Raw genomic sequence first — 131,630 nt, 5'->3', positions numbered from 1 at the left:
TGTCCCCTTAGCAGAAAAACACCCCCAAAGCATAATGTTTCTACCTCCATGTTTGACGGTGGGTATGGTGTTCTTGGGGTCATAGGCATCATTCCTCCTCCTCCAAACACGTCAAGTTGAGTTGATGCCAAAGAGCTCGATTTTCGTCTCATCTGACCACAACACTTTCACCCAGTTCTCCTCTCGAATCATTCAGATGTTCATTGGCAAACTTCAGACGGGCTTGTATATGTGCTTTCTTGAGCAGGGGGACCTTGCGGGCGCTGCAGGATTTCAGTCCTTCACGGCGTAGTGTGTTACCAATTGTTTTCTTGGTGAGTATGGTCCCAGCTGCCTTGAGATCATTGACAAGATCCTCCCGTGTAGTTCTGAGCTGATTCCTCACCGTTCTCATGATCATTGCAACTCCACCAGGTGAGATCTTGCATGGAGCCCCGGGCCGAGGGAGATTGACAGTTATTTTGTGTTTCTTCCATTTGCGAATAATCGCACCACCTGTTGTCACCTTCTCACCAAGCTGCTTGGCGATGGTCTTGTAGCCCATTCCAGCCTTGTGTAGGTCTACAATCTTGTCCCTGACATCCTTGTAGAGCTCTTTGGTCTTGGCCATGGTGGAGAGTTTGGAATCTGATTGATTGATTGCTTCTTTGGACAGGTGTCTTTTATACAGGTAACAAACTGAGATTAGGAGAACTCCCTTTAAGAGTGTGCTCCTAATCTCAGCTCGTTACCTGTATAAAAGATACCTGGGAGCCAGAAATCTTTCTGATTGAGAGGGGGTCAAATACTTATTTCCCTCATTAAAATGCAAATCAATGTATAACATTTTTGACATGCGTTTTTCAGGATTTTTTTTGGTTATTCTGTCTCTCACTGTTCAAATAAACCTACCATTAAAATTATAGACTGATCATTTCTTTGTCAGTGGGCAAAGGTACGAAATCAGCAGGGGATCAAATACTTTTTTCCCTCACTGTATATTGAAGCAACATCTCAAGACATCAGTCAGGAAGTTAAAGCTTGGTTGCAAATGGTCTTCCAAATGGACAATGACCCCAAGCATACTTCCAAAGTTGTGGCAAAATTGCTTAAGGACAACAAAGTCAAGGTATTGGAGTGGCCATCACAAAGCCCTGACCTCAATCCTATAGAACATTTGTGGGCAGAACTGAAAATGCGTGTGCGAGCAAGGAGGCCTACAAACCTGACTCAGTTACACCAGCTCTGTCAGGAGGAATGGGCCAAAATGCACCCAACTTATTGTGGAAAGCTTGTGGAAGGCTACCTGAAATGTTTGACCCAAGTTAAACAATTTAAAGGCAATGCTACCAAATACTAACTGAGTGTATGTAAACTTCTGACACACTGGGAATGTGATGAAATAAATAAAAGCTTAAATAAATCATTCTCTCTACTATTATTCTGACATTTCACATTCTTAAATAAAGTGGTGATCCTAACTGACCTAAGACAGGGAATATTTACTAGGATTAAATGTCAGGAATTGTGAAAAACTGAGTTTAAATGTATTTGGCTAAGGTGTATGTAAACTTCCGACTTCAACTGTACATGCTGTACCTTTTTTTAATGATAACTTACAGGCAACTGGCTTCCAGTAAATTACCGTAAAAACTACAAGAAATGTTTTAGTGTACAGTAAATAGCTAGTAAACTACAGTAAATAGCCAGTAAGCGAATGGCAAGTTTTGTTCATAGATAAAAGATTTTGTATTGTTGAAATGCTAAAATAAAATAGTTTTCCTAATTATTAAGATCATTGCATCCACTCTGTATATTATCTCTTACCGTCATTTTACCTTGTCATTCCACCTTGTGTCACCCACGTTCAGGTAGGCCTAAGCCATGATACTAACTTTACAAAACATTTCACATTTATAATCTCTAAAAACATTCTGAGCGTTATTCCTCTGTGTTCAGCATCTCTACATTTACATTTTAGTCATTTAGCAGATGCTCTTATCCAGAGCGACTTACAGTTAGTGAGTGCATACTTGTTTTTTTTTTTTTCAATACTGGCCCCCCGTGGGAATCGAACCCACAACCCTGGCGTTGCAAACACAATGCTCTACCAACTGAGCTACATCCCTGCTGGCCATTCCCTCCCCTACCCTGGACGACGCTGGGCCAATTGTGCGCCGCCCCATGGGCCTCCCGGTCGCGGCCTGCTACGACAGAGCCTGGATTTGAACCAGGATCTCTAGTGGCACAGCTAGCACTACGATGCAGTGCCTTAGACCACTGCGCCACTCGGGAGATACTACACTGTTGCACTCTTCATTTGACAGACTCCTCCTTTCCACCCTGAGAAATGTGTGTTATGATGCCTCCACTTTCCCCTAGTTCTAATTGAGACATAACTCAAAGATGGATTGTGTGGAATGTGTTGTCAGACTCAGAGGGGTTATTAGTGGGAGCAGTGGAAAAGAGGTGGCTTTCACACACTCAGTCACTCATCTGAGGTGTCTCACAGTGATGACATCGTTTTTGTTCTGAGCGAGAGAGCTGCTGACAAACACATCAATCAACCTTCACTCTGAGAGAGAGAGAGAGAGAGGGATGGAGGTAAGAGACAGGAGTAAAGGGGTGAGAAAGGGGAAGACGAGCAAAGGTATGGAAACGGGTTAGGTGACGAGGGTAAAAGGAGACGTGTGAGGACAGGGTTGACTAAAATAGAAACGTGGAGAGAGGTTGGTAAAGAGGTGGTAACGTCAGGGGAGGGGTGAGATGAGGGCTCACGGGTAGGTACAAGTGGAAGGAAATATGGGTTAAAGCCTATTCATACATGAGTCAGAATGGAATAGGGAAGATTGATTTATATATAGAAAATTGATTTGGTGCTAAGGAGGGAAGGACATGAGTCGTAGAAGAGTCTTTGAGGTACTTAATAAAGAAATTATGTTGCCATTCATAGAATAGAATAATCCTTTACAATGTAGACTGGTCTGTACATTGTAACAAATGACTCTGTTTAGTCACAACCACACTGTTCTTCTGTACATCCTTGTAGATCCCTCTCCATCCTGAACTGTAACAAAGGTTGGAGTGCAGATTCCTGTCTCAGTCAGAAGTAAAAGATTATTGGAGGCTGTCCAGCACTGTTATCATTTTATTGTACTGTAGCTACAGTTTTAGGATCTTAATTTGACCAGTTTCTCACAGCAGGAAGATAATCCTGCAGCAACAGGAAATGTTAATTATTGTGTGGATTATAATTAATAAAAAAATGTGTAGGGGTTAATACATTTTTTATTAGGGCAAATCAAGTCTGAAATTGTAAAGTGGAAATTACTTTAAACCTTTTAAACCTTGAATACTGTCAAGGCGTGCTGAAGGTGGGTGTGGTGTAGGAATCATGCGCAGGACGCAGAGGCTCAGTCCAAAGGCTTTAGTGCAATATATATTATATATATACAACAGAAGCACAATAAGCCCGAAGGCAAAATGCACGACGCACACAGGCGACAAAATGAATGACGCACAAACATGTGCAAACAACCCTCTCCAAAACACTGGATGGAAAAATGTAGCTCCAAACACGAAACAGAAGCGCAATCACACACAACGACAAGCACACACAACGAGAACTAAATAGGACACTAACGAGGACTAACAAGACACAGGTGTACAACATCCAGACAAAACCAAACGAACATGAAACATAGATCGGTGGCAGCTAGTACTCCGGGGACGACAACCGCCGAAGCCTGCCCGAACCAGGAAGAGGAGCAGTCTCGGCCGAAACCGTGACAAATACAATAAAAGCGATCAAATTAAGATCCCTCACCTGTAAGTGGATGCCTTGAGAGAAATGTACATTAAACACAGAACCTTGTGTAACTGAAGAGTTCCCCCTGTTAGGGGTCAAAGGTCAGCATAATAATAGCCACCAACTCCTGTGGAGTCTGGACACAGTCACCTCCATCACATACAGTGGGGAAAAAAAGTATTTAATCAGCCACCAATTGTGCAAGTTCTCCCACTTAAAAAGATGAGAGAGGCCTGTAATTTTCATCATAGGTACACGTCAACTATGACAGACAAATTGAGATATTTTTTTTCCAGAAAATCACATTGTAGGATTTTTTATGAATTTATTTGCAAATTATGGTGGAAAATAAGTATTTGGTCACCTACAAACAAGCAAGATTTTTGGCTCTCACAGACCTGTAACTTCTTCTTTAAGAGGCTCCTCTGTCCTCCACTCATTACCTGTATTAATGGCACCTGTTTGAACTTCTTATCAGTATAAAAGACACCTGTCCACAACCTCAAACAGTCACACTCCAAACTCCACTATGGCCAAGACCAAAGAGCTGTCAAAGGACACCAGAAACAATATTGTAGACCTGCACCAGGCTGGGAAGACTGAATCTGCAATAGGTAAGCAGCTTGGTTTGAAGAAATCAACTGTGGGAGCAATTATTAGGAAATGGAAGACATACAAGACCACTGATAATCTCCCTCGATCTGGGGCTCCATGCAAGATCTCACCCCGTCGGGTCAAAATGATCACAAGAACGGTGAGCAAAAATCCCAGAACCACACGGGGGGACCTAGTGAATGACCTGCAGAGAGCTGGGACCAAAGTAACAAAGCCTACCATCAGTAACACACTACGCCGCCAGGGACTCAAATCCTGCAGTGCACGACATGTCCCCCTGCTTAAGCCAGTACATGTCCAGGCCCGTCTGAAGTTTGCTAGAGTGCATTTGAATGATCCAGAAGAGGATTGGGAGAATGTCATATGGTCAGATCAAACCAAAATAGAACTTTTTGGTAAAAACTCAACTCGTCGTGTTTGGAGGACAAAGAATGCTGAGTTGCATCCAAAGAACACCATACCTACTGTGAAGCATGGGGGTGGAAACATCATGCTTTGGGGCTGTTTTTCTGCAAAGGGACCAGGACGACTGATCCGTGTAAAGGAAAGAATGAATGGGGCCATGTATCGTGAGATTTTGAGTGAAAACCTCCTTCCATCAGCAAGGGCATTGAAGATGAAACATGGCTGGGTCTTTCAGCATGACAATGATCCCAAACACACCGCCTGGGCAACGACGGAGTGGCTTCGTAAGAAGCATCTCAAGGTCCTGGAGTGGCCTAGCCAGTCTCCAGATCTCAACCCCATAGAAAATCTTTGGAGGGAGTTGAAAGTCCGTGTTGCCCAGTGACAGCCCCAAAACATCACCGCTCTAGAGGAGATCTGCATGGAGGAATGGGCCAAAATACCAGCAACAGTGTGTGAAAACCTTGTGAAGACTTACAGAAAACGTTTGACCTGTGTCATTGCCAACAAAGGGTATACAACAAAGTATTGAGAAACTTTTGTTATTGACCAAATACTTATTTTCCACCATAATTTGCAAATAAATCCATTAAAAATCCTACAATGTGATTTTCTGGATTTTATTTCTCATTTTGTCTGTCATAGTTGACGTGTACCTATGATGAAAATTACAGGCCTCTCTCATCTTTTTAAGTGGGAGAACTTGCACAATTGGTGGCTGACTAAATACTTTTTTCCCCACTGTATCTGACACAGACACAGACCCCCCGTTCCATATTTTACATTTTACTCATCTAGCAGACGCTCTTATCCAGAGCAACTTACAGTTAGTGAGTGCATACATTTTCATTCTGGCCCCCCGTGGGAAACGAACACACAACCCTGGCATTGCAAGCGCCATGCTCTACCAACTGAGCTACAGGGGACTACATCCATCTCTCCCTCGCAAGACCCATTGCCTGCATCTAGTGGTCACAGGGTTCCCTGGAAACTGTTTAAGTCTTGAAGTTACATAAGTGGTCACAAAAGGTTTAGTAGGTCATTGGAAGAACCGTTCATTCTGAGTTGTAAATCACACACACAGGTGAACACAGGAGGAGGGAGGAGACGGTGTCAAAAGTTAGGGTTATCTTATGCTTTTGGAACGGCTAACCATAAATACAGTGTTACATCAGGAGTCAAACAGCACCCAAACCTTGGGGTCAGTGCAGGGTGTTTCTGGTGGAGAAACGTGTTGTACAGAGGCTTCTACAGAGACAAATATGGGGTTTGTCCTCACTAAAACACATGTATGGAAGCATGTCAGCACAGACACACACTCTATTGAGTGTGCTGTAGGGACAGAGGGAAACATTGTGTTTTCCAAACATGTATACGAGTGAAGTTTGTAGCATCATCAGAAAGGGATGGGTCTTTCTAGATGAAATCTAAAGGCCGAGGGATGTTGGGGGGTCAAATTACAATATGTAAGGTATGATGTGGGGGAGCGAGGTTGTGGTGGGTGGGAATAGACCATTGGATGATGCTTGGCCTAATCCTTTTATTTTAATGCCAGCAAAGGTCAGTCCCCTGCCCCCCTCACCCCCCCTCACCCCCCCTCACCCCCCCTCACCCCCTCTGAAATGCACATGAAAGGGTGCAGGGACCAACACACACTGGCCAGGAAAAATGGCAGCTTTGAAGCCGGGCAATGCATCGGGAGGTTTCCACACACTGATCCTCAAAGCATCCGGAGAATTCTTTATAAGAGAGACTGGTGGCTGATAAGGCAGAGGTGTGTGTGTGTGTGGGGGGGGGGGGGTACAGACAGACAGACAGGGTCCAGGGTATTGTGAGGACACAAGTCTTTGAAGTTTCCGGGACCTGTTCAGAACACAGCAAGATCAGACAGGGGGTTTCCGGGGACCTGTTCAGAACACAGCAGAGGCCAGGTGCCAAGAATGTACCCCACTGAGTACAGAGACATCAATGTCACTGAGCGTTCCAGAAATGTTGGATCAACCCAGATTTCCATCACTGCTTGGCTGCTCTTCTGAGACTGTGTGGCTAGTCCCTGTCTTCCCCTCTTCCTCTCCCTCTCTTCTTCTCTCTTTCTGACAGGTGTCTTCCACTCTCGTCTGCCCGCAACCATCTTTGCCCCGCGACGCCTCGTGTCCATCTCAGATTCAACTCGACCAGTCTTATGTTGAATTTCACAACTGGGCTGGGGATTTGGTGTCCCAACACATTTTTCCAAGACCTGTAATTTTGTAGTATTTGGACAGATCTCAAAACCCCTTCAGAAAATGACAAGTTTATCTCGTAATAATATGGTAGTGTCCTAAACTTTAGTTTTAAGACCTAAAGTGACCAGGCCTGTAAGAATCGCCTCTGTGGCTTTTAACTTGCTCTGAAAACTATGAGAAATAGTTGTATCTCCTTTTTTTGACAAAAGTATGATTGTAAAAGTGATAACTAATCCAGTTTATACTCAATGATTGCAATAATAAATATCATTAGTCTAACATATTTATAATGATATAATACGACACATATTGTCATATTATTATCTCTGCCCTAAATTAACATAATATGCTGGGTCCCACAGCACACAGAACATTAAGTATCATATTATTATCTCTGCCCTAAATTAACATCATATGCTGGGTCCCACAGCACATTAAGTAGTGGGTGACTCACGCCTGCTTCTCAATGTAACAGTGTAACAACACCAGTATGTGTGTCAGACAAACAATAGCTGGGAGACTTATCAGGATTTCTGTGCAGGGAGGTAACATGTTATTCCGCGCGGGTCAAGAGTGCAAAACGAGGGGAAAATACTGTTAATGGCTGTTTTGACTGGGATTTGTAAGAGAGCCAGATAGTATAAACTGTGACCTCATCAGAGAGGGCCATGAGCCAGCCAAGAAACCTCACAGAGCAGCTCCCCACCCCCCACGCTGTAGCCCCACCACCACCCTCTTAACTGGAACCAATCAAAACAAAAAGCAAATTCACCGTCTCCAAGGAAACCAGAGAGGAACCAGGCATGTTGGCTGCACCTGCGCTATGAGCAACGTGCCCCATAAGAAACCCCAAACCCAGAGTGGAAAAAGTGTAGACAGGCGAGAGTGGCTGTCAAAATACAACCGCACAGATGCTCAGTGCCTCGCTACAGGGTCGAGAGATCAACAGGTCATTATAATGCCTTAGAATTCAACAATGGTCCCAATCAGAGGATGTTATTAATAAGTGTGTATGTGTGGATGGGGGTAACCACTCTCGCGTGATGAGAAACATTGCCAGAGACCTGACAACTTTCGTTAGCTCCCCAGTCCCCAAACGAATGCCTAGACTTTAGCTCAGCTGGCCAACACAGTCTTATGATGTGCAAGAGACCGGGGTTTAGGCCCAGGTGGTCACATAAAGCTGCACAGGGACCTTGTCAGAAGCCCTGTCATGACTCTGGCACATTATGTCCTCTCCAAGGGCTCATAGTCTCAGGGACAGTAGATCACTCATGTTGATTGCAGATTGTTAGAGCCTCTCCTCTCCAAAATGTGACTTCTGAGGCCGGTTTAACTTCACAGACTCCAACGCATCAACAACATAGCAATCTTCAAGGCCGAACTTTAGAGTTTGTGTTTCCAAAGAACATGCTGTTATACTAGCAGTGAATTCTAATGCAGTATGTTCTAAATAATGAGGGCCATGAGTTTTTCCTGACCACCCTAGTTATACCTACTAATAACTCCATCAATCTCCCTCACAAAAAAACCCTGATCACTAAACCAACCATTCTTGCTTGTACTACTTTCCCACCTAGTTGCCGAAATGCCACGTGCATCCACTTATATCAGTGCATTCGTAACAACCTAACCATTACGAAACTTATGTTCGATCAAATAAGCATCACGCAGCAAATTAGCAATTACATTTTTTGCTGACCAAATTGGACACTCTCATTGACCTCCGAACAAATATTCCTCACTTTGTGGTCTTATTTTCGTGGACCCCTCTCGCTTTGCCTCTTCCTCGCTGGTGTTAACCTGGGTCATGTGGGCCAGCATATAGTACCTTTTAGATTAGAGACTTAACACTTAATACTGGTGGAATCATGCTAAAGTAGTGTCATCAAAGAGCGGACAATAGGTTGTTTGTGGGGACACTACTGGTGACAAATAATAAGTGTGTGAGTGTGAGAGAGCAGGACCTGCAAACACAGAAATGGGTATAATCCTGAGTCAAAGTAGCTGTTAGATTTGACATATTTCCTATTCACAGCAACTGCTGATCATGCTACAAAAGCCTTCTTATTTTGCCCTTCTAACATTGGAGAGAAAAACCTTTATCAAAATTCAACCACAGACTAGTGAAGATGGGCGGCTCGTTTTATGATTTCACAGCTTGTGTTTACAGTGGGGAAAAAAAGTATTTAGTTAGCCACCAATTGTGCAAGTTCTCCCACTTAAAAAGATGAGAGAGGCCTGTAATTTTCATCATAGGTACACGTCAACTATGACAGACAAAATGAGAAAAAAAATCCAGAAAATCACATTGTAGGATTTTTAATGAATTTATTTGCAAATGATGGTGGAAAATAAGTATTTGGTCAATAACAAAAAGTTTCTCAATACTTTGTTATATACCCTTTGTTGGCAATGACACAGGTCAAACGTTTTCTGTATGTCTTCACAAGGTTTTCACACACTGTTGCTGGTATTTTGGCCCATTCCTCCATGCAGATCTCCTCTAGAGCAGTGATGTTTTGAGGCTGTCGCTGGGCAACACGGACTTTCAACTCCCTCCAAAGATTTTCTATGGGGTTGAGATCTGGAGACTGGCTAGGCCACTCCAGGACCCTTGAAATGCTTCTTACGAAGCCACTCCTTCGTTGCCCGGGCGGTGTGTTTGGGATCATTGTCATGCTGAAAGACCCAGCCACGTTTCATCTTCAATGCCCTTGCTGATGGAAGGAAGTTTTCACTCAAAATCTCACGATACATGGCCCCATTCATTCTTTCCTTTACACGGATCAGTCGTCCTGGTCCCTTTGCAGAAAAAACAGCCCCAAAGCATGATGTTTCCACCCCCATGCTTCACAGTAGGTATGGTGTTCTTTGGATGCAACTCAGCATTCTTTGTCCTCCAAACACGACGAGTTGAGTTTTTACCAAAAAGTTCTATTTTGGTTTCATCTGACCATATGACATTCTCCCAATCCTCTTCTGGATCATCCAAATGCACTCTAGCAAACTTCAAACGGGCCTGGACATGTACTGGCTTAAGCAGGGGGACACGTCTGGCACTGCAGGATTTGAGTCCCTGGCGGCGTAGTGTGTTACTGATGGTAGGCTTTGTTACTTTGGTCCCAGCTCTCTGCAGGTCATTCACTAGGTCCCCCCGTGTGGTTCTGGGATTTTTGCTCACCGTTCTTGTGATCATTTTGACCCCACGGGGTGAGATCTTGCGTGGAGCCCCAGATCGAGGGAGATTATCAGTGGTCTTGTATGTCTTCCATTTCCTAATAATTGCTCCCACAGTTGATTTCTTCAAACCAAGCTGCTTACCTATTGCAGATTCAGTCTTCCCAGCCTGGTGCAGGTCTACAATTTTGTTTCTGGTGTCCTTTGACAGCTCTTTGGTCTTGGCCATAGTGGAGTTTGGAGTGTGACTGTTTGAGGTTGTGGACTGGTGTCTTTTATACTGATAACAAGTTCAAACAGGTGCCATTAATACAGGTAACGAGTGGAGGACAGAGGAGCCTCTTAAAGAAGAAGTTACAGATCTGTGAGAGCCAGAAATCTTGCTTGTTTGTAGGTGACCAAATACTTATTTTCCACCATAATTTGCAAATAAATTCATTAAAAATCCTACAATGTGATTTTGTGGATTATTTTTCTCAATTTGTCTGTCATAGTTGACGTGTACCTATGATGAAAATTACAGGCCTCTCTCATCTTTTTAAGTGGGAGAACCTGCACAATTGGTGGCTGACTAAATACTTTTTTTCCCCACTGTATAAGTCATGACAATAATACATAAAAATATAAATATTTATGTAAACAAACAGCATCCAGCCCTACACAACACATGCACATGTGCAGTATCTCACACACACACACACACACACTGTCACGATCGTTTATGGAAGATACGGACCAAGGCGCAGCGTGATAAGCGTACATTTTATTAAGTACTTAACTCACGACAAAATAACAAACAAACGAAACGTGAAGTCCTAGGTTACACAAAACAAACCTTAACGGAACAAGATCCCACACCGACTAGTGCCAAACAGGCTGCCTAAGTATGGTCCCCAATCAGAGACAACGAGATACAGCTGCCTCTGATTGGGAACCACCCTGGCCAACATAGATCTAAACGATCTAGAACATCAACATAGAAAATATAACACAGAAACTACACACCCTGGCTCAACATTTCAGAGTCCCCAGAGCCAGGGCGTGACAGTACCCACCCCCCCACACACAAAGGCGCGGACTGCGACCGCGCCACACAAACACAACAGGGTAGGGGCCGGGTGGGCATTCCGCCTCGGAGGCGGATCCAGCTCCGGGCGTGACCACCACTTTCTCTCCACCTCCCCGTTGCGCCCCTGATCTGGTCTGGCACCGCTGACTGGAGCTGGACCCGACGACGGTGGATCAAACCGTACAGGCTCCGGACTGGAGCCGCTGGCCGGAGCTGGACTGGACACCGGTGGAGCGGATTGCTCTGGCTCCGGAGTGGATCCGCTGACTGGAGTTGGACCGGACCCTGGTGGAGCGGATTGCTCTGGCTCCGGAGTGGAGCAGCTGACAGGTGCCGGACCAGGCACCGGTGGAACAGGCACGGGCCGTGCAGGACTGGACACACGCACCACTGGCTTGGTGCGGGGAGCAGGAACGGGCCGGACCGGGCTGACGACGCGCACCACTGGCTTGGTGCGGGGAGCAGGAACGGGCCGGACCGGGCTGACGACGCGCACCACTGGCTTGGTGCGGGGAGCAGGAACAGGCCGGACCGGGCTGGCGACGCGCACCACTGTCTTGGTGCGAGGGGCAGGAACAGGCCGGACAGGGCTGGCGACGCGCACCACTGGCTTGGTGCGAGGGGCAGGAACAGGCCGGACCGGGCTGGCGACGCGCACCACTGGCTTGGTGCGAGGGGCAGGAACAGGCCGGACCGGGCTGGCGACGCGCACCACTGGCTTGGTGCGAGGGACAGGAACAGGCCGGACCGGGCTGGCGACGCGCACCACTGGCTTGGCGCGAGGGACAGGAACAGGCCGGACCGGACTGGGAACGCGCACCACTGGCTTGGTGCGGGGAGCCGGAACGGGCCGGGCCGGACTGTGGAGGTGGGTCTGGAGCGGAGAGCTGACACAACCTGTCCTGGCTGAATGCCTACTTCCAAACAATACGTGTGAGGCATCAGCGCAGGACGTACGGGGCTGTGCACTCGTACTGGCGCTACAGCACGTGGCACTGGCGCAGGATATACGGGACCGAGGAGGCGTACTGGAGACCACGAGCGTTGAGCCGGCACACCCCGTCCTGGCTGAATGCCCATCTTGGCACGACACGTGCGTGGTGCTAGCACAGGACGTACAGGACTGTGCCGGAACACTCGCGGCACAGTACGTGGCTCCGCATAACACGGAGCCTGCCCAGTCACACGCTTCCTAGCCTGAGTACGGGGAGTTGGCTCTGCTCTAACCCTAGGCTCCGCCAACCACCCTTTTAGCCCCCCCAAATTTTTTTTTATTGGGGCTGTCTCTCGGGCTTCCTCCTCGGCCGGTACCCTCTGCGTTGCCGCTGCTCCTCTCTATAGCGCGCCTCCACAGTCTCCTCCCAAGGACGGCGATCCATTCCGGCCTGAATCTCCTCCCAAGTCCAGGATCCCTTCCCGTCCAGGATCTCCTCCCAGGTCCAGGCTGTCTGTTCCTGGACACGCTGCTTGGTCCTCTTTTGGTGGGATCTTCTGTCACGATCGTTTATGGAAGATACGGACCAAGGCGCAGCGTGATAAGCGTACATTTTATTAAGTACTTAACTCACGACAAAACAACAAACAAACGAAACGTGAAGTCCTAGGTTACACAAAACAAACCTTAACGGAACAAGATCCCACACCGACTAGTGCCAAACAGGCTGCCTAAGTATGGTCCCCAATCAGAGACAACGAGATACAGCTGCCTCTGATTGGGAACCACCCTGGCCAACATAGATCTAAACGATCTAGAACATCAACATAGAAAATATAACACAGAAACTACACACCCTGGCTCAACATTTCAGAGTCCCCAGAGCCAGGGCGTGACACACATACACATACACACACACCTTTTGAGCCTATTTTATACTTTGAGACAGGTCCAGGAAGGTGGGCCAAACCCGTGGGCTTCATGGCTCTGCTTCCATTACATAATTAGCTGTGTTTGGACTCTGTCTCTCTGTCTGGGTGACTAACTCTAACAGACCTGTCTGTCCTCTGAGAAGCAGCGCCTCAGTGTGAGTGTGTGCATGTGTGTGGACTCTGTCTCTACCAGACCAGTCGGTCTATCCTCTTAGACCCAGACCTACATCACTCCACCACCAGAGACCATTACAGATTAGTTATTCATGGGAAATGTGATGTTTACATCGCACTATGAGTCTGATGATTCATGCTAAACAGGTGTAAAGAGTTTACATTTTAACACTAATACAGTACTGTGCTTTTAGTATAATACAGTGTCCTACTTCATCGGTTCTGCAGGGTCGTACTCCAGAAAGTCACCAAAGACGGCACAAAATAACAGAACCAAAAATTAAGAATTTTAGCCTTTTAAAGAATTTACAAAGACTCCAGCCACCCAAGTCATAGACTGTTCTCTGTGCTAACGCACGGCAAGCGATACCGATGCACCAAGTCTGGAACCAACAGGACCCTGAACAGCTTCTACCCCCAAGCCATAAGACTGCAAAATAGTTAGTAAAATAGTTAAAGCTGCAATATGTAACTTTTTGGGCGACCCATCCAAATTCACATAGAAATGTGAGTTATAGATATCTAATTCTCATTGAAATCAAGTCTAATAAGCGGTAGATCTGTTCTATGTGCACTATTTCTATGCTTCCTGTTCTTACGTTTTGTTTTTGCGTCTTTTGGTTTTGTACACCAGCTTCAAACAGCTGAAAATACAATATTTTGGGTTATGGAAAATATATTTCACAGCGGTTTAGATGGCATATTGATTCTCCACAATATACGTGCTTGTTTTGTCACATAAACTGAAATTAGGTGAACTATTAGAATTTTAGCAACCAGGAAATGGCGGAGCGATTTCTGCATATTGCACCTTTAACCAAACAGGTACCTGAACTATCTGCATTTACCCTTTTTGCACTAACTTTTTTGACTCATCACATACGATGCTGCTACTCTTTATTCCTAGTTATATGTACATACAGTGGGGAAAAAAAGTATTTAGTCAGCCACCAATTGTGCAAGTTCTCCCACTTAAAAAGATGAGAGAGGCCTGTAATTTTCATCATAGGTACACGTCAACTATGACAGACAAAATGAGGAAAAAAATCCAGAAAATCACATTGTAGGATTTTTAATGAATTTATTTGCAAATTATGGTGGAAAATAAGTATTTGGTCAATAACAAAAGTTTCTCAATACTTTGTTATATACCCTTTGTTGGCAATGACACAGGTCAAACGTTTTCTGTAAGTCTTCACAAGGTTTTCACACACTGTTGCTGGTATTTTGGCCCATTTCTCCATGCAGATCTCCTCTAGAGCAGTGATGTTTTGGGGCTGTCGCTGGGCAACACGGACTTTCAACTCCCTCCAAAGATTTTCTATGGGGTTGAGATCTGGAGACTGGCTAGGCCACTCCAGGACCTTGAAATGCTTCTTACGAAGCCACTCCTTCGTTGGGATCATTGTCATGCTGAAAGACCCAGCCACGTTTCATCTTCAATGCCCTTGCTGATGGAATGAGGTTTTCACTCAAAATCTCACGATACATGGCCCCATTCATTCTTTCCTTTACACGGATCAGTCGTCCTGGTCCCTTTGCAGAAAAACAGCCCCAAAGCATGATGTTTCCACCCCCATGCTTCACAGTAGGTATGGTGTTCTTTGGATGCAACTCAGCATTCTTTGTCCTCCAAACACGACGAGTTGAGTTTTTACCAAAAAGTTATATTTTGGTTTGATCTGACCATATGACATTCTCCCAATCCTCTTCTGGATCATCCAAATGCACTCTAGCAAACTTCAGACGGGCCTGGACATGTACTGGCTTAAGCAGGGGGACATGTCTGGCACTGCAGGATTTGAGTCCCTGGCGGCGTAGTGTGTTACTGATGGTAGGCTTTGTTACTTTGGTCCCAGCTCTCTGCAGGTCATTCACTAGGTCCCCCCGTGTGGTTCTGGGATTTTTGCTCACCGTTCTTGTGATCATTTTGACCCCACGGGGTGAGATCTTGCGTGGAGCCCCAGATCGAGGGAGATTATCAGTGGTCTTGTATGTCTTCCATTTCCTAATAATTGCTCCCACAGTTGATTTCTTCAAACCAAGCTGCTTACCTATTGCAGATTCAGTCTTCCCCAGCCTGGTGCAGGTCTACAATTTTGTTTCTGGTGTCCTTTGACAGCTCTTTGGTCTTGGCCATAGTGGAGTTTGGAGTGTGACTGTTTGAGGTTGTGGACAGGTGTCTTTTATACTGATAACAAGTTCAAACAGGTGCCATTAATACAGGTAATGAGTGGAGGACAGAGGAGCCTCTTAAAGAAGAAGTTACAGGTCTGTAAGAGCCAGAAATCTTGCTTGTTTGTAGGTGACCAAATACTTATTTTCCACCATAATTTGCAAATAAATTCATAAAAAATCCTACAATGTGATTTTCTGGATTTTTTTCCCTCCATTTTTCTGTCATAGTTGACGTGTCCCTATGATGAAAATTACAGGCCTCTCTCATCTTTTTAAGTGGGAGAACTTGCACAATTGGTGGCTGACTAAATACTTTTTTTCCCCACTGTATCTACCTCAATTATCTCATATCCCAACACATCGACTCTATTATTACGTGTTTTACTTTTCTATTAGTTCTCCATTTTCTTTCTCTCTGCATTGTTGGGAAGGGCCCGTAAGTAAGCATTTCACTGTTAATCCACACATGTTGTTTACGAAGCATGTGACGAATAAATTAGATTTTGATGATTTGATTTGATATAAAGAGAAATGAAGAATCCTGTTGGTACATAAAGATATTTTCACAAGAGCAATGTTTTATTATAATCATGAGCATTAGACATCAGATATACAGGTAACTGCCAAAATACCAACATAAAGTGTCTTAATAGGGTGTTGAGCCACCACAAGCTGCCAGAACAGTTTCATTGCACCGTGGCATAGTTTCTACAAGTGTCTGGAACTCTATTGGAGGGATGTGACACCATTCTTCCACAAGATATTCCATAATTTGGTGTTTTGATGATGGTGGTGGAAAACACCGTATCAGGTGCCGCTCCAGAATCTCCCATAAGTGTTCAGTTGGGTTGAGATCTGGTGACTGAGACACACACACCCTATGCTCCTTTGAGACCCTTTTTTTAAAGTCACATATCTCTTCTTCTATAGCCGTGGTAACCAAATTAATGGGCAACTGGGCATTTTTATACATGACCCTAAGAATGATAGGATGTTAATTGCTTAATTAACCCAGGAACCACACCTGTGTGAAAGCATCTGCTTTCAATATACTTTGCATCTCTCATTTCCTCAAATGTTTCGATTATTTTGGCAGTTACCTGTACGTACATAATATACAAATGGTGCATTCTGTAGCAAATATACTCTATAGGACAGCAGCAGGAATTGGCATCATGTACAAAAATACACATTTGATTTCTTACAGCTCGTACAACACTATATCAAAGCATATGAACATAAATATAGACCTATACCTGTCGTTGATTCACAGAGATATGGAAGAAGAGCTCCAGCACAACCAAACAACTGCATCTACCATGACCAAGGGAAAATAACTGTACATATGACAATATAAACACCAACAAGACCATATAAACATAAAAACGATATGCTACAAACAACATTGACCAGCCATATAAAACAAGCCCAGAGTCTCTTAAAGTCCTCTTTAATGTAGGAGAGTCTTAATCCTTTTAAACGTAGGACTCCTCAGCAAAGAACATTTGGTCAAAGTCGTCAACGCAAGGGTCGCTACACTTCCTGCTCTGCCACTCCCTCTTCCCCTGGACGAGGGCCAGAGCGACCTCCTGACTCCTCTGCAGGCACGCACCTGAATCCGCCCGCCCCTGTGAGGAAAAGTAGTCCCTCACTGCCCGCGTGGCGGAGGGAGACAGGCAGAAGCGTGGCTCTGAGATCGGGCCTGCTCCGTTGTGCTGCGGCTCAACATCAGAGACTCTAAGTCCGCTCTCAGGGAGCTGCTGACCTTTGACCCCATGGGTCTGGGACTTGACCCAGGGCCTCTCCAGGGTGAGGCTGGAGGCTGCGTCTGTCACCATGGAGGGCTCAGAGGCTCTGCGAGGCAGGGTGAGGACCTTGCGGCCAGCCTCCATGGCCAGGGTGAGGGAGTGAGACTTCTGCCTCTGGAGGGTCAGTGTTGAGCCACTCTGTCCATAGAACACACCCTGGGGAGGCTGGATGATCTCACTTCCTGTTCCAGTGGGCCGCTGGGTGACACGTCCAGTGGGGGGTCTGTGGGTGGCATTGCAGGCCTGGTCGTGCAGCAGCTGTAGCTCTCTGACAGTAAGGGGTTTCTCTGTGCCTCTGTAGAAGGTAGACCTACTCCTCTGCAGCTGTAGGATAGCCTGCTGGTAGGATGGAGGGCTGCTGGACCTCCTCTTGGTGGTCACCTCTACACCTTTAACCTCAGGGGCTTTTGGGAGGCTAACCCTTTTCCCCTTCCCCACTTCCTCCTCCAGGTGTCCGTTGTCAGGTTGCCGTAGTGACAGTCGGAGGTCCCTCTTGAGCCAGGTGTTGGGGTGCAGTCCGTGGTGGGTAGAGGGTGTCCGGGAAGAGTGGCTTTCACTCCAGTCCATGGTGTCTCTCTTGGGGGGTGAGCACTGGGGGGAGCGGGGGGAAGACTCAGCCAACAGGAAGCCGGCGCTGGTGACATAGTCTGTGGAATACTGGGAGAAGGCGGAGTCTAGGGAGCTGAGGGAGGAGCATGTGGGGGAGGTCGCCGGGGAGGACAGGCTAGAGCAGCTGGCGTCCAATCGTAAAGGAGAGGGTGGGGCGTGTTTCAGCTTCCTCTGCCTGAGAGTTCCAACCCCTCCTCTTTCTCCACCTGCGACTACTTTGTCTTTCAGCTGCAGAGCCCTGAGCCCCTGAAACACTTCATCCTCCTCCTCCTCCTCCTCCTCCTCTCCCTCCATCGCCGCGTCATAGCTTGCTTTACGAGATGCCAAATGGTGCTTATCCGATTGGACGATCAGAGCTCCGGGGATGTGTCCGATGGCGGGCTCTGAGCTGCGTCGTAACCTCCGAGGGCCCTGTGATTGGACAAAGGATTGGCGTGGGCGTGGTTGCCGTACGGCTGGGGTGAACTTCCTGGGTCTGGCAAGTGGGGGGATATGTAGGAGGTCAGCCTCAGCCTCAGGGTCGGGGTCACAGTCACTCAGGGTGATGACAGAGTCTCTGCTGCGGCTTTCAGGCTTGGCCTTGTCCCTCAGAGGGAGGGACTCCTGGAAGGGCGACTCTGGGTCCTCGTTTAACTCGTTCTCCAGACTGTCGTAGGATGAGTCATTCATCTGGAAAGAGGACACGTCTACGGATGGAAGGAGAGAGGAAAAGAGCGATGCGGGGGAGGGAGAGAGAGTTCATTTAATTACATTATTGTTATGACATGCGGTCCATTTTCATTATATTATTTCCTTCCCAGTTATGGATTTCATATGTTCCTACATTATGTCCTTGCTTTGGAAATGTTGCACTGACTGTCCATCATGCCAATAAAGCTTAAAGAATTGAATTGAGGTGGGTGGGGGGATGGGGTGGAGGGAAATGGAGAAGGGGAGAGTTTGAACAAACCTCCATTTCATTATAGATACAGGGTTTGAAAACAAGCACAAAGTGCTGTCATGGTCCCTCGCATACATCTGCCATTCATAGAGGTTGGTTTAGGTCATAAAGAATGATAGAGGCCTCTAGTGACCAAAAGGCCGTTTTAGCATGGGCACCATTGATGGCTTCCACCATTTTAAAGTAGTCAACCTGGGGTGAGTTTTTGGTTTAAAAAAAGACTGTAATTTCACCAGGAATTCAGCTAAAAATTGGATCCATGTACTCCAAAATATAAAAAAAAAATAGACATATGATCGTGTGTTCTCTTTTCGGGCTTAGTTGTGGTCAATTTGCAGTGTACAAATTATTATAATTATGTTCCGGCCCCCGACCATCCGCTCCAACAAAAATCGGCCAGCGGCTGAATCTAGTTGCCTACCCTTGGTTTAGGTGGTTTAGGGGAGAAGAGTAAATAGACTGGTGTGTTAATGAGTGTCTGAGAGTGTACTAATCACTTTAATGAACGAGGTCAACATAGTGACCCCAATCAGCAGACCTCACAGAGACACAGACTTATGGAGAGGTCTGAGAGAACACTCAACACGCACACGCACACACACACACACACACCAGCTAGTCAGGGTTAATATGCTCTATACATTTTACATTTTAGTCATTTAGCAGACGCTCTTATCCAGAGCGACTTAGAGATAGTGAGTGCATACATAATTGTTTTATTGTTTTTAATTTTTTTCATACTAGTCCCCCGTGGGAATCGAACCCACAACCCTGGCATTGCAAACGCCATGCTCTACCAACTGAGCTACATCATCTATAATGATAATAATGGCTACAATACACAGAACCACTGTCTTACCGTAGACACACACACACTCATGACCTTTCTAAACCATTGTGAAGAGCCGTGGCAAATTAAACCACCTCTGTGTTGTTTCAGTTCTGCTTGGTTTGGGACATCTCTTCCTCCCTCTCCCTCTGTCCCTATCCAACTTTATCTTATGACGTTTTCTCCAACCAAAACTAACAGCATTTGTTTAGAGCACTGTACGATATAATTTGCAATTAGATGTTATTTCTTCAGTGAATAAATTAAGACTTTGTTTACCAGATCCATGGTCGCTGCTGTTGCTCTTCTGAGGGAATCCACCAAACAGAGAGGAGACGTCATCTCCCAGGACCTTCCTGCAGTTCTCAATTAGGAACCGGACCAGCTCACAGACCTAGGAACAGATCATAGACCTGGTTACACCTCAGTCACACAAGTCAATGACTGGTCCTAGATTAGGGCTCCGACTGCAAGTTATAGGTTATTTCACAGGTAGTTTCCATGGTAAAGGGATGTAAAGTCTTTCCAACTTTCCTACTGGCCACATATAGCTGATCAAAATCCACAATGTAAATCGTCTAAACTCCTTTTTCTAAGATGAGTATCACAACTTAAGGAGACTTCTTTCTGAGAAAGAATCTTGTCTGTTCCCAGATGTTTACAAAAATATCAAACATTAATTAAACCCAAGTTACACAGTTTAAACCTCCAAATCTGAAACACAAAATGTCAGTCATACTCCCAAACAGTCAGTTCCAGTCTGGGACTTGAACGTTTCACTAGGGCCAAAGCTGACTGTTTAAAGCTGACTGTTTACAAAACAGTGTTGTTTTTATTAGACAGAATGAGATTATGGAAATATGAAGGAGACAAACATGGGGCCTATCTGTGTGTTGTTGGGCCAGATGTCTGTCATGGTTTTCACCATATGTCACAGGAGTGAATGGACTGCTAAAGCTTGGCTATGAATTTCACAGGATAGTCCAATACAACGGAACTCCAGCTACGGAAAAAGGCTTCTCTCGCTCCCTCCTGCCTTCCTTGCGTCCCTCCCTGTATTTAACCTGGTTCTGTCCATCAGGAGGGCTGCCTATTCAACCCATTCAAGATCTAGAAACTCACTCATTCATCAAGAACCTGTCAACATCTGTGAAGGTGTAGGGGGCCTTTTTCAGGGGTAAGCTTTTTTCAATCGTTCAAAAGCAAATAAGTTAGTCTGTGTAGTTAAGCCACCTTTTCTGACAAACACAGCCTACTATATTTACTCAGGCCACTCAGAGACTAACATGTCTGTAGGAGCCACAAACATCTAAATGATAACCGTGGAGTGGTGGAAAAGGGAGAGGAAGTGGAGGATAATAAGGGTCTGCGTGTCAAACGGAAGGAGAGCAGAGTGTTCCAGACTGCCCAGTGCCATTGGAGACCAGACCCACGCCAGCACAGTTTGACTTGGCTCCTTGTGAGACCGCGACCAACCAGGGGAATGTTGAAATATCACATTTTTCCCCTTCAGAGGCGCTGGGGCCACACATACAAACAAACATTAAAAAAGTGTGTGCTGTATGTGTATGTGCGTGAGATAGAGATTGTGTGCGTGTGTGCGACTATGTGTTTGAGCCCATGTGTAAAGATAAAAAGGAGTGTTTTAGTGTGGTGGGTTTGTGAAAACACACTCGCCCGCAGGAATCTGTAGGAAATGCTTTAGATTTTTTCCCAGTAAACCTCAACAGGCCCAAGCCTCAGCAGAAATGAACACACATTTGACAAGGAGAGAGAAAGATCTGGAAACACCCAGACTGAGTGTGTTTCAACAACAATGTGTCCAAATCGACCATGAAATTATAGACTATTATAGACATTATGACTTATTCTTGCTTATTATTAACTTACAATACATCTGGGGCCACTGGTGGTGAACTCAATCATTTCAGGGCTAGCATGGTTTGCTACAGTCTTGTGGTAGGGTTAGGACTGTGAACTGCTGTGTCAATTCAGAGATTTACAGTCTCCTTGTGAGTAAGTTACGGTAGCATAAAATGTCAAGCTTTTCTGTTAGGGTACGGATTTCACGTTTGTTATGTGTCACCGTGACCGCAAGGATAGAGTGTGTGTGTGTGTGTGTGTGTGTGTGTGTGTGTGGGTGTGTGTGTGTCAGTACAGAGATTGAAAAACTGTGATTAGAGAAATGTAAAAGGAGTAGGTCAGTCCAGGTTTAAAGAGGAAACGTATATAGTATAGCCCAGCATGAGGCTCCTAGTAGGAGGTTGACACACACTCTCTACTCCTCACTGCTGTTTGTTCTTCCATTGGACATCCTGCTTGGTCAGACAGCTAGGTGGCATGAGTATATCTTTCCTTTACACCCTGTCCTGGCCCCTAGCCTCAGCCCTCCAGACCCTTAGGTGAACAGTATGTACAGTGGGGAAAAAAAGTATTTAGTCAGACACCAATTGTGCAAGTTCTCCCACTTAAAAAGATGAGAGAGGCCTGTAATTTTCATCATAGGTACACGTCAACTATGACAGACAAATTGAGAAAAAAAATCCAGAAAATCACATTGTAGGATTTTTAATGAATTGATTTGCAAATTATGGTGGAAAATAAGTATTTGGTCACCTACAAACAAGCAAGATTTCTGGCTCTCACAGACCTGTAACTTCTTCTTTAAGAGGCTCCTCTGTCCTCCACTCGTTACCTGTATTAATGGCACCTGTTTGAACTTGTTATCAGTATAAAAGACACCTGTCCACAACCTCAAACAGTCACACTCCAAACTCCACTATGGCCAAGACCAAAGAGCTGTCAAAGGACACCAGAAACAAAATTCGGGGGGACCTAGTGAATGACCTGCAGAGAGCTGGGACCAAAGTAACAAAGCCTACCATCAGTAACACCCTACGCCGGACATCAGGTATAAAATTGTAGACCTGCACAAGGCTGGGATGGGCTACAGGACAATAGGCAAGCAGCTTGGTGAGAAGGCAACAACTGTTGGCGCAATTATTAGAAAATGGAAGAAGTTCAAGATGACGGTCAATCACCCTCGGTCTGGGGCTCCATGCAAGATCTCACCTCGTGGGGCATCAATGATCATGAGGAAGGTGAGGGATCAGCCCAGAACTACACGGCAGGACCTGGTCAATGACCTGAAGAGAGCTGGGACCACAGTCTCAAAGAAAACCATTAGTAACACACTACGTCTGAAGTTTGCCAATGACCATCTGGATGATCCAGATGAGGAATGGGAGAAGGTCATGTGGTTTGATGAGACAAAAAAATAGGTTTTTGGTCTAAACTCCACTCGCCGTGTTTGGAGGAAGAAGAAGGATAAGTACAACCCCAAGAACACCATCCCAACCGTGAAGCATGGAGGTGGAAACATCATTCTTTGGGGATGCTTTTCTGCAAAGGGGACAGGACGACTGCACCGTATTGAGGGGAGGATGGATGGGGCCATGTATCGCGAGATCTTGGCCAACAACCTCCTTCCCTCAGTAAGAGCATTGAAGATGGGTCGTGGCTGGGTCTTCCAGCATGACAACGACCCGAAACACACAGCCAGGGCAACTAAGGAGTGGCTCCGTCAGATGCATCTCAAGGTCCTGGAGTGGCCTAGCCAGTCTCCAGACCTGAACCCAATAGAAAATCTTTGGAGGGAGCTGAAAGTCCGTATTGCCCAGCGACAGCCCCGAAACCTGAAGGATCTGGAGAAGGTCTGTATGGAGGAGTGGGCCAAAATCCCTGCTGCAGTGTGTGCAAACCTGGTCAAGACTTACAGGAAACGTATAATCTCTGTAATTGCAAACAAAGGTTTCTGTTCCAAATATTAAGTTCTGCTTTTCTGATGTATCAAATACTTATGTCATGCAATAAAATTATAATTAATTACTTAAAATTCATACAATGTGATTTTCTGGATTTTTGTTTTAGATGCCGTCTCTCACAGTTGAAGTGTAGCTATGATAAAAATGACAGACCTCTACATGCTTTGTAAGTAGGAAAACCTGCAAAATCGGCAGTGTATCAAATACGTGTTCTCCCCACTGTATATATACAGTTGAGGTCGGAAGTTTACATACACCTTAGCCAAATACATTTAAACTCAGTTTTCACAATTCCTGACATTTAATCCTAGTAAGAATTCCCTTTCTTAGGTCAGTTAGGATCACCACTTTATTTTAAGAATGTGAAATGTCAGAATAATAGTAGAGAGAATTATTTATTTCAGCTTTTATTTCTTTCATCACATTCCCAGTGGGTCAGAAGTTTACATACACTCAATTAGTATTTGGTAGCATTGCCTTTAAATTGTGTAACTTGGGTCAAACATTTCAGGTAGCCTTCCACAAGCTTCCCACAATAAGTTGGGTGAATTTTGGCCCATTCCTCCTGACAGAGCTGGTGTAACTGAGTCAGGTTTGTAGGCCTCCTTGCTCGCACATGCTTTTTCAGTTCTGCCCACAAATGTTCTATAGGATTGAGGTCAGGGCTTTGTGATGGCCACTCCAATACATTGACTTTGTTGATCTTAAGCCATTTTGCCACAACTTTGGAAGTATGCTTGGGGTCATTGTCCATTTGGAAGACCCATTTGCAACCAAGCTTTAACTTCCTGACTGATGTCTTGAGATGTTGCTTCAATATATCCACATAATTTTCCTTCCTCATGACGCTATCGATTTTGTGAAGTGCACCAGTCCCTCCTGCAGCAAAGCACCCCCACAGCATGATGCTGCCACCCCCGTGCTTCACGGTTGGGATGGTGTTCTTCAGCTTGCGAGCGACCCCCTTTTTCCTCCAAACATAACGATGGTCATTATGGCCAAACAGTTCTATTTTTGTTTCATCAGACCAGAGGACATTTCTCCAAAAAGTACAATCTTTGTCCCCATGTGCAGTTGCAAACCGTAGTCTGGCTTTTTTATGGCAGTTTTGGAGCAGTGGCTTCTTCCTTGCTGAGCGGCCTTTCAGGTTATGTCGATATAGGACTTGTTTTCTGTGGATATAGATACTTTTGTACCTGTTTCCTCCAGCATCTTCACAATGTCCTTTGCTGTTGTTCTGTGATTGATTTACACTTTTCGCACCAAAGTACGTTAATCTCTAGGAGACAGAACGCGTCTCCTTCCTGAGCGGTATGACGGCTGCGTGGTCCCATGGTGTTCATACTTGCGTACTATTGTTTGTACAGATGAACGTGGTACCCTCAGGCGTTTGGAAATTGCTCCCAAGGATGATCCAGACTTGTGGAGGTCTACAAACAAAATTCTGAGCTCTTGGCTGATTTCTTTTGATTTTCCCATGATGTCAAGCAAAGAGGCACTGAGTTTGAAGGTAGGCCTTGAAATATATCCACAGGTACACCTCCAATTGACTCAAATGATGTCAATTAGCCTATCAGAAGCTTCTAAAGCCATGACATAATTTTCTGGAATTTTCCAAGCTGTTTAAAGGCACATTCAACATAGTGTATGTAAACTTCTGACCCACTGGAATTGTGATACAGTGAATTATAAGTGAAATAATCTGTCTGTAAACAATTGTTGGAAAAATGACTTGTGTCATGCACAAAGTAGATGTCCTAACCGACTTGCCAAAACTATAGTTTGTTAACAAGAAATTTGTGGAGTGGTTGAAAAATGAGTTTTAATGACTCCAACCTAAGTGTATGTAAACTTCCGACTTCAACTGTATATAATTTATATACAGTACTAGTCAAAAGTTTGGACACCTACTCATTCCAGGTTTTTTCTTTGTTTTTTACTATTTTCTACATTGTAGAATAATAGTGAAGACATAACTATGAAATAACACATATGTAATCATGTAGTAACCAAAGAAGTGTTAAACAAATCAAAATATATTTTATATTTGAGATTCTTTAAAGTAGCCACCCTTTGCCTTGATGACAGCTTTGCACACTCTTGGCATTCTCACAACTAGCTTCATGAGGTAATCACCTGGAATGCATTTCAATTAACAGGTAACCTCCCGAGTGGCGCAGTGGTCTAAGGCCACTAGAGATCCTGGTTCGAATCCAGGCTCTGTCGTAGCCGGCCGCCACCGGGAGACCCATGGGGCGGCGCACAATTGGCCCAGGGTATGGGAGGGAATGGCTGGCGGGGATGTAGCTCAGTTGGTAGAGCATGGCGTTTGCAACGCCAGGGTTGTGGGTTCGATTCCCATGGGGGCCAGTATGAAAAATAAAAAATGATGTATGCACTCACTAACTGTAAGTCGCTCTGGATAAGAGCGTCTGCTAAATGTAAAATGTAAATGTGAGCCTTGTAAAAAGTTACTTTGTGGGATTTCTTTCCTTCTTAATGAGTTTGAGCCAATCAGTTGTGTTGTGACAAGGTAGGGGTGGTATACAGAATATAGCCCTAATTTGGTAAAAGACCAAGTCCATATTATGGCAAGAACAGCTCAAATAAGCAAAGAGAAATTACAGTCCATCATTACTTTAAGACATGAACTTTAAACGTTTCTTCAAGTGCAGTCGCAAAAACTATCAAGAGCTGTGATGAAACTAGCTCTCATGAGGACCGCCAGAGGAAAGGAAGACCCAGAGTTACCTCTGCTGCAAAGGATAAGTTAATCAGAGTTACCAGCCTCAGAAATTGCAGCCCAAATAAATGCTTCACAGAGTTCAAGTCACAGACACATCAACATCAACTGTTCAGAAGAGACTGCGTGAATCAGGCCTTCATGGTCGAATGCTGCAAAGAAACCACTACTAAAGGACACCAATAATAAGAAGAGACTTGCTTGGGCCAAGAAACACGAGCAATGGACATTAGACCGGTGGAAATCTGTCCATTGGTCTGATGAGTCCAAATTTGAGATTTTTGGTTCCGTCTTTGTGAGACGCAGAGTAGGTGAATGGATGATCTCTGCATGTGTGGTTTCCACCGTGAAGCATGGAGGAGGAAGTGTGATGGTGCTTTGCTGGTGACACTGTCTGTGATTTATTTCGAATTCAAGGCACACTTAACCAGCATGGTTACCACAGCATTCTGCAGCGATACACCATCCCATCTGGTTTGCGCTTAGTGGGACTATCATTTGTTTTTCAACAGGACAATGACCCAACACCTTCAGGCTGTGTAAGGGATATTTTACCAAGAAGGAGAGTGATGGAGTACTGCATCAGATGACCTGTCCTCCCCAGTCATCCGACCTTTTTTTATTTATTTATTTATTTAACCTTTATTTAACCAGGTAAGCCAGTTGAGAACAAGTTCTCATTTACAACTGCGACCTGGCCAAGATAAAGCAAAGCAGTGCGATAAAAACAACAACACAGAGTTACATATGGGGTAAAACAAAACAAAGTCAAAAATACAACAGACCTCAACCAAATTGAGATGGTTTGGGATGAGTTGGACCGCAGAGTGAAGGAAAAGCAGCCAACAAGTGCTCAGCATATGTGGGAACTCCTTCAAGACTGTTGGAAAAGCATTCCAGATGAAGCTGGTTGAGAGAATGCCAAGAGTGTGCAAAGCTGTCATCAAGGCAGCTTTGGCTACTTTGAAGAATCTAAAATCTAAAATATATTTTGATTTGTTTAACACTTTTTTGGTTACTACATGATACCATATGTGTTATTTCATAGTTTTGATGTCTTCACTATTATTTTACAATGTAGAGAATAGTAAAAATAAAGAAAAACTCTTGAATGAGTAGTTGTGTCCAAACTTTTGACTGGTACTGTATATATATATATATATATATATATATATATATATATATATATATATATATATATATATATATATATATATATGAATGTATGTATGCAATGTTCCCTCTAAACTGCGCGCGTGTGTGGAGCAGCCCCGAGACTGCAGCGCAGAAATATCAGCCCACAGAGAGAAGCATGAGATTGGATTTCACTCAACTTTCTAGAGCAGTGGTCATGTCGATCTCCAAGGCATTCCTATTCGATTGCCAAACATTTCGGTAAAAAAACCAACGATAAAGCCTTGTGTTCCTATTTTTTTTTTTCATCTGTGGCTGTTGGCGGTAGGTGCACCAGATTCAGTTGCCCTGCGTGCCGGGTAGGCGAACTGTTGCCATTTTGAACAATTTCATGTGTCTGAAGGTACAAACTCTGCCTTCTTTTATAAACCATAAAACGAGTGTTCTTCCTATTTCCACTCAGCGCTACAACAAGCACTGCAGCAGTAACGAATGAGTAGGAAAGTGTATCTATAGGCTTGTGTTGTTATTATTAGCGGCTTGCGGCTTTTTTAATATAAAGGAATATTCCACTTTTCTCATAGGAGTAACAACATGAATTTGTGCATGAGGCAGAAATAATACGGTGCAACTCGAGTTTCGCCATCAGCTGGAAGACAGTGTCCTTTTTTGGTCAGTGTCAGTGGAGGAAGCGGAGGGAGAGTGTCACGGTCGTTCATGAACGAGAAGGACCAAGGCGCAGCGTGATAAGCATTCATATTTATTTCACGACTAAACACGACAAAACAACAAACGAAACGTGACGTCCAAGGTAGACAAATAACATACCTCACACGGAACAAGATCCCACACCCCACTAGTGCCAACAGGCTACCTAAGTATGGTCCCCAATCAGAGACAACGAGCTACAGCTGCCTCTGATTAGGAACCACCCTGGCCAACATAGATCTAAACGATCTAGAAACTAACATAGACAAACCCAGTACAGAAAATACACACCCTGACTCAACAAATACAAGTCCCTAGAGTCAGGGCGTGACAGAGAGAGGGTCCGCCTCCCTTTCTTCCACTGACACTGACCAAAAAGGGACACAGACTGACCATCAGATGCAGGCACCATCAGCCCAGTAAAATAAAAAGCAAATTATTTAAACAAATGCTCACTCAGCTGTGCCTCACAAGTAATACAACAACGGATCTATTACCGGATCATATAGATCATATTACAACAACGGATCATATAGTCTACCTCAAATCTTGAAATATAAATTAAAAAAATAGCCCGAATAACAATGCATTGGCAAGGCATTTCAAGCAAAGCTAATATGCGGTGATAATGTATTAGGCCTATAGCAATCTGCACACAAACCTCATTGCTACAGTAATGTTTTTAATTGGTTATGATTACGTTTTTTAAGTAATGTTTAAAAAAATCTGAGCGGTAGATCTCGGCTTGCATTTTGACTCAGAAAGTGATCTTGACTCCGAAAAGGTTGCTGACCACTGTTCTAGAGTTTTCCCTGTCAACACTATCAACGTTTGCCTTTACTGTGGCAATTGTGACCAAATCAACACAATATTAGCCACTTTCAAACAAAACTAAATGAACTATGCAAGAGATTTTGTTGTAGGCAGAATGCATCCGAGTAGGATTCTATTGCATTGACACGCACTACTCAGCCCCTAAATAATCAGAGCTGCAGTAGGCCTATATGCAAATAGACCATTACCATATATGGATCTGTGCCATTTACTTTGAACTTGATTGTGATTACAGCATGAGCGGTCGTGAGTAGATGCACTTGTTTCGAAGGTCAAAGCGAGAGCTGCATGTAGCCACGTGTGCACATTTTGTTCATATCCTTTGCTGGTTAGTGTGTTATTAGCCCAGTTATAGATCATTTGTAGTCATCAATAAGGGAGTGATTGCTTCCTACAAGAGCACAAAACTTGTAAATTTCTAAACATTGAAAAGCGAGTCAGGTAAAGAGCTTTTTTTTTTGTCTTAAAGGGGCAGTATTGTATTTTGAGAGCTAAGTAGCCAGTAGGCAGAGGGTAGCATAATTTGTCTGATTCTCTGTAACAATGGTATGAGAATAATAATGCATTTTATTTTGTAAAGTGGTTTCTTGCATCAAAAAACACAACAGCATTTTCAGTCACCTACTTGTCTGAAGGACAAGTGGATAAACAGGTTAATGTCCAGCCGTGCATGTTTTTTCAAAAGTCTCATGGAATGTAGGCCTACATTGAACACCACACATTGGCTGCTACTGTAGGCTGAATGATAGAACAGCTATTTCTATGTTAAAATGTTAAAGGATGCATTTTCTCCATTGTTTTTGATGGTAGGCCACTCTGGTAAGCCTACATTATGATCAAATAGCCACAGTAACCTACATGGCCACTGTTAAAACTGCAACTTAAAGGGGGTACAGCCTCAGAAATATCATATTTACATAAATATTCAGACCGTTTACTCAGTACTTTGTTGAAGCACCTTTGGCAGCGATTACAGCCTCAAGTCTTCTTGGGTATGACGCTACAAGCTTGGCACACCTGTATTTGGGGAGTTTATCCCATTCTTTTCCGCAGATCCTCTCAAGCTCTGTCAGGTTGGATGGGGAGCGTCACTGCACAGCTATTTTCAGGTCTCTCCAGAGATATTCGATTGGGTTCAAGTCCAGGCTCTGGCTGGGTCACCCAAGGACATCCAGAGACTTGTCCCGAAGCCACTACTATGTTGTCTTGGCTGTGTGCTTAGGGTCGTTGTCCTGTTGGAAGGTGAACCTTCGCCCCAGTCTGAGGTCCTGAGCGCTCTGGAGTAGGTTTTCATTAAGGATCTCTCTGTACTTCACTCCGTTCATCTTTCCCTCGATCCTGACTAGTCTCCCAGTCCCTGCTGCTGAAAAACATCCCCACAGCATGATGCTGCCACTACCATGCTTCACCGTAGGGATGGTGCCAGGTTTCCTCCAGACGTGACACCTTGGCATTCAGGCTAAAGAGTTCAATCTTGGTTTCATCAGACCAGAGAATCTTGTTTCTCATGGTCAGAGTACTTTAGGTGCCTTTCACTTTCTGGAAAGCGATGTCGTGTTGCTTGTCCCAGAGGAACTCACTGAACTGCTTTAGCAGCTGACGCAGGGGTGCATTAGCATTGGAGAGGCTGGGTGCGAACTTGGCTAAGTAGTTGACCATGCTAAGCACTGTTTCCAGCTCTGCGCGGTTCTTTGGTGGCTCCATTTCCTTTATGGCTGAGATCTTCTACGGATCTGGCTTGATTCCATTCGCTGTGAGAAGATGTCCGAAGTAGCTAACCTCTGTAGCGCCGACTGTGCTGTTCTCGGGGTTGAGCCGGACTCCTCTCTCGCGGGACCTTTGCAGCATTGCGCTGGGGTTTCTGTCGTGTTCCTCTTTGGTTCGACCATAGACAAGGATGTCGTCCACAAGTGCCACGACTCCGTCGAGGCCTTCGTACACCTCATCGATCTTTCGCTGAAACTCGTCTTGGGCTGAGATAATCCCAAAAGGCAGGGGACGGAACCTGTAGCGTCCAAACGGTGTGTTGAACGTTGTGAGCTTAGATGACTCTTCTGTGAGCTTGATAGCCCAGTAGCCTGATCTGGCGTCCATGACACTGAAGTAGCGTGCGCCCGCTAGCTTGTGTGTGATGCCATCTTTATCTAGCGTCGGTAAGGGGTAATGGGGGCGTTTGATAGCCTTGTTCAAGTCTCTTGGGTCGAGACATACTCTGAGCTTGCCTGTGCGTGGTTTCTCCACCACCACTAACGCGTTGACCCAATCTGTCGGTTCTGTAACCTTGGTGACGATGTCAGATTGCTCCATGCTCTCCAACTCTTTCTTCAGACGGGCGTGGAGAGCAAGTGAAATCTTTCTCGTGGGTAGACCACAGGGGTTGCGTCTGGGTCAAGGTGAATGGTACATTCTCCTGGGAATAGTCCTATTCCTGTAAAAACATCAGCAAACTCCTCCATGACATTCTCTATCTCTACTGGTGCTGTCACTGATAAAACTAGCTTGATAAGGTCCATGTCTAAACATGCTTTAAGACCTAGCACTGCAGGTGCTCGAGTGTCAACAACGTAAAAGTCCAACATCATGTCTCTTTCCTTGTATTTGCATTTGAGAGTGCATGTGCCTTTTACTGGGAGCTGTTCACCACCATAACCAGTCAGTCTGCGCGTGGTGGGCTGTAGCTCACACTCAGATGTCAAGCTTCTGTACTTACTCAGAGGAATAATGTTTACTTGTGCACCAGTGTCTAGTTTGAATTTTAGCTCTGTGCCTTGTCTTCCTATTTCAATGTCAGCAAAGGCTTGCTCTGTCTCTGATATCTGACTTTTCTGTGTCATTGAATCAATAAACAGTTCATCAGCATTTGACTCTTTGATTGACATTTCATCTCCACTCACTGTATGTTTTTCCACGGTAAACTCTGCACACTTTTGCAAAGTGATTCCATTTTCCACATTTAGTACACTGTTTGCCTTTAGCTGGGCAATTCCCCTGTTCGCCATGCACTTTGTATCCACAATATCCACATGTTTTTGGGCGTTTGGAGTCTGTGTCGCTCTGTTTTGGAGTTCTGTCTCTCTCCGTTCTGAAACATGCTCTCTGGGCACTGGAGGTGTGCTTTGATGTCAGCTTCAAAACGATCGTAGTATGTTTTCAGTACCTTTGATTCAGCCTCGGTAAGTGTCCATGTGTTGTAAATGTCTCTCCCTTTTTCACCGATCCAGAGGAGCAGGTAGCTGCACTTTTCCTCTTCTCCTCTGTCCTTCAGAGGACCTGTGAACATTAGCTCCACATGCTGTTAGAACTTACGCCATGCATCGGGTAGATTTGTAGACCCCCAATCCATTCGAGGTGAAGGAACTCCAGCAAAATCCATCTTTTAGTCATTTTACTCTGACACCATGTCTTGTTTTGTATGCTTTGTACAAAATAATAAAATGCAGGACGACAGGATATTTATAAACGTAGCTCTTTATTAACTAGCTATAACTGGCATGTCCATGTGTCTCTGGCCATGATCATTTTAAGAATGACCTTACCACCTGGGTGGTCTTAACCAATCATAGCACAATATGATATGACAGTAGAATGCATCCAATTACAATTCAGTATGCTGACACATATGAATATTACATATGATGTAGTAATACACATACACGTTGAAAGTATGGTACAATTATGTGTTTGAAATAAGACATTAAAGTAAAATAAAGAAATATAAAAAGTAACTTAACAGAGAGGGAAACCTAAAAAAAAGTTTGACGTTTGCTCACCTTCTTGGTGGCCTCCCCCTCCCCCTCTGGGCTACAGGGGGCCGGGGTCCACAGCATGCTGGGAGCGATGCACACCGACAGGTTGAAGGCATTCATCTGGTTGTCGTCTGCATTGCCTTGGATACAGTGGAGCACGGCAACCACATGTCTGAGTAGCAACAGGTTCTCACTGGGCAGAAGATGGACCAACCTGAGGTGGGGGGGGAGTGGTGAGAACAGACAAATTAATCAGTGATGAAAACACAACATCAACAACATCTAGTAAGACTTTGGATGTGTCAGACACATATTTAAATATTGGATAGGATTAAAGGTGCACTAACTGCCCCCCCACCCACCCTCTCTCTCACTACATTTACATTTGAGCCATTTAGCAGATGACTTACAGTAGTGAGTGCTTACATTTTCAAATTTTACACACACAAATACATTGCTACATCCTCTAGGAATCCAGCAGATTGTAGAGTTTGTTACATTTCTGGGGACAGTTTTTTCCCAGAGAAGAGATCAGAAATTGTTAGATATTACTTGTTAGATATTACTGCACTGTCGGAGCTAGAAGCACAAGCATTTCGCTACACCCGCAATAACATCTGATAAACACGTGTATGTGACCAATAACATTTGATTTGATTTGAGATTAGCTGTGTTATGTTATTGTTTGTCTAAGATTCTTCTGGAAAATAATTATTCAGATTTTCATTGTTTCTTTTATGTTATTTTTTTCCTCTTGGCCTGAGAAGGACTTTATTTCCTGCAACTGGAGCTTTGTTTTCGCTGTGTGTATGTGTTTGTAAAGGTGCGTTACAGGGAGTGCCACTACCTGTGGATGGCTTGCATCTTCTCCTCTTCCTCCTCGCGCTCCATCAAACCAACCCACTGCTCATACAGATTCACACACAGCAGACTGCCCGGAATGTTCCGCAGGAAGTCCTGTTGGGTCACATCCACAGGGACACGTTATAGGTTAGAACACCCTTTACCATCACCACATATGCTTCTCTTCAGTAGAGTTCATACGGATCCTGAAAATATGGCATGTAAAATAGAATGGAATGCTATGAAAGAGGCTGTGCAATTCAATGTGTTTTTACAGAAGCAATCTATTCCTTTTCACTCGTTTGTTTGTGTCAGCTCACTTGTTATTAGTTTGTTGGTCGGAGTGGGTATAGAAATATGCCTAACTGAACAGCAGCATGTGTTTTCTATGTGTGTTCTGTTCTACCTGATCTAATACAGCTACAGGTTTTCAGTAAAGCTATTGGCACCAACCTCCCAACATGTGCATTGAATTGAGTGTGTTTTTCTACCTGAGCTTTCCCTTCGCTCCAATCATATCACTGCTTTCCGTCTGTCTAAGACTTTCTATGGGGATTTCAAAAACACACACACACACTAGATACTGCGGTGAATATGTGTGTGTGAGAGTGCAGCTGTGTTAGCTCTGTGCAATGAATTATTCTGATGTGTATTGTTGAAGCAGGATGAAACAGATCCTTCAAACCTCCTCTCTCTCATGTCTCAATATATCTGATCTGACAAGCCTGGCTAGACCCTTTAAACTCTGATTAATACACACGGACCCTGGTGTGTGTGTGCGTGCGTGCGTGCGTACTGTCCTACCTTGAAGACTGCGGCAGTGACAAACACAGACTCATGTGTAAGTGTGTGTGTGTCCTCTGTCCCATTGTCCAGTCTGTCTCTCAGCTCTCTGCAGGCTTTGGCCCCTGCAGAGCGACGGAATATACCCCTGGTGTAGGGACCCTCCTGGTACAGAAACACCAGCATGTCCATGACAGGTTTGGGCAGGGTGTGGTCAGGGGGGCAGATGGAACTGAGAGACCGTCCGAACAGGCGTCCCAGGGTAGGGGACAGGGGGACACTGTCCAGCTGGCTACTGGAACCCCTCCAGAAGGCCCAGTTTATCAACGACCTCTTCCTCTTAAAGGACTTCTGGCCTGGCTCTGCAGAGAGAGGGGGGATTATTCCAACATTAAATACATTATTTCAACATTAAGTAAGGCCTACTGCTCCATAAAACACAATGAGAGGAAGAGAGGGGGAACGAGTTGGAGAGTGGAAGGTGTTTGGAGAGAGCAGAGGAAGGGGAAGGGGAAAAGAGAGAGAAGGAGAGAGAGAGAGACAAAGAGGCATTGATTCAGAAAGAGACATGACAAGAGAGGGGTCTGAGTCTGAGGGGTGGCGATGGGGAGGTCTGTCTGGAGAGAGAGAGTGTGTGAGTTTAGTAAAACTATGTTTCTGAGACTGGGTAGATCATGTTAAGAAGCTGTGGGTCTGTGAGTGTTCATATGTGTGTCTGTGTGTCTGAAAGACTATGAGCTCTCTGTCTGTGTGTTTTATTTTTAGTTCTGGTGCAGACATGAGGTCTGTTCTTACGTTGCCCGTGTGTGTATCTGTTTGTACCAGTGTGTCACTGTGTGTCTGTCTACTTGGCCTTTCTGAAAGAAAAATAACTTAAATGTGTGTGAAGCACAGCTTATGCAGTGTTTTTGTGGGTGGGGGGAACAATAAAAAGCCCTTCCACATTAGTGGCGCAAAACCCTTAGCTGCCCAGGGCCCTGCCCGATCAAAACTGAAAATTAACAATCCACTCCAGCTTTACACTCAATTACACTTTAGCAGCCAAATCCAAAACAACGTTGTTACAGAGCCACTCCAACATTATTTAACGAGCCCAAGTTGATAAAGTTGTAAAACACACATTGCATCATTATACGCCAGTGTGAGAAATCTTGGAGGGGTGGGTATTTTGAAGAGAGAAAGGAAACAAGAGAGAGAGAGAGAGAGAGAGAGAGAGAGAGAGAGAGAGAGAGAGAGAGAGAGAGAGAGAGAGAGAGAGAGAGAGAGAGAGAGAGAGAGAGAGAGAGAGAGAGAGAGAGAGAGAGAGAGAGAGAGAGAGAGAGAGAGAAAGAGAGACAGAGAGAGAGAGAGCGAGAGAGAGAGAGAGAGCGAGACAGAGAGACCGAGTGAGACAGAGCGAGACAGAAACAGAGAGACAGAGAGAGACAGAGCGAGACAGAGAGAGAGACAGAGAGAGAGAGAGACAGAGAGAGACAGAGAGAGAGAGCGAGACAGAGAGAGACAGAGAGAGACAGAGACGAGAGAGAGAGAGACAGAGAGAGAGAGAGCGAGAGAGAGAGAGAGAGAGAGAGAGAGAGAGAGAGAGAGAGAGAGAGGGGGCTGGTTGTGTGCGCAATGTTTTTATAATTTTATGGCGTTTAATGGATCCATGTTGGGTTGTTGCTAAACAGATGCTATATTTCTCTCCTAGCCAATAAAAACCTCTGGATTCTAGATGTATTAGTAAACAACGATGGTGTCATGGCAGAATTGACCCCCAAATCTATCAGTGACACACTTGGCCTAGTTGGACACCCTCTGACACACCCTATTAGCATACACACACGTGTGCACACTCGTAAAACTAGTGCTAAGCGATTAACCAAAATATCTGTTATTTTTAGTTTTTTAAACAACTAATTGTTTTTTCTGTGAGCTCAATGCGCACATTGCGCAGTTTCTCTAGAGATAAATCAGATCAAACCCAAAATGTGCGATGTATTAGGGAGTTGTAGTTTCCAACAGGCCAATATTCTACATAGTTTAGCGCAGAAAACATGGTAATTAAATACAATGACCATAATCTATTGCGCGCCTACTTGTCCGGTCTTTGTGTTTCTTTTCCATCTGCTATGTTAGGTTAGTAGTGTGGGCAGACATGGAGAGAGAGAGAAGAGACAGAAGAATGTGCGATTGAGAGGGATAGAGAGCAGTTGCTTCGCAAGGTATCTCTACCTGAAAACACATGAGCTAAGTGATTGATAGTTGGTATTCAGCAGTCAAAAAAGTATGCCTTATTTACTTTGAAGAACTACTAAAATAGTGATTTTGTCAGACAGCATAGGCAGCAGCCCTATAGAGATGAGATAACTTGCAATGAAATAATAAAGTCAACAAATAAAACAAATGTAATATACACAACTGAAATATTTAATTAAAGTAAAGTACTGTGAATAAATTATGATTAATAAGTGATAAGCAGTAATGGGCAGTCACTACCATCATGGGACTTTTATGAATTGTTTTATTCTGTGTTATTACAGCATTCAACACACATAATGTTTCACTATAGAGAGTGCATTTAATGTTTACAAAAATAATCACACAAAAAAAAAAAAGTTTTTATAATCAAACCGAAACGGAACCAACCTCAAAAAGCATTTATTAGATTTAAATAATTAGGCTGATGTAGCGGGTAGGGTAGGGGAGGGTATGGATTTTAAATGGAGACTTATGTAAGAACTTGACATGGACAGAGAGGAATCTAAGGGAAGGCTTGTGGTTGATTCAGTGGAGCCTCCTCAACGAGCCTCCTGGAAAACACTCTCACACACACTCTCTATGTTCACTCTCTCTCTCTTTCTCTCACTCTTTCTGTAAGTATGTATTGAAAGACTTATGAAAGTATGGAATTAAAGACGTTTGAGGCAAAATAAGGAGGTATGAAGTAAACAAGGGCAAAGGGGAGGGGACACATTTTTTGAATGAAACGCAACCCTTTCTTTCTGTTGAGTCGGTCACAGTGTGTAAAGGGGCCCTTACCTATGAGCGGAGCCTGTTTGGGACCCACCCGGCTGGGCTTGAGGATGAACTGGCACTGGGTGTCTAGAGGGAGACACTGGTCCAGCAGCATCGCCCCCTGGCCCTCCGGAGAAGGAACTGCATCCTTCCCTCCACCTCCTCCTCCAGCCCGAATGTGACTCATCTTGATACTGAAGGGAAACTCGTGCCCTGTGGGTTTATAGAAGAGAGGGTCAAAATGTTAGAGGTCATGAGTCTCACCAGAGGTGTGACCAGGCCAGGTTTACAGTACGTCCAGCTAGTCTCTTATCTACCTCATTGTTACGTCAATAACAGGAGGAAAATACCTCTTTGAGTAACAAAACAAAACAGAGCAACTTTTTGAGTAAAAGGTTGGAGTAGGTACAGTGGCGTGTATTCATGGGTGCCAAGGGAATCCAGGCTTCCCCCAAAAATGCAACAATTAAAAAAAAAGAAATAATACATAAAATAATGTATCGTTCGTTTCTCTGTGTTTCATAATTGTCCTTCAATTCGCAAGAGGCTGAATGTAGCTCACAGGAGAAAGCATCCGAGCAAGCAAAACAGCACCCTTCTGTCTCTCTACATGTAGGCCATCTATCTGATGCGGTCTGGTCCAAACGAGTATGACATTGTTGCCGCCCGTAGCTTTGAAGGCAAGGGAAGCCAGCAAGCATCTGGCCTCCCTTGACAATAAAATAAAATAAAAATAGCCAATAAGTGTTGAGCTAAACTTAGCGAGCTCAACTGTGAATGGTCCTGGCGCACCAAAAGAAAGTGTCAAGGGAAGCCAGCTTGGATTTGGCGTCACTCCTATCAAATCCCATTGAGTGCATACGTCATTGACAAAAAAACTTGAATTGTTGCATCTCGTTGTGTTGTTGTCCTCCGGTGGCTAGCTAAAATTGACCCTTTCCTAAATTAGCCATGGATGGAGATAGGGATTTGGACTTGTTGTTTTACTTAATTCTCCGTACTAGCCAATGATTATAACGCCAATTCTGATTCAACCATGAATTCAACCTGGCCTGAGAGGATGGAAGTTCAATATGTAGCTAGATGTAGAAGGGTAATGTTAACTAGCTAATGTTGCCCATGAATGGAAGTTAGGCTAGCGAGCAAGCATTTTAGCCAGGTAGACTACGACAACAAAAAATTCAAGCGTGTACAGTATGACAGAGTGATAGACCGTTTCTTCAACATGAAAGAGAGGAGGATGGTAGGGTGAGTCAACATGTTTTTCTACTTGCACGAACGAACGCACACACACACGTACGTACACACACAGAAATCAGAATCATGGACTGCCACATCATACTTAGCTTACGTTGATTGGACTAAATTGTTTTTGGTATCTTTTAGTTGTCACTGTATTAGACTAAGCATAGGTGATTTGATGATGTTGAATTGTTGAAGTTGAAATGGTGCTGGAATAGTAGAGGCAGCCCTGTTTTCTTTGCGACTTGTGGTAACTCTCTGTGGTTCTAAATCAATAGTTGTTTAGTGGTCCGAAAATGTCGGAAACATTAACTTGTTTGACCATGCTGTAGGTCATGTAACTGTCTGTTACTGTACATGTAATAATACTTTGTGGACTTCATTGGACTTCATTGCTATTCGGTTTTGTGATAAAACAAAGGTGTGGTTGAATTTATTCTGCCACTGTGTCTTCTTATTGTCTTGGCCTTTAGGCCTGTATATCACGGTCACAAGGCATATGAATTAACAGGTTATAGAGCAAACAACGCAATTATCACAACACATAGGTTGGGGTGAGGGTTGGCTTCCCCAGTGATTTTACCCACTCACCGCTACTGAGTAGGTACAGTAGAAGTTGCCCTTGACCACTGACTAGGGTCAACTTGTACCACAAACTAAACAAGAGGGATATGGCTGGGTTTAAGGTGATTGTAATAGTGCTGTGGGGTAAAGGAGTTGAACTCACCAATGAGAGGGTAGGGGGAGTCATCCTTAATGGAGTTCACCCACAACTGGTGGTCTTTCACACAGCCCGAAATGCCAAACTGCTGTAGTGCCATTTGGATGACATCAGTGGTGCTGTCTGAATTACTTACAGCTAGAGTCTTAGCCTGGGGGAAGACAAAAACATTAGAAAAATGCACACACACACACACCTGCACCCATACACAAACAGTACTTACATAAGCGCAATTCCCAATGTCGTTTGCAAATATCTTCAAAGGAATGGTCTTGGGGTTATCCTTCTCTTTCTCTTCGTTTATTCGACTAGAGGAATGAAGGAGGAAGTTAGCATAAAAAATACAATACTTTCTTTAACACAAGCAAGACTAAACACCACATTATTCAAGCTACTGACGTTAAGCCATAGACTATTAGTATCAGAGGAAGTTATGAACAATATCGTCTCCCGTCATTTCTGGTTACCTTTTGATGAGAAAAAGCCACTTCTCCTTGTGCTCCACAGAACTGCAGACAGACAGAGAGAGAGAGATAGAAAAATAAGTTGGATAACCAATATTATTTTTCTCATCTTCTCTTGCATAATGTGTCCCTGTAAAACTGCATAGTTCCTATGAATTCTTGGTGTCAAGGCATATAGTGTGTGTGTGTGATATTTTACAACCCCTGGCTCTCTGTGGTCAGAGTAAGGGGGTTTTACGACTAGGAATATGACTCTGGTTGTGGTGCGGTATTGGCTTGAGAATTTACTGTTCTAGTGGTTGTTCCTTTTTCTGAGACAGAATAACAAGTCCTGTACTGTACGCAAAATTTCCTTTCATAGGATACCCGGAGGCAAAGTCATTCATATCCGTCGGGTGATTGGTTGAGGACCCCGTACCAAAACACAAAACATGGCAAACAAGTTCTCTCGCCTCGGATCTGAAACCAGTAGTAACCACAAAATTAAATGACAATTAACATAAAAATAAAATATGAATCTGAAATTCCCACACCCCAATAACATTGTTGCTGAGGAGGGCTTGCTAGCTAGTTACAGTGTTTGATTCAGATAGCTAGCAAAATGCTAATTCGCGACACTAGCTAGCTAAAGTTAGCTAGACTTGGGAGCTCATGGGGACATAGGCTTCAGGAGCCAGTGGGTTAGATATTACTCCACCATAGGCAACAACAACTGGCTACTTTTCAGCCAAATATGTTCAACTCATAGCTAGCTTTCTGGCTAGCTAGCATGCTGGCTCACACTGGCCATGCAGTAGCCAACTAGCTAGCTAGCTCGCTAATCGTGGACGCCAAGACACAGCTATCTAGACATGGGAGCGCATGGGTACATAAGCTACATTAGCCAACTGGTTAGACATGATTACACCATGGGCAACAATAACTGGCGACTAGTTCGTATTCAGACAAATATTTTCAACTCATTGTTAGTTTACCCACTGACCACCGCATTTAGGAGGATAGCTAATTACTGAAATGTAGCTAGCTATATCACTGGCCAGGCAGTAACTAATTGTAGACGCATTACCTATTCTTTAATACATTTGGGTTAACTTGCTCATATCAAGCAACACATACCAGACCGTTTGTGGAAAGGTAAAAATAACAATTTGTGGGCTCATTTTTTGAATGATCGGACAGTGAAACTAAAATAGATCGGTAGCTAGCTGGAGAAGCTTTCTTTTAATAACCTATTAATTTGGTAATCAAGTTGAAGCTGGGTTTCCCAAGTCGTTCGGTCGGTGCTAACTGCTCATGCCGGCAGCTAGCTAAACAGACGGCTCTGTACATAATCTGTGTGACGTCACGCACTCAAGAAGGCTCAACCGTCGAGACTCATGAATATTCAAGTCCTTGCTTGCCTTCCTACGGAAGGAAATGTTGCATACATCCTACATACTCAATGAGGATTTATTAAAGGAACATTCTCACTATAAGAGTACAGAGTATACAGTAAGCATATGTGTGTGCGCGTGCAGGCATCTCTGCATGTGTGTGTGCGTACCTGAATGTGGAGACACAGTTGAAGGTAGGCCAGCCCATGACGAAGCTCCTGTCTAGACTGGTGCTGCCCTCACACACCTCCTCCATACAGCCTGCTGTCCACATCTCACACACACGCACCTGAGCCTTCAGTTTGAAGTGTGTGGATGACCTGCAGGAAACACGAGAGGGTCACACACAGTTTAACACACCAGCATGCGCGCGCTGAATCACATTTCTGAGCACATACATTTATTAATAGCCATGGTGGAATTCTCAACATTCCTACAGCAAGCCTACTGTATGTACACATCTCTGTCTGTGAACACCCCTGATACACACACACTTTCCTATCATACTCTTTTTAACCCAGAATGTAATAAAGCCAATATAGCTGTCTCCACTATGTATGGGTCAGCTCCACCCAGAGGCACATGATGTTGAATATACAGTAGTTTGGCGAGAGAGGCCCCGTTCTGCTGCCACAACATCACAGCAATGTTGCATCAACACCCTGAAAGTATCTGGAGCGTTGCCTGAAGGTTGTATTCTGGGTGGGGAGCCCCTTGGGCCCTGATGAGTGGTCTTTGATCTGGGCACGGCCTCAGATGGATTTAATTGGCTGAGAGGTAATTATAGGCCGGATAGGAACAAGGGGGGGGTGGAGGAGAGGGCGGGAGGGATGAGAGAGGGAGGGAGGGAGGGATAGGGCTCACAGTCCTGGGAGACAGTTTTTAGACTTGTTGTAGGGAAGAGGGATGGAATGCAGTTTTTAGCAGTTGCCTTCCGCTCTTTCATGCCCCCTCTCTCTCTCTCCCACAAACACACACACACAGACTCACTTGGCCTTGGTGATGAGGAGTGTGTCAGTGAAGAGGAAGAGGTGTCTCTCCTGCGTCTGCAGGCCGGTCTTCAGCTGGGTGTAGGCGTGGGCCAGGAACACCCTGCCTGAGGAGAGGAACGCCTGCACAAGGGGACATGTCTCTGGGCTGACCGGAGACAGGCAGTTCTCCCTGTCAACACATACACACACTGTTAGAATAACCAGGTAACCACATCACATGCTGTTAGAACAACCAGGTCAACATACAGTAGAGGGGTCATTTCAGGTTGGCTCCCAATGGGCCAACAGGTCAGGAGGATTACTGTTTGGGGTCAGAGGGAGAGGAAGTGTGGGTCCCTTTGGTTGTGTTAATTAATTAACCCAGTGCTCCCTATAGGCGTTCCCAATGGCCTCCTAGTAGCACTTTAACAAGGTTATACACTGCCTCAGCTAGGGGCTTACATAGCCTTACAGCCCTGGTGTATGTATTGAGTCGTGAGCTGAGCTGTGAGATTAGCCGGGTGGTGTTATCCTCATATGGCTGGGATAATGTCATTATTTTTGGAATAAAAATAGTTGTAAAAAGACAAAGACCAAGGCACTTCAGCCAGTCAGTCTTCCATTAGTTAATTATTTACAGTACGTACCTGATTAATTACACAAGTCAATGGGAAAGGTACAGTATCAGTGTTTTTGAATGACTCTGGAATATGTATGTGGAAGGATATTCCATGGCAAGCTTGTGGTGCTTCCAAGTGTTGGGAGGGAACTGTTTGAAGGGAATTATCTGGGGTTGAGGGCTAAGATGATGTGTGTGTGTGCGCACCCGTTTGTGTGTACGTGCATGTGTGCCCATGTTGCTCAGTTGTTAGAGCATGGTGCTTGCAACGCCAGGGTTGTGGGTTTCGATTCCCACGGGGGACCAGTATGAAAAAGTACAAAAATATATCCATTCACTACTGTAATTTGCTCTGGATAAGATTGTCTGCTAAATACCTAAAATATAAATGTAATGCTGCCAAAGAGGAGAGAGTCAATCATCTCCTTCAGTCTTTAATAAACACAACACCTTTCGCATGTCTAAAAACACAGGACTAATGAATGGCCTGCACAGAGCCCTGACCTCAACCCCATCGAACACCTTTGGGATGAATTGGAACGCTGACTGCGAGCCAGGCCTAATCGCCCAACATCAGTGCCCGACCTCACTAATGCGTTTGTGGCTGAATGGAAGCAAGTCCCAGCAGCAATGTTCCAACATCTAGTGGAAAGACTTCCCAGAAGAGTGGAGGCTGTTATAGCAGCAAAGGGGGGACCAACTCCATATTAATGCCCATGATTTTGGAATGAGATGTTGGAAGAGCAGCTGTCCACATACTTTTGGTCATGTAGTGTATATCCACTGGAACAAGAGAATAACTTTTCCTGGATATTATTATTATTAGAATATCAACAAGATGTGTGTGTTAACTTTGGAAGGGACAAATTGTCCAAGAGCGGGAAGAGAACAATGATAGTCATCCGATCATGAAAAACACACGGAAAAACACAGATATAACCACTGTATCAGGTTCTAGGGAAAGATACATCTTCCTGAATTATGTCAATATCTGCTATGGGCAAGTACAGCAGATGGAAAAAGTTGGCATTTTTACGGGGAACAAAGGAAATCGTTACAGGGCTCTGTCCTTTCCTGTTTACAGCAGGCTGTGAGATCCGATTCTCAGCTCGCATTCAAGAGATAATGACTCTGTACACACACACGCGCACGCACACAAACGGGTGCACACACACACCCATCATCATAGCCCCTAACCCCAGGGAATTCCATTCAAACAATTCCCTTTCACCACTGGGAAGCACCAAAAGCTTGGCATGGAATATCCCTCCACATGCATATTCCAGAGTCATTCAAAAACACATACCTTTCCCATTGACTTGTGTAATTAATCAGTTATGTCCTGTAAGTAATGAACTAATGGAAGACTGACTGACTCTGAAGTACCTTGGTCTTATTCTAAAAAGAACGAGGGAACTAGAAAACCAATTAATCACAGACTAAGGTCTTCAGTTCGCCAATGATTCATTGCTTATGGATGAGTCTTAAAGACAGAAACCATGATTCAAAACCAGGGTGGAATTTGTAAGAGGGAAAATTGGGAGAGGTTCATATCCCCGGAACCCTCTAAAAATTCTGGAATATAACCGTAATTAACACCATAACAGACAAAAGACGAGCTTCAACGGGAGATTATAAGACCTCATCACCTTCTTCTCAACATGCTTTTCTTAATATATCTGGGAAATGCCTATGTCATCGAGCCCACATACACACAGAACACCTTCCCATAATATCTCTCCCTCGCTCTCTCCCTCTATAAAAAGACACCAGACTTCCATATTCAGCCCCCATCCCTCCCCCTGAATGGTTGATTGGCAGCTGAGCTCCTGGTCCATTGAAGCTGATGGATGACTGACTAACGATCCCATTGTGTGTCATGTGATGTTGATAAATTGGGCATAGAGGCCGTTTGCATCTACACACCACATTTCCACAGCCATCTTTGTTGGGGAACAGTCCTGTGGAGGGAGATGTTGACATTTCAGGAACAATGCTGTTTGTTTATTCTCGGGGGGCTCCTGTGGGATAAGGTCTCTAAACCCAATCCTGGGAGACAACAGCACAACACAACATACTAATGTCCCAGCATGCCTTTAGGGAGAGAATGGTGAATATTGATGAACCCACCATCACTATATCAGGCCTATAGCCAAACAGAACGCCTAACGAGTGTCACCACCCTCTTATCTAGGGCTGGTAATTGCCAGGGACCTCACAATACGATATTATCAAGAGATTCTCACGATTGACACGATGCGGTATGTATTGCAATTCGATACTGCGATTTTATTGTGCTTTGATGTTCCAAACATATTTCTCACTATATGACTGCTGCAGAGAGACAAGAGGGAGCATGATCTTTTTGGGGGGCTCGGTCATGTTGGCTCACTATTTAAAAAGAAGATGAACAACCTATAGGATAAAAAATACTGGAGTTTTGGCGCAGGTACAGCCGACTAGCGCAAGCTAGCGCTATCTAGCATAAATCAACAACCCCCCCAGTGTGGATTAGAACATCTGTAAGGAGAAACCAAGAAGACATGTCCCTCAGATGACACACCCACCCACTACCTCATCTCCACACATACAGTTCTCTAAACCCTGTGTGACCCTCATGAACTGTATCCCCTAGGCAGACATTATACATCCATATATAAAACACTGTCCTTTTGCTTTGCTCTAGTTAAGATATCTTTCTCTCTCTCTCTCTGTGTGTGTGTGTGTGTGTGTCCTGCTGTCTATCGTCTCCACTCCAACAATGAATGGTCAAAAGCTCTCCGGCGTATTTCAACTAATTTATTATAGAGGCCCAGTGGCCAATATCTTTTAATTTATTATCAATTTGTCTGCACCTGTCCAAACCCAAGTAGTGCACTTGAGTTCTTTGAGGTGCACAACAGGTTTTGTAGTTGATGACGACAATCTGAGAGAAAAGCAAATCAATTGTGACCCCTTGGCAAGAGACAGGAAGGGGGAACTTTATATAAATCTCATTGACTTATGAAACATTTTAACTTTGACCGGGCGATAAACTCAAACAGTGTGTTTGGACCTGGCGGTGTGTGTGTTGCGTGTCTGGACAACAAGGGTCAGCAATAGCTTGACTTCTCCTCCAGTCAAACACTGTCCAGACCAACGCCAGTGACACTCTGTGAAGTGGTGTGATTGACAGCGCAGTGTGTATGTGTGTGTTAGCCGTCCTGTCAACCCATGGTGAAAGACCTAAGTCGAAGTGCACACGGCACCAATACACTGCTGCCAATTCACCATGGTTACGTCTTGAATGAAGACATCACTACTGACATGGATTTTAATCCACACTTTATCTGACCAAGGGCACTATACTCACTTTATCTCTCTTCCCATCTACCCAATCTTTCTCAAACACACACACACACACCTCTTCTGTTCACAATCTGTTTCCTTATCTGATATGAGTCATCTAGTGTATCCAGTGACTCATAGAGTGGACCCCTGTAGCAGAGGAGATGGGGGTCCACCAGTGTGTTCTTTCCAAAATTCACGTCATGGTTTTAATGGAAAGCATGGGCAACACACTTAATCTCTCATACATAGGGTAGAAGGAGTGCTGGAGGGTGCCATGGTTGTTGAGAATGAGAAGGTAGCATAGGGAAGGACAACGGGAGGCATATACTGTACCTACATAAGTTCTAGTGTGGACAATGACCATAGTGAATATATATATATATTTCATATAACTCCAGTGGTAGGTAGTAAAGGACTCCAGGCTATTGGAAATAATAAGAGATGTTAAGCCCGGTCTTATAAAAAACTCTCCATATCAGGAAATGTCTCCTGCATGGTGACATGGTGGCTGGTGGCCATTAAGAACAGGCCACCAAACCCCCTCCTCCCATATCCATTTAACTGCTGCAGGCCGGATGCTCTGTGGAAGTGTGTCCCGTACTGTACTGTGCCTCAGGAGGGACTGACTGTAGCCCTGGAGTGGTAAAGCTGGAGCAGAGTGAGGCGACTTCTAGATGAGGTGAAAGGGGGGAGGGGTGACGTAAGTGCCTGAGCGAAAGGACAGCAACTCTAGGCCTGATAATAAAAGCAGGCAGGAATCACCTGGGCCAGCAAAAAGGTTTGTGTTTAGCTGAGGAAAAGTATACAATTTGGAGAGAGAGAGAGAGAGAGAGAGAGAGAGAGAGAGAGAGAGAGAGAGAGAGAAAGAAAGAAAGGGAGAAAGAAAGAAAGAAAGAAAGAAAGAAAGAAAGAAAGAAAGAAAGAAAGAAAGAAAGAAAGAAAGAAAGAAAGAAAGAAAGAAAGAAAGAAAGAAAGAAAGAAAGAGTGACAGACAAAAAGAGAGAGAAAGAAAGAGAGAGGGAATGTGTAGATTGGTGAGTTGAAGAAGAGAGAGAGAGAGAGAGAGAGAGACAGAGAGAGAGCGAGAGAGAGGTAGAGATGTCTTCATCTCATCCAACACGCCTCGCTTCCCTGACCTTTAACTTCTCCCCACTGTGAATCACATGATAGCACCATGCCACCCCTAGCGCCATGCTCTCTCTCTCTCACACACACTCACTCTTTCTCTCTACACTCTCTCTACACTCAGACACACAAAACCTCCAGCCACGAGAGCAATGACCCATTAAAGCGTCAACAGTGTTCAGCTCAACACTCCTATGTGGTCCAGTTTCACACAACATGCTCCAGCTCAGCCTATACTCACTGAGTAAACAGTCAGCACTAGAACACACATAAACATGTCAAACAAAACCAGGACAGGTTTCTCTACTCTAGTCTCTCTAACTCTGCAGTAATGTTAGATTGACGTGTAAGAGATGGCAAGTGGTCAGATGACGCGGATGCTACGCTACAGGACTGTTTTGCTAGCACAGACTGGAATATGTTCCGGGATTCTTCCAATGGCATTGAGGAGTATACCACCTCAGTCAACGGCTTCATCAATAAGTGCATCGACGACGTCGTCCACACAGTGATCGTACGTACATATCCCAACCAGAAGCCATGGATTACAGGCAACATCCGCACCGAGCTACAGGCTAGAGCTACCACTTTCAAGGAGCGGGACACTAATCCGGACGCTTATGAAAAATTCCGCTATGCCCTCAGACAAACCATCAAACAAGCAAAGCGTCAATACAGGACTAAAATTGAATCCTACTACACCGGCTCTGACGCTCGTCCGATGTGGCAAGGCTTGCAAACTATTACGGACTACAAATGGAAACCCAGCCGCGAGCTGCCCAGTGACGCGAGCCTACGAGACCAGCTAAATGCCTTTTATGCTCACTTCGAGGCAAGCAACACTGAAGCATGCATGAAAGCACCAGCTGTTACGGACGACTGTGTGATCACGCTCTCCGTAGCCGATGTGAGCAAGACCTTTAAACAGGTCAACATTCACAAGGCCGCTGTGCCAGTCGGAATACCAGGACGTGTACTCAGCGCATGCGCGGACCAACTGGCAAGTGTCTTCACTGACATTTTCAACCTCTTCCTGACCGAGTATGTAATACCTACATGTTTCAAGCAGACCACCATAGTCCCTGTGCCCAAGAAAATGAAGGTAACCTGCCTAAATGACTACCGCCCGTAGCACTCACGTCGGTAGCCATGAATTGCTTTGAAAGCTGGTCATGGCTCACATCAACACCATCATCCCGGAAACCCTAGACCCACTCAAATTCGCATACTGCCCCAACAGATCCACAGATGACGCAATCTCAATCGCACTCCACACTGCCCTTTCCCACCTGGACAAAAGGAACACCTATGTGAGAATGCTGTTCATTGACTACAGCTCAGTGTTCAACACCATAGTGCCCTCAAAGCTCATCACTAAGCTAAGGACCCTGTGACTAAACACCTCCCTCTGCAACTGGATCCTGGACTTCCTGACGGGCCACCCCCAGGTGGTAAGGGTAGTCAACAACATCTGCCACGCTGATCCTCAACACGGGGGCCCCTCATGGGTGCGTTCTTACTCCCTGTTCACCCACGACTGCGTGGCCAAGCACGACTCCAACACCATCATTAAGTTTGCTGACGACACAACAGTGGGAGGCCTGATCACCGACAACGATGAGACAGCCTATAGGGAGGAGGTCAGAGAGTACACTGCTGCTAATCGCTGTTTATTATCTATGCATAGTCACTTTACCCCTACCTACATGTACAAATTACCTTGACTAACCTGTACCCCCGCACATTGAATCGGTACTGGTACCACCTGTATACAGCCTTGTTATTGTTATTGTATTGTGTTACTTTTTATTTTATTTTTTACTTTTGTTTATTTAGTAAATATCTTCTTAACTCTATTTCTTGAACTGCATCGTTGGTTAAGGGCTTGTAAGTACATGTGGCGCAGCGGTGTAAGGCTCAGCGGTCCCGAGAGGTGCAGCAGTCTACGGCACTGCATCTCAGTGCTAGAGGCGTCACTACAGACCCTGGTTCGATTCCAGGCTGTATCACAACCCGGCCGTGATTGGGAGTCCCATGGGGCGGCGCACAATTGGTCCAGCGTTGTCCGGGTTTGGCCGGGGTAGGCTGTCATTGAAAATAAGAATTTGTTCTTAACTGACTAAAAAAAACATAAAAATTAAAAAGTACGCATTTCAGAGTAAGGTCTACACATGTCGTATTCAGCGCATGTGACAAATAACATTTGATTTTATTTGAGATATGTATAGGGGTAAGGTGACTAGGCATCAGGATATATAATAAACAGAGTAGCAGCAGCGTACTGTATATGATGATTGTACAGTATGTGAGGGTGTGTGTGTGTGTGTGTCAGTATAAATATAGAGTATCAGTCAAAGGTTTGGGCACACCTACTCATTCAAGGGTTATTCTTTATGTTTACTATTTTCTACATTGTATAATAATAGTGAAGACATCGAAACTATGAAATGCCACATATGGAATCAGGTAGTAACCAAAAGTGTTAAACAAATCAAAATATATTTTATATTCTTCAAAGTAGCCACCCCTTGCCTTGATGACAGCTTTGCACACTCTTGGCATTCTCTCTTGGCTTCCAGCTTCACCTGGAATGCTTTTCCAACAGTCTTGAAGGAGTACTACATAGAGCCATGACTACATGGAACTCTATTCCACATCAATTAACTAATGCCAGCAGTAAAATTAGATTTAAAAAACAGATAGAAATACACCTTATGGAACAGCGGGGACTGTGAAGCAACACAAACATATACACATGCATACAAACACACGATAACATACGAACTATACACACATGTACACATGGATTTTGTGTTATAGATATGTGGCAATAGAGTATGGACCTGACGGCACACACTTAATATGTTGTGAAATCTGTTATGAATGTATCGTAATGTTTTTCAAATGTATAACTGCCTTAATTTTGCTGGACCCCAGGAAAGAGTACCTGCTGCCTTGGCAACAGCTGATGGGGATCCATAATAAATACAAATACATATGCTGAACACTTGTTGGCTGCTTTTCCTTCACTCTGCGGTCCAACTCATCCCAAACCATCTCAATTAGGTTGAGGTGGTTCGTCGATGTGGATGGGGGCATGCTCGCCCCCCCACCCCTTTCCTGTAGTCCATGATCAGCTCCTTGCTCTTGCTGATGTTGAGGGAGAGGTTGTTGCTCCGGCACCACACTGTCAGGTCACTGACCTCCTCCCTGTAGGCTGACTCATCGTCGCCGGTGATCCGGCCTAACACCATCGTGTTGTCAGCGTACTTGATAATGGTGTTGGAGTCGTGCGTGGCCACACAGTCATGGGTGAACAGGGAGTACAGGAGGGGACTAAGCTTACATCCATGTGGGGCCCCTGTGTTAAGGGTCAGCGTGCCGGAGGTGATGTTGCCTACCCTCACCACCTGGGGTCGGCCCATCAGGAAGTCCAGGATCCAGTTGCAGAGGGAGGTGTTCAGACCCAGAGTCCTATGCTTGGTGACGAGCTTGAAGGGGACAATGGTGTTGAACGCTGTGCTGTAGTCAATGAACAGCATTCTCACATAGGTATTCCTCTTATCTAGGTGGGTGAGGCCAGTGTGGAGAGCAATTGAGATTGCGTCATCTATGGATCTGATGGGGCGGTATGCATATTGGAGTGGGTCTAGGGTGGCTGGCGATGGTGGAGTTAATGTGTGCCATAACCAGCCTCTCAAAGCACTTCATGATTACAGAAGTGAGTGCTACAGGGAGGTAGTCATTGTGGCATGAAACCTTAAGAGTTCTTAGGAACAGGAATGATTGTGGTCATCTTAAAACATGTGGGGATTACAGACTGGGACAAGGAGAGGTTGAAAATTACAGTGAATATGCCTGCCATCTGTTCTGTGCATGCTCTGAGAATGCACCCTGGAATACCGGCGGGTCCCACGGCCTTGCAGGTGTTGACTGCATTAAAGACCCTTCTCACGTCGGCCTCGGAGAGCGAGAACACCCAATCCCCTGTGTCGGTGACAGCCTTCATACCCGGCTTGATGTTGTTGTTATCAAAGCGTGCATAAAATGCATCGAGTCTGATAGAGAGGCATCGTTGGGCAGATCACGGTTGGGTCTTCCTTTGTAATCCGTAATGGACTGTAGCCCCTGCCACATGCGGCTGGCATTGGAGTCTGTGTAATATGATTCCACCTTATTCCTATATTGTCCTTTTGCTCATTTGATGACTCAGATGTCATAGCGGGCCTTCTTGTACTTATTCCTGTCTTCGGCCGTAGCATCAGGGTTGTCTTCGATATCCCTGTGTGCGGTAGCCCTGTTCTTTAGTTTAGCGCCAACCTCTGTGTTAATCCAGTGCTTTTGATTGGGGAAGCAGCGAACCCCAATGCATTTTCTAATGAAGCCAGTAACTGAGGTGGTTAGCTCATCAATGTTATTGGCAACGTCTCTAAACATATTCCAATCAGCGCTAGCAAAGCAGTCCTGTAGCCAGTGTTGTGTTCGAGACCATCTAAAGCGAGACCGATTCAAGACCAAGACTGGAGCAAATCGAGTCGGAGTCAAGACCAAGACCGAAGCCCCCCTTCGCAAGACCGAGTCAAGACCGAGACCAGAATAATGCGAGTCCAATTCAAGACCATGATTGTAATTTTGTCAAAACAACATATGGATTCTTTAGACATTCAGAAGAGTGAAAAAATGCATGCTGAGGGAAATTAGATCCACTCTACAAAATATGACTAACCCAAACACAGTGGGGAACGATGGGCCTTCTATGCCTTCAGAGAAGAGCTAAGGATTTATAAAATAATGATTATAATAATATAATAAGTATTATAATATTATTTTCAATGATGTTCTGATTTAATCTAGCTTTTGTTGTAGGCTAGCTTGCAGCGGCTGCAGCAGGTGTTATCAAAGAGGATATTGTTGCTAATTTGTTAGCTTCTCCCTTTTCAAGAATAACTTTCAAATGATCATCATCTGGTGAGTGGAACTGTGTTTTTTATTGCAGGGCGCTTGCTGTTGTTAGCCATATCTTTGAAAATAACTTGTGTGTGAATCATTGATGCATTTAAAGTGGAACTGAAAGCATATTAGCAACATTAAATCTGATTAAAATCTGTCATATACACCCCCAGGAAGAATATGACGCTTTTAAAAACATTTTCTGACAAGCGACCACTTCGATATGGTAATTTTCAAGTTTTCATAAATTCATATAATGTTTTTGGAATGATGTATACTAAGGCATTTGTGAAAATTTTATCGTAATACAGAGTGGGAAAGCAGCCGTGCATTTTGAAAATTAATAGACACTGCTGTAAATAAAACATCTGTCTTGTCCTGGACCGGAGTCTACACAGACCGGTGAGCTTCTGCAGCTTGCCTGCCAATGCATGCTTGTTCCAACCAAGCACCCAAGCTAACTTGCTAAAGTTGGCTAGCTTGCTAGCTAGCTACTTCCAGACACAAATGAGAGAACGCCTCACTTGTCACGCCCTGACTCAGGGGACTCTTATTTGTTGAGTCAGGGTGTGATTTTCTATGTGGTTTATATCTATGTTTATATTCTAGTATGTGTATTTCTATGTTGGCCGGTGTGGTTCCCAATCAGAGGCAGCTGTCGCTCGTTGTCTCTGATTGGGGACCATACTTAGGCAGCCTATGGGCACTATTGAGTTGTGGGATCTTGTTCCGTGTGAGGTTTGTTGTGTGTTACCTTTGGACGTCACGTTTCGTTGGTTTATTGTTTTGTCGTTGTTTGTTAAGTTTAAAATAAACATGTATGCATATCACGCTGCGCCTTGGTCTGACCCGTCTATGAATGAACGTGACATCACTGACCATTTTACTCATCGTAGCAGAGCTGGTTAGGCTGTTTACATGTTATCTAGAGCGTTCTTTACTAGCTATTACTTTTTTTGCCTACGCCGGTCATATTCAGCAGGTGTTGCACGTTCATAAATTCATCAGTTATTCTGCGCTCTGGCACACTCAGACAAGAGTGCTCTGAAATCGGAGTAGATAGCTAGAGTGAATTTGCGAACACAAGAGATAGGCTAACTGGATAACAGTCATTCAAGTTCTTGCTAGCTAAACAAATGACACCTGCATCTCTAGCTGTGTATAGCCACCGAAAAACGATATGAGGGGGAAAAGTCAGTCACTCACCCACTCCTCCAATGGCATGACATCCTCCTAGCAGCTAGCTAGCTAGCTATCTAGCTAACATTAGACTCCATGTTTTTAGCTTGCTACAAAAATAGATATGCTAGCCTATTAGCCACGTTATGACTGACTTGTAATCATTGCCCTTGCTAGTTTGATTGTATTGACATTCCCAGCCTTAGTTACATTTGTCTGTTTTTGTCTAGGATATTGAGTCATTGAAACTGAAACGGTGCATCTTGAATGGGTGGAGGCAGCAAACAATGTACCAGGCCAGATGTGATTTACAACCTGATGGCAATATTTTTTGGACTACCAAGATATGTATTGGTGAATTATATTAATCATGCATTGAACTGCATCCATCTATTCTGCCAACAATGCCTTAGTGCACATCATGGAACGTTGAGTCAAATAGAACCCGTTTTTTTAAAACCTCTTATAAAGTTGGTTTTGTAGCATAAACTGGGAATTTGATATTTTTCACTGATATTATGATTGTCTGTTTGTCTGTTTGTTTCATATCTGCAAAGTAGTTAAAACGCTGTCAGTTCCACTTTAAACTTTAGTTCACTGGTTACTTTGTGTACTAAAAGTGAAATGTTTTTTGCAATGGGAAGTATTAGTTGTACATTTCGATTGGGAAATGCTTAATGGTTGTGTTTTTGTATTCTTATGATTGGGACCTACTGGCTTATTATGTCAGAGTTTATGGACTGCTTATCCTTTAACATCATGATGTGCGTGACTGCTATCTTTCCATCGGCCCTATGCAGTGGTGTAGTGCTGCCTGGAGAAGTGGGTATACTCATATTTTGCCCAAAAGTTCCCAAACGGCCCACCCAGCGAAGCAAAGGCACCCTGTGTGAAAAATCCAATGTTTTCCTGTTTTTTTATGAGTTTTCCTATAGATTTAAAAAATGTCACTCTCAAAATCACACTTTTGTTTTATAGAAAAAATACACAAATTTGATGGTCCACAGCAATGCTTAAACCACATCAATCTGATTGGGTGGGCCTGTCAGGGCCTGGCTCCGCAGTGGGTGGGCCTCTGTCCACCCAGGCCCATCCATGTCTACACCCCTGATGCAAACAGCGTATGATGACAACTGCGCATCACAAATAGCCTACTAACCAACACTTCAGACTAAACTTTTTAAATACCTGGGTTGCATACCCATTGTTGCCTTACTTAGCATTTACTGGTAGATCTCATAAGTTGAAACATCTTTCCTACCATACTGGCTACCGATGTCATTCTTCTGTGATCTGCTCCATGCCAAAACCAGTTGAAAGCTGCACACTCTTGCTGCCTGCAGATGATATTCCGCTGAAACTAGGCTACAGTGGGGGAAAAAAGTATTTAGTCAGCCACCAATTGTGCAAGTTCTCCCACTTAAAAAGATGAGAGAGGCCTGTAATTTTCATCATAGGTACACGCCAGAAAATCACATTGTAGGACTTTTAATGAATTTATTTGCAAATTATGGTGGAAAATAAGTATTTGGTCAATAACAAAAGTTTCTCAATACTTTGTTATATACCCTTTGTTGGCAATGACACAGGTCAAACGTTTTCTGTAAGTCTTCACAAGGTTTTCACACACTGTTGCTGGTATTTTGGCCCATTCCTCCATGCAGATCTCCTCTAGAGCAGTGATGTTTTGGGGCTGTCGCTGGCCAACACAGACTTTCAACTCCCTCCAAAGATTTTCTATGGGGTTGAGATCTGGAGACTGGCTAGGCCACTCCAGGACCTTGAAATGCTTCTTACGAAGCCACTCCTTCGTTGCCCGGGCGGTGTGTTTGGGATCATTGTCATGCTGAAAGACCCAGCCACGTTTCATCTTCAATGCCCTTGCTGATGGAAGGAGGTTTTCACTCAAAATCTCACGATACATGGCCCCATTCATTCTTTCCTTTACACGGATCAGTCGTCCTGATGTTTCCACCCCCATGCTTCACAGTAGGTATGGTGTTCTTTGGATGCAACTCAGCATTCTTTGTCCTCCAAACACGAAGAGTTGAGTTTTTACCAAAAAGTTATATTTTGGTTTCATCTGACCATATGACATTCTCCCAATCCTCTTCTGGATCATCCAAATGCACTCTAGCAAACTTCAGACGGGCCTGGACATGTACTGGCTTCAGCAGGGGGACACGTCTGGCACTGCAGGATTTGAGTCCCTGGCGGCGTAGTGTGTTACTGATGGTAGGCTTTGTTACTTTGGTCCCAGCTCTCTGCAGGTCATTCACTAGGTCCCCCGTGTGGTTCTGGGATTTTTGCTCACCGTTCTTGTGATCATTTTGACCCCACGGGGTGAGATCTTGCGTGGAGCCCCAGATTGAGGGAGATTATCAGTGGTCTTGTATGTCTTCCATTTCCTAATAATTGCTCCCACAGTTGATTTCTTCAAACCAAGCTGCTTACCTATTGCAGATTCAGTCTTCCCAGCCTGGTGCAATTTTGTTTCTGGTGTCCTTTGACAGCTCTTTGGTCTTGGCCATAGTGGAGTTTGGAGTGTGACTGTTTGAGGTTGTGGACAGGTGTCTTTTATACTGATAACAAGTTCAAACAGGTGCCATTAATACAGGTAACAAGTGGAGGACAGAGGAGCCTCTTAAAGAAGAAGTTACAGGTCTGTGAGAGCCAGAAATCTTGCTTGTTTGTAGGTGACCAAATACTTATTTTCCACCATAATTTGCAAATAAATTCATAAAAAATCCTACAATGTGATTTTCTGGATTTTTTTTTCTCATTTTGTCTGTCATAGTTGACGTGTACCTATGATGAAAATTACAGGCCTCTCTCATTTTTTTAAGTGGGAGAACTTGCACAATTGGTGGCTGACTAAATACTTTTTTTCCCCACTGTATGTGCGCGGTGCGCATGTGAATATATTTCACGTGCTTTGCGATTGTGTAGGCTACTTTGTGCATGATTTCTCTATTGTACTACATAATTGATAAGTCGTATACCTCCACTACACTACTTTGATACGCATCAGTAGAGATTAAGAAGTGAGTATAAGCAATGCCCACTGAAACAAAAGTGGGTATAAGGCTTATACCTGCGTATACCCTCCACTACACCACTGGACATTTGTGTTTTACAAAAAGTGCACTCTCATACATGAGTGTGCTGGTATTACGGTTGCTGTCCTTTCAGAATCACGAACCTGTCACACACTGAAGGAATATAGGTTCACCACTATGCAAACATGTTATTAATAGATATAAAGGCAGTTAAGATATTTATGTTTCAAAAAATTAGTGTATATATTTGGCCTGGCGAAGCGGTTTTATGCACTGACTGAATGGAAGCTGATAATTATGAGTTTTTTACTCTGCTGGTCTCGGCTGGTGTCGGGAAGAAATTATGAGTCCTCACTGTCCGAGACCGAGTCAAGACCGAGTACAAATGTATCCGACACCGAATTAGCACACCAGTTGGAGTTGATGAAGAGGCAAACCCCTCCACCCCTCGATTTCCCAGAATCCACTGTCCTGTCCGCCTGGTGAATGGAGAATCCATCGAGTTGGATAGCCGTGGGGGGTATCTTGTCCGAGAGTCATGTTTCTGAAAAGCTACAAATATTGCAGTTCCGAGAGTCCCGTTGGTAGAAAATCTGTCCATCTTATTATCAAGTAGAATGGAGGGAAGAGGTGGCCGGTTTTCCCTTCACCTTAATCTCACCAGGATCCCACCTCTCTTGCCTCTGTAATGGCTCAAACAGGAAGCACCCGTGCTAAGGACTATTCAACGCTGGTCTGACCAATCGGAATCCACGCTTCAAGATTGTTTTGATCACGCGGACTGGGATATGTTCCGGGTAGCTTGCGAAAATAATTTAGATAAATACACTGAAATGGTGACTGAGTTTATCAGGAAGTGTATAGGAGATGTTGTGCCCACTGTGACTATTAAAACCTACCCTAACCAGAAACTGTGGTGGTGGTTCGCGCAAAACTGAAAGCGCGAACCACCACATTTAACCATGGCAAGGTGACTGGGAATATAGGCAGAATACAAACAGTGTAGCTACTCACTCCGCAAGGCAATTAAACTAGCAAAACATCAGTATAGAGACAAAGTGGAGTCGCAATTCAACGACTCAGACACGAGATGTATGTGACAGGGTCTACAGACAATCACGGACTACAAAAGGAAAACCAGCCACGTTGCCGACACCGACGTCTCACTTCCAGACAAGCTAAACACCTTCTTCGCCTGTTTTGAGGATAACACAGTGTCACCGACGCGGCCCACTACCAAGGACTGAGGGCTCTCCTTCTCCGTAAGCCGACGTGAGTAAGACATTTAAGCATGTTAACCCCCGCAAGGCTGCCGGCCCAGGCGGCATCCCTAGCCACGTCGTCAGAGCATGCACAGACCAGCTGGCTGGTGTGTTTACGGGCATTTTCAATCTCTCCCTATCCCAGTCTGCTGTCCCCACATGCTTCAAGATGGCCACCATTGTTCCTGTACCCAAGAAAGCAAAGGTAACTGAACTAAATGACTATCGCCCCATAGCACTCGCCTCTGTCATCATGAAGTGCTTTGAGAGACTAGTCAAGGATCATATCACCTCTACCTTACCTGACACCCTAGACCCACTTCAATTTGCTTACCGCCCCAATAGATCCACAGACGATGCAATCGCCAGCACACTGCACACTGCCCTATCCCATCTGGACAAGAGGAATACCTATGTAAGAATGCTGTTCATTGACTACAGTGCAGCATTCAACATCATAGCACCCTCCAAGCTCATCAATAAGCTTGAGGCCCTGGATCTGAACCCGCCCTGTGCAACTGGGTCCTGGACTTCCTGACGGGCCGCCCCCAGGTGGTGAAGGTAGGAAACAACGCCTCCACTTCGCTGATCCTCAACACTGGGGCCCCACAAGGGTGCGTGCTCAGCCCCCTCCTGTACTCCTGTTCACCCATGACTGCGTGGCCAAGCACGCCTCCATCTCAATCATCAAGTTTGCAGACGACACAACAGTTGTAGGCTTGATTACCAACAATGACGAGACAGCCTACATGGAGGAGGTGAGGGCTCTGGGAGTGTGGTGCAAGGAAAATAACCTCTCACTCAACGTCAACAAAACAAAGGAGATGATTGTGGACTTCATGAAACAGCAGAGGGTGCACCCCCCTATCCACATCGACGGGACCGCAGTGGAGAAGGTGGAAAGCTTCAAGTTCCTTGGCGTACACATCACTGACAAACTGAAATGGTCCACCCAAACAGACAGTGTGGTGAAGAAGGCGCAACAGAGCCTCTTCAACCTCAGGAGGCTGAAGAAATTTGGCTTGGCACCTAAAACCCTCACAAACTTGAGAGCATCCTGTCGGGCTGTATCACCGTCTGGTACGGCAACTGCACAGCCCGCAACCGCAGGGCTCTCCAGAGGGTGGTGTGGTCTGCCGGGGGCAAACTACCCGCACCCCCAGGACACCTACAGCACCCGATGTCACAGGAAGGCCAAAAAGATAATCAAGGACATCAACCACCCGAGCCACTGCCTATTCACTCCGCTATCATCCAGAAGGCGAGGTCAGTACAGGTGCATCAAGGCTGGGACCGAGAGAATGAAAAACAGCTTCTATCTCAAGGCCATCAGACTGTTAAATAGCCATCACTAGCACATTAGAGGCTGCTGCTGCCTATTGAAATCACTGGCCACTTTATGAAATGGAACTCTAGTCACTTTAATAATGTTTACATATCTTGCATTACTCATCTCATGTGTATATACTGTATTCTATAATATTCTACTGTATCTTAGTCCATGCCGCTCTGTCATTGCTTGTCCATATATGTATATATTCTTAAATGTCATTCCTTAGTTCAATTTGTGTGAATTGGCTATATGTTGTGAAATTGTTAGATATTACTTGTTAGATATTACTGCACTGTCGGAGCTAGAAGCACAAGCATTTCGCTACACCCGCAATAACATCTGCTAAACACATGTATGTAACAAATAAAATTTGATTTGATTTGATAATGCCGGCTTTCCTCTTGGGTAGCCCGAAAATTGGGTTGGAATTACAGAGAGAGCCCAGGGCAGATGAGTCTAAATCGAAGTAGAAGCCAGAATTGGGGTAAGTAACTGCCGACCTGATGTGTCGGTTGTAAGAAATAATAGAGGATACATTTCGTGAAAATGTCATGACCGCCACAACCCTACACATACCCAAGACCCGTAGCAATTACATCAGGCCCGACCCAGAGCTGAGACAAAAGTCAGAATTTAGGATCCAGAACCACTCGCGTCCCAGGTCTCGGAATTTAGTGTCTGTTGGACATGTAAAGACCTCTAATAGGGACTACACGTAGTGATAGGTAGCAGTTTAGTTGAATAGAGATATCTTATAGGCTGTTACTGTACCTGGACACGCTTCGTGATTTGGTAAGTGCTTTGCTGATGACCAGGGAGGGGGCGGACTGTCGTCGATGGGCCAGGGCCTTCATCTTCTATGGAGAGAAAGAAGAGCGGGAGTGAATACTGGGTCAACTGGTCATTATTCATATAGTCTGTTATTTACTGTAGTCAAATTTACAGAGGTCATACTGTAACACGCCCTGCTAGTCATAAACCACATCTCTAAAGAAGGTTAAGGAAAGAAAGACAGAAAGAGAAAGAAAGAAAGAAAGAAAGAAAGAGAGAAACAGAAAACAGAAAGAACAAACAAAGAGAGAGAAGTATGTAGTGTTTGGTTTGTCATCTCTGTACTGTCAATGCTTCTAAATAAATCATAATCTCTCTCAATGTCAGGAATTTAGTAGGCCACCACAGGAATTTAATTTAACGTATCTATTTACACTTCCCAAAAAATATGTGAATCGTAAAACTGTCTCCGCCAGTGTCTTGGGTAACATACAAACATTAATTCAACAGACAAACAAATGTCTGTGAGAAAAGTCACAGCCAAAAATCAAATAAGGTTGGCTTAGCAACCTCTTTTCAACTTGCCCTTTAAGTCAGCAAATTCCTCCCTGTTATTATCCCCTTTCATTTATCACCACATCATTTCATATGGCAAACCTAATCACTATGGATAAAGGTTTCACTCTCAAAATAGCTTCGTCAGGCTGGTGACCATGTTATAACATTGCATAACATGTTACATGATGTTACATGATGAACTGCAACCAGTGGTGTAAAGTACTTAAGTCAAATACTTTAAAGTACAACTTAAGTAGTTTTTTTATAGGTATCTGTACTTTACTTTTTATATTTTTGACAACTTTTACTTCACTATGTTCCTAAAGAAAATAATGTACTTTTTACTCCATACATTTTCCCTGACACCCAAAAATACTAGTTACATTTTGAATGCTTAGCAGGACAGGATGATGGTCCAATTCATGCACATATCAAGAGAACAGCCCTGGCATCCCTACTGCCTCAGATCTGACGGACTCACTAAACACAAATGCTTCGTTTGTATGTCTGAGTGTTGGAGAATGCCCCTGGCTATCCGTAAAATAAAATAAGAAAATGGTGCCGTCTGGGTTGCTTAATGTAAGGAATTTGAAATAATTTATACTTTTACTTTTGATACTTAAATATATTTTAGCAATTACATTTACTTTTGATACTTAAGTATATTTAAAACCAAATACTTTTAGACTTTTACTCAAGTAGTATTTTACTGGATGACTTTCACTTTTACTTCAGTCATTTTCTATGAAGGTATCTTTACTTTTACTCAAGTATGACAATTGGGTACTTTTTCCACCACTGACTACAAGTAAAGGGTTGCTTTTAGAAGTCATAGAAGATGCCATTGCAGTGCAGTAGCCAAAATCAATGAATTGATAATCAATTCACCGATCACCATTCCTGGAGCATAAGATTTGACTGATTCGTTTGGAGATAGATTTCCATCAAAATGTTTAATATACACTGAGAATACAAAACATTAAAAACACCTACTCTTTCCATGACAGACTGACCAGGTGAATCCAGATGAAAGCTATGATCCCTTATTGATGTCACTTGTTAAATCCACTTAAAAAAGACAGGTTAAAGAAGGATTTTTAAGCCTTGAGACAATTGAGACATGGATTGTGTACTGTATGTATGCCATTCAGATGGTGAATGGGCAAGACAAAATATATTAACATCCATGTGGAATGTGTCCAACAGCTTGAAGAGTCCATGCCCGACGAAATGAGGCTGTTCTGAGGGAAAAGGGGGGAGCAACTCAATATTAGGAAGGTGTTCCTAATGTTTGGTATACTCAGTGTGTATGAGTAGTGAGACACAAACAAAATATGTGTTTTGAACAGAATGCAACCTTTAAAGTTGCAATATGTAACTTTAATGTAACAACGCCAGGACAGCGGAGTCACTCACCACCTTCCGGAGACATTTGAAACCCCACCTCTTTAAGGAATACCTGGGATAGGATAAAGTAATCCTTCTACCCCCCCCCCATAAAAAAAATTTAAGTGGTTATCCCACTGGCTATAGGGTGAATGCACCAATTTGTAAGTCGCTCTGGATAAGAGCGTCTGCTAAATGACGTAAATGTAAATGTAAATGTAAATGTAAATGTAACATTTTGGGTGACCCGACCAAATTATCATAGAAATGTGTGTTATAGATCTGTAATTCTCATTGAAAGCAAATATAAGAAGCGCTAGATCTGTTCTATTTCCACTATTTCTATACTTCCCATTCTTAAGTTTGGCTTTTGTGTCTTTTACACTGAACAAAAATATAAATGCACCACGCAACAATTTCAAAGATTTTACTGAGTTACAGTTCATATAAGGAAATCAGTCAATTGAAATAAATTAATTAGGCCCTAATCTATGGATTTCACATGACTGGGAATACAGACATGCATCTGTTTGTAACAGATACCTTTAAAAAAAGTTATGGACGTGGGTTACAAAACCAGTCAGTATCTGGTGTGACCATTATTTACCTCATGCAGAGCGACACATCTCCTTCGCATAGAGTTGATCAGGCTGTTAATTGTGGCCTGTGGAATGTTGTCCCACACCACTTCAATGGCTGTGTGAAGTTGCTGGATTTTGGCGGGAACTGGAACACGCTGTCGTACACGTCGATCCAGAGCATCCCAAATATGCTCAATGGGTGACAAGTCTGGTGAGTATGCAGGCCATGGAAGAACTGGAACATTTTAAGCTTCTAGGAATTATGTACAGATCCTTGCGACATGGGGCATTATCATGATGAAACATGAGATGAATGGCACGACAATGGGCCTCAGGATCTCGTCACAGTATCTCTGTGCATTCAAAGTGCCATTAATAAAATGCAATTGTGTTCATTGTCCTTAGGTTATGCCTGCCTATACCATAACCCCACCGCCACCATGGAGCACTCTGCTAACGTTGACATCAGTAAACCGCTCTCCAACATGACGGCATACACGCTGTCTGCCATCTGCCCGGTACAGTTGAAACCGGGATTCATCTGTGAAGGGCACACTTCTCCAGCGTGCCAGTGGCCATCGAAGGTGAGCATTTGCCCACTGAAGTCGTTTATGACGCCGAACTGCAGTCAGGGCAAGACCCTGTTGAGGATGACGAGCACACAGATGAGCTTCCCTGAGACGGTTTCTGACAGTTTGTGTAGAAATACTTTGGTTGTGCAAACCCACAGTTTCATCAGCTGTCTGGGAAGCTGGTCTCAGACGATCCCGCAAGTGAAGAAGCCGGATGTGGAGATCTGGGCTGGCGTGGTTACACGTGGTCTGATGTTGTGAGGCCGGTTACTGCCAAATTCTCTAAAACGACATTGGAGGAGGCTTACGGTAGAGAAATTAACATTCAATCCTCTGGCAACAGCTCTGGTGGAAATTATTGCAGTCAGCATGCCAATTGCACGCTATTTCTGATCAATCTGTGGCATTGTGTTGTGTGACAAAACTGCACATTTTAGAGTGGCCTTTTATTGTCCCCAGCACAAGGTGCACCTGTGTAATGATCATGCTGTTTAATCAGCTTTTTGATATGCCACACCTGTCAGGTGGATGGATTATCTTTGCAAAGGAGAAATGCTCACTAACAGGGATGTAAACAAATTTGAGCACATTTACGAGAAATAAGCTTTTTGTGCGTCTGAAGAATTTTGGGGATATTACATTTTAGCTCATGAAACATGGGACCAACGGTACATGTTGCGTTTATATTTTTGTTCAGTATACCTTCGGTTTTGTACACTGGCTTCAAACAGCTGAAAACACAATATTTGTGGTTTTTTAAGTGATAATGCCCGATAAGCCGGTGTTTGGAGGATATATTGGCATTGGTGTTCTTCGTCTCGGGCTGGCAAACCGTGCCAATATATCCTCCAAACACTGCCTTCGAGGGCATTATCACTTTTATACCAACATATTCAAATAATGATTGACATATTTTCATTAAAAACTTTATTTGTATTAATTTATTCATATTATTTCATCCTTCCACAAGATATAGTCCCGACACAAATCTAGGGTTGCTACCCAAGCAGACTGGTCGTTGGTTCTATTGATTTGGTTGCCAGAGACGCGACCCAGTCGTTGGTTCTAAATGTTCCATTGCCATACTGGCTGGCAACGTTCTTATCCCTTGCTTGCTAGCTAGCCAACTATGGCTAACTTACAGTCACGTCAAAAAGAATAACAACAGTAGGACATTTGCATAAGCTGTTTTCTAGCATCATTTATTTGGGTACATCCATAACAATGAGCTAATGAGGCGTGATTTCGCCTGGCATAGAAAATGTGCTCTCTCGTCAGGACACTGTTGTTCAGAGGAGCGAGCCAACAACACAGCTAACACAATCACTTCAAACACTGAAGCTGTAAAGACTGCAAACTAGCTGCACTTCGTTTTGTTTTACCTTTTTCAATTGACATTTCTTTGTATATATCCATAAAAATTATGCCAGCTGATTCATGATTTCGACTGGCTGAGAAACGCTGCCTGCCTCGTCCCGACTCCCGAACCCTACACATTCATTACTATGGGATAGCTGGAGATCGAATTTGAATATTTCAACAATGTTGCAAATGTCAGAGACAGACAGCAAGGTTTATACAAATCTCCGCTGTTGAAAACTAAATGTTAGTCTAAAAGAAATGTGAGATAGAGTCTAGATGCTTTTTATAGTGGAGATCAAGTTTATAATTTGCCTGGCTGGGCTGATGAGACAGTGGATTGCGCAGTCAGATGGAACAGAGTAAATAGGCATTTTAACGTCATCGATATTTTTAACTTTTTTTTATTGGCCAGTCTGAGATATGGCTTTTTCTTTGCAACTCTGCCTAGAAGGTCAGCATCCCGGAGTCACCTCTTCACTGTTGACGTTGAGACTGGTGTTTTGCGGGTACTATTTAATGAAGCTGCCAGTTGAGGACCTGTGAGGCGTCTGTTTCTCAAACTAGACAGTAATGTATTTGACCTCTTGCTAAGTTGTGCACCGGGGCCTCCCACTCTTTCTATTCTGGTTAGAGCCAGTTTGCGCTGTACTGTGAAGCGAGTAGTACACAGCGTTGTACGAGATCTTCAGTTTTTTGGCAATTTCTCGCATGGAATAGCCTTCATTTCTCAGAACAAGAATAGACTGACGAGTTTCAGAAGAAAGTTATTTGTTTCTGGACATTTTGAGCCTGTAATCGAACCCACAATTGCTGATGCTCCAGATACTCAACTAGTCTCAATAAGTTGTATTGCTTATATAATCAGCACAACAGTTTTCAGCTGTGCTAACATAATTGCAAAAGGGTTTTCTAATGATCAATTAGCCTTTTAAAATGATCAACTTGGATTAGCAAACACAACGTGCCATTAGAACACAGGACTGATGGTTGCTGATAATGGGCCTCTGTACGCCTATGTAGATATTCCATAAAAAATCAGCCATTTCCAGCTACAATAGCAATTTACAACATTAACAATGTCTACACTGTATTTCTGATCAATTTGATGTTATTGCTTTTCTTTAGAAAACAAGGACATTTCTAAGTGACCCTAAACTTTTGAACGGTAGTGTATATCGCCATTGATTCGCCCAGTGAACTCAATTATGAGGACAAGCTGTATGGAACTTTCCAAAGGATTATTTTTTTCATTGGTTGCACGCATTTAGAGGGAATTTAGGGATAAATTGAGAACTTCTCTCATAACCATATATGTTATGAGAGAACAGTTTAGAATAATAGAATAGATACTTTATTGTCCATTCGTTAGAACTGAAATTTGTCTTCTGCCTTTCCCAACACCCCCAGATATACACACACACGTGAAGAAGCACAAGGTCAGCCGCAGTGCAGCGCCCCAGGATGGAGAGCAATTGTGGTGGGTTAAGGATCAGAGATGAACCAGCAACCTTCCGGCTTCTGGTCCGCATCTCTGACCTCTAGGCTACAGGCTTGATCATTCCTACTATGGACTTTTGTACTTTTTGTATCTGTGCTGAAGTACTAGAGAATGATAGTTGTATATGACAGACAATGCATATTGAGTATGTTAATAATGTAACTTTTACAGGCCACTACCCAGGGCCGTAACCAGGGTCTGCGTTTTAGTGAGGTCCGAAAGTTAAAGCTCATTTACTGCATTTCTATACAATTTAAGAACTCTAAAATGCTATTAGGAGAACAGCAAAAATGACCCTAGCCATTATCATATTGGTTGCTGTATCTTCATTCACCTCTGTCGATCCAGTATTTCCCAAACTCTGTCCTGGGGACCCCGAGGGGTGCACGTTTTGGTTTTTGCCCTAGCACTATACAGCTGATTCAAATAATCAAAGCTTGGTGATGAGTTCATTATTTGAACCAGGCCTACAAACCTGACTCAGTTACACCAGCTCTGTCAGGAGGAATGGACCAAAATTCACCCAACTTATTGTGGGAAGCTTGTGGAAGGCTACCCGAAACGTTTGACCCACGTTTGACCCACGTTAAATAATTTAAAGGCAATGCTACCAAATACAAATTGAGTATATGTAAACTTCTGACCCACTGGGAATGTAATGAAAGAAATAAAAGCTCTCTACTATTATTCTGACATTTTACATTCTTAAAATAAATTGGTGATCCTAACTGACTTAAGACAGGGAATCTTTACTAAGATTAAATGTCAGGAATTGGGAAAAACTGAGTTTAAATGTATTTGGCTAAGGTGTATGTAAACTTCCGACTTCAACTGTAACAAGAGGAAAACTGCTGATGCACAACTAAGTTTCAAAATTGCACCTTGTGTATCCTACTATTCTAACTCAAAAGGAAGTTGAGACCCCGACTGAGTTCCCCCCCCCAAAAATAAAAAAATTTAACAAATATATACAGTACCAGTCCAAAGTTTGGGCACACCTACTCATTCAAGGGTTTTCCTTTATTTGTAAAAATTTTTTACATTGTAGAATAATAGTGAAGACATCAAAACTATGAAATAACACATATGGAATCATGTAGTAACCAAAAAACTGTTAAACAAACCAAATTATATTTGAGATTCTTCAAATAGCCACCCTTTGCCTTGATGACAGCTTTGCACACTCTTGGCATTCTCTCAACCAGCTTCACCTGGAGTGCCTTTCCAACAGTCTTGAAGGAGTTCCCACATATGCTGAGCACTTGTTGGCTGCTTTTCCTTCACTCTGCGGTCCGACTCATCCCAAACCATCTCAATTTGGTTGAGGTCGGGGGATTGTGGAGGCCAGGTCATCTGATGCAGCACTCCATCACTCTCCTTCTTGGTCAAATAGCCCTTACACAGCCTGGAGGTGTGTTGGGTCATTGTCCTGTTGAAAAACAAATGATAGTCCCACTAAGCCCAAACCAGATGGGATGGCGTATCGCTGCAGAATGCTGTGGTAGCCATGCTGGTTAAGGGTGCCTTGAATTCTAAATAAAATCAAAGACAGTGTCACCAGCAAAGCACCCCCACACCATAACACCTCCTCCTCCATGCTTTACGGTGGGAAATACACATGCGGAGATCATCCGTTCACCCACAGCAATTCGGCCATGAAGGCCTGATTCACACAGTCTCCTCTGAACAGTTGATGTTGAGATGTGTCTGTTAATTGAACTCTGTGAAGCATTTATTTGGGCTGCAATTTCTGAGGCTGGTAACTCTATGAACTTATCCTCTGCAGCAGAGGTAACTCTGGGTCTTCCATTCCTGTGGCGGTCCTCATGAGAGCCAGTTTCATTATAGCGCTTGATGGTTTTTGCGACTGGACTTGAAGAAACTTTCAAAGTTCTTGAAATGTTCCGTATTGACTGACCTTCATTTCTTAAAGTAATGGACTGTTGTTTCTCTTTGCTTATTTGAGCTGTTCTTGCCATAATATGGACTTGGTCTTTTACCAAATAGGGCTATCTTCTGTATACCCCCCCCCTACCTTGTCACAACACAACTGATTGGCTCAAAAACATTATGAAGGAAAGAAATTCCACAAATTAACGTTTAACAAGGCACACCTGTTAATTGAAATGCATTCTAGGTGACTACCTCATGAAGCTGGTTGAGAGAATGCCAAGAGTGTGCAAAGCTGTCATCAAGGCAAAGGGTGGCTATTTGAAGAATCTCAAATATAAAGTATATTTTGATATATTTAACACTGTTTTGGTTACTACATGATTCCATATGTGTTATTTCATAGTTTTGATGTCTTCACTATTATTCTACACTGTAAAAAAATTGAAAAACCCTTGACTGAGTAGGTTTGTCCAAACTTTTGACTAGTATATACAGTGGGGGGAAAAAGTATTTAGTCAGCCACCAATTGTGCAAGTTCTCCCACTTAAAAAGATGAGAGAGGGCTGTAATTTTCATCATAGGTACACGTCAACTATGACAGACAAAATGAGGAAAAGAAGTCCAGAAAATCACATAGTAGGATTTTTTATGAATTTATTTGCAAATTATGGTGGAAAATAAGTATTTGGTCAATAACAAAAGTTTCTCAATACTTTGTTATATACCCTTTGTTGGCAATGACACAGGTCAAACGTTTTCTGTAAGTCTTCACAAGGTTTTCACACACTGTTGCTGGTATTTTGGCCCATTCCTCCATGCAGATCTCCTATAGAGCAGTGATGTTTTGGGGCTGTCGCTGGGCAACACGGACTTTCAACTCCCTCCAAAGATTTTCTATAGGGTTGAGATCTGGAGACTGGCTAGGCCACTCCAGGACCTTGAAATGCTTCTTACGAAGCCACTCCTTCGTTGCCCGGGCGGTGTGTTTGGGATCATTGTCATGCTGAAGGACCCAGCCACGTTTCATCTTCAATGCCCTTGCTGATGGAAGGACGTTTTCACTCAAAATCTCACGATACATGGCCCCATTCATTCTTTCCTTTACACGGATCAGTCGTCCTGGTCCCTTTGCAGAAAAACAGCCCCAAAGCATGATGTTTCCACCCCCATGCTTCACAGTAGGTATGGTGTTCTTTGGATGCAACTCAGCATTCTTTGTCCTCCAAACACGACGAGTTGGGTTTTTACCAAAAAGTTATATTTTGGTTTCATCTGACCATATGACATTCTTCCAATCCTCTTCTGGATCATCGAAATGCACTCTAGCAAACTTCAGACGGGCCTGGACATGTACTGGCTTAAGCAGGGGGACACGTCTGGCACTGCAGGATTTGAGTCCCTGGCGGCGTAGTGTGTTACTGATGGTAGGCTTTGTTACTTTGGTCCCAGCTCTCTGCAGGTCATTTACTAGGTCCCCCCGTGTGGTTCTGGGATTTTTGCTCACCGTTCTTGTGATCATTTTGACCCCACGGGGTGAGATCTTGCGTGGAGCCCCAGATCGAGGGAGATTATCAGTGGTCTTGTATGTCTTCCATTTCCTAATAATTGCTCCCACAGTTGATTTCTTCAAACCAAGCTGCTTACCTATTGCAGATTCAGTCTTCCCAGCCTGGTGCAGGTCTACAATTTTGTTTCTGGTGTCCTTTGACAGCTCTTTGGTCTTGGCCATAGTGGAGTTTGGAGTGTGACTGTTTGAGGTTGTGGACAGGTGTCTTTTATACTGATAACAAGTTCAAACAGGTGCCATTAATACAGGTAACATGTGGAGGACAGAGGAGCCTCTTAAAGAAGAAGTTACAGGTCTGTGAGAGCCAGAAATCTTGCTTGTTTGTAGGTGACCAAATACTTATTTTCCACCATAATTTGCAAATAAATTCATTAAAAATCCTACAATGTGATTTTCTGGATTTTTTTTCCTCAATTTGTCTGTCATAGTTGACGTGTACCTATGATGAAAATTACAGGCCTCTCATCTTTTTAAGTGGGAGAACTTGCACAATTGGTGGCTGACTAAATACTTTTTTCCCCCACTGTATATATATAAATAAATAAATATATATATATATATATATGTATATATATAAATTATTTAATGCAGTAACGGCCCTGCCACTACCAATTAACTCAATGACATGCTTCCTTCCACTAAAGCTAAACTACTGTAAAGCCAAGCTTTCCACTGACCTCATACCTTCAGAGTGCAGTTACAGTGAGGGAAAAAAGTATTTGATCCCCTGCTGATTTTGTACGTTTGCCCACTGACAAAGACATGATCAGTCTATAATTTTAATGGTAGGTTTATTTGAACAGTGAGAGACAGAATAACAACAAAAAAATCAACAACAAAAAACGCATGTCAAAAATGTTATGAATTAATTTGCATTTTAATGAGGGAAATAAGTATTTGACCCCTCTGCAAAACATGACTTAGTACTTGGCGGCAAAACCCTTGTTGGCAATCACAGAGGTCAGACGTTTCTTGTAGTTGGCCACCAGGTTTGCACACATCTCAGGAGGGATTTTGTCCCACTCCTCTTTGCAGATCTTCTCCAAGTCATTAAGGTTTCGAGGCTGACGTTTGGCAACTCGAACCTTCAGCTCCCTCCACAGCTTTTCTATGGGATTAAGGTCTGGAGACTGGCTAGGCCACTCCAGGACCTTAATGTGCTTCTTCTTGAGCCACTCCTTTGTGGCCTTGGCCGTGTGTTTTGGGTCATTGTCATGCTGGAATACCCATCCACGACCCATTTTCAATGCCCTGGCTGAGGGAAGGTTCTCACCCAAGATTTGACGGTACATGGCCCCGTCCATCGTCCCTTTGATGCGGTGACGTTGTCCTGTCCCCTTAGCAGAAAACACCCCCAAAGCATAATGTTTCCACCTCCATGTTTGACGGTGGGGATGGTGTTCTTGGGGTCATAGGCAGCATTCCTCCTCCTCCAAACACGGCGAGTTGAGTTGATGCCAAAGAGCTCCATTTTGGTCTCATCTGACCACAACACTTTCACCCTGTTCTCCTCTGAATCATTCAGATGTTCATTGGCAAACTTCAGACGGGCCTGTATATGTGCTTTCTTGAGCAGGGGGACCTTGCGGGCGCTGCAGGATTTCAGTCCTTCATGGTGTAGTGTGTTACCAATTGTTTTCTTAGTGACTATGATCCCAGCTGCCTTGAGATCATTGACAAGATCCTCCCGTGTAGTTCTGGGCTGATTCCTCACCGTTCTCATGATCATTGCAACTCCACAAGGTGAGATCTTGCATGGAGCCCCAGGCCGATGGAGATTGACAGTTCTTTTGTGTTTCTTCCATTTGCGAATAATCGCACCAACTGTTGTCACCTTCTCACCAAGCTGCTTGGCGATGGTCTTGTAGCCCATTCCAGCCTTGTGTAGGTCTACAATCTTGTCCCTGACATCCTTGAAGAGCTCTTTGGTCTTGGCCATGGTGGAGAGTTTGGAATCTGATAGATTGATTGCTTCTGTGGACAGGTGTCTTTTATACAGGTAACAAACTGAGAATAAGGAGCACTCCCTTTAAGAGTGTGCTCCTAATCTCAGCTCATTACCTGTATAAAAGACACCTGGGAGCCAGAAATCTTTCTGATTGAGAGGGGATCAAATACTTATTTCTCTCATTAAAATGCAAATCAATTTATAACATTTTTGACATGCGTTTTTCTGGATTTTTTTGTTGTTATTCTGTCTCTCACTGTTCAAATAAACCTACCATTAAAATTATAGACTGATCATTTCTTTGTCAGTGGGCAAACATACAAAATCAGCAGGGGATCAAATACTTTTTTCCCTCACTGTATATATTTCAAAAATTAATTATTGTGGGCTCAGAATTGATTATTATCAGCAATAATCAACAACACAATAATTGCATACTACAGTGCCTTCAGAAAGTATTCAGACCCCTTGACTTTTTCCACATTTTGTTGTTACAGGCTGAATTTAAAATTGATTAAATGTAGATGTTTTTGTCACTGGCCTACCTATACCCCATAATGTCAAAATGGAATTATGTTTTTGAAATTTTTACAAATTAATTAAAAATGACAAGCAGAAATGTCTTGAGTGAATAAGTATTCAACCCCTTTGTTATGGCAAGCCTAAATAAGGTAAGGAGTAAAAATGTGATTTGACTACCTCATCTCTGTACCCCACACATACAATTATCTGTAAATTCCCTCAGTCGAACAGTGAATTTCAAACACAAAGTCAACCACAAAGACCAGGGAGGTTTTCCAATGCCTCGCAAAGAATGCCTCCTATTGGTAGATGGGTAAAAAAGAAGAAGAAAAAAAGGCTTTGAATATCCCTTTAAGCATGGTGAAGTTATTAATTATATTTTGGATGGTGTATCAACACACAGAGTCGTAGTTACTCCACAATACTGTACAGAATAAAAAATATTGCAAAACATGCATCCTGTTTGCAACAAGGCACTAAAGTAATACTGCAAAAAACGTTTTTTCCTGATTACAAAGTGTTATGTTTGGGGCAAATCCAATACAACACATTACTGACTACCACTCTCCATATTTTCAAGCATAGTGGTGTCTGCATCATGTTATGGGTATGTTTGTAATCGTTAAGTACTGAGGAGATTTTCAGGTTAAAAAAGAAACAGAATGGAGCTAAGCACAGGCAAAATCCTAGAGGAAAACCTGGTTCATTTTGCTTTCCACCACATACTGGGATATGAATTCACCTTTCAGCAGGACAATAACCTAAAACACAAGGCCAAATCTACACTGGAATTGCTTACAAAGTAGACAGTGAATGTTTGAGTGGCCGATTTACAGTTTTGATTTAAATCTACCTGAAAATTGATGGCAAGACCTGAAAATTGTTGTCTAGCAATGATCAACAACCAATTTGAAAGAGCTTGAAGAAATTATAAAATAATAATGGGCAAATGATTCAAAATCCAGGTGTGGAAAGCTTTTAGAGACTTACCCAGAAAGAATCACCGCTGTAATCGCTGCCAAAGGTGCTTCTACAAAGTATTGACTCAGGGGTGTGAATACTTATGTAAATGAGATATTTCTGTATTTCATTCTCAATAATGTTGCAAACATTTCTAAAAACATGTTTTCACTTTTTAATTATGGGGTATTGTGTGTGGATGGGTGAGAAAAAATATCAATTTAATCAATTTTGAATTCAGGCTGTAACACAACAAAATGTGGAATAAGTCAAGGGGTAGGAATACTTTCTGAAGGTACCGTATACTACAAATACATATTATGTGTTATGTTTGAAGGCAAAAAATATACTTCTAATGGTGAAGAGTAGCTGTGTTGAAGGCAACATTGTGATATTTGCACTGAAACTGAAGCTATTTGCAAGTCTAAAGCAATCATATTTATACCATGAATTCTGTGAATTAACATTAACTCAACTAATACTACATGGGATTATGCTGAGAGGGCGATAGGCCAGACAGCAGGTAAATCTATTGACTCTCTGCTCCCAGTGCACACAGAGCCCCTCAAACACAGCGCCACTCTTGTCTCTCTGGTGACTATCATTCCCAATTGACTTGTGATCTAGAGCAGATTTTTGACTACAGTGATGCATTGTTCATTTGCTTCCATATTTTAAACATTTTAAGTCGAATAGGTCTACTGTCTGTAAACTATAACCAATCTGTAGCTCATCAAACTTTGAGGAGACTGACTCACAGCTGTCACAGATGAAAAATTAAATATAGATGAAATGGAATGTGAAACATTTTTTCAGAATATGCTCTCTTTATTTTTATCTAGGTCTATTGATTACCTAATTGTTTGCCGAAATTTGCAGTGGGTGGCATGCGTAATTTTATGCATGCGTAATTTACACAAATTGAATAACTAATCCATTTTTAATTAGCCTGCATTAGCCTACAAAAATGAGTTATCATTTTCTTATAACGCATTATAAACGATAATATAATTATGAAATAAATCAAAAATAAACACTAATATGTAACCTTATGAAATAATATTTAAAGTTAAAGCGCAGGAATCCATCCCTGAAACCAAGTGACACAAAGAGAAGACCCAGATTGAACCAGATGGAATCATAGATGACAACATACCCTCAAAACATGACCAGTAACTCTCAATAGCATCTGTGAATAATGCACACAACCCAGATTAGGCTGGAAGCTTAATGATCATATCAAATCCCATTTAGCATATACTGTGGCAACAATTGCCTATTACAGCATACATGCATGGCATGCTACCTGGCATTAGATCATATAGAGTTGAGCAAGTGGCAAACCCAGTGACAAACCCTAAATAAGATCAGTAATTCAGTACCATCCATGCCCTACAATCCAAAATCCACTTTACCTTTTTGCTGTCTGGCAGCGCGCAGAGCTTGCTGCCCCCTGTCAAAGAGACAGACCTACTCTGTCCGATAGTTCCCTGCTGTGGCGACATGGTTTCCATCAAGGCTACTACAGTAGATCCACACGGAGTCTGCTGCTGCTTCAGACCACAGCGTACGTATTCCTATTCCCATTGCATCCAACATTATCCAGCGACAGGACCAAACGAATAAAGAGGTAAACCGGTGAAAAATCCATAATTCACGGCAATATAATGGATAAAAACGAGACAAAACACGTTAAATAAACCTGGACTGAGTTCATCACTGAAAGCTCACAGAACGCACTGATAAATAATCATCTCTATTCCCTGTCAAAGTTCGGTCTGAAGCAGTATAGTCGTTTCGACTCAAACCCATGTCAGAATTGAGAGCGGTCCTAGCGCCTGCTGGGTGCCTAAACCTGAAAACGTGCACTAATAGAGAGGTAACTGTTCTAGCTCAGGAATCACATGCAAACCGTTTGCAGACCAGGTGAAGGAATGCGCTCTGCATGCCAAGAATAACATGACTAATGTAAAATAATTTATGAAGCATGATTTTTCTACTGTATATACATGACACAGTCCACCCCACTCACTGTATGCACACCCAATAGAGTTGGTCTGTTTGCCTTCAAACAACCTGTATACATGCCTCATTTTTCTATGAAAAACTATGTGGAAGAGGAAAAATATAGTCTTAGGCCTACAATGAGTTGATACATTACATTTATAACTGCTCAATTAAGACATACCTGTAAAACAATACTAAACTAATCTAGCTTTTGTCAAATTAACATATTTCTTTTGACAAAAATGCATTTTAGCTAACCCTAACCCTTTTCCTAACCATAACCTGTTCAACTCTGACCCGCTCTGGTGGCATTTTCTAAACGACGTATAATATTGTATACTACCCTTATAAAGTACATTTCGGTTTCAAAGATATAAGTCCTACAAACACATGCTTAGTACTGTTAGTACTGATAAAGGTTTCAGAAACAATGTGACTACTACAGAGCCCGAGATGCAGCAGACCCCCAAAAAACTGTTGTTGTTTTATTGTTTTTTTCTGATCTTTTAAACATACGCATATTCCAAATTCCCACGTGCCATACCTTTATTTTTCATCTTACAGGAATGATATACATATGAGGAGATAGCTGAAGTCTCTATGTATCCATTGACGTAAATATATCCTCTGTCTGATTCCCAGTTCATCCACTAGATAGCAGTAGGATATCAGATGACGTCTCTTGGCCACTTGAAACCAGTTGCATCTGGTTTGGGTTGTGAGTCACTGTGCCAAACAGATTTTCAAGCCTGACATCTTAAAAGGATCTTAGCAATCAGGGCTTTCAATGACATTGCCAGCAGTAAGATTTGAGTTCGATTTCCAAAAAGACAAGGCATGTAGCTTTCAAATGATATGTCACTTTCTATTTTCTGATGTATTTGTTTTTTGGTGGGGGTGGTACCCCCCCAAACTCACCGAACCCTGTACAGGGCCCAAAACAACCACTCATAGTTTAACATGTCCTAATTCTCCTAACCTGCTACATTAATTATCCTAACCTGCTGCGTAAATTCTCCTAACCTGCTACTAAAAGTCAAATCTGATGTTAATTTGACAAAATCTGGATCCCTTCTAGCCATGATCCACTCCCTCGCCCATGCTCGCATCGCCCAACGGTCCCCCCGCCCACTTCACTTCCCTCCATTGAAAATGAATGGGGCTCCGTTGTTTCATTGCTCCCACCTTGTTATGTGGAAATGCACTGTCAGACCAGTGATAGCACACACTCAGTCGCTTTGATCATCGCAGTCTGCTGGTCTGCAATTGTGCTCATGTGGATGTCAGGTGAGCGGATGTACTTTCCCTGGCAACCCACCTTGACAGACAGATTCACAAAAATACCACATTCATTCGTTGCGTAAATGATCAATTTCTTGTCACAAGAGAGTGGCCAACTAATTTTTGTTCTTGTTTCCAGACTACACTTTCGTGTCCTTGTTTATGGGTGAATTTACTGTTTATCAAGACTTGCCATGAATAGCATATCTCAATGGATAAACCAAAACTACACAAGTTTGGGTGTGTCAGAAATGTGGTTTGAGTCGCCAGTGGCTGACCATGTTTTGGTTTCCGCATATATTCCACTCACTCGTGACAGTTGTTTTGAAAGACAAATGAAGCAGTAGGCCTATGGCGCTGGTATAGGCTATTCACTTGAGACACAGAATAGCATACGGGCAGAATAGCCTATGACTACTAGGCTTTGATATATATCGCCCCAAAATAAAGCCTTTTTTGATGATACTACATTTGCAAGTGTTGCGGCTGACTATTTATCATAGTGTCCAGTCTAGTTCCCTAGTTGGCACAGCAACAGTGTGATATACACCTCATGTAAACCCACATGGTCTGTGCCTCCCTCAGTCAGTGTCAGGTCAAGGGGAAAGGGAGTTTAATTGCATCAGGGATTCTCCCTAGAAACAAGAATCAATATGTGTCTTCCTGAATGTCATCTGACATTTGCTTTGAAGAGCGACAAAGGCCATTCTCCGACAAGGTCTGGCGAGTGTTTGGAAACCAAATCTGAGGAAGGTATTAAGTTGAACAATTATCTATTTCAGTGAGGGAAAATGACTATTGACCTGGTATTTTTTCCAAGCCTGACATTCGTTCTATATAAACCAACTGCTGGCAAACTATCTTATCCCATCTTGTCGTTTATAAGCAATGATTAAAACAAGATAGCATGTTTCTTAAATACCTGCCACATAAAAATGTCATTTTATCTTATCAAATACTTCCCTCGACACCCACCCCCTTACTATCAAGTAGGTTGATGTTACAGAATTGGGTCATAACGTTGACACTTGACCTGATGACATACACACACACACACACACACTTTTCAGAGAGGGGAGAAAGGAGAGGAAAGGTTGGCCTGGCTGACAGACAGGAGATGATGAAAGGTTTAGAGGTTGTGGTTTAGGGTTTGGGCAGAGGGCAGACGCTGGGACCCGACAGACAGACAGCATCCACTTTGGGAATGGGAACCCTCCACTTTGGAAAGCTCTGAATCCCTGTCTCAGTCCCAAAAATAGAGACATTTTCCCCTCAATCATTCCTAGTCTGAATCCCCAGTGACAAACTCCGGGAAGAAAATGAAAGGCAGACATTTCAACATCACCCTGCCACAGTCTCTACGTCTCTCTCTGCCTCTTAATGGTTCTCTAAACATTGTGGCTGAGAAGCCAGGATAAGAGTTAGTCATGGGAGATTGAGAAGGAGAATGGAGACTGAGGGAAAGACAAGGTTTGTGATTGAAGTGACCATAGTGGAGGCAGATATACATACAGAGACAAACAAAACAAGACAAACTGTGGGTTTGTGAGTCTGTTGGTCAAAAACATTACTCTGGGCGAAAGGGTCTGTAGGTTTACCATGGGTTAGCCTCTTATAGACAGATATATATACAGGAGACAGACAGGCAGAATTACAGCGAGACAGATGGGGGGATGCAGGCAGTCTGGCTGACAGTCATAGACAGAGACACAGAGGGACAGACAGTCAGTCAGAGACACAGGGACAGGGAGAGTCAGACGGTCATAGCCTGACTGCCTGTCACATCTGCTCTCCTGTGGGGACACACATTCCGCGCCTCCCCCAGCTAATCTGATTAACTACACTACCTAGAGAGCTGGCTATTCTAATTACTGACTGTGCTCGTTGGTAGAGAGCATCCGTGTGTGTGTGTGTATGGACGTGTTTAACTATACTTGTGGGGACCAGAAGTCCCCACAAGAATAGTAAACCAAGAGAAATTTGACCAACTGGGGACATTTTGTTGGTCCCCAAAAGGTAAAATGCTACTTCCAAGGGGTTTAGGGTTAAGGTTAGAATTAGTGTTAGTGTTAGAATTGGGTTTAGGAGATAGGGTTAGGGTTAGGAGCTAGGGTTAGTATTAGGATTAGGGTTAAGGTTAGATTTTTGGGTTAAGGTTAGGGTTAGGGTAAGGGTACGGGTTAGGGAAAATAGGTTTTTGAATGGGACTGAATTGTATGTCCCCACAACTATGTGTGCGCAAAACTGTGGGGGTTAGGAAATGCCCTCTAAACCAACAAAGCCGTAGCCCTATCTGTCCTGGCATGTCACTGACAGCAGTGACCACAGAGGTTTTCATCCAGCCAGGTATGCATGACCGCACTTGCTCTCTGTTAGGACGGTCCAGACAAGTAGCCAACAAAGGCAGGCTAATCTTGACCATTTAGAGGAGGGAGGATAGTGGAGGAGAGAATTTATCTATGGCAGGCTGGCTTATCACTGGTGATGGCTTTGTATGTCAGCGCTAAAGTTTGAGCACTATGTGTGTGTGAGCTGCCATCAGCGCCAGGGACCGCTTATCATCCTCTCAGGGTTGAAGGGTCAAGGGTCAAGCCCTGCATTCCAGCAGGGGTCAGGATCATTAGACAAAGGTCACCACTGACTTCACCCAGAGGACAGACGGTGGAAGGTTTGGTGAGGTGGTCATTAGGCTGAGTGGTTGGCTGAACATATCCATAAATCTTTGGTTAAAAAAAAGTCACATAATATGGATACAGTATATCTAAGTGGATACAGTATATCTAAGCTGTGGCACTGTGTACAGGACAGGAGCAGAAATAATCACGTTCAATGCTGAAGAAGCGGTTCTGAAGAGTTGTAATTTTACGGGATTCTGTTCCGTTGTGGGTTTGTTAACCAGCGAGAGGAGAGGGAAGGCGTGGTTTGGATGGTATTAAAAGGCATGGTGTGTGTGTGTGTTGTGTGTTTTAATGAGAGTGCACAGCTAGCCTTGCCCATTTACTGTGTAGGGACATAAATAAAAGCAGAATTACAGTGTTGAAGTTTTTCCATCTTACATCCCAGAACCAACCCTTTCCAATGTAATCACACACACACACACACACACACACACACACACACACTTGGACAGAGACTACAGGCTGTCATCAACTCAGAAATACTTTTATGTCCAAGATGGTGTAGCAGTGCGGTCGTGTTTTCTGTAGTGTCCTCATGTAAATAGCCAGTTCTTTTGTTTTTTTTGTCTTTTTCGTATATATTTCTCAATCTCACTTTCCATCCTTTAACTAAATATACTTTCCTGCAACCCGCCTCACCCAATGTGGAACGGATTCTATTATTTCTTGTAACTTTTTATCCAGAACCTCTGGTTGAAACTAGCCAGCTAGCCAGCTAACTAGCTACTTGCTATTATCCACAGTTAGCGGTCTTCACCATTGTCCGTGGCCTGCACTACCTACCAGCCAGCTCTAGCCTGGACAATTATTGGCCAGTCTGCACAGTCTGCACATCGCGCTATCAAGCCAGGGCATATTGGATTTTCTGCCGGAATCACTGAATCACTGGACCTTAACACCGGATCATCGCAACTAGCTAGCTGCAACCGAATGGCTGTTGTTGGCTTATCACCACTGTCCGAAGCTAGCCCCAGTTAGCCTTGAGCTAGCCTCGAGCCAGGCCCATCTCCCGGCTATCTACCTCTCTGTCAACCGGACGGGACCTCCTAGTGTTGACACGGAGCCCCGCCGATCCATCACGACTGGTCTGCCGACGTAATCGTCTGATGTGGTTTCAACAGGCTTCCCGTTGCGACGACCACGAAGATCAATCTGCTAGCCCCAGCCCGCTAGCACACGCAATCAACAACAGTGCCTCCTGCTTGCCTGTGGTGTAGAAGCCACTGAACTGCTCTTGGACTTACTTATTGCTGTTCACTGGACCTTATGATCACTCAGCTACACAGCTGATGCCTGCTGGACTGTTCCTTTACACGATACCCCATCCTGTTTATCTGTTTAGCCTCAGCTCAAACTTTCGTCGCCATTACCAGTTGTTGTCTTAGCTCTCTCGAATAACACCTGTGATTGCTTTATGCCTCTCTCCCATGTCAATATGCCTTGCCTATTGCTGTTTCGGTTAGTTTTTATTATACAATTTCACTGTAGAGCCCCCAGTCCCGCTCAACCTGCCTCAGATAGCTCCTTTGTCCCACCCCACACACACACAGAGACCGGCTCAATCGGTGCCTCCAGTGATGCTATCTCTTTCATCTTTCCACAACACTTAGGTTTACCTCCACTGTACTCATATCCTTCCATATCCTTGTCTGTACATAATGCCCTGAATCTATTCTACAATGCCCGGAAATCTACCCCTTTTATTCTCTGTACCTAACGCACTAGAAGACCAGTTCTTAAAGCCTTTAGCCGTATCCTTATTCTACTCCTCCTCTGTTCCTCTGGTGATGTAGAGGTTAACCCAGGCCCTGTAGCCCCCAATATCACTCCTACTCCCCAGGCGCTATCATTTGTTGACTTCTGTAACCGCAAAAGCCTTGGTTTCTTGAGTTATTCACTGCTTTAGCACATTCCGCCAACCCTGATGTTCTAGCAGTGTCTGAATCCTGGCTTAGGAAGGCCACCAAAGATTCAGAAATGTCCATTCCCAACTACAACATTTTCCGTCTAGATAGAACTGCCAAAGGGGGCGGAGTTGCAATCTACTGTAGAGATAGCCTGCAGAGCTCTATCATACTATCCAGGTCTGTGCCCAAACAGGTTGAGCTTCTACTTCTAAAAATCCACCTTTCCAGAAATAAGGCTCTCACTGTTGCCGCTTGCTACAGACCCCCCTCAGCCCCCAGCTGTGCCCTGGACACCATATGTGAATTGATTGCCCCAAATCTATCCTCAGAGGTCGTATTGCTTGGTGACCTAAACTGGGATATGCTTAACACCCTGGCCGAGCTACAAACTAAACTAGATGCCCTCAATCTCATACAAATTATCAAGGAACCTACCAGGTACAACCCTAAATCCGTTAACATGGGCACCCTCATAGATATCATCCTGACTAATTTACCCTCTAAATACACCTCCACTGTCTTCAACCAGGATCTCAGCGATCACTGCCTCATTGCCTGTGTCCGTAATGGGTCCGCGGTCAAACGACCACCCCTCATCACTGTCAAATGCTCCCTAAAACACTTCAACGAGCAGGCCTTTCTAATTGACCTGGCCCGGGTATCCTGGGTGGATATTGACCTCATTCCGTCAGTAGAGGATGCCTGGTTGTTCTTTAAAAGTGCTTTCCTCTCCATCTTAAATAAGCATGCCCCATTCAAAAAATCCAGAACTAAGAACAGATATAGCCCCTGGTTCACCCCAGACTTGACTGCCCTTGACCAGCACAAAAACATACTGTGGCGTACTGCATTAGCATCGAACAGCCCCCGCGATATACAACTTTTCAGGGAAGTCAGGAACCAGTATACACAATCAGTTAGGAAAGCAAAGGCTAGCTTTTTCAAACAGAAATGTGCATCCTGTAGCACTAACTCCAAAAAGTTTTGGGACACTGTAAAGTCCATGGAAAATAAAAGCACCTCCTCCCAGCTGCCCACTGCACTGAGGCTAGGAAACACTGTCACTACCGCTAAATCTACGATAATCGAAAATTTCAACAAGCATTTTGCTACGGCTGGCCATGCTTTCCACCTGGCTACCCCTACCCCGGCCACCAGCTCTGCACCCTCCGCTGCAACTTGCCCATGCCCCCCGCTTCTCCTTCACCCAAATTCAGATAGCTGATGTTCTGAAAGAGTTGCAAAATCTGGACCCCTACAAATCAGCTGGGCTAGGCAATCTGGACCCTTTCTTTCTAAAATTAGCCGCCGAAATTGTCGCAACCCCTATTACCAGCCTGTTCAACCTCTCTTTCCTATCGTCTGAGATCCCCAGAGATTGGAAAGCTGCCGCGGTCATCCCCCTCTTCAAAGGGGGTGACACTCTAGATCCAAACTGTTACAGACCTATATCCATCCTGCCCTGCCTTTCGAAAGTATTTGAAAGCCAAGTTAACAAACAGATCACCGACCATTTCGAATCCCACCGTACCTTCTCCGCTATGCAATCTGGTTTACGAGCTGGTCATGGGTGCACCTCAGCCACGCTCAAGGTCCTAAACGATATTATAACCACGATCGATAAAAGACAGTACTGTGCAGCCATCTTCATCGACCTGGCCAAGGCTTTCGACTCCGTCAATCACCACATTCTTATTGGCAGACTAAATAGCCTTGGTTTCTCAAATGACTGCCTCGCCTGGTTCACCAACTACTTCTCAGATAGAGTTCAATGTGTCAAATTGGAGGGCCTGTTGTCTGGACCTCTGGCAGTCTTTATGGGGGTGCCACAGGGTTAAATTCTCCAAACAAGCTTCAATGCCATACAGCACTCCTTCTGTAGCCTCCAACTGCTCTTAAACGCTAGTAAAACTGAATGCATGCTCTTCAATCGAACACTGCTTGCACACGCCCGCCCGACTAGAATCACTACTCTCGGCGGGTCTGACTTAGAATATGTGGACAACTACAAATACCTAGGTGTCTGGTTAGACCGTAAACTCTCCTTCCAGACTCACATTAAGCATCTCCAATCCAAAGTTAAATCTAGAATCGGCTTCCTATTTCGCAACAAAGCCTCCTTCACTCATGCTGCGAAAAATGCCCTCGTAAAACTGACTATCCTACCGATCCTTTACTTCGGCAATGTCATTTACAAAATAGCCTCCAACACTCTACTCAGCAAATTGGATGTAGTCTATCACAGTGCCATCCGTTTAGTCACCGAAGCCCCATATACTACCCACCATTGTGACCTGTACGCTCTTGTTGGCTGGCCCTCACTACATATTCGTCGCCAATCCCACTGGCTCCAGGTCATCTATAAATCACTGCTAGGCAAATCCCCGCCTTATCTTAGCTCATTGGTCACCATAGCAACACCCACCCGTAGTATGCGCTCCAGTAGGTATATCTCACTGGTCATCCCCAAAGCAAACACCTCCTTTGGCCGCCATTCCTTCCAGTTCTCTGCTGCCAATGACTGGAACGAACTGCAAAAATCTCTGAAGCTGGAGACACTTATCTCCCTCACTATTTTTAAGCATCAGTTGTCAGAGCAGCTTACCGATCACTGCACCTGTACACAGCCCATCTGTAATTAGCCCACACAACTATCTCATCCCCATATTGTTATTTATTTTGCTCATTTGCACCCCAGTATCTCTATTTGCACCTGTACACACTGGGGTGCAAAATATGCATATGCAACATACTGGGGTGCAAATGAGCAAAATAAATAACAATATGGGGATGAGATAGTTGGGTGGGCTAATTACAGATGGGCTGTGTACAGGTGCATGTTAAATGTGCAACCAGAGGAAAAAAAACTCTAGACCACCTTTACTCCACACACAGAGACGCATACAAAGCTCTCCCTCGCCCTCCATTTGGCAAATCTGATCATAACTCTATCCTCCTGATTCCTGCTTATAAGCAAAAACTAAAGCAGGAAGCACCAGTGACTCGGTTAATAAAAAAGTGGTCAGATGACGCAGATGCTAAGCTACAGGACTGTTTTGCTAGCACAGACTGGAACATGTTCTGGGATTCTTCAGATAGCATTGAGGAGTACACCACATCAGTCACTGGCTTCATCAATAAGTGCATCGATGATGTCGTCCCCACAGTGACTGTACGTACATTCCCCAACCAGAAGCCATGGATTACAGGAAACATCCGCACTGAGCTAAAGGGTAGAGCTGCCGCTTTCAAGGAGCGGGACTCTAACCCGGACGCTTATAAGAAATCCCGCTATGCCCTCCAACGAACCATCAAACAGGCAAAGAGTCAATACAGGACTAAGATTGAATCATACGACACTGGCTCTGACGCTCGTCGGATGTGGCAGGGCTTGAAAACTATTACAGACTACAAAGGGAAGCACAGCCGCGAGCTGCCCAGTGACACAAGCCTACCAGACGAGCTAAACCACTTCTATGCTCGCTTCGAGGCAAGCAACACTGAAGCATGCATGAGAGCACCAGCTGTTCCGGATGACTATGTGATCACGCTCTCCGTAGCCAATGTGAGTAAGACTTTTAAGCAGGTCAACATTCACAAGGCCGCAGGGCCAGACGGATTACCAGGACGTGTACTCCGAGCATGTGCTGACCAACTGGCAAGTGTCTTCACTGACATTTTCAACATGTCCCTGACTGAGTCTGTAATACCAACATGTTTCAAGCAGACCACCATAGTCCCCGTGCCCAAGGACTCTAAGATAACCTGCCTAAATGACTACCGACCCGTAGCACTGACGTATGTAGCCATGAAGTGCTTTGAAAGGCTGGTCATGGCTCACATCAACAGCATTATCCCAGAAACCCTAGACCCACTCCAATTTGCATACCGCCCCAACAGATCCACAGATGATGCAATCTCTATTGCACTCCACACTGCCCTTCCCCACCTGTACAAGAGGAACACCTACGTGAGAATGCTATTCATTGACTACAGCTCAGCATTCAACACCATAGTGCCCTCAAAGCTCATCACTAAGCTAAGGATCCTGGGACTAAACACCTCCCTCTGCAACTGGATCCTGGACTTCCTGACGGGCCGCCCCCAGATGGTAAGGGTAGGTAACAACACATCTGCCACACTGATCCTCAACACGGGGGCCCCTCAGGGGTGCGTGCTCAGTCCCCTCCTGTACTCCCTGTTCACCCACGACTGCATGGCCAGGCACGACTCCAACACCATCATTAAGTTTGCCGACGACACAACAGTGGTAGGCCTGATCACCGACAACGATGAGACAGCCTATAGGGAGGAGGTCAGAGACCTGGCCGTGTGGTGCCAGGACAACAACCTCTCCCTCAACGTGACCAAGACAAAGGAGATGATTGTGGACTACAGGGAAAAATAGAGGACTGAGCACGCCCCCATTCTCATCGACGGGGCTGTAGTGGAACAGGTTGAGAGCTTCAAGTTCCTTGGTGTCCACATCACCAACGAACTATCATGGTCCAAACACACCAAGACAGTCGTGAAGAGGGCACGACAAAGCCTATTCCCCCTCAGGAGACTGAAAAGATTTGGCATGAGTCCTCAGATCCTCAAAAGATTCTACAGCTGCACCATCGAGAGCATCCTGACTGGTTGCATCACCGCCTGGTATGGCAACTGCTTGGCCTCCGACCGCAAGGCACTACAGAGGATAGTGCGTACGGCCCAGTACATCACTGGGGCCAAGCTTCCTGCCATCCAGGACCTCTATACCAGGCGGTGTCAGAGGAAGGCCCTCAAAATTGTCAAAGACTCCAGCCACCCTAGTCATAGACTGTTCTCTCTGCTACCGCACGGCAAGCGTTACCGGAGTGCCAAGTCTAGGTCCAAAAGACTTCTCAACAGCTTCTACCCCCAAGCCATAAGACTCCTGAACAGCTAATCATGGCTACCCGGACTATTTGCACTGCCCCCCCACCCCCATCTTTTACGCTGCTGCTCCTCTGTTAATTATTTATGCATAGTCACTTTAACTCTAACCACATGTACATATTACTTCAACTACCTCAACTAGCCGGTGCCCCCGCACATTGACTCTGCACCGGTACCCCCCTGTATAGCCTCCCTACTGTTATTTTATTTTACTTCTGCTCTTTTTTTCCTCAACACTTTTTTTGTTGTTGTTTTATTTTTACTTTTTTGTTAAAAATAAATGCACTGTTGGTTAAGGGCTGTAAGTAAGCATTTCACTGTAATGTCTGCACCTGTTGTATTCGGCGCATGTGGCCAATACATTTTGATTTGATTTGATTTGATTTGCACAACATATCTATCATTCCAGTGTTAATACTAAATTGTAATTATTTTGCACTATGGCCTATTTATTGCCTTACCTCCATAACTTACTACATTTGCACACACTGTATATAGATTTTCTATTGTGTTATTGACTGTACATTGTGTTTATCCCATAAGTAACTCTGTGTTGTTGTTGTTTTTAATCGCACTGCTTTGCTTAATCTTGGCCAGGTCGCAGTTGTAAATAAGAACTTGTTCTCAACTGGCTTACCTGGTTAAATAAAGGTTAAATAAAATCAAAAAAAATAAAAAACTTACAGTATAAGTTCGAATATATGTCTAAGCATGTTTAAATGTTATATATATTTTTTTTAATGACCATATCATCATCAAGCCCATTCAAACGATTAAGGGACAGGACCCTAGTAGGACGTAGGACGACGTCACTTGCACATCGTATTGTATCTCAGTATATGCAGATTACTGCATTGCTTATACTATTGATAGTTGTATTACGATATCTTGACACTTAATGCTCCAGCTATATCAACACTGCGAATAGTAAATGGATCAATGCATTAAGTCCATGAGTTTACAAAGAGAGGACAGAGTAGCGGTCGGCCTGCCCATTAGGGTGATATTTATTTAATTATTTCATTTATTTAAAAAAAAAATACATATCATATAATTCATGGGTTATGTTTTAAATGCTGATAAAAGTGCAGTAAATGTGTACATTTTTCTGTTTCAGAAATATATTGTTCAAAACAAGCTGTTCAGTTACATACTACTCTGCCCCTCTGTGACTGCCAGCAGCAGCAGGTCAGACTCCGTGGGCGCATAGGCCGTGCAAACATTGTTTGGATTGTTTTGCCAGCTATTTGCTATGAGGGGGAAGTGCCCCAATGAAATCGGAGGATTTCATAGGATAAATTATAAATGGACCGTCCTGGGGGCGCTTAAATGTCCGTCCGTTCAGTCAGATCTTCTGGGTCTGCTCTAGTCTCCCTCCCAATCTGAGTCTTCCGCGCCAGACGGCTTATTGCCGCACGTGAGACTAAATTTGCTTTATCAGGTACAGATGTGGCTAAAGCAAAAAAGCTAATGGTCATTAACTTGTAAATAAATAAATCATAACAGTCATGGGAGCCTGTGACCTGATAAACCGGAAAACTACATCAACCAAGAGTTGATGGACAGAGGGATAAACCAGATAGAACCTTCTCATCGCGGATCTGGTAGGACAAAAAAACATGTTGTTCATCAAGTTCTACTGTAGGTGACAGGGCGACATGTTGTGTGGACTAAAACAGCATGATCAAATTAATAAGCCAGGTACAGTCATTTTTTTAAACAAATAGGTTGGTCCATTTTTGGGTCAAATTAACCAGTAATCTACCTTTGATATAATGGCTGCCGTTTTACCAACTGTGCTATTTTGTTCGTTTTTTCGAACTTATTTTTGTAACTTATTGTGTACATACAGTGGGGAGAACAAGTATTTGATACACTGCCGATTTTGCAGGTTTTCCTACTTACAAAGCATGTAGAGGTCTGTCATTTTTATCATAGGTACACTTCAACTGTGAGAGACGGAATCTAAAACAAAAATCCAGAAAATCACATTGTATGATATTTAAGTAATTCATTTGCATTTTATTGCATGACATAAGTATTTGATACGTCAGAAAAGCAGAACTTAATATTTGGTACAGAAACCTTTGTTTGCAATTACAGAGATCATATGTTTCCTGTAGGTCTTGACCAGGTTTGCACACACTGCAGCAGGGATTTTGGCCCACTCCTCCATACAGACCTTCTCCAGATCCTTCAGGTTTCGGGGCTGTCACTGGGCAAAATGGACTTTCAGCTCCCTCCAAAGATTTTCTATTGGGTTCAGGTCTGGAGACTGGCTAGGCCACTCCAGGACCTTGAGATGCTTCTTACGGAGCCACTCCTTAGTTGCCCTGGCTGTGTGTTTTGGGTCGTTGTCATGCTGGAAGACCCAGCCATGACCCATCTTCAATGCTCTTACTGAGGGAAGGAGGTTACATGGCCCCATCCAGCCTCCCCTCAACACGGTGCAGTCGTCCTGTCCCCTTTGCAGAAAAACATCCCCAAAGAATGATGTTTCCACCTCCATGCTTCACGGTTGGGATGGTGTTCTTGGGGTTGTACTCATCCTTCTTCTTCCTCCAAACACGGCGAGTGGAGTTTAGACCAAAAAGGTCTATTTTTGTCTCATTAGACCACATGACCTTCTCCCATTCTTCCTCTGGATCATCCAGATGGTCATTGGCAAACTTCAGACGGGCCTGGACATGCGCTGGCTTGAGCAGGGGGACCTTGCGTGCGCTGCAGGATTTTAATCCATTACGGCGTAGTGTGTTACTAATGGTTTTCTTTGAGACTGTGGTCCCAGCACTCTTCAGGTCATTGACCAGGTCCTGCCATGTAGTTCTGGGATAAGCTGTAGACAATTTCATCTACCAAGAGAGTTCTCATCTATATTATTCGTAGCCGTCTATTTACCACCACAAACCGATGCTGGCACAGACCGCACTCAACGAGCTGTATAAGGCTAAAAGCAAACAAGAAAATGCTCACCAGAAGCGGCGCTCCTAGTGGCCCGGGGACTTTAATGCAGGCAAACTTAAATCAGTTTTACCTCATTTCTACCAGCATGTGCAACCAGAGAAAAAAAAAACTCTAGACCACCTTTACTCCACACACAGAGACTCATACAAAGCTCTCCCATGCCCTCCCTTTGGCAAATGTGACCATAATTCTATCCTCCTGATTCCTGTTTACAAGCAAAATACAGAAGTGGTCAGATGACGCGGATGCTACGCACAGGACTGTTTTGCTAGTACAGACTGGAATATGCTCCGGGATTCATCCAATGGCATTGAGGAGTATACCACCTCAGTCACCGGCTTAATCAATAAGTGCATCGATGACGTTGTCCCCACAGTGATCGTACGTACATATCCCAACCAGAAGCCATGGATTACAGGCAACATCCGCCCCGAGCTAAAGGCTAGAGCTTCCGCTTTCAAGGAGCGGAACACTAATCCGGATGCTTATAAGAAATCCCGCTACGCCCTCAGATGAACCATCAAACAGGCAAAGGGTCAATACTGGATTAAGATTGAATCCTACTACACCGGCTCTGACACTCGTCGGATGTGGAAGGGCTTGAAAACTAATACGGTCTACAAAGGGAAACGCAGCCGCGAGCTGCCCAGTGACGCAAGCCTACCAGACGAGCTAAATGACTTTTATGCTCGTTTCGAGGCAAGCAACACTGAAGCATGCATGAGAGCACCAGCTGTTCCAGACGACTGTGGGATAACGCTCTTGGTAGCCGATGTGAGCAAGACCTTTAAACAGGTCAACATTAACAAAGCTGCGGGAACAGGCGGATTACCAGGACGTGTACTCAAAGCATGCACGGACCAACTGGCAAGTGTCTTCACTGACATTTTCAACCTCTCCCTGACCGAGTCTGTAATACCTACATGTTTCAAGCAGACCACCATAGTCCCTGTGCCCAAGGAAGCGAAGGTAACCTGCCTAAATGATTACTGCCCCGTAGCACTCACGTCGGTAGCCATGAAGTGCTTTGAAAGGCTGGTCATTGCTCACATCAGCATCATCATCCCGGATACCCTAGACCCACTCCAATTCGCATATCGCCCCAACAGATCCACAGATGACGCAATCTCAATCGCACTCCACACTGCCCTTTCCCACCTGTACAAAAGGAACACCTGTGTGAGAATGCTGTTCATTGACTACAGCTCAGCGTTCAACACCATAGTGCCCACAAAGCTCATCACTAAGCTAAGGACCCTGGGACTAAACACCTCCCTCTGCAACTGGATCCTGGACTTCCTGACAGGCCGCCCCCAGGTGGTAAGGGTAGGCAACAACATGTCTGCCATGCTGATCCTCAACACTGGGGCCCCTCGGGGTGCGTGCTATTTTTCCCTCCTGTACTCCCTGTTCACCCACGACTGCGTGGCCAAACACGACTCCAGCACCATCATTAAGTTTGCTGACGACACAACAGTGGTAGGCCTGATCACTGACAACGATGAGACAGCCTATAGGGAGGAGGTCAGAGACCTGGCAGTGTGGTGCAAGGACAACAACCTCTCCCTCAATGTGAGCAAGACAAAGGAGCTGATCGTGGACTACAGGAAAAGGCAGACAGAACAGGCCCCCATTAACATCGATGGGGCTGTAGTGGAGCGGGTCGAGAGTTTCAAGTTCATTGGTGTCCACATCACCAACAAACTATCATGGTCCAAATACACCAAGACAGTCGTGAAGAGGGCATGACAACACCTTTTCCCCCTCAGAAAACTGAAAAGATTTGGCATGGGTCCCCAGATCCTCAAAAAGTTATACAGCTGCACCATCGAGAGCATCCTGACCGGTTGCATCACCGCTTGGTATGGCAACTGCTCGGCATCTGACCGTAAGGTGCTACAGATGGTAGTGCGTACGGCCAGTACATCACTGGGGCTAAGCTTCCTGCCATCCAGGACCTATATACTAGGCGGTGTCAGAGGAAGTCCCAAAAAATTGTCAAAGACTCCAGTCACCCAAGTCATAGACTGTTCTCTCTGCTACCGCATGGTACCGTAGCTCCAAGTCTAGGACCAAAAGGCTCCTTAACAGCTTCTACCCCCAAGCCATAAGACTGCTGAACAATTAATCAAACGGCCACCCGTACTATTTACATTGACACCCCCCTCCCCAGATTTGTTTTTACACTGCTGCTACCCACTGTCTATTATCTATGCATAGTCACTTTACCCCTACCTACATGTACAAATTACCTCGACTAACCACACATTAACTCGGTACCGGTACCCCCTGTATATAGCCTCGTTATTGTTATTTTATTGTGTTACTTTTTATTATTTTTTACTTTAGTGTATTTGGTAAATATTTTCTTAACTGCATTGTTGGTTAAGGGCTTGTAAAGTTTGATTTTGATTTGATTTGCTAGCTTGCTAGCTAGTTAGCTCCCATGCCAATTTCAAGTCTTTCTAAACTAATATCTGACTAACTCGGAAATAGTTTCACAATGAAAGTTACTTGGCCAGCGCATCATGCTTTGTGACATTGTTAGCTAGCTATCCCCAGTTAGATAATGTGTTTTCACTTATTGCATCTGCATGCTTGTTGAGCTCTCCCTGTTGCACTCGTTCGTTGGTGATGTGAGCTGGCTGCTCGTTCTAAATAGTATAATCTAATCTGTTCAAAACAGTGGCAGCATGTGCAGCAGTGGGCATTCGGTTTTTGACATGCAAAAGTGAAACAGATGTATTTATGCAGTTGTTCAAATGTACAGATCGCTTTATATAAAGAAACTATAGAATACCAGTAGTTCAAAAACTTGCTATTATATTTCTGTCATGCTGCATTGTTGACAACTCCAAACACCTCGCCCCATGGGTATTCAGCCAATCAGCGGCCGCCACTGGGACAGAGGTTTAAATAAGTGGTGTAGGCTACATGAGTGTTTGAAACAGACAGGATTGTGTTGAGGGTCCATGTCCGAATACCCGTACTTGCGTTCTAAATATTAGGCATTTTGGGTATGCGAAAACAGAATGTTTTTTGGTATGTGAAATGTAGAAAATGTTGTATGCTTATTTGGCGTATGCGAAAACAGAATGTTTTATAGTATGTGAAATTTAAAAAATGTTGTATGCTTTAAAATGTCAGGACGTCATAATCTTTTCAGCTTTTCATGTAGTAGAATTTGCTGCACACTATTGAGGAAGAGAGTTGTCTTTCAGATCCACATGTTTGCCAGCAGCTGATAATCAGCTGATAATAAGAAGGGGACGCGCTGTACCAAAATGAACGAATGGCGGGAAATAACGCAATTGCACATTAGATGACACATTCTCCATATGGGTGAGTCTAGTATGTTGATATTTGTTGCTTAGTACATACATTTTTACTAAACAGTATGTTCTAAATAGTGTGTAGTATGATTAGTACACAGAATGCAGTTTTAGTAAGTAGTAGGGAAGACAGGTTTCGTACATGGCCATTGTGACTGGCTTATGCGAGTCAGGCTTTTCAGGAAGAGGTGGGAGGGATGAACGAGAGGATGTTCCGGTTTTCAGGGGAAATGAATCGAGCGCCTGTGACTTGACTTCAGCTTTTGGGCGTTAACAAGGCGACACTCCATCTTAACTCATCCTCCACATTTACTGGATTGGTTGAATAGTGCAGAAGAGAACATCACGACTGTTTTTTATCTTAGTCAAGACTGCTACGTTAGGTTAGAAAATCCCTAATCTCGATTAACCCAGAACTAAAGTATTGTGTAATTGGGCAGATGCTCGATTAAGTTCTGGATCCATACGTGTTAAGAGAAGAGATAGAACGAGGATCAGAACCGGAACAAAGAGCTCCATCCCCTCTCTTTGCAAGTTACAGGCAAGTCTATGGGCCAAATGTCCCCTCCCCTTCCAAAATTCAAAAGATGCTAACACACCTGCGAAATCATGATTTGTCCAAAGCACCGGAACTAATGCTGCTCATTATCTCACACATCCAGTTGTATCATGACACATATACAGTATGTTTACATAGTGTGTCCACGAGAGATAAGAAAAACCCCAATGACTGAAGTTTGCAAGACTTTATTTAAGTTATATTAATTATTCTTTATTTGATTGTGCATTGACTGTGTTGCGTTTGTTTGTTACAGCTAGCGCTGGAATCAGTGTGTCTTTCAGTAGGGTCAAAGGTTAGTAATGCTCTTGATGGATGGATCAAAAGGTTTTGTTCCAGAAAAGGAGCTTCTGCTTCCAAAGAGCAACTTGCTACTGCTACTGGGAAGACTTAGGAGGTGGTGATATCCCTTGTTTATCAGTTCAGAAAAGATAGAGTGGGAATTTGAGATGGATTCCCTCAGAGCACCTTAGGAATGTGAATACAAGATGTGCATGTGCCTTTCTTTGCGTTTAGAATGTGCGAGCATGTTACCTTTGGTGCTGCAGATAAATGTTATGGGGGTGTGAGCAGAGGACACTCTAGCACCTAAAAGCCTACACAGATGTATTTGGGTTCTGATGGGCATGAGTGGGTCTGTCTTATATATGTCAAGTTTTGATTCTTGTAGGAGTCAGGTAGAATTAGTTCAACTCCACAGTGGGAGTTCCACCTCTCTCTGCCTCTATGTGTGGGCTGGGGAAATCTAACAGTTGGACTCTTTGAAGATTTTCACAAGAGAGACTAATGGACAGTTATATTTATTAGTGGGCCTCATGCCAAAAACACACATGCTCATGCTTGCATGCGTGCACGCACGCACACACACACACACACGATAAGTTCTAAACATCCACATTTAATGAAATATTTTGTTGCCATAGCAGGAAAACTGGTCCTGAGGAGAAATAATGTAATCACATAACTAACCTTCACATGCTAAAAATAGCTCTAATAATCAGGGGGAGGCCCCTATGTTTCTCTCCATATTCTCTTTCAAAAAGAGAAGAGGGGCTTCTTTCCCTCCCTCCCCTCAGTCTCTCTCTGCCTCCCTCCTCAACAGATGAGACAAACTTGTGGAAAGACTATCTGCTCTCTGTTCTCATGTAGTGATGATAAAGTGAAAATGCAGCCGGTAGATAAACTTCACAGTGCTCAAATTCCTATCAGATAAAAGTAAAGACAGAAATCCATGTCACATATACAGTTGGAAGTTTGGAAGTCGGAAGTTTACATACACTTAGGTTGGAGTCATTAAAACTTGTTTTTCAACCACTCCACACATTTCTTGTTAACAAACTATAGTTTTGGCAAGTCGGTTAGGACATCTACTTTGTGCATGACACAAGTCATTTTTCCAACAATTGTTTACAGACAGATTATTTCACTTATAATTCACTGTATCACAATTCCAGTGGGTCAGAAGTTTACATACACTAAGTTGAATGTGCCTTTAAACAGCTTGGAAAATTCCAGAAAATGATGTCATGGCTTTAGAAGCTTCTGATATCATTTGAGTCAATTGGAGGTGTACCTGTGGATGTATTTCAAGGCCTACCTTCAAACTCAGTGCCTCTTTGCTTGACATCATGGGATAATCAATAGAAATCAGCCAAGACCTCAGAAAAACATTTGTAAGCCCTCCACAAGTCTGGTTCATCCTTGGGAGCAATTTCCAAATGCCTGAAGGTACCACGTTCATCTGTACAAACAATAGTACGCAAGTATAAACACCATGGGACCACGCAGCCATCATACCGCTCAGGAAGGTTCTGTCTCCTAGAGATGAACATACTTTGGTGGAAAAGTGCAAATCACTCCCAGAACAACAGCAAAGGACCTTGTGAAGATGCTGGAGGAAACAGGTACAAAAGTATCTATATCCACAGTAAAACGAGGAAGAAGCCACTGCTCAAAAACCGCCATAAAAAAGCCAGACTATGGTTTGCAACTGCACATGGGGACAAAGATAGTACTTTTTGGATAAATGTTCTCTGGTCTGATGAAACAAAAATAGAACTGTTTGGCCATAATGACCATCGTTATGTTTGGAGGAAAAAGCGTAAGGCTTGCAAGCCGATGAACACCATCCCAACCGTGAAGCACGGGGGTGGCAGCATCAGGCTGTGGGGGTGCTTTGCTGCAGGAGGGACTGGTGCACTTCACAAAATAGATAGCATCATGAGGAAGGAAAATTATGTGGATATATTGAAGCAACATCTCAAGACATCAGTCAGGAAGTTAAAGCTTGGTCGCAAATGGGTCTTCCAAATGGACAATGACCCCAAGCAAACTTCCAAAATTGTGGCAAAATGGCTTAAGGACAACAAAGTCAAGGTATTGGAGTGGCCATCACAAAGCCCTGACCTCAATCCTATAGAAAATGTGTGGGCAGAACTGAAAAAGCGTGTGCGAGCAAGGAGGCCTACAAACCTGACTCAGTTACACCAGCTCTGTCAGGAGGAATGGGCCAAAATTCAACCAACTTATTGTGGGAAGCTTGTGGAAGGCTACTCGAAACGTTTGACCCAAGTTAAACAATTTAAAGGCAATGCTACCAAATACTAATTTAGTGCATGTAAACTTCTGACCCACTGGGAATGTGATGAAATAAATAAAAGCTGAAATAAATAATTCTCTCTACTATTATTCTGACATTTCACATTCTTAAAATAAAGTGGTGATCCTAACTGACCTAAGACAGGGAATTTTTACAAGGATTAAATGTCAGGAATTGTGAAATACTGAGTTTAAATGTATTTGGCTATGGTGTATGTAAACTTCCGACTTCAACTGTAGGAGACAAAAGACACATACAGTGCCTTCAGAAAGTATTCATACTCCTCGACTTATTCTACATTTTGTTGTTACAGCCTGAATTCAAAATGGATTAAATATATTTTTTCACCCATCTACACACAATACCCCATAAGGACAAAGTGAAAACATGTTTTTAGAAATCTAGCCTGTGCTTAGGTCCATTCTACCTGTAAGATTTATGGGAAGATTGATCTTTATGCATGTTGTTTGTTGTCACTTATTAAGCATTCTAAGTATTTCATATTTTTTGTGGTCCACTTAAAGAATAGCTGTAGATCATGAGTTATTATTTTGTGTTGCCATTGTTTACATTTTTTATCCTGATATTTTAGAGTATTCAGAAAATATTTTTAACAAGGGTGGCATTGAGTTTTAAATATTAGTCAGGTATATCAGCAGATCGTTGGCAAATAAGTTTAATTTATATTCATGTTTACCAATAATGATACTTGTTACGTTTTGGTCCTGTCTACTTATTTCTGCAAGCAGTTTAATTGCCAGTGCAAACAGGAGGGGGGGACAGAAGACATCCCTGTCTTATGCCCCTTTCTAAAGCAAATTCATCAGACAACATATTATTTGTGTATATTTTTGCTTAACCCTCCCGTTGTCCTAGGGTCAAAATGACCCGCCACTGTGTTGAACCAACTTTATTTAATTTGTATGTTTTTTGGATCATTTGTGAAAAGGAGGCAGTGATACTTTCTTTAAAGTCTCACTGCCTCCTTCTCACAAATGATCCCCAAAATATAAAAAAATTAATAAAGTTGGTTCAACACAGTGACGGGTCATTTTACATTTTAGTCATTTAGCAGACGCTCTTATCCAGAGCGACTTACAGTTAGTGAATACATATTTTTTTATACTGGCCCCCCGTGGGAATCGAACCCACAACCCTGGCGTTGCAAACGCCATGCTCTATCAACTGAGCTACATCCCTGCCGGCCACAGTTAGCACTGCGGTGCAGTGCCTTAGACCACTGCGCCACTCAGAAGACCCTAGGACAACGGGAGGGTTAAGGATATTTATATGATTTTTTTTAAATCTATTATTTCAGCTGAAAAGTTGAAGGCTTCCCAAGTTTTGAATAATCAGCAATTATTGATAAATCTACATATAGTTTTTTTGCGTATTGTATTATACTGAAACATGTTCTAGTATTTGTTTGTAAGCTTCTATTTTTAATAAACCCTGTTTGATTAATATGTATCAAGTCTGGTAAGACTTTTGCCATTAAGTTATTTACACCATCTACCTCTCATAACATTGAAGAAATGAAAAGACTGAAGAGAGAGGGAGATGAGAGAGGAGGAATGAACCAAAGAAATAAACCAAATAAATATCATTCTCTCTTTCTTTGGTGTGATGGTTATCTTGTGTCTGACAGATGAGAGACGAGGGTTTCCTTTCTGCCACTTCTCTCCAGAGAAAGACACTAAGGGACTGTGCTGCTGCCCTGACCACACATATGATATATCTGCACATTTTAAATCTGCCTGTCAGCTGAAGAACTGACCACAGGATTTATCTGCAGTGTCAATCAGACAAGTAAGAAGAGAAGGGAAAACCAACAAATATTAAACCACGGCACAGTACAGGGATAATCTGTCAAATCGAGACACTGTGTTGTGTTAGCTTTCAGAGATTGAACTGACATCATGACACAAAGCACCATGATACAAAGCACCTTGCTTTTACATGCTTTGAAAGCTAATATTAATTACAGCGCAGTAATTACAATAATTTAGCATCTCAGCAACCAACTGTCCACGTAAACATAAAACTATCAGCAATATGGTTCTAATTAATTCATAATTAAACCGTTGAAGGAATTAGAAACCACTAGTGTTGTTTTCTTCTCTTTGGTTGGCTTCAGACTCTGAAACAAGATTTCCCTCTCTCCCACAAAATGTTCCTGTGTTCAATAAAATCTCTCTATTTTCTCCTTCCCGCTGTCCTGTCTGTCATCCATCATTTGCCACATCCCAGAATGGAACAGTATAGCACACTGGATGAACCAGATGCTCCATTGCTTTGTTGGTGCTTGAAGGAAAATGTTATTTTTCTGTTCTCTGCTCTCTCTCTGAATTCTGCAAAAGTCCACATGAAAGTCAGTTATCTGTTTGTTTGTTTTTTCCAACACTGTGAATGGACCGCCTTCTAGGCTGCCCAGGGAGGTTTCACACAGCGGGAGGGTGAAGGCTTCAAACATTATTATTATTTTTACTACAGTATTCCCCAGCCAGGAGTCCCTGCTGCAGAAACCACCGTGGCCCAACCAACCTAATGACCTAATTGCTTCATGGATGGCTTGGGAGGCGGAGCAACCCAGAGAGCCCAACTCAAACCAGCTAATCTAATTGGCCATCTTGAAGCTGCTTGGCTCACAACACTCCAACTACGATGTGGAAACAATCCCACCGACATCGGCCGCAGAGTAATACTTCCAGAGCAACAGATATAGAAGACAACTGTGTGAGTTATGGAAACCAAACCATAGTAACAAACATCGTACCCCTCTACCTCATTCGTCAGTGTCTAATTGTTCAATCTGACCTCTAGATCATGTTGCAAAGAAAGAATGAAGGATCTAAAATTGACTAGATCAGGAATGGGCAACTGGCGGCTTGCAACAATAAGTTGAGACCCTCAACTTAGTGTTGCGAGTTAGAATAGTAGAATACACAAGATGCAATTTCGAAATTTGGTTGTTCATCATCAGTTTTTCTGTTGCAATGTCAGTCGCTGATAGTCAATTAGCCCTTTATCCATTTCTCCAGTGGCCTGTGTCACAACAGGTAGTCATGGGGGGGAGTTGAACAGCAGAGGGAGCTCCTCTCCTCTCCACCCCCCCTCCCTCCCCTCCCTCTCGCCCTTCTCTCCCTTTACTCCCTCTCTCCATCCTCAGAGTACTCAAAGTTGTTGTCCAAAAGTTGTCAAAGGGCTGTCAGAGCCCATTTCATCAGAAACTCTATTATCCCTCCACAGTGGTGATTTTAGCATGTCAATCTTGGTGGGGCAAACAAAACAAAAAAAGTGGGATGCATGCCAGCAAAGCCACTACACAACACTAAACAATACATTAATTGCACTATAACAGTGACAAATGGTGCCCACAAACTGTTAGGGCCTACATAAAGCTGTCCCAACAGCAGTCCCAACATCTTACCACTGCTACACCTGGCTATCAGCGGAGCCTTGTCTGGCAGCGAAACAGTTTTCATCATTTACTGCCTTTTAAAAAATCATAGCTGATATGGCTGACTTGCTTAAACAAATGTGGTTTCTAATGACAATTGAGATGTACAAACTATGGCATAAGGGGACGACAAGCGGATAAGAGGCAATCCGTAATTTCGATTAAGACATTAATAAGCGAGCTAGGACAGACGTAGTCAATATAACTATTTGTTTAGCACTTTTGAAATGTACAGCGACAGAATTCAGAACATGGGCCGTTCTTAGAGTTCCCTGTACACCAAGTCAGAACCGTAGGCTAAATAAAGGGGGCATATAAGCAGACAATGAAAGCTCTTACAATATCTGATGATTACATTTCTCTAAAACAGGTTAAAGGCTACATGTGCATCACCAAGTCAAAATTAAGATGGGAAAATAGACCAAAGTATTAGGGTGAGGCACATGGGCTACTAATAGCTTACTACACAACATACACTTAGTATTACTTTCTTAACTACAGTATACATATCTCCCTGGCATATTACATCATTTATGCAGCAGCATACAATACATTTTTGGACTCACCTTGTTGTGCTGTGCTCACTTGAACAGGAAGGTGGCGTGGCAGTCCTTCGTGGGCAAATTTTGTCATCAAAGTCTGGCATTCTGTGGATTTATGGTGCTTTCAAGACAACTGGGAACTCAGAAAAAAAAACAAGGTCGAATCATGATGACTTCATTGATCTTCAGGTCGTAGCTCTAGAAAGACAATTTACAATTCCAAGTTGGATGGCCGTTCAAAATGTATTTTCCCAGTCGGAGCTCATTTTTTCCCCGACTTCCCAGTTGTCTTGAACTCACTGAAGTCAAGTTTTCGCAGTTCCAAAACAATTGTTTTGAGCGCGGCACAAATCATGCTTCATTGACAGCATGGCCAATGTTGAATGTTTATCATTTTAAACTTGGAAAAGAGACCCTTAATCCCAGATTTGGGACCACACAGTCACGCCACTGAATAGCAGGCTAGTGATTGCTTTGCAATGCTTGCAGTTAGCCACTGTCACTGATTCCTTCCAAACCACTCATTGTTGAATTTGCGATTTCCAACTTGTTGTGTAATGTTTATGTCCAATGGCCAATGAGCACCGATACGTTTTATCTATAATTTCTCTTCATATGACAAGGATAAAAAAGCATGTTTTTTTTTGCTCTGCCCCACCTGCCCTGAATGACGGGTCGCCACTGTCCCTCCATACCTCCATCGTTCCCCTCCTCCGTAACCTGAAAACATGGGGTGATTGATACATCTAGTCCCGTGTAGCTCAGTTGGTAGAGCATGGTGCTTGCAACGCCAGGGTTGTGGGTTCGTTTCCCACGGGGGACCAGTATGAAAATGTATGCACTCACTAACTGTAAGTCGCTCTTGATAAGAGCGTCTGCTAAATGACTAAAATGTAAAAAGAAAATCAAAACCACATACCCCTCTGAGTGGTACAGTGTAAAGGCTTCCGCATGCTTCGGTTCGGCTGGCACCTGGACGAACTCGGCTAGGTGAACGGAATGAGTGTTCTCGCATACTCCCTTAAAACAGGGGTTCCCAGACTTTTTCCCTTCCAGCATTGGGGAACATCCCGCTCCCACCCTGCGCGCACACGCCACGTCTATTTCTATGGGCACAAGCACTGTTCGTGACAAAAAAATGTTCACACCCCTGTTGTTGGTGGAGAGAATTTTGCAGGTTTAAAGCTTATTTCCTGCAATTCTACACATTTTGTCATGGGGTGCAAAGAACATTTTGCAGTTTTAAAGCTAATTTTCTTGCAATTCTATACATTTTGCAATATCTAATGTGTATTCGTGTGATATCTGAGTGACTTAAAAATTACAACAATATCTATGGGCTAAAAAACATAAATAACAAAACGTTAGCTGACATGGGCTAGTTGATCTGGACATTTTTGACAAGTTATAAATAGCTCTCTAAGGTATGCAATGACTAACATGACAAGAGGAACTGATGATGCACTACCCAATTTAGAAATTGCACCTTGTACATTCTACTATTACAACTTTCAAGAGTAAGTTTAAAGCCGGACTGTGTTTGGGAACCACTGCCTTAAAAAATAAGAAAAAAGTGACAATAGTACTGCTTGTCCATCTTGAGAAGACGTAGCCAGTATACACTTTCCTCAAAATAGTCAGAATGAATCGAAGATAACTCAAGATTCTGTCATACATTTTGACGTTTTTGCAGAGGAGATCTTAGTTGCGCAATTTTACATCTAACTGAGATGTCTGGTGCAGTACTTCTCAAGTGAAGAAATTTGCATAAAAACAAGTTGTCTATCGTTGAATGGCAACAAACAGTTAATTGAAGAATCCCTACTGTTAACCAATGACCGACGAAGGGGTGTAGATGTCGGCTACAGATCTTCGGCTTGCCTCCCCCCCAAAAATGTGTGTGCACAAACAGCCGAAAAACCCCTTGCCAAAGACCAAAACAAACAAAATTGATTTGAATTGCTATCCTTATTTAGTTTGTCTGTATACTCTAGTATTTACGGTATGCTAACAGCTGAACTCAAACATGAAGCAGGAATATGGCTTAAACCACAAGTCTAGTGTTAACAGCAAAAAGCTGCAAATCTGATGTTGAAGAGAGATAGATCTCACTAGACATATTTTATCTCACTAGACATATTCAATTTTACTAATGTAAATCCACCCTAAGATACAAAATGACCATACATGGGGAAATATTTGTTACAGTATCAGTGTTATCTACCTGTTGATTAGGCAACAATTGGATCCACCCCTCCCCATACACTGTGTGTGCGTTTGTTTATGTGCACACATTAGGCTGTGTGTGTGTGTAAGATAGAGAGACAAGGCCCATGCATTAACACATGCAATCCACACTTACATTTACTTTATAATAAATGTTTCCTGGAATGTAAAACGTATAGAAGACCTATAGCACGTTCCTGCTTCACGCCCCCCCAACAGTCCTGATCAGTATTATACTGTTATAACTCACATGGTGTCAATATATAGCTAATCCAATCCAAAACTTCCACAGCATGGTTTTGACATTATAGGTCTCTCGGGTTTCATTACCAGCATTCCCCATGGTTCTACTCACTGCTATTCCAAGACACACACACACTCCTAACCATCTGCTACCAAGCTCAATTGAAGGCACCTGACGCTTTACTGTAACCCTGTGAACTACCATCAGAGAGACAGCCACAGTCATGGGGCTCTGGGTAAACGTCTGCACCGGCACCAAATCGGTCACATATGGTCACATACTGTACATATAGTCATATACAGTTTATTAGGTACACCCATCTAGTACCAGGTCAGACCCCCCTTTGCCTCCAGAACAGCCTGAATTATTTGAGGAATTGATTCTACAAGGTGTGGTGGCATTCAAGGGTTGCTCAATTGGTATCAAGGGACCTAACGTGTGCCAGGAAAACATTCCCCAGACCATTACAACACCGCCACCAGCCTGTACCGTTGACACTAGGCAGGATGGGGCCATGGACTAATGTTGTTTACGCCAAATCCTGACTTTGCCATCAGCATGACGCAACTGGAACCGGGATTCGTTGGACCAGGCAAAGTTTTTCCACTCCTCAATTTTCCAGTGTTGGTGATGACGTGCCCACTGGAACCGCTTCTTCTTGTTTTTAGCTGATAGGAGTGGAACCCGGTGTGGTCGTCTGCTGCAATAGCCCATCCGTGACAAGAACCGACGAGTTGTGTGTTCCGAGATGCTGTTCTGCACACCACTGTTGTACTGCACTGTTACTTGCCTGTTTGTGGCCCACCTGTTAGCTTGCACGATTCTTGCCACTCTTTTTCGACCTCTCTCATCAATGAGCTGTCGCACCATTCTCAATAAACCTTAGACACTGTTGTGCGTAAAAAGCCCAAGAGGCCGGCCGTTTCTGAGATACTGGAACCGGTGCGCCTGGCACCGACGATCATACCACGTTCAAAGTCACTTAGATCACTTGTTTTGCCCATTCTAACGTTCAATCGAACAGTAACTGAATGCCTCAACGCCTGTCTGCCTGCTCTATATAACAAGCCACGGCCACGTGACTCACTGTCTGTAGGAGCTAACCATTTTATTGAACAGGGTGGTGTACCTAATAATAAACATTTGCAAGATCACAGATTATCACAAGGAACAATAAACCACATATTACAGTGTATGGCAAAGATACTGTATATGCCACTCAAAATATTCATTGAGACTGACATGACATTATGGATATCAAGTCTATTGATAATTTGTTTTTCAGAGATTATTTAGCAACTTTAGAGATTTCAGTTGAGAATCTGTAGAGGTAGAAGATAGCCAAAGCCATCTATCTGAAATGTACAGAGTACTTCACATAATAACTATGTTAACCCAAAACGAACACTACAAATTCCACAGCTAGTGAGCCAGACTGGATCAACAGGTCTCTTATTCACGCCACGCGTCATCTAAAAACAAAACACATGCCTGAACCCACATTGCCAAGGCCCATGCCACCAGTGTTGAATTATACCCCATTACAAAGCATGAACAAGTTTGTCCAGAGGGTAGAAAATAACAGAGTTAGGTAAGGTAGTCTGGTTTTTGACTCACTTTAACCTGGTTGAACTCTACACAGCTCCCAGACCTGTCCCTCTTGGGGTCTTCAGGATTGCCGTCTCCCATTAAGAGCTCCATGTCAAACTTTTTCTGTCCCAGTGGCATCGCCGCTGGGTGTATGTCTGAGTTTCTGTGTGTGTAGACACCGGTTCAGTCACAGGTAAGTTGAGATTCAGCGAGTTTGAGATTCAGTCTGTCTAACTTGACTTCTGTATCCCTCCTCTCTTCTTTTTCTCTTTCTCACCTCTCTCCCTCCGTCTCAGACGTGCCCTACCCACACATTCACATCAACAAGTGTCTGGGTGTGTGTGCTGCCTCAGGTCCTGGTAGCGAACAGATAGAGAGAGGATATCTGAAGCTGAGCCGTATTACTCAGAGTCTTCCATTTGTAGATGGAGAGAGCCTGGCTACTCTAACCACTGCTCCGCTCTTTGGCTGGCCTGGCTCTCTCCTGGCTGCTCCATGCATGTTGTCCCATCCAAAGTAGCTCCAGTGCGGGTGGGTGAGTCAGGCATTGTGCTCCTCTGTACAGGCTAGCTCTGTCTGTCCCTCTCAGCTCAGCATTCTGTCAGATGGAAGATCTGCTCACACACACAGGCCAGGGGGGAGGGGATAGGGGAGGGGGGTAGGGGGTGGGGTTTGGGGCACCCTCCATACAGATTTTAAAAAGGAGGGAAGCAGGGAACAAATCATCACAAATGCCCCACACCCCCTCCCTTTCCTGCCCCCGCCCTTCGTTGCCCGGTCACCCTCCCCAATCTGGTCAACAGAGTTGTGGGGTGATGAGTGTGCATGTGAGAGGGGAGGGGAGGGGGGGGGACAGTGTTTGTCACTGCTTTGCAACCTATACACGCACACACACACACACACAAATAGACACGCTTTATCATTGCAGATATCTGTATGGATGCTGTCACTTAACAGATTATGCGCTATCTCCAAATTCCACACGTTACTCTTCTCCACCTCTGGGTGACTTCTCATAGAACTCCTCTATAGCCGGTCAGCTCTTCAATCGCTCTTCTCCTCTCTCTGTGTCCTCTATTCGCTTATCTCAACCTCTCCTCCCATTTATGCTTGTAGATGAGAGAGGCCAGGGAGAGGAGAGGGGAGTGGAGGAGACAGTGGATCACGTAAGCCTCTGTGTGGTGTCCATTAGCACATCAGGGGAGGAGCAGGCAGGGTTACAAGGGGTTAATGACTGTCTGGCTGCTGTTGAACACCACACAGAGGCTTAAGTGATCCACTGTCACGGAGGCTCGCCGCACTGCTAAAGCTAACTCTCTCTTCTCTGCTCTTATCCTTCTAGACCTATCTGCTGCCTTTGATACTGTGAACCATCAGATCCTCCTCTCCACCCTCTCCGACTTGGGCATCTCCGACGCTGCTCACTCTTGGATTGCGTCCTACCTGACAGGTCGCTCCTACCAGGTGGCGTGGCGAGAATCTGTCTCCGTACCACGTGCTCTCACCACTGGTGTCCCCCAGGGCTCAGTTCTAGGCCCTCTCCTATTCTCTCTATACACCAAGTCACTTGGCTCTGTCAAATCCTCACATGGTCTCTCCTATCATTGCTACGCAGATGACACACAATGAATTTTCTCCTTTCCCCCTTCTGATAACCAGGTGGCGAATCGCATCTCGCATCTCTGCATGTCTGGCGGACATATCAGTGTGGATGTCGGATCACCACTTCAAGGTGAACCTCGGCAAGACGGAGCTGCTCTTCCTCCCGGGGAAGGACTGCCCGCTCCATGATCTCGCCACCACGGTTGACAACTCCATTGTGCCCTCCTCCCAGAGTGCAAGGAACCTTGGCGTGACCCTGGACAACACCCTGTCGTTCTCCACCAACATCAAAGCGGTGACCCGATCCTGCAGGTTCATGCTCTACAACATTCGCAGAGTACGACCCTACTTTACACAGAAAGCGGCACAGGTCCTAATCCAGGCACTTGTCATCTCCCGTCTGGATTACTGAAACTCGCTGTTGGCTGGGCTCCCTGCCTGTGCCATTAAACCCCTACAACTTATCCAGAACGCTGCAGCCCGTCTGGTGTTCAACCTTCCCAAGTTCTCTCATGTCACCCCGCTACTCCGCACACTCCACTGGCTTCCAGTTGAGGCTCGCATCTACTACAAAACCATGGTGCTTGCCTACGGAGCTGTGAGGGGAACGACACCTCCTTACCTTCAGGCTCTGATCAGACCCTACACCCAAACGAGGGCACTACGTTCATCCACCTCTGGCCTGCTAGTCCCCCTACCTCTACGGAAGCACAGTTCCTGCTCAGCCCAGTCAAAGCTATTCGCTGCTCTGGCACCCCAATGGTGGAACAAGCTCCCTCACAACGCCAGGACAGCGGAGTCACTGACCACCTTCCGGAGACAATTGAAACCCTACCTCTTTAAGGAATACCTGGAACCCTACCTCTTTAAGGAATACCTGGAATAGTATAACAGTAATCTTCTCCTTCTTTTTTTTTTAAAGGGTGGTTGTCCCACTGGCTATCCTAAGTTGAATGCACCAATTTGTAAGTTGCTCTGGATAAGAGCGTCTGCTAAATGACTTAAATGTAAATGTAAATGTTGAAGCCTACGGATATGAACTAGCAGCTAGCTAATAGAGAGTAGAGGGTAGAGTATTACTTTATTAATCCCAACTTGGGAAATTGTTTTATCACAGCATGCATAATAACAAGCTAAGATGCTAGCTAGGCTAACATCTATGGTTTCTTGCTTCATCTCACTCTCAAAAAAATTCTGTAACACAAAATACCTTCCATATGTCTGTCAGTCTTTGTGCATGTGTGTATGTATGTCATTGTACTTGTAATTGCTGCAAATGACTTGTCCTTTGGGGACAATAAACATTTATTGAAGATCATCTTTCACTCTATAAGCTCAGGGTTTAAGGGGGCTGTGTTGGCTTTCTGCCATAACTGTCTGAAGCTATAAAGCTCTCCTCTCACTCCCTCTGACTGCTTCTCTCCCCTCACCCACTCCATCTCCCTCTCTCCCCTCTCACCCTCTCCATCTCCCTTCATCTGCCTCTCACCCTCTCCATCTCTCTAGCTTGTTTATGTCCATCTGTAGGATGAACTCTTCACTCTCCCTCTGTCTCCTTCCTAAAAGTGTTTACCCATCACTGAAGTTTTATGGCCCCGCAAAATGAAAGGAGAAAACATAAATCTCTTGATATGGAACCAGCAATTACTTTTTTGACTGCTATCCAGGCAGTAAATATAACATAACCTATATTCTTGACATGCCAGAGTTAATCTGCTGAGGGAAAGTTTATAAAGACGTGGTTTACATGTAATTACCATTAGCCTTGTGAGTCTCTGGTCATGGGTGTCTGGTTGTTATTATGCCCAGTCTAGTAACTGGAAGAGGGCAGGTGACAGGTTGAGTCATATAAACAACAAAAAGGTGAGGTGAGTCACTGCCTGGACACGACAGACAAAAGGAAAGGACTCATCACTCAGTCACAGGGGGATCAAGATATTATCACTGCTGTGTGTGAGTGCATTACTGGGTTACATGCAGGTTGGTACTGTATGGGCTTATGTGGTTGGTATGTTATTGTGTCTGGTATGTTATTGTGTCTGTCGCCCTATGCAACAATATATTGATTGTGATGTCAAAATGAGACAAATATTCCTAATTAATGTCTCCCACTGTTAGAGGCTAATATTCCATATGGTGCTACCCCTCCCCCTCTGACGTGCCTCAGCAAACAGTCTGACCTGTGTATCTCCTTATGGCCTCTCCACAGAGACCCCTATTTTTACGACATAATGGTCATTACCCGCTCTTAAGAAACTGCATTTAGTACCTACAGCTTTATTATGTTAGAGAGGGAGAGAGGTGGGGAGCCGTGGGGGCAATATACCAAAATTACACTCAACCCAGGGTCAAGAGAGAGTAAACATTAGGAAGAAGAGAACCAGTGTTGCTAGGCATGGAAAGTATATATGCAGTGACCATAAAGCCTTCATGTATGTGCACTCCGACCATACATCCACACTCCACCAGTTTATATCCCTGGCTTTCCATTGGTCAGTTGGAACAATGGGGCCGTCTATTCCCTCTGACAGGTGTCCTGACCTCCTCTTGGCCATTCGTCATCAACAACGCTCCAGGTAAACATTCCTGAGAAGTGATTGGGTGAGGAGAAGAGGAGGAAGGAGTCGGGGTGCAGTCATCCAGTAAGGTATGCCGTCAATCAGTTGGCTATGCTATAGAACTGTAGTGGGGTTATGAAATGTTTATGTAGCTACAGGCCAGTGGTCTCTTTAGAATTGATTAAAGAACAAGTACACTGAACAGTTGTCTGTATACTCTGCAGAGATAGGTTGACAATACCTTATGATTTAGTGCTGTAGTCTATAGAAAAGTTACGGACACAGCTTTGGTATAGCTAGTGACCTACAAAAAAGAACGAAACATAACAATCCTTAATCTGTCCATAAATTGTGGCCTAGCTGGCCCCCAGGGCACATTAAAACCACAGCACACAAAAACAATAGTTGCGGTCAGTCAGTGTTGCAATCCCTGCCTCTGTGATCATGCAGGCCAGGGCTATGTATCAACCCTTCACTCACATGACCGTGTTGACATAGTGATGACTGTAAGAGATAGGAGTGATCCTGAGCATGTTGCAGAAATACCACACATGCCTTTATCACCCCAGATCCAATGTCAGAAAAGCGAAAAGTGAAAGGTTAATGTTATTCTTGAAAAAGTTGAGTGGTTTTAGCAAGGGCTTGGCTGAGCGCGTGTTTAAGGATATCTCTACCTCTATCTCATCTCCTCTGACCTAATCTCCACACATCTGCTCTCACATGGAGTGGTGGGCAAACACTGCGGTTTCCATCTCTCTGAGGAATCCAAGTGTGCATCCCCCTGCATCCTCTTCCACTCACACACCTCTTTCTCTCATTCACCCGATATGAGCTAGGGCTGAAGTCACGCGTGACTTCTTAAAACCTTATTTAATTCAATCATTCTTTAACCAGGCAAGTGACCTGAGGGATGAAGACAGCTTGTCTGTCGAAACGTTGGTTATTAGGTTATCAAATTATTGCATCTGAGCTCCTAGAGTGTGCGGCTCTCCTTTTCTTTTTCAAGTGTTCTACTCCGTTAGCCAGCACCTCGCCTAAACAGGTGTGTGTTTCTTTCGCCTCCAAAGTGACCTGAGGGAACCTTAAAAAACAGCAGGTGAGGAGAGAAGAGAGAGCGAGAAAGAAATTGTGTATAATCTACCCACTCATTAGTCTTCTGAGTAATCTTGAGCGGTGTTCTGCATAAAAACAAAGGCAGTGGTGACTACTGACTGTTGTGTCTATTGTTTGGTACAGGGCACGCAGCAGTCTGGCACTGGCAGTAATCACACGGATTCATATTATGCTGGTAAGAGAGAGGTCTAAAATATCCATCTCTCTCTCCCCCTCCCTATCTCCATCCTCCCATCTAATTTCCTCCCTCTCTCACATCTATTAAGAACACACAGTATGAAAAATGTATGCACTCACTAATTGTAAGTCGCTCTGGATAAGAGCGTCTGCTAAATGACTAAAATGTCAATTGGATCAAAAAATTAAATAAAAAAGATGTCCCCCAAGCAGTAATTTGTGTTAAATTATCACTGCTAAAGCTGCTTTAGGAATACCACTCATCTATCACATAAAATTACAATAAGAATACGTTTAGTTTTCCACGATCCAGCATGTGATGTACTACCAAGAATCTTAGAGTGACTATAAACCCTAGCGTCTGATCTCGCCAGTAGCCAATAAGCCAATAACTCCAATCACGCATGGCCTTTGGAAGCTGACTCCATGCTTCTGCTCTGACTCAGTTTCCATTGACCCATATTGTGTTTTATACATGCTAAAGTTATCACCATCATCGATTTTATTATCCGTTTATATTCTCCCTAAGCTGCATTGTCACGATCGTCGTAATAACCGGACCAAGGCGCAGCGCGATATGCGTACATCTTTTAATGTGTACTTTAACAATAACAACCAAAACAACAAAACGATACGTGAAGTCCTAAGGTTAACAAAACACAAACCTCTCAGGAACAGGATCCCACAAATGACAAGTGCACAACAGGCTGCCTAAGTATGGTCCCCAATCAGAGACAACAAGACACAGCTGCCTCCGATTGGGAACCACCCCGGCCAACACAGAAACACACGATCTAGAAAAGAACACATAGAAAACAAAACCTAGACACTACACATAGAAACTAACACCCTGGCTCAACATATAAGAGTCCCCAGAGCCAGGGCGTGACATGCATGCTGCTAGCGTGTTGCTGACCTAATTCTGGGGCTGTAGATGCATTTCTGTTGGGTTCAATCCTCTCCATGGCTGACATATGATGCAGGGTCTCGTTAATCTAATTTATAACAGCCATCATGACGCTGTAAATTAGCCCCCTTTGTGAGAGAGGCTCTCTGGCTTCAGTGCTAATGGGAGAATTAGCGTCATCCGCTAACTTGGCTAGCTCGAAGCGCTAATCAGGGCTATTCATCTGCAATGGAGACAATAGCCTAGCATGCTAAAGCCAGGCGGGCAGCCATCAATAATCAGTAGGGGAGAATATCAATCAGCTGGCTAACCCAGCGTGATTGGTCATTAAAAACATCACAAATGTCAAAGGTGAAATCACCTAAGGATGCACATATTGATACATAACATTGCTAGTTATCTTCTGCAAAAACAAACTGATAGTTGAGTAGTCCACTTTATTTTTATTTTTATTTTATTTTTTTGTTGGGTAGATCAGCTTAATATTGCAGATAGATTGTAACTTCCATCAATGTAATTGTCTGCATCACTTCCAATCCCCCATGTTTTATATATATATACTCCCCTTTATTACTTTTCAACCCCGCCATCCTTTCCCTACTTGGGGTAAATTAGTGAACAACAATGCTTAAGCCTCTACTTCCAGCTTATACTTACTTTCTACATTTTATGGACACAGTCAATTTTACAATAATTCTATTTTATTTGTTTTTGCTCCTGAACTTCTTCTACTCTCAACCTCTCTGATCATTTTCATGATGTCCATCCGGTTTGCTTCTATATGCCATATCTTTCTAACTGTGCTCTTTCCCAAAAGCTCCCAACATACAACCTATATACTTATTATGGACACAGTGTGCTTACATTATTAGTTATCTTGTTATTATTTGTTGTTGTTTGTTATTAGTCCCATCCTTCAACACCTCCCATCTATCTCTTAACACCATCCATATAGGATTTCTATTTGCCATATATATATTTCAACTGTACTGTGATGTTTTACAAAAGTTCTGAACCTTTCTATTCTCATTGCTTCTACAGATTGTGAATTAAAAATAAACATTTTTGCTAAAAGTATTATTATATTATTGATCGATTGACTATGACTTTTCAGATCACCCAGTAATGCTATCTGCAAGGTTAGCTCCAGGTAAATATTGCAATCCTTTAGCCATTCCTGGACCTGTGTCCAAAAACAAGCTACAAATAGACAGAACCAAAACAAATGATCTAATGATTCTGTCTCTTCACAGCAAAATCTGCAGAGCTGGGAAGATTGTATCCCCCATATAAATAACATTCTATTGGTAGCAAGAATTTTATATAATAATTTAAATTGAAAGATTCTAATTTTTGAATCCGGTGTCGTTTTGCATCTCAGTTCATAAACACTATGCCATGGGATTGGTACGTCAAAAATCTCTTCCCAACTATTTTGCAATCTATATGGGACAGCTGTCAATCCTTTGGTCCTTAAATGAAACTGATATACTTTTTTATTTATCACAGTTTTCCTTAAACAATTATGTTCTTTAATGCAAGGCCGACAGACAAGTTCCTTACGTTCTCCCCCTTCCACTTTCCTCTTCCATTTTTGCGGTAAGGCTGCAATTATTTGGTTGTAATTTTGGGTAGAGCAGACATTTCCATATGTTTTTGTTAGCTGCATGTGCGACATAACTCCACCAGTCCTACCGATGATATCATTTACGAAGATTATACCTTTTTTAAACATTTTGTCAAAAAATAAAGGTTTTTTGTCAATTAGTATATTTGAATTTAACCACAATATTTGTTGCATTATTTGTTCTGGAGTTTCTGGAGGATTAAATTGAAATTGCAACCAACTTTCTATGGCTTGTTTTAGAAATAGTGATATTTGGGAGATGATTTCCTTTTCAAATAACTGAAAATGAGTGGTTGTAATCTGAATAAAGGGAAAAAGGCCATTCTTGAACATTGGGTGAGACAATCTTACTAATTTGCTTGAGAACCAGTTCGGATTTAAGTATAACTTTTGTATGACTGAAGCTTTTAGTGATAGGTCTAATGCTTTAATATTTAATAATTTCTGTCCTCTGAATTCATATTCATTATATAAATAGGCCCTTTTAATTTTGTCTAATTGCTCATGTAAGTCGCTCTGGATAAGAGTGTCTGCTAAATGACTAAAATGTAATGTAAATGTCTGGCTTGCCGTTCCAAATAAAATTGAATATTTTTTTCTCATATCATTTCAGAAACTGTTCGCTAGGCATAGGCAAGACCATAAGCAAATAGTTAAACTGGGATAATACTAAAGAGTTAATCAGGGTGATTTTTCCACAAATTGACAGGTATTTACCTTTCCATGGTAGCAAGATCTTATCTATTTTTGCTAACTTTCTATCATTTATTTCCTTTGGGATATGTATTCCGAGTATATCCACATCACCATCAGACCATTTTATTGGTAAACTACATGGTAATGTAAAAATTGTATTTTTTAGTGATCCAATACGTAATATAGTACATTTGTCATAATTTGGTTGTAATCCAGACAGGTTAGAAAATGTATCTAGATCCTCTATGAGGCTGTGGAGGGATTCTAGTTGTGGATTTAAAAGAAAACATGAATCATCAGCGTACAATGACACCTTTGTTTTTAAGCCCTGGATTTCTAATCCTCTGATATTAATTTTGGATCTGATTTTAATAGCTAACATCTCGATGGCCACAATAAATAGATATGCCGATAGTGGACAACCTTGTTTCACTCCTCTTGACAGTTTAAAACTTTCTGAGAAATAGCCATTATTTACTATTTTACACCTAGGGTTACTATACATGATTTTGACCCATTTTATTAGAGATTCTCCAAAATTGAAATGCTCCAGGCATTTATATATAAACCCCAGTCGTATTTTATCAAATACCTTTTCGAAGTCTGCTATGAATAGCAGGCCTGGTTTCCCAGATTTTCCATAGTGTTCTATTGTTTCCAATACTTGCCTTATATTATCTCCAATGTATCTTCCATGTAAAAAACCTGTCTGATTAGAATGAATAATATCTGACAATACCTTTTTAATTCTATGCGCTATACATTTTGCTAGAATTTTTGCATCACAACACTGAAGTGTAAGGGGCCTCCAATTTTTTAAATGGACTGGATCTTTATATTTTCCACTTGTTTCAGTAATAATGAGATCAGACCTTCTTCTTGAGTGTCAGATAATCTACCATTTACATAGGAGTGGTTAAAACATGCTAATAACGGTCCTCTTAGTTAGGGCTGAACGATTAATTGCATTCGCGATAATATCGCGATTTGACTGAACGCGATTTTCTAATCGCAACGTGCGCGATTTGAGGTGGTCACGTGACGCGACTTTTCATGCTGTCCAGCGCAATGGCCTCTTGCTCGACGGAACAGTCAGAAACTGACACAGCTGATACTTTAATATCGAAGAGGAACAGCACGTCGGTGGTGTGGAACTATTTTGGTTTTAAAAAGAAGATGCTGAGCAGCGTCAGGTGTTGTGCAGAGCATGCCGTGCTCCGATTGCTACTTCACGGGGTAACACTACAAACCTGTTTCAGCACTTAAAAAAATACCACAAATCAATGCATGACAGTTGTATGACCAAAATGCCGAGCATCAGTGCGCGAGACAAGCCAAATACCTCAAGACAGGGATCACTGACAGAAATGTTCGAAAGTGTCACTCCGTATGAACGTAATTCAAAACGGCACGGAGAAATCACTCGGACAATAACCGAGTTCATAGCCAAAGATATGATGCCCACCGTGCCTCTCAGCACGGTGACCAAGCCTGGGTTCATGGCATTAATACATACGCTTGATAAACGTTACAGTATACCCTCCCGCACATACTTCAGTCAGACTGCCATACCGGAGCTGTACAAAAAGTGCAAAGAGAAAGTCGCCGCGGAACTTAAAACGGTGGAGTTTTTTGCTAGCACTACTGATATGTGGTCAAGCCGCACAGCTGAGCCGTACCAGAGTCTTACAGTCCATTTTATTGATCAGAACTGTTGGATAAGTATGGCTGGCAGTGCCATACTCGTAGTGAACTTTAGTCTGTGTGGTGTGTTATTGTTGTGTACTTGAGATAAGTGAGGCTCATCTATTTTATATTATAATATTCAAATCGTTTATAAAAAATAGTTTGTCTAAATTAAAAGTGCATTTCTCATTTTTTATTTATAACTTTATTTACTTTGATTTTACAAAATATTTTCAAAGCAAATTCCTTGTTTCAGTTGTGTGAAATGTTACTGACTTGGGAGCAGTAAGATACATACAATTTAAAATTATTTTTTTCTTAAGACTGTACCTTTTGCACACAGTGTTTACAAAGTTCATGCCTTTGTTTAAATTATTTAAATGCACAGTGGCAAAGCCACAGATGTTTCTGTAATGAGCAGTTCAATAAAAATGTCATTTATTTCCAAGTCATACATGTTTGAATTTAATTCTAACAAATAGACCCAGCCTATGGGAAAGAACATTTCACACTAAATGTATATACTATTGTGTTGGTCATATTTAAATCATTCATTATGTTTTGTAGGGGAAAAAGGATAAATAAATTAAATCGCATATTAAATCGCAATCGCAATATTGGGGCAAAAAATCGCAATTAGATTATTTTCCAAAATCGTTCAGCCTTACTCTTAGTATATCAAAAAAGGTTTGGTATACCTCGACTGGTATGCCATCCAACCCTGGAGTTTTCCCGGACTTAAAGTCTTTAATTGCATCGAGAAGTTCCTCCTCTGTAATTTCACCTTCACATGAGTCTTTCTGTATGGCTGTTAATTTTACATTATCAATAGAAAATACATCTCTACAATTAGCTTCAGTTAGAGGAGATGGAGGCGACTGAAAAGAAAACATATGCTTAAAGTACTTTGTTTCCTCCTTTAAAATATAATTTGGTGAATCATGGGTGACTCCGTCAATTGTAACCAGTTTCATTAAATTATTTTTGGTAGCATTCCTTTGTTGAAGATTAAAAAAGTATTTAGTGCATTTTTCCTCATATTCCATCCAGTTTGCTTTATTTTTTATAATATATTACACTTGATTAGTCCACTTTCACTGTAGTCCACTTTAGTGTGGACAAGAGACACAAGGCTTGTCATCACAACATCTAGTAAATGTCAGAAGAAATGGGTCAGAATATGTTTTTCACCCCAATCTTGCTGATACTGGGGAAATAATTTGATCCCAATTGACCTGAAATAGCTGAAGCAAAGTCATGTTTGTTCATTGTATGAAGAGTACTGGAAGGGGGGGAGAGAGAGAGAGAGAGAGAGAGAGAGAGAGAGAGAGAGAGAGAGGGGACAAACAAGGAAAAGAGAAGGAGGGGAGCAGTCCCTTTGAGGAATTTTGCTTGCTTGCGTGTGTGTCTGTGTGTGTGTGTGTGTGTGTGTAGAGGTTTCTCTATGACAGGGGCACATAAGCCCAACCAGCCAGGCATGAGGCTGATGACTAATTTCTGCTTGGAGGGCCAGCCCAGCACCCAGCACTCCTTCTCTGTCAACTACAATCCTCCTCTCATCCTCCTCTCCCTGCCAGCACTTTGCATGGCCCCTCACTCTGATTCTCTGGTTCAGGGAAATACTCTGGAAATACCATTTCAGTCGTGCTATGGCCTATTTCAAAGCAACACCGCCAGCCATTCCCCCCTATACAGCAGCACTCTGTCAGGCTGGCTGAAGTAAACTTGCCATGAATGGAAACCAAATAAACTCGTTTACAGTTTTCAGATGACTGTACTAAAAATCCTGACATTTGTTTGTATCGTTCATGTAGCAGCAAATTCGTCACATTGGACATGTTGTGTTATCTGCAAATAGAGGTAACAGGTTTGTCTACACAGTGTCAAATATGAATAATGGTTTACCGCCAAAAATTACTTTCACTCTCTGACGTAGACGTTTGCAGACTTCAAACGTAGTCTAATAGCTCCAGCTTGATGCCTCAAACCCAAATGAATGGAGAAGATGGACAATGTATAAATGGGGGACATTAGGCAGTGCACATCTTCCGCAGTCATTTGGAAGGCATACAAGTATAGCATGGATCTGCAAAACAGATGACATTGGCCGTGGACCAATCTTAACTTTAAACCTCTTTTGGGGTTGGAACCATATGAAAAATATAACATTTTAAGTGAGCTTTCACTTTAAATCTTGTTGACAACTTGAAGGATACTTCAAAGCATATTCACTTTTCACTAATGAAGGAAAGCACGTGCAACACATTTACTGATACAGTAGTGGGTCTACATATCAAGTATGCACTGAGTGTACAAAACATTAGGAACACCTGCTCTTTCCATGACATAGACTGACCAGGTGAATTCAAGTGAAAGCTATGATTCCTTATTGAGGTCACTTGTTCAATCCACTTCAAATCAGTGTAGATCAGCGCTTCCCAAACTAGGGGTTGCGACCACATATGGGGTTGCCAGATATGAAAATGGAGTCACTGGAGAATTTCCAAAATCCTGGTAAAAAAACAGAAAACAATTTATATTATAATATCGTCTTTGTCTCTCAAAATCATTATAATGTGGTTAACCTTAAAAATCTAAATGAAAATTATTCAAATCTAAAAGTTAAAATTCAACCAGAGAGGGCCTTTAGATCATGGGAAAAGGCCTTGACCATTGGACTTGATTCATTCCCACAGTGAATGGCTAAGCCCGCTACGCTATGAAACCACACATTATTGCAGAGACTTTGATATTACCGTCCGCAATTGATATGGTGAAAACAATGTGTGGGGAGGCCGCCAGCAGAAAAACTGAAACTCACATCAATAACTTTGTCAGATAACACTGTGAAACTAAGAATTGATGCTATAGCTAGCAATCATGAGGAAACTGACTGAAAGACTCAGAAACTCCCCAGTTTATGCTCTCCAAATGGATGTTAGCTGTGAGAGCTGAGATGCCCATGCATTTACTTTTGTTGGCTACATGTCGGGGGATGCAATTCACGAGGACATATTGTTCAGTCTCACACTTCCAGAGTATGAAATGGCACAGGGGATGTTCAGTGTGCTGCGTGGCTATTGACGAAAACCTGATTCCATGGGATCGAATGGTGGGCTTTTGCACAGACGGGGCTCTATCTATAACGGGATGGGGCGCAGGCCTCTGCACTCTAGTTATGAATGTGTCTCCCTCTGCCATGTGGACGCATTGTATGATACACCCACTGAGCTATAATGGATACACGAGAGCAACTGGCGGCAAAAGAGCTGAGCGCAGAACTCTGAGATATGCAGCAGGTTACTTTGATTGTAAACTACATTGCACATGCCTGTTTGCAAAACTATGTGGAGATATAGGATAAAATCATGACAATGTTCTATTTCACACCGAAGCTTGGTGGTTATTGAGGGGGAAGTGTTGGAAAGATTTTTTGCGCATTGAGAGAGGAACTGTTGTCATTCACATTGGATGTAAAAAACATACTTTTTTGACTTTCTGTGTAATGAAAATAAAATGTGTCTCCTTGCCTATGTAACATACATATTTGGGAAACAAACTGAACGCAAGCAGGCTCGGGAAATAAATTTAAAAAATCTACAGATGAGTAGTAAGTGAAATGGAACAGCTGATCGAGCTTTCATGTGACCGAATGCTGCAGACAATGCATTCACTGGTCACTACGGAGGAGTTTTGGTTCCTGATTCAAACGGAATACTGTGCCGTCTCCCTCCGAGCATTAAAACTCATGGTATGCTGATTCAGTGTTCTCGTCTGCATTAAAAACAAATATCGATCCAGGTTGGATGTGACAGGAGAGATGCGGTGCGCACTGTAGACCACGCCCCCGACTTTGAGAAGTTCCAACACGACATGCATCAAGCACACCCATCTCAATAGTGGTGGTGAGATAAGAGAAATTATGTCAGACTCATTTGCAATTTACTGTCATAGCCCCACATAAAAAATATATGATGGTGAGTTGAGAATGCAATCCGAAATACTGTTAGAATGTTTAGCAATTGGGCCTCCCGAGTGGCGCATCAGTCTAAGGCACTGCATCGCAGTGTTGCGGTGCACTACAGCCTGGGGTTCGATCAACGGGCCATGACCGGGAGTCCCATAGGGCGGCGCACAATTGGCCCAGCGTCGTCCGGGTTAGGGGAGGGTTTGGCCGGGGAGGCTTTACTTGGCTCATCGCGCTCTAGCGACTCCTTGTGGCAGGCTGGGCACCTGCAGGCTGACTTCAGTCGTTAGTTGAACAGTGTTTCTCTGACACATTGGTGCAGCTGGCTTCCGGGTTAAGCGAGCGGGTGTTAAGAAACGCGGCTTGGCGGGTCATGTTTCGGAGGACGCATGACTCGACCTTCGCCTCTGCCGAGCCCGTTGGGGAGTTGCAGCAATGAGACAAGATCGAAATTTGGGAGAAAAGGGGGTACAAAAAAAATAAAATAAATGAATGTTTCGCAATTGACTGCCATTTATTTATTTATTTAGCCTCAATTAAAAAAGTAAACATTGGCTGTTAATTACATCTCTTATTTTCACATGGTTGGGGTTGCGAGAATTTTCAGATACCAAAATGGGGTCGTGGGACAAAAGAGTTTGGGAATCCCTGGTGTAGATGAAGGGGAGGAGACATGGTAAAGTAGGATTTTTAAGCCTTGAGACAATTGAGGCATGGATTGTGTATGTGAGCCATTCAGAGGGTGAATGGGCAAGACAAAAGACGTACCTTTGAACGAGGTATGGTAGTAGGTGCCAGGCGCACCGGTTTGAGTGTGTCAAGAACTGCAACACTGCTGGGTTTTTCACACTCAACAGTTTCCCGTGTGTATCAAGAATAGTCCACCACCCAAAGGACATCCAGCCAACTTGACACAACTGTGGAAATCATTGGAGTCAACATGGGCCAGCATCCATGTTTAACGCACTTAACACCTTGTAGAGTCTATGCCCCAACGAATTGAGGCTGTTCTGAGGGCAAAAGGGGGTGCAACTCAATATCAGGAAGGTGGTTCCTAATGTTTTGTACACTCACTATGTTTAGGATGATTACACAGACAGCACATACCTCAACACACTAACCATACATCACATTTACGGTACCTTGATGTACGGTAAAAATGTAGGCCATAGCTGAAAATATGTGATCATGATTCTGTAATGTCCTACTTCAACACTGTCTGTTCTATATGACAGATTTACATGCCGCTCTCGAGACTCATGAATAATGTGATTTACCTACATGTATTCCAGCAGTTTCTTTGATGATTTCGATGTGGAAAAGGGAGCACTCGCATGCTCATGGTCAAAGTCTTATTCTTAAAAGGCATTGGCCTATAGAACTTTTCACATACGAAAGAACATGCAACATCTTGAATTCTTGCCATAAATCTGTTATTCAGACTACTACCCAGAACATAGAAAAGTTGTGTTTTGACTAGAGACACTGTGGATATCAGTAATACACTAGGTAACCACTGTGGTCCAAAACGGATGGATACAAAGGCTGTGGATGCTGGTTAATAGAACATGGCTCTTCAGTGAGCTACTATAGTTAGAGGTATTTGTATATTACGGCATTACTCACGTCATTGGGTTTCTTCATTATAGTGTTATTAATAATGATACACATTCAACATTCCCTTACACACCACTGGACATCTGTCTTTTGCAAAAGTGTATGTGTGTGTATTTGTGTGTGTGTGATGATCCAAAAGCAACGGCTCATCCAAACACTATCTGTTTTATTAGACGAGGCAGCAGAGGCTTTTGCCAAATATGGTCATAAAAGCATCACCTTGGTAGCAGTGTTTTCTCATTATGCTGTCTGTCAGTGTGGTGAGAGCTAGCTAGCAAAACAGCTCTATTGCCATCCATCTGCCTCACAGCATAAACTTTATCCATGTTCAGGGTATTGCTGTTACCCCTTTTGAAGAGTAACAATTGCGTGCTCCTGTTTTAATGCTGCCGAATGAACTTTATGTTTCATGACTTCCGCCGAGGCTGCCTCCTCTCCTTGTTTGTGCAGGCTTCGCTGTTCGTCGTCACCGGCCTTCTAGCCACTGCCGCTCCTCTTTTCATCATTCCATTTGTTTTGTCTTGTTTTCACACACACCTGGTTCATTACATTTACATTTTAGTCATTTAGCAGACGCTCTTATCCAGAGCGACTTACAGTTAGTGAGTGCATACATATCCCCTCATCAGTGTCTGTATAAGTACTCCCTCTGCTCCCCATGTCTTGTGTGTTATTGTTTCCATGTGGAGGTGTTGATAGCTCGGTGGAGCATATTGTACTTTATCGCCGGGATATTCACCCGTGTGTTTTGTTTTTCCCAGTGCGCCGATAAGTCACACTGTAGTTGTTTTACGCATTGCTGCGAACCGCTGTATTGGCCGAATAAACCATTATTCTGTGATTTACACCTCCTGCGCCTGACTCCGTCCAAATCACCAGCTACATTATGTTGGTCGCTCTCTGGTCTCCTCTCAACCACGTTGTCTGTGGATGTTACCACACACACACAGAGACACACAGCCCCATGCTCCATTAACAGGAGAGCCTCTGAGACTCAGAGAGCAGATCAGGCAGGATTTCTTCACCCTATCCCGCTAGTAGCCAAACCCCACACAGGCAATCAAAACCACAGCTCCACAGATCTGGAAACAGGCAGATGGGCTGGCATGTTGGGCAATGCCCAGGAATTCCTCTGGGACTGGCAGCGAACCCACCACTAAGCTATGTGTGGCACCAGGACCTTGCTTTACCCAACTCTAAAGATACCCCTATGTCTGTAATGCTCGCTCTGAAGTTCATCCACATAATAACCTTGAAAATATTTGAACATGTAGCTGAGTTGATTTCTGTAGGTCACTCTGTAGGAGGTCCTTGAAGATGCCATTAGAATAAGTGTAGTAGGATCATTGGGATTCCCTGGTGGTAGTCCTCAACTACTATAATGCTTTTTGTCCAGCAAAGCCCAGACCAGCCAGACCTAGCCCAGGCTGAATCCAGGCAAGTCCCCTTACCCCCAGTATAGTGGACCCCAGATGGGGAAGCTGTGAGCAGGAGAGGAGGGACCTGTGTGTATCATGGTGAAATAGAGCAGATCTAATTCCCCCAGGGGGAGGGAGGGATGGGGGAATGGATGGATGGAGGGAAGGAAGGAAGGGGGGGAGTACAGGAGAGAGAGAGGCTCAGCTCCATGTTGTTGTTGTTGTTTATGGTGGCTGATGTTGAGGTCTCTAGACACTCTCCGTGTCCATGGTTATGTATAGCCTCTCTCCCCCCTCATCTGCTAACCCCACACTCGCCTCAGTATAAACGGTTGAATGTGTACTAAATGCATTTAGATAGGTCCCTGGATAGTTTGTTAAATACCAAGTCCTCATCAGCATAATGAGCTCACAATCATAGCAAGTATGCTACTGTTGCTATACATGACTGTTTTATTGGAATTTAGTTGGATATTAGCTCATACAAGGCTCTATTTATTCACAAGTGAGTCTTAAAAAATATATAAAACTACCACACACATGTATAAATCAGGAGACACAAAGCCCTTTTTTTAAAGCAATTCCCTCTGGGTATGATGGGTTTCGGAAGTATCAGTGGTATGTTGGGCTCTCTCTAGTTCTCTTCTCTCCGTTTCTGATGTGGCTGTATTTTGGGTGTGTTGCAGGGTATATATAGTCACATGCATCCAGAAGGCACCAATCAAGTTAACCACAATCCCAAACTCCTCCAGGAAACCCCAACATGTGGCCGCTCTAAAAACAGCCTGTTGATTGGCTGAGAGGGTAGCTAAAAACAGCCCACTGATTGGCTAAGAGGAAGGCAGGAGGGAGAAAGGACAGAGATGCAAGTTAGAAACGACTGCACTAATTAGGATAAGTGACGATAGGACCAAACACAATCTTAACTGTTGGTTCAAGCAAAACATTGCTTATGCATGAAGGAAGACATTTTGTTATGCAACATCCAAGTCACATTCAACAACATCACACACACACACAGATGCTTTCTCCTCATGGAGTAATTGCCTTAGCAATCTGATGTTATTGTTTTACAGAATGGGTTGTGAAGACACCACCGAGGAGAAAATACATAGATGAATACTAAAAGAAACAAGAGTGTAAGTCAAACCTCTGAGTCAATATGAAAGCAATGGAAGATGACATACTCTGACAAACAACCACATAATTCAAAGGTGGTAAGCCACAGCAGAATTTATGACTGAGGGAGTCCAATATAGGGGGTGGCTGTATGGTGCCAATATAATGCTGATGGCACAACCCCATGCTTACATGATCATGATGATGAATGCTCATGTTTAGCTAATGAAAGTGTTATTCACTGCTTCTAAAGATGTAGAGGCGCTCACTGCTTATGAAGGTGTTGTTCAACTCTTATGAAGGTGTTATGTTGTTCATCTGTCATTATTCAAAGCATCCTGTCTCAGCTACATTACAAGAGCCATGACCTTCCCTTAATGAACTGGTACTTGTTTCAGATGCTGTATATGTCCTCCTGTGTAAGTAAATATCGCAGAAGCTCTATGACATAAACAGCATTCCTCCCTACATATTAATAGCAGTGTTTGTGTGTGTACTGTTGTACTGTACGGTGGGTCAGCAGGAAGTGGCAGTAAGGGATGAACAGGGGGCACTGAAACATGCTGTTCTTTTCCCATCATCCCCCAGCCTGAGTATAAAAACATGTGGCGACCGACCGGACTCCCTACTGTGTGCCCTCTCGACTCTCGAACTCCCACAACCCCTTTCCCTGCCACAATGTATATGTATAGGTTTGTTTGCGTGTGTTTTTTGTGTGTGTTTTTTTTACTATCGTTGTGGGGACCAGAAGTCCTCACAAGGATAGTAAAACAAGGAACATTCAGACATTTCGCCAGTCCAGACAAGGAAAAAGGCTATTTTAGGATTTGGGGTTAGGGTTACAATTAGACAGTTAGGATTAGAATTAGGGCTAGGGGTTAGGGTTAGGGAAAATAGGATTTTTAGTGGGAATCAATTGTTTAGTCCCCATAAGGATAATAAAAAATGTGTGTGTGTGACATGCATGCGTGTGTTTTAGTGCATGTGTGCATGTTAGTGTATGTGTATCGGGAGAGTAAGGGGTCAACCCAACAAAGCTTGCCTGGATCTTGCCTCTCCCTATCCCAATTTTCTCCCAGTTTCTCTAGCCTGCAACTAAGGGCCATTAAGGGACAGCGTATCCTCCTATGCCCTCTCTCTATGCTGTTACATAAATCCTCCCCGTCCAAACCCCTCATAGCTAAATATGTGGGAAATACAATCAGCTGTATATCCTCCCATTACACAACCAGTACATGTCATCACTGGAGAGAGAGAGGCAGAGCGAGGGAGAGGCAGAGAGAGCGAGAAAGAGAGAGAGAGAGGCAGAAAGGAGATCAGGTGGGCCGTTTCCTTCCTCAACAAAATTAACTCTAAATGCCTTGGCTTTGTGGCTGAAGCTAGCCCGCGGCTAGGAGTTAGCGGTGCTTAGCGTAACATAGAGCTAACCTCCACCTGTATCCTCTCCACAACATCCCCTCAGGGACCCTGGCTGCTGCTTCTACATGAAACCAACCTCCGGTCAAGCATGAATGTCAGAGGAACGTTGTGGAAATGTGTTATAGGGTGGTAAAGTGGAGTTGTGGTTTGAAATGCTGAGAAATGTTTTTTGTTGCTGAATGACAATCACCCAAGAAGGAACGTGTGCCTGAAGTACTGTAAGACTATCTAGATATGAATAATCTAACAAACAGCAGATTGTCCTTGCATAACCTACGTCAAAAGGTGAGAGACCCATGGTTTCTAAAGGTAAAGTATTGTAGTAATCTCCTACCCTGAGCCAGGTTGATTGTTTTTCCAAACTTCAATTGCACTCACAAGATTAGGTCATAAAAAAAAGGATTAGGTTAGAAACTACTGGATTACATTACAGTATATACACCACATGAACTGAATCCTTTCATAACAGAGGAGATTTTTGTCTTGAATCCTGGGAAAACAAGAGGATAGTCGTTTACTTTAATAGAGGACTTTGATTGATTTGTTTCTTCCATCATGTAACCGTTACGTGGGCCTGAGGGACGGCAAACAAGGTGCATACTTGGACTACAGAGGCTGCCGGAGAGCATTGTGGAGAGACGGTGGAGTCTGGTCTTACACTGTAGTGTTCCTCAGACTTCCCATTTTCACCGATCAACCATTCTTCGAACACTTTATTTGAAACAACCATAGACCATGATGTGTGTGTAAAACCAGACAAAACTTGTTTACACACACAAACAACAGAGCCAATGTAGGGTGACTAGCTAAATGCTTGTCCTCATTATAGTCTTTGCAGGTAGTAAACAACAAACACTTATCAAACAGCAAATTCCTGAAAGCAGGAAAACAAAACCAGATGGACATGATCTGGCTGAAGCTGTCCTCAGATATGCAGGTACGTTATAAACATCTATGACACGTAGGTCTATACATACTGTATATACAGTGCCTTCCGAAAGTACTCCTACCCCTTAACTTATTCCACATTTTGTTGTGTTACAGCCTAAATTCAAAATTGATTATGTAGATTCTCACCCTTCTACACACACACACACACAATACCCCATAATGACAAATTGAAAACATGTTTTTAGAAATGTATTGAAAATGAAATACAGAAATTTCATTTACATAAGTATTCACACCCCTTTGCTATGACACTCCAAATTGTGCTCAGGTTCTCAAGCTCTGTTAAGTAAGATGGGGAACGGTGGTGAACAGCAATGTTCAAGTTTTTCCACAGATTTTCAATGGGATTCAAGTCTGGGCTTTGGCCGTGCCACTCAGGGACTTTCATATTCTTGTTCTGAAGCCATCCCAGCGTTGGTTTGGCTGTATGCTTGGGGTCATTGTCCTGTTGGAACATAAATCTTTGCCCCAGTCTAAGGTCGTTTGCACTCTGAGGCAGATTCTCATCAAAGATTTTCCTGTGTTTGGCTCCATTCATTGTTCCCTCTATCCTTACCAATCTCCCAGTCCCTGCCGCTGAAAAGCATCCCCATAGCATGATGCGGCCACCACCCATGCTTCACGGTAGGGATGGTGTTAGATGGGTGTGTCATGATCGTCGAATACAGTGGACCAAGGCGCAGCGTGATGAGGGAACATACTTTTTTTATTATTCACCACGAAACAAAACAACAAACGATAATGTGACGTCCTTGGTTACAAACACTTAACCACACACGGAACAAAACACATAGAAACAACACACCCTGGCTCAACAAAACAGAGTCCCAGAGCCAGGGCGTGACAGTACCCCCCCCAAAGGCGTGGACTGCGACCGCGCCAAACATAAACCGAACAGGGGAGGGCCGGGTGGGCATTCCTCCTCGGAGGCGGTTCCGGCTCCGGGCATGACCCCCACTCCCTCTCTAATCCCCCAAAGCGCCCCTGGTCCGGTCTGGCCCTGCTGGCCGGAGCTGGACTGAACACTGGTGGAGCGGATCGCTCCAGCTCCGGAGTGGAGCAGCTGACCGGTGCCGGACCAGGCACCGGTGGAACAGGCACGGGCTGTGCCGGACTGACGACGCGCACCACAGGCTTGGTGCGGGGAGCAGGGACAGGCCGAGCCGGGCTGGCGACGCGCACCGTAGGCTTGGTGCGGGGAGCAGGAACAGCCCGGGCCGGGCTGGCGACGCGCACCATTGGCTTGGTGCGGGGAGCAGGAACAGGCCGGGCCGGGCTGGCGACGCGCACCATTGGCTTGGTGCGAGGGGCAGGAACAGGCCGGACCGGGCTGGCGACGCGCACCACAGGCTTGTTGCGGGGAGCAGGGACAGGCCGAACCGGGCTGACGATGCGCACCACAGGCTTGGTGCGAGGGGCAGGAACAGGCCGGACCGGGCTGGCGACGCACACCACAGTCTCGGTGCGAGGGACAGGAACAGGCCGGACCGTACTGGGGACACACACCACTGGCCCTATGCGGGGATCCGGGCCGGACCGGACTGGCAACACACCCCAGTACCTCTCGCCATGCCTCTACATCCTCCTTCCCCCTGGTGACCAGTGACTCCCGTAACCTGGCGGCCTCCTGCTGCCCCGTCGTCCACGGCGTGAGCCCCCCCCTAAAAAATGTCTGGCCGTCTCTCCTCCCCGTGGGCCAGGCCTCCATGGCTCTCGCCAGACTCTCGCTCCTCTGCTCCAACGTACAGCCTCTCTCCTCCTCCCGCTGCTTGACCCAGTCGAGGTTGATGTCCATTAGCGACCTCTCTGGCGTTGGCTCCTGGACACGCTGCTTGACCCAGTCGAGGTTGATGTCCATTAGAGACCTCTCTGGCGTTGGCTCCTGGACACGCTGCTTGGTCCAGTCATGGTGGGATCTTCTGTCACGATCGTCGAATACAGTGGACCAAGGCGCAGCGTGATGAGTGAACATACTTTTTTTATTATTCACCACGAAACAAAACAACAAACGATAACGTGACGTCCTTGGTTACAAACACTTAACCACACACGGAACAAAACACATAGAAACAACACACCCTGGCTCAACAAAACAGAGTCCCAGAGCCAGGGCGTGACAGGGTGATGTGCTGTGGCTGGTTTTCTCCAGACATAGCATTTTGCATTCAGGCCAAAGAGTTAGATTTTTGCCTCATCAGACCACAGAATCTTTTGCCTTATACTCTGTCTTTCACGTGCCTTTTTGTAAACTCCAGGCGTGCTGTCATGTGCCTTTTTCTCAGGAGTGGCTTCCGTCTGGTCACTCTCCCATAAAGCCCAGATTGGTGAGGTGCTGAAGAGACTGTTGTCCTTCTGGCAGGTTGTAGTTCTGTCAAAGTGGTCATTGGGTTCTTGGTCACCTACAGTGGGGAGAACAAGTATTTGATACACTGCCGATTTTGCAGGTTTTCCTACTTACAAAGCATGTAGAGGTCTGTAATTTTTATCATAGGTACTTTTCAACTGTGAGAGACAGAATCTAAAACAAAAATCCAGAAAATCACATTGTATGATTTGTAAGTAATTAATTTGAATTTTATTGCATGACATAAGTATTTGATACATCAGAAAAGCAGAACTTAATATTTGGTACAGAAACCTTTTTTTGCAATTACAGAGATCATACGTTTCCTGTAGGTCTTGACCAGGTTTGCACACACTGCAGCAGGGATTTTGGCCCACTCCTCCATACAGACCTTCTCCAGATCCTTCAGGTTTCGGGGCTGTCGCTGGGCAAAACAGACTTTCAGCTCCCTCCAAAGATTTTCTATTGGGTTCAGGTCTGGAGACTGGCTAGGCCACTCCAGGACCTTGAGATGCTTCTTACGGAGCCACTCCTTAGTTGCCCTGGCTGTGTGTTTCGGGTCATTGTCATGCTGGAAGACCCAGCCACGACCCATCTTCAATGCTCTTACTGAGGGAAGGAGGTTGTTGGCCAAGATCTTGCGATACATGGCCCCATCCATCCTCCCCTCAATACGGTGCAGTCGTCCTGTCCCCTTTGCAGAAAAGCATCCCCAAAGAATGATGTTTCCACCTCCATGCTTCACGGTTGGGATGGTGTTCTTGGGGTTGTACTCATCCTTCTTCTTCCTCCAAACACGGTGAGTGGAGTTTAGACCAAAAAGCTATATTTTTAGCTCATCAGACCACATGACCTTCTCCCATTCCTCCTCTGGATCATCCAGATGGTCATTGGCAAACTTCAGACGGGCCTGGACATGCGCTGGCTTGAGCAGGGGGACCTTGCGTGCGCTGCAGGATTTTAATCCATGACGGCGTAGTGTGTTACTAATGGTTTTCTTTGAGACTGTGGTACCAGCTCTCTTCAGGTCATTGACCAGGTCCTGCTGTGTAGTTCTGGGCTGATCCCTCACCTTCCTCATGATCATTGATGCCCCACGAGGTGAGATCTTGCAGGGGGCCCAGACCGAGGGTGATTGACCGTAATCTTGAACTTCTTCCATTTTCTAATAATTGCGCCAACAGTTGTTGCCTTCTCACCAAGCTGCTTGCCTATTGTCCTGTAGCCCATCCCAGCCTTGTTTAGGTCTACAATTTTATCCCTGATGTCCTTACACAGCTCTCGGGTCTTGGCCATTGTGGAGAGGTTGGAGTCTGTTTGATTGAATGTGTGGACAGGTGTCTTTTATACAGGTAACGAGTTCAAACAGGTGCAGTTAATATAGGTAATGAGTGGAGAACAGGAGGGCTTCTTAAAGAAAAACTAACAGGTCTATGAGAGCCAGTATTCTTACTGGTTGGTAGGTGATCAAATACTTATGTCATGCAATAAAATGCAAATTAATTACTTAAAAATCATACAATGTGATTTTCTGGATTTCTGTTTTAGATTCCGTCTCTCACAGTTGAAGTGTACCTATGATAAAAATTACAGACCTCTACATGCTTTGTAAGTAGCAAAACCTGCAAAATCGGCAGCGTATCAAATAATTGTTCTCCCCACTGTATCTGACCAAGGTCCTTCTTGGAAACTTTCAACACTAGAAATTGTTTTATACCCTTCCCCAGGTATATGCCTCAATCATCACAATTTTATCTCTGAGATCTACGGACAGTTCCTTGGACTTCATGGTATAGTTTCTGCTCTGACATGCACTGTCAACTGTGGGACCTTATATAGACAGGTGTGTTTCTTTCTAAATCATGTCCAAACTATTGAATTGGCCACCGGTGGACTCCAATCAAGTTGTAGCAACATGTCAAGGACAATCAAAGGAAATTGGATGCACGGGAGCTCAATTTGGAGTGTCATAGCAAAGGGGTGTGAATACTTATGTAAATGAAATATTTATACATCTAATTTTTCAATAAATGAGCTATTTCTAGAAACATGTTTTCACTTTGTCATTATGGGGTATTGTGTGTAGATGGGTGAAGAAAACAAACAATTGAATCCATTTTGAATTCAGGCTGTAACAATAAAATGTAGAATAAGTCAAGAGGTATGAATACTTTCTGAAGGCACTGTACATAGAGAGACACATTCTCACGTAGACAAGTTTTCTGTCAGTGAAGAGATGTGCTTGGAGTTCTCTCCAAGTTTTGTTTGTCACTTCCAGATGGCGGATAAGGCAACTATTTGGGTCAGTGATGTTTCACACTTGTTTTAATCCAAAAAAGGCCACCAACTTCATCAACACTTGTTGGCGCTCTGAAGGAAGGGACCTGAGTCACGCAAACAAATCTCACAACTAAACAATGTTACCATCAAACTATCATGTCATGTTTAACACACTTTCAACAAAATACATTTTCACAAAATATGCCGACAGCATGGGCCTAGGCACTTAACCAGTGTTGACTGTAGATCCATGAAATAGTGATTTTATATTAAGCAGATGCTACAGCTCTTTTTAAAATCAAGCAATATGTTATGAATGAACCATTAACATCAGGGTTGGGCTATTCTCTTTATTTAGAGTTTATTTACTATTAACAGAGATTGGTTTGTTCTATTTACATGTGCAACTTGGCACATTGATAACCCACTGAGTTGAATGTGTGGGGTAAAAATAAAAACGCCCACCTAGCTAAAACTGCAAGAGAAGAACACTGAATTCCTGGAGTCATGTAGACAATGTTGAACCAGGTCAAAAAGTCTCCCCTGCCTCCTCTCACCTCATCACTAAGTGTCATTCAATGGGCTGATACCCATCTAAGGGCTAGCTTATGCAAGGAATTATGTAAGATAATTCTGTAAGTAACCCTAAACACCTAGCACTTCCATGGTACAGCCCATCTCTCTCTGTCTCTCTCTCTCGCGCTGTCCATTCCGATTCAACTTGCAACAATTTCACAGTCCTACTTCTTCTCATACAGTACGTCTCCCCTAATACAGCTGTTTGAAGTTCATCTAGAAATTATGTGCACAGGGCTATACACTGAGTGCACAAAACATTAGGAACACCATCCTTATATTAAGTTGCACCCCCTTTTGCCCTCAGAATAGCCTAAATTCGTTGGGACATGGACTCTAAAAGGTGTCAAAAGCGTTCCACAGGGATGCTTCCCACAGTTGTGCCAAGTTGGCTGGGTATCCTTTGGGTGGTGGACCATTCATGATACACATGGGAAACTTGAGTGTGAAAAACCCAGCAGCGTTGCAGTTCTTGACAGGAAAGAGCACGTCTTCCTAATGTTTTGTACACTCAGTGTACGTTCATTAGCGTGTCAGGTTTACAGCATGTCACTCTGTGTTGAACCTGAAATAGACCTGTGTGTGTTTGTGTCAGTGTGTAAGGGAATGAAAGATGGCTCTCTTTAAGCAGATGAGCCCAGTAATCCTATACGGTACACACACGTTATTGCAGGGCTGAGGAGGCTCCATATGGGAGGTCTTCATTAAGGAGGTTTCACAGGCTGTCAGTGTTCATTAACACACACGTCCACTCTTCCTCATACACATATCACTGACGCTACTTTCCAACCCATTTTTTGTCCTACGTGCTCTCTTCTTCTCTTTCATTTCCGCTTTATTCATGTTTCACACAACTCCCACCTCTGTCAACCTGACATTTCATCCCTTTCACCTCTCCTCAATTCCCCCTCTCATCACACCTATTTTCACACTTTAGTCCTTCACTCCACAGTTCCAAATCTTGATCAAAGTGTCAGCATACTTCAACCGCAGGCTTACGTGTTTTGACATCACAAATGTAGACAGACCCGTACAGAATATTCTTGTTTAGTAAACAACTATATATATTTTTAAAGACCACAGTAATCTTATGTGCTATATTGGGAGACCTGGCTGGAACCATAATCATACTGTAACTTCGCTGAATCTAAAAACGAATGTGGTCAAAAAAGCGAGAAAAATCCAAACTAATCAATTGAGTCCCGTTATCAGAGACTAGGCCTACTCTACGTGTCCTCCACGTTGGACTGTGCAAGCTAGGAGCATCGATGCTGCATTGGCAGAGCTCTACGCTGAGGGGGAGGATGATAGAACATTCTGGAGACGTTACAGACATTCTCCAGTGAGCTCATCTAAACACATACAAGACCCATTCTGTAATCAAAGAGAGCCTGGAGAGAAGAAGAGGAATGGGGGGAGGGTCATTATTTGGATGAGTAGCGGTGCAGCATCTGCTGCTGAGGGAAGGTTTGAGTCAGGAGGCAAAACGTGGCGCCAACGCATGGATGTCCTGCACCTGTGCTCAGGCACGCTATTGGCCAGCGGTGTGTGTGTGTGTGTGTGTGGGTAGGGGGTCGTCACCTGATCAAATAAGATACTAGAGAAAGGGTGGGGGTGCATGAGAACCTACTAAAAACCCTGTTTGCTATAGCATCAGATAAGCTCTGCTCCATGCGCATAGTGTGAAGCCAGGTCTGTTTACTGCACACACACACACACAGAGAGTCTCTCTAAATGGATACCTGCTTTCTGTTACACAAATGAGGAGCCTTGACCAGGTATCTTCTTCACACACAGTGTTCACATTTTTTTTTTTGAATTCCAATTCCCTCTGTGGAATAGTACTAAACTGAATATTAAACTGTAGTACAAAAATGAACACCCTATATCTGGAGTATGAAAGAGACAGGTATGCATCATCACTATGTGCCCGTGGCACATTCCCCATCTAATAATAATTGTAATTATGTGTGTGCAATGCTATTCTGAGGAGCCATGATGTTAATATTATCACCATATAAAACTCTGAAACCAGTCAAGCTAGGTCAACAGTGTTTTTGGGTGTTCTTTTCTTCAGCACATGCAGAGTGCATTTCCAGAGACTGATAAAAACATGATTATGGAAATGGTACCATGCGAGGAGCCTGGTACAGGAAGACAAGCCCCCACAGCATTGTCTGTTCAGGATAAAGATTAAAGCCTTAGTCAATCGTTGTCAGTTAATGGCTCATTGTTCCTGACAATGACGGGGGCTGTTCAGCTCTGAGGAAGGTTGCTGTTTTGGAGGGGGGTCCTGGTTCTGGTCTTGGTTCCAGCACCAGTCATCCTTATTGACTTATTGCCAGTGCCTAATCTTGTGTCTAGGCACTGGCACTGAGGCCCGGAAACAATCTGTCCTGGTCCACTAACCAGGCCCTGAACAAGGAATATTTGCTTCACAGAGAGACATCCATGTCAAATTCTGTTCCCCTTGGTTAAAGTCTACATCCTGTTAGGGTTTCTCCACCATCAATTCACCTAACTTCTAAAACTTCTAAAACGTCTAAAACTCATCTAAGTCCCTCCCCCTTACTGTACACATACTTCTAACTCTCACTCCTAAGACTTCATTTAGAGCTAAAGTTAATAATTAAAACACCCACTAGGGCGATGGTAAGAATATTAGAATACCTATTGTGTTGATCAGGTATGTCAACAGTCAGGGCTATTCTTCTGGCACTG

General features: G+C 43.7%; 1 protein-coding gene across 2 annotated transcripts; it reads right to left on the bottom strand.

The window, feature by feature from the left end:
* Positions 1-16,327: 16,327 nt before the first annotated feature.
* Positions 16,328-103,435, bottom strand: LOC121571673 (rho GTPase-activating protein 20-like). 2 transcript variants are annotated; one of them, XM_041883273.2, is made up of 13 exons: positions 102,880-103,435; positions 59,697-59,782; positions 42,088-42,258; positions 41,268-41,417; positions 39,728-39,769; positions 39,484-39,568; positions 39,267-39,411; positions 37,322-37,510; positions 34,322-34,662; positions 33,522-33,631; positions 32,699-32,888; positions 19,965-20,079; positions 16,328-18,602 (listed from the first exon to the last, which is right to left on the bottom strand). In XM_041883273.2, exons 1-13 carry the CDS (start codon positions 102,988-102,990, stop codon positions 16,975-16,977), a joined length of 3,363 nt encoding a protein of 1,120 aa, XP_041739207.2. In that variant the 5' UTR covers positions 102,991-103,435; the 3' UTR covers positions 16,328-16,974. The 2 variants fall into 2 exon arrangements, with proteins under 2 accessions (XP_041739207.2, XP_041739208.2); XM_041883274.2 differs by lacking the exon at positions 102,880-103,435 and adding an exon at positions 73,959-74,293.
* Between the last annotated feature and the right edge of the window lie 28,195 nt (positions 103,436-131,630).

Source organism: Coregonus clupeaformis, chromosome 40, assembly GCF_020615455.1.
Source record: "Coregonus clupeaformis isolate EN_2021a chromosome 40, ASM2061545v1, whole genome shotgun sequence".
Classification (NCBI taxonomy): Eukaryota; Metazoa; Chordata; class Actinopteri; order Salmoniformes; family Salmonidae; genus Coregonus; species Coregonus clupeaformis.
Note: the sequence above shows the minus strand (reverse complement) of the source record. Positions and strands in the feature narration are given on the sequence as shown.

Coding starts and splice junctions, on each gene's coding strand:
- LOC121571673 (XM_041883273.2), bottom strand. CDS start 102,990: ATGCCACTGGGACAGAAAAAGTTTGACATGGAGCTCTTAATGGGAGAC. Junction 42,259..59,696: donor AAATCACGAAGCGTGTCCAG/GTACAGTAACAG, acceptor ATGTGTTGACAG/GGAGAACTGCCTGTCTCCGG. Junction 20,080..32,698: donor AGGGGGAGGCCACCAAGAAG/GTGAGCAAACGT, acceptor ATCTGTTCCTAG/GTCTGTGAGCTGGTCCGGTT.